At 39.9% G+C, this 144,179-nt stretch overlaps 2 protein-coding genes across 3 annotated transcripts; one reads left to right on the top strand and one right to left on the bottom strand.

Moving 5' to 3' along the window:
- The first annotated feature begins 25,191 nt into the window (after positions 1-25,191).
- LOC112983234 (vitelline membrane outer layer protein 1-like) lies at positions 25,192-26,949 on the top strand. Its single transcript, XM_026100211.2, has 3 exons — positions 25,192-25,362; positions 25,984-26,087; positions 26,655-26,949. The coding sequence occupies exons 1-3, from the start codon at positions 25,192-25,194 to the stop codon at positions 26,947-26,949; spliced, it is 570 nt and encodes a 189-aa protein (XP_025955996.2).
- A 27,215-nt stretch (positions 26,950-54,164) lies between these two features.
- CWF19L2 (CWF19 like cell cycle control factor 2) lies at positions 54,165-142,250 on the bottom strand. Of its 2 annotated transcripts, none has more exons than XM_026100169.2 (18): positions 142,090-142,250; positions 127,507-127,617; positions 126,675-126,794; positions 125,185-125,292; positions 122,801-122,920; positions 118,734-118,827; positions 117,502-117,617; positions 115,288-116,000; positions 108,552-108,648; positions 105,290-105,379; positions 83,837-83,962; positions 82,287-82,424; positions 72,125-72,337; positions 70,933-71,049; positions 66,437-66,592; positions 64,717-64,797; positions 55,833-55,934; positions 54,165-54,978 (listed from the first exon to the last, which is right to left on the bottom strand). In XM_026100169.2, exons 1-18 carry the CDS (start codon positions 142,171-142,173, stop codon positions 54,838-54,840), a joined length of 2,727 nt encoding a protein of 908 aa, XP_025955954.1. In that variant the 5' UTR covers positions 142,174-142,250; the 3' UTR covers positions 54,165-54,837. The 2 variants fall into 2 exon arrangements, with proteins under 2 accessions (XP_025955954.1, XP_025955955.1); XM_026100170.2 differs by lacking the exon at positions 142,090-142,250 and adding an exon at positions 134,243-134,357.
- Between the last annotated feature and the right edge of the window lie 1,929 nt (positions 142,251-144,179).

Genomic DNA, 144,179 nt, shown 5'->3' with positions numbered 1-144,179 from the left:
GCCTCTTCAGGCTCTGCCACCTGACACTTTCTGCAGGTTTAATCCCCACATGTCATTTTACCATCTCCCCCCACATGACCCTTCTCATTCTGACAGCTCATCTGAGCCAAGGTTTTATCGGCTTTGCTTCCTTCCTTCCCAACCCTTTAGGCAACTCCCAGTGTGTGCAGACACAGCTACGATTTCAACAAGGTGGGTAGATGGCCCAGACAATAGCAGTAATGCAAAGGGTTAAAAGATTTGTCAGCAAAATTGATTTCAGGGCCTGCATTTGTTCTTGGCAGGACATTTCTGTTCCAGCAGAAACATGCTATGACATATACGTAGGGACAAATTGCAAATGAGCTTACACCAGAGATGCAAAGAACTGCAAGTAGATAAGCAAATCATTCACAATGGAGACCTATTTACAATTGTACATGCAAGACAGCAGATTTTCTTGGTGTTCCTGTCTGAGATGCACTCTGTCACGTCATCACTGCCATCAGTTCCCTAGTCTAAGGCCTCGTTTCTTTGATCCTCCTACATAGGCTGTCCTGAAGACCTCTCCTCATTTTCACCCCTCTTCTGGACACTATACAGCTGGTGACATCTTTTTTGAAAAGCAGTGCCTAGAATTTAAGAGCATTTCAACTGAGACCTTGCTAGTGCAGCATGGTACTGGAAAGGTGGAAACTTTCTACTCATTTTCTTAACATGGCTGTTTAGCTAAATAGGGTAGAACTGGCACCTCCTTTCCTGTAGGACTGCTGCCTAGCTAGTCATTCTCACTCACAGCTTTGTGAAGCTGATTATTCTCATGTTAGCATAATATTTTGCACCTGTGTGTATTTTGAATTCTATCTCCATCCTCTAATGATGTTCTTCAGCTTCTCCCAGGTTGGTGTCATCTATAAATTTAATAAGCAAACTCTCTATTCTGCCATGCAACTCATTAGTAAAAAATTGAATAATTCCAGACCCAGAACAGTCTCCTGCAGAACATGGCTCAATATGTCTTTTCGAAATGGGATTAAGCTTTTGACATTTTTTACCATTGATTCAAATTGCTAATTAAAAAAAAAATGGGCCAGACCCTCCTGTAGTGCAGCTTCACTGACAGCCAGAGACCAATGTCAATTTACACCCACTGCTGATCTACCACTGTATAACTTCATATAAGAAAACTCCAGCAACACATTCTGAAAACACATTGAGAAAAGTTCTCAGAATCTCCTATAACCTCAGGCATAAGGCTATTCAGTCCCCTAAACAGAAGTTTTGGGGTGTATCTCCTACGGCCAGACTGATTCATCTCCCTATTCCATAGCAGGGTTCTAATCCCCTGAGTGTCTACACTGTATACAGGCTAGTCCATACTTGGGCTTTTTTTCCCCAGTAAATCAAGTTGTTCCCTTGATGGGGATATGCTAGCACTAACTACAAGATGTTCTGCATTGGGATCCAGATGCATCACCAGTATGGACACAAGCCAGTCCTCACTGCTTGGACTGGGGACAATGCAATGCTGCCTGGTGCTAACAGCAAAGACAGAGTGGAAATAATCTCTGGGCACTTCGGTCCCAGAGTGTCCACTGCACCCACAGTGAAACAGATGGCTCGGACCCCACAACTGCCCTTCTCACTGAAATCACCTTCCCATGCTTCCCAGCAGCGGGCCTCGACCATCCTCCCCAGGTCCCTCGCTCGTCCTTTAACTGCAACATGAAGAGAAGGCAGCATGTGGTGCGGCTGGTTTTCAGCCACGTGTGCACTGGCTGGTGGCTATGTTTGATGGCTGGGTAACGTCAAGCCAAACAGAGCAGTTCAGGTCTGCTCAGGGAAAGAAGGAGGGAGGGAGGAAGGAGGGAGAGAAAGAAAGAAACAGTGTACAAAGCACTGAAAAACAATTACTTTTAGATTATTTTGATAAGTATCAGGTTATTTGAAGTATTTCTTTGTTTTAAGAAAGGACTTTATGAGCAGCTCCTGAGCACAGGTGAAAAGAAGGATGAAAAGAAAGAAGTGCGCATATCTTGGACATCAAAATGTCTAAGTGGTTAATATTTGTGAAGATCTTTTTACTCATAGCAAAATTTTGCATCTCCTAAAGTGTCTCAGTTGTTGGTTGAAAATACTTTAGCCACCACTCTGAGAAGCAGGCTTATAAACAGAGCAGATTGCACCCTGGCCTATGCCCAGAGCCGGGCAATGTGATAATCTCTACTATACTACATGCCTTAATAAAGTATTTCGAAACCATCACCCTAATATGAAGACTCATGGGACAGAGTTGCTGTTCTCATAGGAAAACCACATGTGGAATTACAATCACTTTCAGCTCCAGAGGAGAGAAGTAGGTGATGTCATCATGTGTCATTGTGAATTACCTCTGGCCTCTGCAGCCCAAACATTTGCACTGATGGGATGACTCAGGCAAAAAAATCCTCTCTCTCTCTCGAGCTCTCTTCACAGGCAGTCATGGTGATCCAGAGGATTTACTGTGAAACAGGCCCTGTCACCTATAGTCAGCCATCTACCTCTGGAATTGATCCCGCATGGTGTACTAATCCAACAAACTTTTAAGCACAGAATCACTCTCCAGACTTCCTAAATACACTTAAAGTTCAGCAAGTGCTAGAGGGCTTTGCTGGATTGGGGCCAACACACACAGCACCTTAAAAGCTCAGACCCTTAATGAGCAGTCACGGTCCCAAAGCCCTCCCTGTTGACCAGCAGGCCTCTGAGGCAGCCCTGATCCTGACACTGCTTTAGTGTGACACTCCTGTCACCAAATGACAAGAGCTACAAAGGTCTGGACCATGCAACTCTGCTTGGGCATCTGGGCTCACACCGTAAGGCAGGCTCTGGACTAAACAGAAGATAGACCATCTGCTGGATGTTGAAGCAGCTAAGGGGACAAGAGACCCTAACTCCAGAGCAGTGGAAGCAGTGGGCACATTGGTCTTCCTTCTGCAGGTGAGTGGTAAATACTCACTAGCTCCTGCCTTCATAGCTCCTACGACACCGAAACCTCCTCTCGTAGAAGGTATTTTACTTCTCAGCTTGGTAGGTAGGGAAATGCTGGTTAGACATAGATTAATCCAAGATTTCCCATTAAAGGGAAAATCTTGTCTTTACTGGATGTAGCTGTTCCTTCTGAGTTGTGAATATATATTTGTTCTGTTATTCTGAACCTTCTATCTGCTTGACTTCAACTCCTGCAAATGCATTGATCCACACCTCCACATATTGCCTCACCTCTGCCATAAACCATCTAGAGCAAGAATTGGTCACCACCTGCAAACAATGGTAGCTGTTTCAGGCATGATCTATTTATTCTATACGCTCTACTAAAACCCTGATCTGGAAAGGTCTAGTTATTTGTTTCAGGGGTTTCCATAGTGTTGTTCACTGAGGTATCCTCTGGCTCCACAAACATTCATTTCTCTTACGAAACGAGGGAGCGGCATTTCTGCATTTTGTAGTCCAGGCACCAACATGCATGGATTAAAGACAAAAGAACCCATTAATTCTGAGTGCCAGATTTCCAGAACTAGACTTCAGGGTTTCAGGTATTATATAGGATATAATAAATTCAAGGCAGAGCTACAACTGCTTGTAGAAAATTCAGTTCTTCTGCAGTTCGGAACTGACTGTCTCAGGGCGAGCACTCAGAAAATAACAGATGATTAGCAAACCGTCTATGAACAACCAAAGTGATTTAGTTAAAAAACAATCAAGGAGGATGACAGAGGTGTCCTAGGCAATATTCACCTTCCTTTGACAGGAGTTCAGGCTCTAGCCCCCAGGCCCTGTCTTGCAGCCCAGTCAGCCCAGGCCATGTACGTCCAGACCCTGGCGCACTGTGTTGTGCCCTGGTGCCAAGATCCAGCCCTCCTTGCAACATTTTATGTTCTGCTCCTTTCCCAGAGCCTTTCAAAGGACAGAGAAAGAAGGGCAGTAGCCCTTGCACTGTTAAAAGAGAAGTGCTAAACAGGGGCAAATCTGCCAGACCCCACTAGTTCTTGCTGTCATGGGTGATGCTGGCAGCTGTAGGAGGCAGGGAAGTCTTGAGAGGGTAGAAAGTGTAGGGGAAGGTCAAAAAGAGGTGGTGGATGCCCCTGTCCTTGCATCTAGGTACTACCTATTAGCATGGACAGAAGCAAGGGACAGGCAGCACATCCACAGGGAGAAAACACAGGAGCTGCTGCCAGCCCAGAAGAGGATAGCATCCACCTGCCTGCAGAGCTCTGACATCCACAGGACCTTCTCTCACCTTCTCCCCCATCCATGCACATTCATTCAAGTCCACTTGGAGAAGGTCATGCTAGCTGGGACAGGAGGGCCAAAGAATTTGTTGGCAAAAGAAAGCTTCTCTCCTAATGGCTTGCAGTAGCACTCAGATGTGTCCTAATCAGCCAAGCTTGGCTTGCAGCCAAGTGGTTGGGGAGGGAAGAGGAATTGCTGTGGAAGAGATGTTGGACATGAAGGAATCCCGCATCCTAGGAAACACGATGCCATTTCCTTATCCTAGCTCCTGCCTCAGTGGCTACCAGTGTCAATCCATTTCTGCCTATTTTCTTCCTCCTTTCCCACAGCTGGTTTCTGGCACCTCTTTACTTAATCTGGGAACTTCTTACCCTATGCTGTATGCTATCCGTACAAGTAACTCTTGAGGAAGATGGGAGGCAGCATCTCTGCTTTCTGCCCAGCATCAAAAGAGGTGAGAGCCTGCAGCAGGCCACAGCTGCTATTGTAGCAATAACCTTGCTCAGCACTGGGCTGAAGTATAGCCAGCAGAGACGAAATAATCTGTCCACTTAGTGCAACTGCTGCCAAGGCTCATCTGGATAGGTGCAAAATGCATTTTTTGCTTACACTTAATGTTCAGACTAATTAGGGAAGATGGGGAGATGTGGAAAGGGAATGCCCATGATAGATATGCTGTGAAACTTTGCGTTGTTCCAACACTACACATTTCTGAAGTCTTGGATTTTTAATATGGGACAAAATAATATACTTTTCCCTAGCCTCCTTCTTAGAAATGCCTGAACCTGAAATTTTACAGACAATTACACAGCACGAGATGTTTCATGAGAAGTGGTTATGATTTGGCAAAGCTATAACCAACCGAAAATCATAGAAAAGGAAGACTTGGGCAACTTAGGCCAGCTGCCTTCTCTGAGTCCTCTGTTGCTTCTGTACATCTCAGATGATCTTTTTTCCAGCAGAAGCCACTTAGCCACGTGTATACCCAAAACAAGTGGGCCTAAATTGGTGCTAGCTTGTATCACACACCTCCTGGCTGAAGCAAAACAACCTTCCTGATATCCTGAGCTCTGGAGCTACTGTACAGCAGCAGCACATCCCACACTAATGGGACCTACCAGCCTCTGAAAAGGCTTAAACTTTCCACGTAGATATAAACAAAAAATCACCTGCCCTGAGATTTTCTCACAGAGTGGCTGGTGAATTTTTATGACATCTCATCTTTATACATGCTTGTAAAGTTCTGGGCATGCATTAAAAAATGGATTAAATGCCCCAGCAAGCGTAAGTTTGTTCAGTCTCCGTCAAAGCCTGCTACTCTAGCTGCTAGTGAGTATTAACAGTGATCTGCATTGCCCTAGGTGATTTGAATAGGGTCCTGTCCACGGCATGTCTCCTATGGCAGCCCTACAGGAAGCATGCTTAACTCTTTCTATACACTGCCACATACAGATTTTTGGACATTCCCAAGAGTTTCTTTTCATGAAAGACTCATCACAGCTGTGCCAGTCTCTGGCTATTTATCTCAATGATCTAACCTGAGTCTGCCTATATGCACTTGCCAGTCACACTGGCCTTGGCATGTCCTTGAAAACAGACCCTTGACACTGCTGGCTTCATTTCTCCCCCAGCATCAACCTCACCGTTACATGCTCCGGCTAGCACTGGGGAGAAGTTCGTGTTCAGTGTGCGGACAAAGGGGAGAGCAGGGCAAGTGCCTGAAGGTCGGTCTTGTGGGTGCCTGTCACCCCTGCTATGGGTGCAGGAGCAGCAGGATAGAGGTAAGGAGGAAGGTCTCAGGAACATGAGGAAAAGAGATTAAAGGGTATACCTTCTTTTTTCTCCTCATGGTGCCATCTCCAGGTCCCAGGCCTTTTTCAGTGACTTCCCCCCTCTCCTTTCAGTTTGTGTCAGCTGCAGCCAAAGAGCAGGTCTGTGTGTCCCCGGCTGCCACTGTGTGACTCTGCCTGAGCAAACACACCTGGCTCTTCAGCTACTCTTCTGTGGTTTTTGCTTACTTTTTTATTTCAGGGAAACAAAATGAATGCCTTGGCTTAGGGAGCACAGTGAAACCACGGGCTGTGGAAAACCTCTCTTTCTCAGCTACTTCCTATGCTATCATCCCGCTTTGTTTGCCCTGAGCTATAACTTCCACCAGCTCTTACCAGCTCCATTTACAAAGGGTCTTTGTGTCCTGCCACCCTTGATCCCTTCAAATAACATCTTCCTGGGCCACTCTGATGAGCCTGTCTTGTCTACAACATTAAATTAGTTACATAAAAAGACTAAATTAAATGAATAATTGGGTTACTCGTGTTACACTAATTCCTTAGTTTCCTATTTACCCCTTAGAGTGTGTAATTTTCTAAGTAATTTTGAAAAGGAATTAAAACTCTTCAAATACTGCATGCTGCGGCATCACACAATTCGTTAGTTGACCTGAAATTTGTAAATTCACTGCACAGATCTCCACCATTTTAGGCAGCATAGTTACTGTAGGAGAAGGAAACTGTCATTCTTAATATGTACAGCCCTGAGAGGTAAACGTGATACATGCTTTAGCAAGCTACTTGACAGATATTTCCTGATGCCATGGGAATGGCCGCTCAGGAATCACAGGTTTCTCTTCATACTCTGGTGTTAGAAATATGGATGTATGTTCTCCTGCCCATTTCCCTAAAGCTGTAGCTTTATCATCCTGCCATCACCGTTCATCTGAGCCCAGCCTTCCTTAAATCCACTCTTCACAATTCAGGCTTTTCTTTCCAGACTCCTTAGCTTTACCAAGATGGTTCTGCTCAAACAGTCCAGGCTCCTCTTTCCTATTACAAATATCTCCCATGTTTCCAGATCCCTTGCCAAGACATTCTGAGTTTGTTTCACTATCCTAATTCCTTGTACTCATTTCCCACTTTCTAACTACTCTGTCCCATAGAAACTTCCCCATCTGGATTCAGCATTCCCATCACTCCCATTTCTCCTCCTTGGACTCCTTGTCTGACCTGAGTGCCTTCCTAATCAAATATTCAGAGGTGGCTGAAACATTGTACCTGAAACTTTCCAGATAAAGTTCTGCCTTGAATCAGACTCTGCAACTAAAAATGGCAAATTTCAGCACAAACAGTTATAGACTGGAAAAGCTAGCAGCAGCTGAAATCAGTCTTAGAGAACCAAGTGGTGGGAAATCTCAGTAGGCACTGCTAGCAAGCCTGTACACAGCAGCAATGCCTTTAACTCTTCCTAGCAGAAATTGCGAGCATCAAGCTGGGTCCAAATATCTAGCAGTTCCTCTTAAGAATTTAAATTTGTTTTAGGTGGAGCCACAAAGGATAACTCGGGGGCGGGGGGGTGGGGGGGGGAATGCATTCAATGAGGCCTTTAACAGGCCTTAATATATACACAAACACTCAGGCTGTATGTGCAACAAGGAAACAACACAGTTAAAGTTAGGAAAGACAAGAACACGCTGTAAATGAATAATGAGTAAAACTCATTACTCTATTACTGTACCTTTGGACAGCACCAGCCTTCTGCCCCATGGGAAGGTCAGGGTGAGATTAGGAACAGGGTCAGCATCCCAAGGGTCCGCAGGGCTGGAAGTGCCCCTGAGTCCTGCTCTGTTCCAAGGGCCAGGACGAGCTCTGAGGGCAGAGCTGAGGTCCAGTGAGGAACTGAATCTCCTTTGCTGATTTGATCAGCGATACAGGGTTTCTGAGTCAAATAAAATGGGTGAGGCAGAGAATAGTTGCTAACCAGACCTGGAAGAGTTTAAATGAGATAAACACACTGTGGTCTAGATAACTGATGCCTGGAGAGGAGATGGAATAACTGTCTGCAAAGATCAGAATGATACTACCTTTGGGGAACAATTAGAAGCTATTTTAGAATGGAAGATTTGAAACCAAGAAAAGATTTGCCTGGAACTAACCCAAAGTGTAGAAAATTTAGACATCACCTGTCCGCTGCCAAAGGTAAGAGATGTACTTCTGTGCTGGCAAAAGTCCAGGTAGATACAAATTTAACAGACAAAAAGCTGCTATTGCAAGGACTGTTTATTTCCTCAAAGTCAGAAAAATATGGCTATACAATGCTTGTTATAAAACTGTGTCTGTCTTGCAAGCCGTGTCACCACACCGCCTCTGTCAGGACTCTGCCTGAGCACACTTCCACAGCGATCACAGTCACCAAAGGATTCCTCGGCAGAAGGTTTCACACACAAGCAGAAGTCCTCAGTTCTCAGCCCATTTCAGTGCCCTCTGGCTCTCACCACTCTCTCCAGATCTGCTCCCCTGGGAAACCCACCCAACAGCGCTCCACAGGGGCTGGGGGCAGCATCGGCCCCTCACTCCCCTCCCCAGATGCAGCTGGGGTTTCCGATCATTGAGCAGATGGAAACAAGTCAGCCAACAGGCAGCCAAATCCGTGGGAAAGGTACTGACCTGTCCTCCCCCTTCCTCGGGCAACAGCTGTAATTTGTGTGATGACTCTCCCAAGAGGTACTTCTGTGGGGTTTTACTTCTTCAAATAAATTCTGGGTAATCTAAAAAGAATTAGTAGAGACCATTGCTGACTTGGAGAGCACCCACAGCAGCTGAATGCCTTCTCTGTTTAGAGGGGGCCTGCAAATATAGGTCTGGTTTCTCACCAGGTGACAGTTTCACATTAGTAAATATGCTTCTGTGAGCTCTGGGAAATTCTGTTGGAAAAGCAGTGATATGAGTCACAGGGTCCATTTGTAAAATTTGAAATTAACACAGTATTTTTGGCCTATCCAGGAGGTATCCCTGCTCATCATGAAGCTGGTTTCTTATTCTGAAACTGCACCTCCTAAGACTGTGTTTTCTTTCAGGAACTGGAAATTGCTCAGGGTATTATCTCCTTACAAATATTGCTTTCCTTTGTCTCATTCTGCAGGCAAGCCACATCCTCACCGAGCCAGAATTACCCCCGCTGGGGCAGAAAGGGCAAACATGGCAGAGGAGGATCCCGCAGGTGAGTGGGACTGAACAAAAGCTGTGTTTGCTCAAACAAATAGCAGTGATTTGCAATGATCACGTAAGACAGTGACCCTGTTGGGATGGACAGAACGGCCGCTAGCCGGAGCCCAGACTATTTCTGTGGGAGAGCAAGAGAAGATATCTGTCTGTGCAGTGGGGTGAACAGAGGGAGGCTGCTGGTGGAAAATACTTCTCTGTCTGTTCTTGCCCCTAAACTTGGTGCCTGCCCAATGCAATGGTCCTCCTCCTGGTTTATTCTGTCATTCAGGATAGCTTTGCCTCATTTGCCCTGCAGCTGAGCAAGGGCTTCCTTCAGGCCCTGTAGCTCCACAGAACAACCATGTGTGGGAGATGAGCTCTCTGCATGCGCAAAGTCCTGCAGCCCTGGGGGGTTAATTACCCCTCTGTATGTCTTCCTCACGGTCACCTCCCAGGCAACTCACGAAGGGCTCCAGCATTTCGCTGCAGCTCCACCTTTGCACAGGAACAAGGGGAGATACTTGCCAACCAGTGGCATCCACAGGGGTGTTTTGGTCAGTTTAAAAACACTACAGTGAAGATATATCAGAAACAGCATTCTACATATGTGTTATCTGGCCAAGTGCCATGCATCTTCATGTGATATGTTACACACATTAGAGTGCATTTTTCTTTCCAGTTGTCCAAAAAACAGGTAGAGCTATTTCCCACAGGACATAAAGCTCCCAAAAGCCAGATATCAGCTTGCTCAGTGCTGGAAATGAGAATTAATCAAGCCCTTGATGGATCCACAGAAACTTCAGGGCCAGAGAGCAAACCCAGATACTCACCAGGGCTTTCACCCAGTCTCTTGGTCTTCTTTGCTCAAAAACACATTTTTGTCCTCACTTGTACCTAAGGGGGAGGTTCTTGGGACAACTAGGAGAATCCCCAATATTGCTTTAGTGGATATACACTGTTGGATTTGCACCAAAGGTAAAAGTCTTCTCCTCTCCCCAGGGTGTCCTCTTCCAGCTACCCACGTCATCCAATCTCCCTGAAAACCCCTCTTGACTTCACAACATGCTTGTTTCCACAAGTACCACCATCTGCAATGACAGCAGCAAGTCACAGTTTCCTAGGCTGTATGATGGAAACTACCTCATATCTGAATTTCCCCATGAATGTCCTGTTTTTTTCTGTAATTTTATGCAGCTGGAAAGTAGATTTTCTCAATTTCTTGGAAATTTTTCCAGAAAGTTCTTCACAAAAATGAGGTAGGTACGAACCCTCCCAACTTCCCACACAAATACCCTAGCTGCAGGCTTCTCAAATGATTGTTCCCCCCATCTTTATCATATGCCCTACTCATTAAAGTAGAATTGCACCTGGTCTTTGAAGTGCTTCAAACACTGCGAATAGTATCTGCACACTGCCCTTGGGAAATTACTTTTGTGCTTTTATCCTTTTGTCCCTTCCTCACCCATGACCAGATGTAGAAGGGCAAATCCCTTGAGTTTCTTGAAACACAGGTCCAAGCAACTTGACCATAATAGCTTCACCAATAAGGCTGAGATGTTGTTTCATTTTAACCATATGTCTACATGACATGCAGCTATACAAGCCAAATAAGGAAAGACAGTTTAATTTTCTCCCCATACTGAGACAAGGCACTGTGGAAAAATATTCTATTATCAGCATGTATCACTTCTATGGCCACATCTGCACAATTTTCTAGTGTAATTAGACCTTGGTTCCTGCCAGTGAGGGATCTATTAGCAGAAAGCTCCTCAGACAAAGGGAAGCCTGCATGCACAAACTAATGTAAATCAGGCTTGGGGCTCTCCTGTCCCATGCTGCTTGGAATTGTTATGATCTCTGTGTTGCTGCAAGAAATGAGTGCACTGCTGCAGTCTGGGGACGATGAGCTGTTGGGAGAGGAGACAAGGGCAAAGCACTCCCCTCATTTTTTCCATGCTAGGTCCACAACCTCAGCTTTATAGACTGATTGAGAAGAAAATATGCAGGAAAGAATTTGCCTTGTGGATCTGTATTGAAACCATATGGTGTGTCAACTTCAATTTTAATGGATTTTTTTTTAAGAGACATTTAAATCAAAGGAGGTTCAGAATGTTATTCATCCTCTGAATAAAACTGAGGTAATTTTTTTCTAGTCTTCCAGTCTTTGCTCCTGTCACTAGGTCTTTGTTTCCTCCCAGGTTGAGTCTGCCAAAGGTAGTGGTGATGACACAGCTCTGAAGAGCACCTGCCTCCACTGCATGGGTATCACAGTCATTGGGTCACTGCTGTAATAGCAGTTTGTTCCCTTTTCTCATGCCAAGCAACAGCTCAGCCACAACCATGGGCACTCACATGTATGTGGCACCTCTTGCCTGCAAAGGCGGGCCGATCCTTGCCACTCCAGGGGAGGAATGGAGGTCACATTGCCCAGATGGAGGAAGAAAAGCAAGAGTTTGCATCAGCACAGAAACATCCTGGCTTACCAGATGGTTAAGGAAAGCCCTTCAACAGGGTGCTATGGAAGTGAAAGAGGGAGGAAAGTTGGAAAATTCACCTAGTGTAGACCCCAGTCCCCAGGGGTAAGCAGTTCTTGAAAGATAGAGCTGTCTCTCCTCTCTGTTTTTCACCTCCAGAACCCCCCAGAACCAGAATACATCTACAGGAGAGGACATTGTCTCAGCATGGTAGAACATGACTGCCAGTAAAAAACCATTCAAAGCACCTGATGTTAGGTGGCATTCAGGGAAAAGTGAGGGTTAAAGAGGCTCCACAGGGCACCTCACACAGGAGGTGAGTAGCGACTGGCTGGGACCATCTCAGAACCATCATGGTGCAGTTCCTTGTAGGATTGCTGAGGAAGAAAGGTGAAAAACTGGCAGGTACAGAAGGAAAGTTTGAGCCTTCAGGGACAACCAGAGTGGGGTCTTGTTATCCATGCAGAGTTCAAAAGTACACTTGCTTTCTCAAAATGAACATACAGTTTCATTTGGAGATACAGAATTCAGGTGTCTGCCACTGAAAAATACCACCTTCAGATATGTCAGGAATAATGAAAAATGGGGGAAGGGGGAAAGAAAGGGCAAGCATGTCCACAGACAAACTCCAGATGCTATGAGATTTGGTCTGATATGTTAAAGAATTTGGCTTTGGAAATCTTCCCCCAGGTGCTGGATGCATCTTTGCTAGGCAGGTTGTGATACTTACCTGGTGTTCTTCACAATGGGCAGTAATAATAACAATCCTTAGCTCTTATGCTTTTCAAGAAATGAACATATACAGACAGAACAAACCAGAGCTGGCTGAAGTCTCCCCAGCAGTGTAGCAAAACACACTGAACTGGGTGTGCTGCTTTTGCTGATGCCAGGGGAGACGGATGCTTGGAAGCAGTGACTAGGGCCATGCTTCTCCTCCCTCCAGTAACAATCAGTTCCCCACACCCCGCTGCTGGGAAAGAGGTGGCGAAATGGGACACGTCTGCTGAGAGCAGTTCTTCAGGTGCTGCCAGAGGAGATGGGAAAAGTGAAGGTGATGGCTGTGGAAAGGCCTTCCCCCAGCAATAGTCACCATCCCACAGTGATCCCACTCTTCCCTCTGCAACAACTGTAGTGTCCCCTGCTACGATATCTGGCACAGACAAGATAGGCTGGGGCCACAATTATTTTGTCCATCATGTCTCCCAGTAATGGTTTATCTGCCCATGCCTGACACCAGTCATGCAACAGTTCCAGTGTAGGCAGCTGTGGATGTCCAGCTATCCCACAAGTATCCAGAGTACTAGCAGACCCCTTGTTCTCCCTTTGAAGGCCTGAAGAAGCTTTTTCCCTATAGCTCTGTGGGTCTGGAGCCACCTCACAAAACATACAAGAAGCCCTTTGCAGTCAGTGGCAGGTGAAGGATTTGAGAAACTCCAGGAGGCCCATTATTACTTAGCACTTGTCTCACACAGTCCTAACCTGGAAACACACCGCCTCTTTAGAGGAAAGCAGTGGTGATCAGTTAGCCAGCCAGTGCTGGGACACTGGATGCTAACTAATGCCTCAGAAATAACTGTCGTCTTTTCTGTTTCCCAGGCTCTGCTAGTCTCATGAGTGAAGCAGACTCTAGCTCCCTGGTTAAAGGAGAGGACACAGTCCACCCATTGCCATGCTTGCTTCCTGCACTCCCACATCATGTTTTCACTGCTGCTCACCATCTAAGACCAGGGGAAGAGGGCAGCTTTCCAGCCCCACATGAGTGTTGCACAAGAGCGAACATTTTCCATGACACACAAGCAGTGAGAGACCTGCTCCATCACTTAGAGAATTACTCCAGGCCTTACAGAAGCAGGGAAACTCAGGCTGAGTAAAGCACAGGTTCTGCTCTCCTTTCTTTGCTCTCTGATTGACCCCAAGTTCCCTTTCACCTCCCACCCCTACCTTAGAAAAGAGATGAATGCCAATCTGAAAGGGTGTTTCCTACTTCCAACCCAAACCAGCTTTGGTGGGCTCACGTGTGCTTACTCAGCTCAGTGAAGAATATCGTAGGTAGAGGGAAGCGTGGCGTAACCCTAGAAAATGGGTTCTATGATATTTCTTGGATGTCAGTGCTAGGCAGGATTTATTTTCTCATTTGTTTTCTTCACGGTGCTTGGCAAATATTTGCCCCTTGCTAGGCTCACATTATTGGTAGGGAAAAGGCTCCCCAAGCAACAGAAATTTGATGCCCAACAGTTTCTTACCTGCAACCCTAATTCACCTTGTATTAACAAAGGTTCAAAATTACTTAGTACCTTATTCTGTTTGCCAGTTGTAGAGAAGCTGGGAAATTCAGTACAGTCTTAGGATCACAGTAAAGCAGCTCATAATCCATGTAATAATATGTAAACTAATAAATATTTTCAATATAATTAATCTAATAAATGCAACATATGTTGCAGCGTATATATGATCCTACTTACTTACATTCTCCATCAACAATTTGCGTAAACAGTTAGACCCCAGCTTGTCCAGCTGGCCTTGCTCATATTCTCAGTTTCTCCCAACATTACCCTCCAAATACAAAGAAAATAATCACATTATAATGATGCTTTTGGCAGCAGCCTTCACTGATTTCCTGGTGTGATGCTCCAATAAACAACAGTCACGTACCACTTCACACACCCCGCTTACCGCACCTGATAGAGGCTTTGCTCTCTTGGAGCGAAACCGTGCCAGGGTCCAGGCAGGCCTTCAGGCGAGGCCCGAGGGAAAAGCTGCTCAGAGGCGTTGTCCCCTCAGCTGGCTTCCAGAGAAACATAACATCATGGCTAAGGGACAGAAGTGACATCCCCCTCCCACTTCAGTTCATTCACTCTTACTGCAGCTTCAGGGAAGAGCCTCTCAGTACAAAACCACGTCTTGTCCCCAAGTCCTCAGTGGTGAGGACTGACAGCAGACAGGGCCGAGGAGCAGAGCCATGACTGTGATAACTGCACTTCCCGCCGAGAGCTGTTTCCTCATGGTGTTCCCATCATGGTCCCTACTTGGCTGTGGGCCTAGCAAGTCTCCAGAGGACAAAGTAGCTCTTGGCCACCCTGCCCCTGCTCACCAACTGAAGGTCAGGGCGAGCTCTTTATTTCAAGCCACTTGACTTTCACAGAGAAGCACTCACTTAAAGCAAACAGGGCTCAAAAGATGTATGGGAGGTCTTCTAGTCCACTCCTGCCCCAAGGCAGGCATTGCAGGCAAACCATTCCTGACCCATGCCTGTTCAAGCTTCATTTAAAATCCTCCAGAAATTGAGATGTTCCAACCTCCCTAGGCTTAACTACTCTTATAAAGTGCATCCTAAAGTGCAATCTCAGTCTACCTGCTGTAATGCCAGGCCATTACTTTTTGCCTCAGCCACCACAGAGACCAGCTTATTCCCTTCCTTTTTGCAGCAGTGTTTTGTACAGTTGAAGGCTCTTATTCTGCTGCCTCCCCCAGGGGAGCGAGCACTTCAGTAATGTGGGGCATGGGGGCTTGGCTGTCCTCTCATTCCTTGAAGACCCCAGGTGACACCACCCTTATCACTCCATGGTTTTTAGCCCCTCAAGCAATACCTTCCCAAGCCTAGGCTTCCACCTTGAAGTGGAGTTCCCGTACAGCCACCAGGCAACCCCCACTCTGACTCTCCTCACAGCTCACCATGTCCCCCTACAGCTGCCTGCCAGCTGTGCTCTATGTGGCCCAGAGGCAGCCCCATGACAGGAAAATCTGGGATATGTTTTTCCCCCTGTGGTCCTCTCTATGTTGCCCTCCCACATCCACCCACAGCAACACTAACAGCAGGCACCTCACTGAACTGCTCTTCCCATGACTCCCTTTTCCCTGTCCTCACTACTCTCAATTATACAGTCCCAGCTCTCATGCTCACTCCTCACAGGTCATGTTTGCCAGACCACTGACAATTTTTGTTGTTTTCCATTGGATTCTGTCCAACTGGGACACATCCTTCTGGAAGTTCAGTGCCCTAAACTGAACAGAGCACTCCTGCTTGGGACTTGCACATGCTGAAAAGAAAAATCACTCCATTTTTCTTACAGGCTATAATTTGGTTCATGTATCTCACTACGGAGATGGCATGACAATTCTGACTCATGCTTGGCCTTTGATCCATTATGACCCCCAGATCCTTCTCTGCAGTGTGACGTTAACACAGGCATTTTTCCTCACGCAGCTGCTTATTTCTGTGTAAGGTGGGAGCTTGTACTTGTCCCCGTAGAACTGCATCCTATTTCTCTCAGATTATTTCTCCAATTTGACAAGACCATTTGTCAAGCTGTGTCCTCCAAAGCACTTGCAGCCTCTTCCAGCTTGCTGTGGTCTGCAAACTTAATAAGCTTATTATTTACTTTATAGACAACCATTAATAATGACCTGAACTGACATTTCGCTGTTACTGACTCTCTCTCCAGAAGCCACCTTGTTCATCCTTCATGAAGCTTTTCTGTGGAAATTGGATTTGGTCAAGGCAAAAGGATTCATGATGAGAACAGGATATAAAAGGCCTAATAAGAAACAAGACAAAGCAAGAAATATGAGGAAACAAAGCTAAACTTAGCTTCTTATTACCAGTTTCCCATTTGAGAACAAAAAATAATACATAGTGCATGTCATCTTTGTCTTAGAGGTCCTAGCCAGTGGCAAATTAGAAGCATGCATCCTTATCCCATGGGCATGCCAAGACCACCTTCCATACGGCTGCATGTCCCAGAAGGGAGCTGAAAGATGGAAGAGGTCGGTGCATGCTGTTATGCAGTCTGGTGGATACACTGCCTGTGGCTGGGGCACAGACTTACTGTCAGGAAGGTTGGGGGGCCCAGATGAAAGGGCAAAACCTCAACAGTCAATTAGAAAGAGCCATCAACCCTGCAAATGGCACTGTGAGAAGAGATGAGCTCTCTGGCTGCCCCTTCGCTTTGGTCAGCTGAGGACCTATTTTACATTCAGTCTAAAATTCAGTTCTCATTCACTGAACCTTCAGCAGTTGCCCAACTGTCCAAGCTCATTCCCAGGAAATACAGCCTGTCTTCCTACCTCTTGCTGTTGTACTCAGCAGTGGCTCCCCTCACCCTGACAGCTGCTTTCAGAGGACACAGGAGGAGACAACAGCTGTGGTTATAAATTCTGGGTCACACTGTGTTGCTGGAGTTTAAACTCCCACCATTTCCTGAGGCTGGGAGCTACTCTGCAAATTCTCTTTCAGCAGGCTCAGGACATATGCTCCTCATGTAACCCTCTACAGCAGCTACCCTCTGTCGCTCTTCTTCCACTGTGTTCAGGACAACAGAGCTCAACAGCTCAGCTCTGCCCCACTGTGCCCCGTGGAGGCTCACGGGGTAGCAAAGGGATTGCGCATTTTCCTCCTGAGGGTATAGCAAGGGCTTTGCACTGGTGGTATAAAACTTTTATTTTCCATGATCTTTCTGCCCTTGCACTTTCAACATCCAGTCTCACAAGGAAAATTCCTTCATACTCAAGGTTTTTTCATTGTTTTCTTTCTTTCTTCCCCTTGGGTAGCAATCAGCAAACAGGCCTTTGGTGTTAATTAACTTAAAGAATGCCTGAAACCCAGATTTGAGGCTGAAGGGGTGTTCTTATAGAAGAATATAGAGTCTTTGCAGCCAGTATTTACAGGGAATTAACTCTTCAAATGTCCAAAGCTCCCAGAAAATACGGACAGTATCAGAAGGAGATGCAAAGGAAGTGCTCAAAAGGATAAATCTCTGTGGCTTGGGAAAGTGATTCCTCAGGGAGGGGATGAGATAGTGTCTCTAAAAGCCTGCAAATTGATGAAAAGTAGAAAAGGGATTCAGCAGGTAAGCAAAACTCTGCTAGTTAGTCAGTGCCCAGGGCTCACCACCTGCAAGGAATTTCTCAGCAGAAGGTTTCACACACAAGCAGAAGTCCTCAGTTCTCAGCCCATTTCAGTGCCCTCTGGCTCTCACCACTCTCTCCAGATCTGCTCCCCTGGGAAACCCACCCAACAGCGCTCCACAGGGGCTGGGGGCAGCATCGGCCCCTCACTCCCCTCCCCAGATGCAGCTGGGGTTTCCGATCATTGAGCAGATGGAAACAAGTCAGCCAATAAGCAGGCAAATCCATGGGAAAGGTACTGACCTGTCCTCCCCCTTCCTCAGGCAACAGCTGTAATTTCTGTGATGACTCTCCCAAGAGGTACTTCTGTGGGGTTTTACTTCTTCAAATAAATTCTGGGTAATCTAAAAAGAATTAGTAGAGACCATTGCTGACTTGGAGAGCACTCACAGCACCTGGATGCTTTCTCTGTCCATTTGCCATCTCAGGGCTGAAGCCGTGCTGCCGGTCTCTGCAGTGCACTGCACAGATGGCACAGTCACCGAGCCCCCAGGAGCTCCCCTCCCTGCTCACAGCCATACCGCAGGTACCCACAGCCATACCACAGGTACTTACAAGGGTCTTCTTTTTCTATTCTTTCTGCTCAAAGGAGGTCTGCAAAGGAAACCCTAGAGCTTGCACCCTGACCGACAGCTGGAGTGGTCTAAAGGTTATGGCACTGGAAGTACTGGATCAGTTGCATTCAACTTCAACAGTGAGGTAAGGGAGGTTGTGATAAACAATATGAGCTAACGTTGTGGACAAATGAAGTAGATAGACTTAACCTATACAGTGGCAGATTACATGTAGAAACATAGCAGATCAAAACAGGAGTTTGAGGAACGAATGGCAAAGGGAATTAACACTAATAATTTTTCTTCACATCAAGATCCAGGAGAGCTGTCACAGAATCTGTAGGACCATCTGTAGGATGGTATAAAAGAGGAACATAGCAGATAAGGCCATTTTTAAATAATTTTCTGCATCAGTGCTCGCAGTGGAAGAAACTTGGTGTTCAGGTAGTTCCAGCCATTCTTTTGGGGGAACATAGGAAAGATTTGACTGAAATTAAAATGACTTTAGAAAGGTATGAAAAAAAATTGCAAGGTGAATAGCAACGGATCCCTAGAACCAGATAATAACCACTCAGAAGGTCTAAGATCTCTCTAAATCGGAAAAGCTAACATCGTAGCAATAGTGGGTAACCTGTCCTTAGAATAACTGGAAGGCTAGACAGTGGAAAACATGATGTCAGGTTTTTTGTTCCAGGGGTGACCTGGGAAACTACAGGCCTCTTACGCTAGCATGCATGCTATAGTGTGATCTGCCAATGTAATAAGCTTACCATCTATTTCACATGCAACTTTTAATAATGACCAAAAATAATAATATGATATATACTATACATAATAATGACCATTGCCAACATTTTGCTATTACAGACTCTCTCTAGAAATGACCTTGGTCTTTCCTTATGAAGATTCTCTGTGGAAACTGGATTTGACTGAGACAAAAAGATCTATGTCACTTGTATATCAGGAAATGCGAAAGATCTAATCACAGAGAAAAAATAGGAGGAAATGTAATGTTGACCCCAGTTGCTTATTAGCAGGTCTACAGGAAACTTGCACCTTCTAACTTGGCAAACAGAGGCTAGATGGGATCTCCTATGAAGCCTCTGATGGCACTAAACACCTGTCCTCGGGCAGCCGAATCAGTGGAAGCAATTTCTAGATTCACTGAGTGTGCACATCCCCACTGACTGCAGCAGCAGCCGCTCACACACAAAGGTCACAGGTTGGCTCTTGTACAGACAACTAAGTGGGGGAGTCATACTTTAGGTGAACCTGAACCGTGGCTCTGGTGGCCTCACAAGTCAATAGAAAAGAGCAAGAAATAGCAGAAATGAGAAAGAAAGAGCCTGTGAAGGGGAAAGCTGCCTTTGTCTCAGAGAGAGCTAATGCTCAGTATTAGCTGCTCTGCACTGAAAGCAGTGAGAGGCCATGGACTCTGTCTCAGTTTAATGACTTTTTGTTATTACGGAGTGACCTCACAGGGAAACACCACTTTTCTCATGTAGACAGTCATAGCAATTGCATATCACTGGTATGTTGCTGGCAAGAAGGTAGTATCTCTCACACAGCTGGGTATGAGCCTGTGAATCTGGTCTAGGTATACCAATAAAGCTAGCAAGTGCCTTTGTCCTGACCCTCAAAGAACACAGTTAGTAGCTTAGAAAGTTTTGATCTAATATGGGTTTTGAACATGGTGGCACCAGGAGTGCTATGTGCTTCAAAGACTGGCTGGACCCTTGCTGGTGCTGAAAACCATCTGGAACTAGGTCTTATATCAGAGGTATCTTTAGTTTCCAGATGTAGGGACAGTTTAACTGGCCTTGTCTCTGATGACATTATGAAGGTCATTGCAAGAATCTTTTGAGTTCACATACAGCTTAAGGCAACTTTTTCTTACAATCATCTAAGAGGGTTTATGTCGCTAGTGAACAAGGCCAGTTTAGAATACAGTTCTTGGGTCCTCTCTGGCAAATCTTGTACATGGGCAGTAAACAGCAAAATATCTGCTAGTCCATGGAAAGTGAGATTCATCTCACCTTCATTTATATGTCTGCAATGTAAATACATATATATGCAATGTCAACAAGGGTATTGCAGACACTTCACTCTTCCACCCTGATATCTTGGCTCTGTGAGTACCGTGTTCTGTTCTGCTGATTCCTGAGTATTTTGAGGACAGAGTAATCTGCACTGTATTCAAGTATTTTGGTTTCACTGCAACTCTAGAATTTTTTTTTACCATAAGGAGGAGGACTTAAATCTAGGTAGTAAAGAAGCCCAAAAGCTGGACAAAGAGGAAGAGATGTCTCTTTTTCTTTTATATATTTGCAAAATACAGGAGCGATCCTTGTTCTACACTGGCTGTCATGTCTTTATGTCTATTGTTGAGTCTAATGCCAGCCTGCCTTCCAACAATTAAATTAAGAAAAAAATTACATCACATAATTTGACTCTTTAACTAACTGCCCAGGCTAACCACCAAAGCAGCTAGTAACTAGCAGAGAGCAAAAGGACGACTAGCAAGTCACCTGGTAATTAAAAATTCAACTAACATGGATGCTGATAAGAAGCTGCTTAGCCAGAAAGCTGTTTATGCCATTGAAGACATATAAAAACACACTTAGACAAACTGGGGTTCCCCCCTCCCGTTATCTCTAATGCTGTGGATCACAGCTCCAGCCCAGCCTTGGAGGTGCCATGCCTGATGCCAGGTTTGGCTGCGAGTGCAGACACCTCCCATTTGCGGCCTGAGAGAAATGGGGCTATGCTGGGCAGCAGAGGCTGGGGACTGCCCGCTGGGTGCCCAGGGAGGGACAGGAGTGGGGAACCACCATGGCCTTGTCTCCCATCAGTGTGAGCAGACTTTAAAGGGAAGAACTGTTTCCTTCCTTACCCCACCTGGGACCAGCAAGGCTGGTGCAAGAGGAAGTGACTCCGAGCCCTTCAGGAGTGAATCCTGATATCTGATATTCAGAGTATTTGCACAGGGTTTATATATATATATATACACATAAATATCAAAACTAAGCTCAGCATAGGGAACATAGTATTTAAATTTTTGTCAGACAAATTCCCTAAGACTAGCTCAGGGGGATGGTGACAAGGAGGGAATGTATGAGGGAGAGAGTAGGAGGATGCAAGATTCCTCATTGGAAACTTCAAACTCCAGCTTTCCAAGCTAATATAATGAATAATCTTTTTATCCTTGGTTTGTAACTTCGTACTTTCCCTATCTCACTGGGGTAATGAGGATTGACAGAAAAGAAAAAGAAGCAGCTGGTGAAGAGAAAGAGTCTGCCCAGCCAAGAAAATATTCATTAGCAGGGATGTGGGAGCGCATCACTGGATGCCCAGGGAAGTTCACTGTATGGGCGGAATTATCCAAATAACGCCATGACATTGTCCTCCTGCACCCAGGCAGGCATTTGAAATCAACAGCTTCCTCCCTGCCTCTGCTCCCATGTAAAGGGCTCATGTCTCATTCACAGATGGAGTTTGCCAAAGGAGCAATTTCTAAAAGTGGATCCCTCAGCAAAGCGACTCCTTGATAAGACCAGGTGCATGCAGGGTGGGGAGGCAAGGCAGGATTCCTGCTTCTGAAACCCAGTCTAACAGTGGAGATAGCAGAAACGTCTAAGCAGAGGTCACATATTCTCTGAGAGTGCCAGGTCCCCTTGGAGCAGGCTAAAATAAATCAAGAAGGGGGTGAAGACGTCGGTGAAGAAGGAGGCAAATTTGCAAAGATATTGTGTCTGAACTTGCCCTGGGATTTCCACTCCACTGAAGGAGCCATCTTGTCTTACGAACTTGAACCCCATGTCTCCTTTCCCCAGGGAATATCCATAGCAATAATGTACCACAAGCAGGAGGGTAGCTCTCTTTCCAGCTAAGTCCCATTACCCGTCAGCTCAGAACATATCTGCTGATGCCTCTAGGAGGACGTAATTGGAGCTTTCCTTCCCTGTTCCCAAAGAGGAGCTGTAGTGACCACCTTTCTACCTCAGTGTTTCAGGTCACAAAGCTCACGAATGCTGCTAGTGACCCCACCTCTTATCAGCATTTCCCTTCGGCAGCCTCTGTTCCAGTCCATGCCATATTCACACAGCAGGAAGGGTTTCCAGTAGAAAGTGGATTTGACTCAAGAAGGAGATTCATCACTCTGAGAGGGTTAAAAATTAATGAGCAGCAAGAAAGGGGAGCATGAAACTGAGGTTAGTTCCTTATTTGTTTTCTAGCTTCCTGTTCTGAAGTTAAAAAAAAAAAAAAAAAAAAAAAAAGAACTGCTTTCTTCAATAGGCAAGGTTAATTACGAGTATGAATTGTTTTCACTTCTTTCTGTTGGAATATCACAGAATCACTGACCTGGTGTCATGTGCTTATACCTGAGAAGGAGGCAGCCAAAAGGGAGTAATAATAAATCAGCAAAGATACTGAGCAGGGTCTTCTGTCAATCAGGATCGCATAGCTCCTACCTGAGGTGACAGGACTGCCACAGGCTGGAGCTCAGACCGACTGACAGAGGGGAAATGGAGAGAGCTGGATAAACGTGAAAGACAGAGAAAACAGTCCCTGTCTATAAGAGGGAATTGAAAGGAGCAAGACTTAGTTCTAGGGATATGACTGCAAACTGTAAAACATTTCTCCCTTTTCAGCTTTGGCCATTTCAAGGCTTTCTCCCTCACCTAGGTCCCCTTTACTTCTTCTGCTTAAGATTGTTTTCTCAGTCCTAATTCTTCCACCACCGCTTCACCCAAAAGCAGTAACTTTCCATATATCCTGAAACCTCACCATGCATCTTTCATGGCTAATGTAAGGGGCTGATCATATCACTTAATCACAGGTTGCTAGTGAATATGGTACCTGGTGCTGACCCATTGCTTTCGCTGTGGTTGCTGCCAGTCTTATGAGGAAATCTAGTGGACTCCCCCAGCTTACAAATTCCTTCCTTGGCTGGAGAGACTAACTATCCATTAGTTATCCATTAACCAGAACAGGACCCTGACCACACAGCCCTTCATGCCTACTGTTGTCTTTCTGCTGGGCTCCTGCTGCTTTTGAGATAGAAAAGCACAAAAATACATCTTCCTTCTTGTTGTGTCCTGTGGAGTGCCACAAGTAACTGGGGATCTGGCAGTTCTAACCAAAGGGGTACGCCAGAGGATTTCAACTGAAAGCTTCATTTCTTCCTTTTCCAACAAAAAGTGACTATTATAAAATTAGTCTATTCCATTCTTTAATAAATGAAGCTTGGAATAACTCTTATTCCCTTGATAACTGTGTTTTTAGTGTAGGATATGTTGCTAATAGGGACCTCACAGGAAAACGCTCCCAGTTGGCATCATCACTGACTCTTCAATGGAACTGCGAACAGCTCTTCGGTTTCTTGTCCTCCTATTCTGCAACTGCCCACAGGAGACCTATTAGTGCTGCTATCCACAGAGGTCTCTTCTCTCTCTAGTCCCTCTGGACAAACAAGGCTTGCTTATCTGAGAGTGGAACAACAGCAGAAGTACAGGTCTGCTTTGACTGAAAACTCTCGCCTGATCTATATGCTGGCAGCTCCAAAGGATACACCAGAGCAGCTGGGAGCTGTATCTGCATAAGAAGAACTGTGTGTTTCTTCTTTATAAAGCCAAAGTCGTGGAAATCCCAAACTGAAGGAGAAATAGGAGGCAGGAGTATGAGAGAGGAGGAAGGTGAAAAAGTGAAAGCCTTTGCTCAGAAAAGGCTGCCAAGGGAAGGAGGGACAGGCCCTAGCTGAAACTTTTTTGAGCTTTTTCTTCACAATGGCCCTTTTCAGCTGGACTTGAACACCCAGCTAAACTCTTAGAAGTGGGGGAGTGAGGTCAGGGTCCTGACATGTCCTGTATCTGGAGACCAGTTACATACAGAGTTCCTCAGGGTCGTATCCTGTATAATATCTTTATCAATGACACGGAGGAGGCAGTGGAGTGCACTCTCAGGTCTCTGGATTACGTCAAACTGGGGAAACCTTTTGATACACTCAAGGACAGGGCAGCCATCCAGAGGGACCTGGACAGGCTAGGTGAATCAGTCAGCAGGAACCCTGTGAAATTCAATAAGTAAAAAAACAAGCCCGGTCCCTGGGGAGGAAGCAACAACAGACCTGGGGTCTCACTGCCTGGGGAGCAGCTCTGCGAAAAAGGCCTTGGGGCATCTCAGTGGGCAGCAAGCTGGACATGAGCCAGCAGCATGCCCTGACAACAAAGGCCAACAGCACCCTAGGCTGTATGAAAAGGAGCAGAATCAGAGATCGAGGGAAGTGATTGTTCCCTTTTACTCGTCACTCATTAGACTATGTACGGAGAACTGCATATAGTTTTGGGCCCCCCAATACAAGAAGGCATCCATGAACGGAAGCAAGTTCAGTGAAGGGCCACCAAGATGGCTGGAGGCTGCAGCACTTTCCCTGTGAGGAGATGTTTCCAGACTTTGCATAGTCACCTACACTTATGCATGTCTCAAAGCAAAATGCAGTGGTTTCCAGTGCAGGCACTTTCCTTAACCCCAGCAGGACAGAGAGGAGAGAGAGCGAGAAAACAAGTCAGAACTTCCACAGAGCAAAGATCTCTAAGACCCATCTGCCTCTGTTTTGCCTCAGCCCTGTTAGACATTTCCTTCCTGGTCAGTCCCTCACTTCTCCTCCTACCTTGCTTTCTCCCACACCCTTCTCTCTGCATTCCCAAGACCATCCTCAAAGCCGCAGCACCCCCTCAGGGGATAGTCTCAGCTCTGCCCCCTTCACTTCCCTCACAACTACTTTCCATGGGCCCTGCAAGTTTCATCTAGCCACTGTGCACTAGTGACAGCCCTTCTGTTTGGCAAGGGTGGCCCCACTCCTGAGTGACAGACAGTTAACAGGAGCAGTACATAGCAACAACCAGCAGTGCCCACGGGGTTTGTTGACACTTTCCCAAAGACTCCCACCCACTTCCCTGGTTCATAAATTCCCTCTGTGCCAGCCATCAGCCCATCACATCTGCGCAGCAAGACACAGAGCAGATCCCCACTATGCATCCTCTCATCCCTGCCTTCCTCTGCCTGCTGGGCTCCTGCTGCCTTCAAGACACAGAGGCACGACAATATGATTCCGTCCTCACTGTGCCCAATGGAAGCCCTTGGGGTACTTGGGGGAAGGCACATTTTTGCCCCAAAGGCCACGCTAAGGGATTTGAGCTGAAGGTAAGGTTTCACTCCTTCTCCAAGGGGGAAAAAGAAAAAAAACTCACCATGAAATTAGGTTCTTTCATTCTGGTCTCAGGAGGGCTGGCAACAACACTTCGTCCCATTGCAGCAGTGTTTGCATTGTGTCTTTATTGTTCATGCAGGCTTATCAGCAAGAAATCTCTAGTGTAGACTAGCTCTCCAGACTCCCTGCCGGTGAGTGATTTCTTACCGGGGAGTCCACAGGATACAAATAGGCCTGGGATCCGTACTCTACAGCTTGTTCCCAAGGGGCTGGGACCTCTCACACCTCTCAAGACTCCAGCTCTTGGGGTCAGCACACACGATGAGATTGTGGGCATGCCCTCAGGGCAGCAGCCACCAGATGTTCCTCTGTGTCCAGAACCTCTGCTCTGCAGTTTGGATAAAGAGCAGAGGTAGGCAACAGCAAAAAGGCTCACTAGAAAGGGCTGTGGAGCTGCCTTACAGCCCCTTTGCTCAGCAGCACTAGGATGTGTCTGGCTGCGTCTCACAGAGCCTCCTAACAGCTCTCCAAAGGCTCATCTTATCTCTTCTTTTAATGGCACAGGGAGCTGGCCATTCACTGGTGACGCTCACTTGTTTGTCCACTCTTCTAAGGTGGAGCCCTCCCAGGGATTCTGGCTATTTGGCGATGACACAGCTCTGAACGGCATCCGCCTGCTCTGCACAGATGGCACAACCATTGAGTCCTCAGTGGGGCCGTGAGTAGCCTTTGCTTTCTCATTCTTCCTTCAGGACAGCAGCTTTGGTGAAACTACAAGGGAAAGCAGTGCAATGGTTTTTCTATAACCATCCCAAAACCCTTGTGAAGGCAGTTCCCCCCACCCCACTTAGTCCCTCTAGCCACAAAGTGTGAGTATCTTAAGGTAAATATCTTGTCCCAGAGAAGGGAATCGATTTTGAAAAGATCTTGAACCCAGGAAAGAGAATTGCAAATATCCAGTCCTGAGCCTTTACTTTCTCCTTTTCCTCAAATGCTTACTTGGAGAAAGACATTGATGTTAAATAATAGGGACAAAGCAAGCAGCTGAACTCCCCAAGGAGTCCTGTAGCTACAGGGCAGCCCAGGCCTGGTGATAGCTGAGTACCTGGGGGGAAAGACAAAAACACCTAAGGGAGGTAGAGTGAAACAGATGCTCTTAGAAATCTACTGTCCTTTGGTAGATACCCTGCCCTAGGACCACCAGGGTCCCAGTTGAGGTGTAGGGTTGCTTTCAGGTGAGCAGAGGCTGCACACATATCGGGGAGTTGTTCTTCCTCTCTGGCAGGTGGGGAACCTGGACTAAGGCCCAGCTCTGCTCCAGTAACAAGATGGTTTCCTTCTCACTGCGTGTGGAACCACAGCAGCATCTGCTTGATGACACGGCGGTCAACAATGTGATGTTCCTCTGCTCTAATGGAACGCAGCTGGTGGGCCAGGGACTTTCAGGGGGTCAGTTCGGCTCGTGGAGCAAAAGCTGCAACTCTAAAGCCATCTGTGGGCTCAAGACGAAGATGGAAGAACCCCAGGGAAAGGGGGACGACACAGCTCTCAACGATATGAAATTCTACTGCTGTGACTAAGTCCAAGCCCTCTACCCCAGCATTTACAAAGTGATCCACCATTAAACGTTGAATTTGTCCTTGCATAAGGGCCAGTGCACAATTTTTCAATCAAGTTGTGTTAGGGGGTAGCCAGATGCAGGGGCTGCCAGACCCAGGGGGTTTCCTTGTGCCCCAGCCCCATGGATGCGATGCTACTGCAGCTCCCTGTTCCCAGGTCCTGTCAGGATCGAGGCTTGTGCACACAAGCATGTGCACGTGCACATACACACACACACATACACACACACACACACACACACACACAGCCCCTATGGTTGGCCACAGATGAACACCGACAGATAGCAGTGCCTTTAGCAGCCCCCATGTATACACACACACAGCACCCACACACATGAACGGCACAGACCGCCTCATCCTGCTCCTCTCCAGCTGATCAGGATTGATGTGTGCTAATGAAATATATACTCACTCGCACAGAACTGGTCTCCCCAGTCACTGGCGTCAGCCACTCAGTCTATTCAGTAGCTGGCCTCAGACCCCAGTTTGCCCAGGTGCTGGCTCCTGGACCCTCAAGCACCTGAGGTTTATGGTCACCTTGGGCACCTGAGGTTCACTCGCTGCAGTCACTGGCACTTGGCTCTCTTATCCTGGTCACTGACGAGTCTGGCGTGAAGTTTGCTAGTGTTCTCACACACAGGCTCAGACCTGAGTGCACCCACACATAAGATAGCTAGAAAGAATGTTGTTGCTACTATTATTGTTATTATTATTAAATAGTTACGGTTATTAACTAAGAATATTTAGTAAGCATAATAGGACAGGCTGCGGTGGCCGAGTGCAGGGCTTGGTCAGACAAGCATGCTGACCAGTCAGCTGTTTACCCACAGCCAGGCCCTTTTATCCCCTTTTCCTTTTATTTTTTCACACTTGTTCCTCCTCAGTCCACCTTGATCCCTCCCGTTCCCTGCCTTTGGTCTACCCCCTAAACATCCCATGATCAGTCATTGTGGGAATGATCCCACAATTCCATTCCCACAGTCTCCTTAAACATCCTGTAATGAGTTCTAGACAATCCCCAAATGCTCTCCCCCCCGCAGCCCGCTGTGAGTCCTGCACCCCCATGAGCACTCGCCCCCCCTCAGTGCTCTGAGGAGGGGGTTGCCCTGTTGGCTCCTCTGGCGGGTTTCACCTGGGGCCATGGGCTGATCATTCCCCTCCAGTGGCTGGGGGCTCCATTGGCACAGATGAGTTTACAGGAGTTTCTCCACCTGGCATTGCCCCTCTGCAGGGTTTTTGTGTTCATTTTGGTTAGACTTTATAAGAAATTTGTAGCCTAACAAATTCTTGGTGATGAGCACAGATGATCTGCACACCTGTAGGTAAGGCAGGAAGCAGGACTGTAAGGGCTGGGCAGTGAAGGAGGAAGAGAAAAGGGCTTACCTGCCCTGGCTGAAACCATGGATTTTATTAGGGGTAAATCTCCTGTTTTCAAATGAGGAGAAGGGTATCTCTTCACCCTCTCTCCATTGTAATGCTTGGGATGTGGAGGGCTGACCATCATACAACCGCAAACAGGTCCATATCCACTATCCAGCTCCCAGCCCCCACTGTGTGCCTCACCTCCAGCCTGCCCAGCCCAACGTCTCAACCTCACCCCCAGTTGCCTTGTCCAAAGGAAGCACCAAGATTCTTGAAGATGTTTTTTGCCTGCATTCCAGGAGTTAATTTGCAGAGAAGTCAGAAATCTACTATCTTACAGGTACCTCTCCTGAACCCACCATCACCTCCTTTAGCACCAAGAACTCCTGCTCAGGTCTTCTCTGGAGTTCTTATTTTGCCTTGCTTTCCTGTTCATTAGGCAAGACTATGCATACAAGGACTCTGACCAGGATAACAAGTAATAGCCACAAACCCACATCTCATAGGGTACTATGCAGGAAAATTTTCTACTTTACAAGTAGTTTGGAGAGTCTGTGCATACCAGAGAGGTCCATAAGCACAAGGAGAACTCAGAGTGGAAAGGAAGAAACTGGAAAGATGAGGTGAATTCCAAAGTGAATTGCAAAGATTTCAACAATAAACAATTTCTTCCATATCAAGAGTATAGAGAGGAGGCAGAAATCTGAGGAAGACATAGGAGTGAGGGAGAACCTCCTCAGCTCTATAAAGTTCATTGCTACTTTATACGCTCACATATTTGAAATTTGCTTGCTTTGGCATTCTCTTTGAAAGTAATTCCTCCATAGGAGGATTGTGAATAGTCCTTAGTAGTACTTGTGAGCACCAGTTTCTGTGCACATATCTGAACATACAATCATGGCTAATTCAGTGCTGTGTTTGTTTAATCACTGCTGGGAGTCCAGACATTCCAGTGGTTTTCGAAGCATTAATAGTGCCAACATTTGCCTTTATACATCCAAATGGCTGTCTGCCACTTTGTGTGCAGCCAATAGAAGCCTCACAATAAGTATTTTTGCGAGTATATTTAACCCTTTCCACTTGGCCTCTGAGAATAGGGTTTTGCAGTTCTAAGAGATTATGTTTTTATTACCCATTCAATCAGTCGTCAAGTACTCACCTTGTTCCATAACTATATTCTTAAGCCCCAGAGAGCCATTACTGTGTTAACTCAGCAGAGCACAACTGTAACACAACAAAGAACCATTGTGTACATGAACTGGCAGCCAGGTCACATATCCTCATGGGTGGGATATCCAGTTTTATGAGATCAAGGCCTCCTTGAAGTAGTTCTGTTTTATGGGATTGTGAATCTCTGTCTACAACTAGATACACTAGGAAAATTCACAGCTCATCATTTCTCCTGGGAAAAAGGCGCCCCCAAGACAGTCTGAAATACAGTGAGATAAAAATGATGGGATGCTTGTCATGAATATCTCAGGAGGCTTCTATATTACTTTTGTATGATTATATCACTTTAATGTTACTCATTCAGTTAAGAGAGTTACTGTACACAGCACATTCCTTTACATGGCATTAAACATAAAACAGACATTGTGTCTACACAGACAGATTTCTGCAAGAGTACTAGCTATTGGAGACTTTATTTGATCTTCCTGCTCCATTCTTAGCCTTTCTCATTAATTAGGAAAAATCTTGGCTGATGTGAATACAAATACAATGGAAGGTCCTCCAGAATAATACGTTTCTAGGTGGGAAGATCTAACAGTGAAATGCTGGAAGAAAAATCCTTGCCCATTACTGCTTCAAATTTATTATTTGATTAATGCAGGATTTTGTGTATGCCATTACCCTATAACAGTGAGTCCTAGGGCTTGCCATGGTCCACCACAAAGTGACAAGACTTATGTCAGCTGCTCACTTTCTGTCTGTTCACACACTGGCACTTCAAAGAACAGCTGTAATTCACGGTGGCATACAGCTCCTCTGATCGGAGGAAAACCTGAATGAAATACCACATGGAAACCCGAGACTTTCTCAGTAATGGCTCTGATTCTTGTGCAGTCATTTACCCTGATGCACAGTGAGGGCTGTTTGAAATGTCTGATCTTACCCTTCTGATTTCATGCCTATTTTGTCACAGGGGCGTCTTTGATGTAAAAAAGCTAGCCATGTCTACTCATCCTCCATTTACTGAAAAGAGTGTGCATATAGCTCAGAATTTTATGGGAAGAGTTTCACAGCAGCAATTCCACAAAATACTCAGTGTGTCAGGCAACCTCAGCCAAATAAATACAGAAATGCACATCTAGTGGATTTTTTTCCTTGGTTCTAGGAGTCTTTGTATTTCCAGTGTTAGACCCTCCTGCTTAAAACATGCAGTTGTGTTGCAAACACTATTAAAGTAGAAATGTCATTTATTAATATGCATGGCTTTGAGCCTATGGAGGGTGGGGATTAGTTCTAAAATAAGACCCAAGATCTACCTCTGTAAACACTGTTGTAGCCATAGAGGGATGATGACCTTGTTCTACCCAAGCAATCAGCTTTCCCTTTTAGAAATTCATAGTTAGTTGCCCAATAAAGACAAATCCAATCAGAGCGATGCCAGTGGAGTTACACTACAATAAAGAAGTGCCACAGGGTATACCTTCAAGCTAAAATCTTTGTTAAAAGAGCAGGTAGTAAATACAATGCAGTATCGTTTACATGTAAAATCATATCAGAGAGCTTAGACATACACCCAAAGGGAACATTTCCTCGGGTGGAGCCACAGATTGTTCCCAGACAGCTGTGAGCTATTTCTGCCTACCAGAAGCTGTGCAGTTGTGGTTCACGTGGCATTGAGCCTGAGGCCATAACCATCACCTCTCAGCAACGTTTCCCAGTCCAGCGCTATGCTCATCACAGCTATTCAGTTTCCAGTTCAGAGCACAGGTAGAACCAAGTTCATACCTGCTCAGAGCAAGTCTGCTGAGATGGACCTACCTTTGTCCTCAGTCCCCTTTTGCCCCAGCTCAGCCCTGCTGTCCTACACTTGCTTCTGTGACAGATTTTTGGACAGAACTTTCTGCTCCATCCTCTTTCCATGCAGGATGACACATCTGCTTTCTCTCAAACCTCTTTACTCATGCACAAATGGCTCCACAGGTCTGGGCGGAGACCTGCGGCTTTGATGTGAGGGCTCTTTAGAGCAGCATTTTATCCTTTGTGTCTGAGTCCATGTACTATTGAAGGAACTCTGTCTCATATTAACTGTTGATTGTTGTGACAGAGCTAATGCATAAAAACTCCACTAATGGACCAGGACCCCTGTGGCAGTAGGCACAGTGCAGACAAGAAACAGAAGGACAACCCATGTTCTTATTTTTGTTGTAATTTGAGCACATGCATTTGCACGCGTACTCTCCTTGTTCTAAGGAAGGTGACAGTGCACTTCGGAGAAGTCATGGACCCGTTTTCCTGCTGATGTGACACCTAGAACAGTCTTCCCAGAGTAAGAGTATAAGTATGAGTAATAAAAATAGAGCAGGGTGGAAAGGACTTGGGAAACTTTTCTAGTGTTTCTCCTGGGAGGACTGAAGAAAGACACAGAACTGTTTGATCTTCCCCATTTTTGATCGCAAGCTGATACAAGCAGAGACTTTGGTCCCCCAGCACATAAACAGCCTTTGGAACTCATTGCCACTGGATACAATCAGTCCCAGCCATTTAGCAAACTCCTGAAGAAGTGGATTTAGGCCTGCCTACAGATCACAAAGGCAAGTACAATAATGTGAGTTGAAATAACAAATATTAAGACTGGAAAACAGCCGCATTCAGAGTCTTTCAAAATGCTCATGGCCAGCATAAGCTTGCCTCTAAGCACTGGGCATGTCAAGCAAACTACCTTCATGACTGCAACAGAAAGTTTCTTCTTTCTTTCTTAAAAACAGCAAGTGTTGGACTCTAATCTGAACAGGAAAATAAACTGCATTGGTACCAGTTTGGGAGACATTGCCATCTAGAAGCACTCTTACATTTACCAGCATTCTCATCTTCTGATCCCATCACATTCCCTTTAGAAAAAATAACTGAAATACATGTCTAGTGCTGCAAAGTTTGAACTCAGCTCTCCACTGAGCAAATGCCCCCAAAGTTCAGAGCTCTTCCAAGCCAGCTTGTTTCCTCTGAGAACATCTTTAATGAGACATTTATTTATATTTTGTCCGAAGAAGAAATTCATCTGACGTTATCTGATATTTTTTTATTTTAGTAGGAAATTTGGTTTTGCTTCCACAAGTGTGTCTTTGACCTGTAATAAAATTCATACTGAAGTAATGGCTAATTCTGAACAACCAAGTAATTTTTCCACTAAATCCAAAGGAGGGTACAAACAGCTACATCCCTTTGACCTTTCTCTGCCCCTTTTCAGAAATGAGCCCCAACTCTGAGCAACAGAACAAAATTCCTTGTGTTTTGGTTCTGCAGGGTCATAACAGAGTGCTGCATATGTCCACACAATTAGAAAGGAGGTTAACAAATTGCTAAAATGCATGTTTCCAGTGGGTAAAGCAGACAGAAAGCATATTTAAGTGGGCTGAACAGTTTATTAAATGAGATTATAATAGATACTTTGCACCTTGTCAAGTGTCATTTGAGATGAATTGCAGTAATTTCTTACCTCAGGAAAGTCCATTAGTTAAAAAAGGGCTGTACTCTGGGCTGCAAATCAGTATTGTCCCTCATTACTTTTGGCCTGAATATTTTTTTTTTCTTTTTTATTGTTTAACCTTTTACAGCTTCCCTTCGATTTTTCCAGCAAAAGTAGAGATCAACTTGAACCGTGACTTCATATATGTACTTTCTAGTGCTCATTGCTGTGTTTGAGACTTCCTTGTTTTGTCCAGAGTCACCATAACGTTTACATGGATGTTTCTGTGGAGTGCTTAGATCCCCTAGGCAGGTTTCAGAAGCTGATTGAGGAATAATCATTCATTAGGCTGCTTACAAAGGTTGCTATTCCATAGCAAAGCAGAGAGAAGACACATCATGACACACACGTCAATGTGACAACACATATGAATAGGCTCCTTCGTACATCTATGAAGGAGACTGATCTCTTGCCAAAGTCTGGAGGTAGCCTTGCTGAAGAGGAGGAAAGGACTTTTTTTTCTAGTCATGCTACGGGCTCCCTGGTCTTTGGAAGGGTTAGTCCCAATGTATTTCCCACCTGCAAAAAAGCTATTCCCCTTTCCTTTCAGATATCTCCCACAGAGGTTCAGAACTCCCATATTTCTTCTAAGCCTGAAATCCTGTCACCAGCACAGTGAGTGGCCAAAGCTTAATTGTCTTAAATGAAGAGATGTTTCTATGTTGTCCTGTCCCTGACAGCTCTGTAAACTCCATAGTCACAAGAGCATCACCCATGATATTGGCAGATACCTATAGTCAGACTGGACAACATAGCATCCCCGTTACATTGCTACTTTTTGCATCCACATGGAGCTTTCATAATCATTTCAATAACAGACATTTGTTCAAACTTTACCAGGACATTTTAGCAATGGTGATCAGAGTTTCTATATCTAAGATATGATGCCAATGTGCTTGGTGGTATTTGGGGAGGAAGGAGTTTCTCTTCCCATTATAGGAGATAAAGATATTCTTTGAAATCTTCCTAGTACCAAGCTGCAATGGTGATTTTGTTGCAGAAGAGTCTTAGAGGGAATAAAAAACCATAAATCTCACATGCTTCTTCTCTCTGGCATGATTTCGATGTATATTAGGAAGGATGGTGTGGGGAAATCTAGCAAGAAAACTGCTATTCGCTATGTAAACTATTCACTGTTTCTCACAGTGCTTCCAAGCCTCAAATTTGTAGAACTATCATCTTGTTTTAAAAGAACAAGATTCCAAGAAGGTGCTACAGTTTTAATGCTGTGGTAAAATGTGTGTCTTGATTGCTGTTGCAGGACATATTCCAGAGGTTGATTATGCAGCTATTTTTCCCTGATTCATCGCAAATGCCTGTCAGGAAACAACTACTGTCTAAGCACCTGATTCCCCTTCTTCTCTTAATATTGCTTGTCTGCTTCTATAGATTTGTCTAAATGTACCTCTGTCATTTGTAATAAGGTAATAGGCCTAAAAATTACTTAGTGTCATCTTGCATCTTCCACTTAGGTACAAAAGATGTTTTAAACCTAAATTGATGTCTTTATTATACCTCTTTCTTTTTGTTATTTGTAGAACTCTCAGATATCAGCTCCAAAGAATTACATGGGGGAAGAAAGATCGTAAAACAGCTTTGATATTGGTGTTATTTTCTTGGGCTGGAAAAAATCCCCATAGATTTCAGGTTTACTATTTCGGTATAATCTGTCATTTGTATTTGTTGTGTTAATTACGCAATCTATAGAAATTTCACATACTGCAGTTTGGTGGGATCTGGTTTCCAAGCTAGATTGTCAGAAACCTGTACAATGAAACAGCCTTGTTGGCATTACATGCTCATTAATAGCTTGCATTCCAAAGCTAAGCAATAATAAAAAAAAAAAGCATGGTCCGACAGGAAAGAAAGGCAGGACAAATTACCAGTATCTGTGTTATTAATGTAATCCATTGCCCTGAGCAAGGCAGACAAGGTGTCATCTGCTGGTCTAGTAGGGAGTTACCAGCTAGCCAGAGTCTTCTCTCAGCTGCCCTGTATGCCTCTCTGGGTGCTATTTCTCCAGCACAGCTTTGGTCTTATGTGTGTGAATATGGTATAACTGGACTCATTTCCTTTTCCTTACCTACAGCAACTTCCTATCAAATTGTAAGGTTTCTGATCCCAGCGTGCTAATCATCTATCTATCTCACTTTATAGTCAACTGCTAGGGTATGTTGTTTATGTAAATGGACTTTGATTTTCTTATGTCAGTTTTACATACATACTAAAAGATCCAGAACATGTATTTATTTTGCTGTCCAATAGGCGTGAAATCCCAAGTCACCTTACTGAGCAAAATTTTTATGAAAAACACCTATTTGTTATTCACTTCCATGAAACTATGCTATACTTCCTGCTTAAAACTCTTAGTACCACTTATACTAAACCTTGTAACGCGCATTTATGACCATTAGTTCGCTATTTGTATAACAGCAGAATAATGGCAAAGAGATAGTAGTACCTAAAATTGCTCCAGGTAATCAAGAAAGATTCTGCAGTCAGACAGGGAAGGTTTCCTCTGGTACTCAGAGCACTCAATCTTTTCCTTCCTCTGTCATCTCTCTGTGCCTCCTTTTCTTCGGACTGTAAGCCATTTAGGTAAGGCACAACATTATTATGTTTATAGTGGGTCTAATGTAGGAGGGGAGGTCTTAACTGGAGTCTCAAACTACATCTAACTGTGGGGTTTCTGCTCTTGCCTTCCTCTCCATGACTTTCCAGAAGACACAGCTGGTGGAGAAGGCATCTTCATGTAAACTCCAACAGCTCTGAAAGAAGTGATATTATGTCTCAAAAAAGCTTATCTTTGACTAAAGCTATAAAACTGAGTTCTTTTTTAACTCCTGGATAATTTTTCTAACCAACATCCTGAATGCTGAACTTTAGATTGATGTAATTTTCAATGGGTTAGAAATATCTAGAAAATATAAGATTTATACTGGGAGTGATCCAAGGACCACAAAATGGCTACAAACAGAGTAGACATTATAGACTCATATGCCTCCAGCAATTCTTTTCACTAAAAGTGAGTGAAAAAATTTACTAAGAAGCGAAAAGAACCTGAGTCATTCCTTTGCACAGGAAGGATAAATTATGTTAGGTTTCTTAATGTAAAAATTTAATTGATAGATTAACACAAGTCCTTGTTAGGTGACTTTGCCCTGAACAGCACAGAAAAAGCAACCTGAGGGCACATGTAATATCTATCAACTTTCCAGGAAATCCTTAGTGCTAGGATACAGCCTGTGGGTCGGGCAACTCATACTTTGTTGGTAAAAAGGCTGGTAGAAAAGAGAAGTCTCCAGTTCCTAGCGTGGAACGCACAAGAGCCAGTTGCTTCTTTCTGCAATCTCTACTTAAGTGTTTAAGGAAACTCCTTGTTCAGTTCAGTTTCAAAAAAAAATGATTGTCCATACGGAGATTAAAAAAGGAAAATGAGATTTGGTTTTCTTTTGGAAAATCGCACTAAAAGAAGATAGAGCATATCCTGTGCCAGAGAAAGGCAGACTTTGTTGTACCTAACTGTACTGTTTACAACACTAATTAACTGAGAAAAAGCATTTCAGAGCCACCATGATCTATAGGTCCAGATTAATTGGGACAAAACTTTAATTAGTCAGTGGTAAGATGTGCCATCTTTGGAACTAAGACCATCAAAAGTGGGCATTCCCAAGCTCATCAACTATCCCAAACACAACATTCCCTGTTGGCTGTACTAAGGCAGCAAGTAGACTAATGCGGTTGTAATTTTCTCTGTGAAGCCTAAAGCCACCTTAGTTAGAGAGAATATCTCCCGCACCCAGAGACATACCTTGAATGTACGCGGGAGAGAAAACTGCAAAAGCATAACTCACTTCCACATAGGAAGAGGTGGCTCACACCTATCCATAACTCTTTTCAGTGGTTCCTAATCTTTGTGTTCCACAGGGGTGAAAGAAAGAGGGGAAAGTGTCAGTTCTCAGACTCTTTTCTCAATGGCTCTTCTGACTTTTCCCTCTTCTTCTCATCCTCAGACATCCTTATCTGGCTCCTTATCTGACCAGCCTCAGCAGGTCACCCAGCATATTTTCACCCTGCTCCATCACCCGCTCTGATCAGCTTTCCCAGCACTACTGCTAGACCACCTTCACACTTTGTGCCTTGACTCTCTTTAAAGCACTGCTGGGATTAGCTTCTCCTCTCATTGGCAGGATCTTGTACCACAGGAATGATACAATGACAAAAAACTTTAATCACGGCTTTGACACAGGTAGGAGCACATGTTAGACTGCAATCAGAGGCAGTCAGAAAAATGTCATTAGCAAATTTCATGTGAAGGCTAGGCATCACTAGATTGGATGATTTTAATGATTGCCTTTAGCTTGCAACTTCTTCCACGTAAAATAACATTAATTTCAAGAAGTTGAATCCCTCAGCACTGTGAGAAGTACATGATGATGGACTATATACCTCAAAGTGTCCTTTTGTGTTATGCAGCTCTGTCTGTACAATAACATACATTACCTAGCTCTATCTTAAAACTTGAAGTTTTATAATGTAATTGTTTCTCCTGCTTGGCATGTCCAGCAGTTTCTTCTGATTTTTCCACCCATTTTCTCCTCTGCTATGAGTCAGCAGCTGCTGGAGCTGTGGATGCCTAACATTTCCACCACTGGAAACCCCAAGGGACATTTCACCCACAGCGTAATCCCATGCCTGGACCTAAACATGCCATGGAACAGAGTCACTATGAAATTGATGCCAGTGAGATCCGTTGTCATAAATTTAAGACAGTCACATAGGAGGTTTATAATTAAGGGATAAGTAGAGGCAATGAGTCATTACATTCAGTGGTGTGGGAGTTTTAGGAAAAGATACTTTCTGTAACTCATGGGAATAACACTTGACCTTTGACATGACAAGATTTTTTTTTTTCTTTTATTGTTAGCAGATGTTGTTGCAGTCAAGGGAAGCAGGATATCACATGGCCAGTGTTTTAGGAGTCATTTAAGTCCATGTCTTTGATACCATATACTTAGAGCCTTCAGGAATACCAATCAACTATAAAGTAGTCTTCAAATATCTCAGATATACATAAGATTCCCAGATTAGCTCAGCCTTATTAAACATATTTAGCATAGCTTATTATGATCTTTCACTTAAAAAGATCCCATCAGCAAAAAAAGGATTGACCCTGCTTGGCTCATTGGCTTGAGCGATCTGGAAAAAATCTCAGGGACAGCCAGCTGTGGGACTGGAGATTTAGTCTCTGCTCTTCTCTGAGTCAGTAGTCTCGTATGATTCATCTGACCTAAGTTTAGCCATCTAGAAGTCAGTCAGTAGGGCACCTTGTGGTTAATGAAGAGAGGTGATACTTCTTCAAGGTAATTCCTCCAGCGAACCTTGGTAAGCTCTCAGGATGGATTGAATCACCCCTGTTAACGATGCTACCAGAGATGCCAAATGCAGCACCAGTCCAGCTTGAAGGTATGTTTAAGGGCTGTAAGGGAAGTACATACCCCCAAAAAGGAGAATCCCAGCACCTATTTGGGCAACATACCTCCTGACCCCATTTCAGGGGAACATAGGCTCTGCAGGTGTCTTGCTTCACAGCGCAATTAAATTCTCACTAGACACAGTCAGAAGAAATCTGGTTCATTCTATCAAAGTCTGCTGCACTGAGCAACAAAGTTACAAAAGGAAAACAAAGGCATTCATTGCTTGGAAGACCTAAAAACATCATGTCTTTCCTCGCTGTCAGCTCTGTTCTTCCTCAGGGTTACACAGCTGCTCCTGCTGCTGGCAAACCTGTCACAGCACCTCCCTTGACAAGACGCTGCTTCTTGGAGAGCCAACCTTTCGATTTGGGAGCAACCAGAGCACCCTTGAGAAATTCACAGCTCTTCTTGAATATTTTTTAAATATATCCCAAGGAGATCCATAGAGTCTCACTAATTTAAGAGACCTCATCACATAGAGGTTTTGAGATGAGTTTTCTGGTGTGTGAAGCAATAATAAGGTACTATTTAGCTTATGCAAGTTGAGAGCTTTTTGTTGAGTGACTCTGACGTTCCACATACCACCTTTGCCTATGCATTCTCTTAAGAAGTTAATTGCATTTTAGTCACCATCTTGCAAGATAACCTTGTGTAGACTACACATTAGAAGAGCTGTCTGGATTTGAACAGCAATCTAGGATTTACTTGACATATTACATAGATAATATGCCCAACATTGAATACATACATTGTTATTGTTATACTGAGTTATACATGTTATTTTTATACTTATATCTCTTCTCACATTCTTCCTCCCTCCTTTCTTTTTTGAGTTAAGCTGTAGTATGAAATTCAATAAAGGGTGCTTGCACCTTTTCTCCTTTCATTTCTCTGTGTTTATAATCCTATTGTGTTCTTCAACCAACAATTCCCATTCCACCAAAATTACCTCCTTGCTGTTCTTCACAATTTCAGGGATGTGCTAAGGCTTTACAAATCACATATCCTAAACTTAATATCCACATGACATTTAATGGCATCATAGGAATCAGCTGGGTCCTAGCACTACATGAGTCCAAACATAAGAAGAGATGGATTGAATAGTGGGATGTACCAAAATTTCCAAGGTTTCATGATCCTTATAGGTTGCTTATGGAAACGTCATGCAGGAGTTACAGAATCATTAAAAATCCACCTATATTATATATGATATCTACTGCTTTCACTATAAGCCCCTCAAAGGAGAAAAATAGATTTGAGAAACTTTCAAAATCCATGCTGTTTTTTTTTCCTTATCTGTGTATCATCTCTTAGATGTTTACACTTTCTAGTTCCAAACTAAGGGTTAGTAGAGTGTAAGTCCCTGAGTCTGCTTTTTGAAAAATGTTTTTCTTCTTCAAGTCCTCTGGGATGTTGCCCAGCTCCCATGACTTCTGAAGTATAAACACTAGTTTATTTGAAAACTTAACCTCAGTTTTCAGGGGCAGGCCTCTGTTAAGCTCCTATGCTTTTGAGAAGAAGTGTCCTTGGTTCTCCCCACAGTCCTCATCTCTCATTAGAGCACAAAAGTATATTAACATATTAACAAACATTAAATATTTAATATGTGAAACATGTTGAACATTTCCTATCCTTAGTAAGATACAATTCAGCTAGTATCTTAGAGCAGGCAAGTTTAATACTATTCTGAAGGCTGCTGCAAGACTCACATTAGAAAAGTCATATTCTATAGGATAACTCCTACATAGGAGAAAAAAGTTCGTAAAGACAATTTTCTGCATATGAATACAGACAGGATCTAGCATTCATGAATTTGAGTTCCTACAGGTGTCTACTTGTGAGCCAGGTATCCAAATTCCCATTACAGTCCACGGACAGTTGGTCAGGACATTGCTTGGAGTTCGCTGGCTCGTCCCAAAGACAACACCTGCCCTCAGCCAGCTGAATCATCCCCCAACTCCACTTACTGGATTGACTAGCTCTCCATTGATTTTAACAGCAGTTTAGACACCTTCTACATGCTAAATCTAAATTTAAGGTGAGATATTTTCTTCTCCTTATGTCTAATCACTGTGTAGTGAAAATCCTACACATTTTGCTACATTTCTCCATGAAACTGCAGAATTCATTTCTAAGCGAATTCTGAAGGTTACTGAAGAAACAAAAGCTGTTTGGGTTACTTGTCAACAAGGGTAACACTGTCTCTGGTGGCTCCCTAAGAAGAGGAAAGATAAGTTGCCCAATGTAAAAACTGGACTCGAGAGGCATAGTAGGTATAATGGGTCTTGGCTGGAATACTTCTGCAATCCATAATTGCACAAAGAAGTCTCTGCCAGAGGATGTTGATGGACATTTGAAAAGAAGTTTCTTTCCATGTTTGTACAGTGCACATACAAAAATTCAAGCAGTTCTGTGATTTGGTTTGGAACAAATACAGACAAGTACTGCGGTATTCAAACAGTCAGCACGTCTCATTGATGCCTGATCTGGAAAGAATATTTAAATTGTTTCAGCATTGAAATAATTTGTCCTCTGAGAGGACTTGTCCCAGCAAGAACAACAAAGTTGTTTGAAGACACAGTCAGAATACCAGCTTGGTTTTTCTCATTCTCAACGGGCATTTTTCTGTGATGCTCAAAAGCTTGTCAGAAGTGATGAAAAAGTACTGTAGGACTCATGTCTGTCTACAGCAGCTTTTAAGCATAAACTAACTGTCACAGGAGATTTTTTTTTAAGTCGTTCTTGCAGTGGTTGAGTACTATAAAGAAAGGGAAAAGAAAGATTTCATAACCATGCAGACGTTTTGGAATGTATCCTTTTTGACATAGATGTGGGCTATTTGATTATAGGAGGAGGCCACACAGGTGACTTTCAGGATTTGAACATTTTGCTCCTTACTGTGATGAGTTAATCTACTTCAGGGAATTTGGAACTGAAAACGCAGCATCATGGCCACAAGAGGGTGCAAAATAACCCAGCACACAGAGCAAGCTTTGTGCACTTCAGAACAACCTTTGTGCTGCACAAATCATCAAGGGATAGTGAGAATTATACTTACTTTCTTGGGAAGTAATACTCTATCTGAAAGAGCTTTTTCACAGATAAATTTTATTTGGGCTGCAGAATAAAAGAAAACTCACGGTAGAAGCACTGCAAGCTTTGCTCAGAGGGAAAGGCAGCTTTTTAAGGAAGTGTGAGGATTCCATGGAGAAAACTTTTCTAAAAAAGCAATCAAACAACCTTGAAAAAAGGATCACATGTACAAAAAAGGTTTTTGACAAACAGAGCAAAGCTATGGGCCATAGGTCCAGGCAACCCTACCTATACCGTAACATTACAATGTATTTGAAGGTCTCTCTGCAAATATTTGTCTTTGCTCCCCAAAATATTTCATTCCATCCAGATATTTTATTCCTGATGTTTCTGGGATTGGCCCAGATGATTTGGCTGCATGCAAGTCATCTAAAATTTTTCTCTCCCTGTTCTTTTCCTATTCCCAACCTAACTACTCTCTCCTTGGCAAACTTAATTGTATTAAGTGTCTGGTCAAAACTAATCTTTTTTGCAAGGTTAGAAGAAAAAATTACTTCATCTTGCTTTTGCATCAGCAGTTATTTGCTGTCCTCCTTCTCTCAGTAATGATCTCATGCTTTCTTTGTCTTCCTTTCAGTGTATATGTAGAAACCTTTCTTAATATCTTTTCTGACACTTACTAGTTACAATTCACTTAGCATGTTAGCCCTTCTCATTATATCCCTACACATTCCTGCTATTCCAGTACACAGACCTCTAATCATTTTTGTTTCTATAAATTGGAAGTGGATTATCATCCTTCCCATTAGACGCTGTACTGTGCTAACCGCATCTGGACTGCACAGTGTTAAGTGGAAAAACACACAAGCTCTAATCTTTATGTACCCCTCCTCATTAGCAAAACGGGAGTGAAAAGCAAGACTTCTCCCCTGGTCTTTGAATCTTTTAGCTGGATCTTGAACTCTTTATGACATGGGAGGTCTACTTACATGATTAAGTAACAGGTAGCAAAACAGTTGATCTTGTTTTCAAGGTGCCAAAAACAATGCAACATTTATGAATTCTAAATCACAGAAAAATGTACTTCTATGTCTGAGAAACAGTTTCAAAATATGAATGCTAGCATCACTCCTTTCCCATTATAATGAACAGAAAAATGTATCAGACAGACATCTATGACTATTTTTCTTTTAACATTTCTCACTCTTCAGTAGAGGCTGCAGATATCCAATTACTCTGAGCAACCGGCAATTCAGAAGTTCAGTCAGTATTAAAAACTTGCTAACATCAAGAAGGGCTTGTTCAAATCTAAAAGACTCCTTCCCACCTCCAAGGTTTGTCTCTATATAGCTCTGGATTCCCTCGCTTAAATAATTATCCATCAGGAAGACCTCCTCCGTAGGGATGAACCTCCTCTCCACAACTACTTGTGGCATTGACCATTCTAGGTTGCTAGAGAGAAATATAGTCAACTTCTGGCCAACACAAGCAATAAGCTCCAAGTAAATCTTCAACCCCAGAGAGAGCAGAGGTCTGTGCCCCAGCATGGCAGTAGGGAGGACTTTGCCCAGAAGGTGACTGCCCACTACCTTTACCTCGAGAGGGATCTCCAGTTTCAGAGGAGTGGGGAGAGAACTAATCCCAACAGTAACTGTCTATGGGGACTGTGCATATAACCCTCTGTGAATCAGAAGGAGAGTCAGATCTTGATATCTCTAATGAAATAAAACTGAATTAATTTCTTTAATCAAAGAATTGAAAGCAATCAAAATTTTCTGCAAGGCATGCTGTCAAACTAACAAAGTGACTCAGCAAGAAAAATAATTGGTCTGTAATATATTTGAGGATTTGGGTTGGGGTTTAGACTTGCTATTAAAGATTAAACTGAAATTGCAGATTTAACACAAGGTTGTCAGACCTGCAGTTTTAAAGGGTCCTGCTGTCTGCCATAAACAAGCAGGAGCTCACTGCAAAAAATAATTGGCTGCTTTCTCACTAAACTAAGTCCTTGTTAGTAAATATCTTTAATAAGCTGATCCAGATGTGGAACACACTCCCTGAGAAGGTGAGAGTGATCACATTTTGATTATTTCCCGAGACCCATCCTCTTGCATAATGCTCATCCTTTAAAACCAGGATAACAATAAATAACCGCACACACCCTGTCTCCAATAAACACACACTGCCCCCAGAAGAACTGTCTATTAAGAAAGGAAAAAGCATAAGTCTCCATGAACCACCCAGGACCAGCAATGGCCAGTCTATGTAAGTGAGAGGAATTCAGGTATAAACATGATGAGCATGATATGAAGTGAGAAACCCTTACTTGTTGACATCCTCAAATTAATAAACATACTGTGGGCAACACGTCTTGCAGGAAAATGCACAGCAAAAATGACACACCTAGAAATATTCAACGGGTCAAAAACACATTAACCAGAAGTTGTACAGAGACTCAAGTAACACATTTAGGCTAATTAAAAAAAATTATCAGATTTTTATTGCCTTAATTAACGCAGCTTCATGTGCAAAACACCACAGAACTGGTAGCAACAGAACATTGTTCTACTTCACTGAAGAATCATGGGAATATAACACCAAAGGAAACTACATGAGCAACTAATAAACTAAGATTTCTTTTAACAGCTAAGAAACACTGTATTGTTATTCACAAAATATTCTGCTAATAGAATGGTCTTTAGTGTGGGGGACCTTAAGCTACAGTTTATTCAGTTAAAATTCATCACTGCATTTGTAAGGAAACAGGTTCCTAGCAATTTTTTCCCCAAAGTAATCTCCACTGAATTTGGCTTTGCCAGCTGTAGTCAATGACAGTTATACAATATTTCTACTGTATTGAATGTAATCCTCCATTTCAGACTTTCCACTGGCCCAGCTGTCAGGGAGAAGTATTATGTTTTCCTTGATGTTAAACTCATTCCTGGATTATTTCTTCACTTTCTTGTGAAAAACAGAGCATGGCTACAGGGAGAGATGGGATGTTCTGTGCCTATAAGTGACACAAAAACCTTATGGGTGCCTGCTTTCTTGCCCCACACTCATTGCCAACTGTTGCAAGATTTCTTGCCTCAGTACCATGAGTAATACTCTATTCCCAAGCAGCATCAGTTCCTGCTACTGCAGGCAAAAAAGAAATATTCATAACACTTATTTACTGTTGTTCATTTCCTGCGATTTTGCAATTATTGTAGCTTTTATGGATCTCTGCTAATCACATCTGGTTGGTCTTACACATCTGGGGGTGTTTTGTGGTTTGTAAGACGGACAACTCCGGATTAAATATCTGTTACGAGTTACCCTAGGGTTGGTGACAAAAGCGTCCCTTTCCTAAACTCCTGTGACAAAAGAATTGCATTGTTAAGCAAAGGAGGCATGCCAATTCCCTAGGAACAACAGACAAAGGGCAAGAAGGGATTCCAAGGGTGATCTAGTGCATTGCGCTGCTCCAAGCCAGAGTTACCTACCCATGCCATTCCCAACAAGTGCTGTTCAGCCTGTTCTCCAAACCTCTAGATCCTAGGGATGTGATGCCCAGAACTGGACACGTTACTCCAACTTCAGCACTGCTACTACTGGCTAGAGCAGACATGTCAAACGCACACATTATACTAGTATAATAAACAACTTCTGCTTGATCAGATCCTAACCCGCACTCAGATCCTTAATTACAGATTGCAGCTGACACAACTGTTTCCATTCCACATTGGTGCAAATGGTGAATCTCCCGTACAGTACACTGTTTGCACCTTATCCTACCAAATCCATCCTCTTTGTTCAGGCCACTTTTCTTACTTGCCAAGAACATTCAGAAATCTAATGCTGTTCTCCCCAACACCAGCAGCTGTCTGCCCCATCTCCTGCCTGAGGGTGAGATGCAACTTTAGAAATCATACACTCTTCTACTTGTCCAGTTCATTAATGAAAACACTGAACAGTGCTGGATCCAGAGCAGATACTAGCAGAAGCCCATTTGAGACACCTTCCCAGTTTGAAAGCAAAGCAGAGGTTAACAGATAGTGTTTGCATATGTTTTTCAAAAATTTTGTCCTAACGTAGTAATAGTTTTACCAAAATTGTATTTCTTATATGATAGGAGACAGTGTGCCTTTTAGTTAAGTACTTAAGTCAAAATACAAGACAACCTTCTTCATTCACAAGGCCCATTAACCTACTAGAGGAAAAAAGTAGATTGTTTTGATTTTTTTCTTAGAGAAGATAATATGTCAAGAATTGGAAGTGGGTCAAGGAACTAGCTAAGAGAAGACAGCAAAGGATGATGTGGCAAGCGGAAATATCAAGAGGCTACAAGCTGAGTTTAATCATTTAATTGAGGATTAGTACAAAATGTAGGCCTGCACTATGAACACTGCTTATGAATCAGATTTGGGAGGCATTGTCAGCACAGTAATAGACAAGGATATCACAGCAACCAAAAGATGACACACAAGAGTAGTAATTGAATAGAGTAATTGAAAAGAAATGGAAGATAGCATTAGCTAGGGATTAGGATCACACATGTCTTCTCTATCCTACTAGTTGCAGTGACACAGGAAGAAAACAAGCTGGCTGACTGCAAGACACACTTGTGATGTGGTTATGGAAAAAAGCAAGTGCAATCTTAAGATGCATCAGGAAAGTTATTTCCTTTAAAAGGTAATATTAATGCCATTGTATAAGTGCAATTGTATCCCAAACACAGTTCAGGACATTCATGTTCCAAAAAAGTAATTTAACTCAAAAAATACATGAAGCTGCAGAGATGATCAGGAATAAATATTTGGCCGGAAATCCAAAGAAGGTTTTTGACTGTCAGAGAAGTGAGTTTCTAAGCAAATGAAGCATGCTGCAACTATTGGCAGTGTTACCCACTCAGATAAGAGGCTATGTATTTGCAACATGGATATATATCTTTGGTTGCATCTTTCAAGTTGCATACCACCTAGCTTCCAGCTCTTGTTCCAGAAAGGCATGACTCTCACAGGCACTCTCACGTATCTTCCAGTGCCATGCAGAGTTCTCAAATATCCTTGGGTATTTCAAATTATATAAGATGCTGATGTTTACCAGCAGAGCTGGTAAACCAAATATACTTATGTATATATGAGATAGTACTTCAGGAATAGCTATAATATGGTGTTAGGGACACACAGACAATGCAGTGGTTGCCAGCAAAAGCTGCAAGTCAGTATATTCATAGCCACAAGCCCGGAGAGACAAGTAGGAAAGAGGCACCTGCTTGCATTTCTCTAAGGAGACCAGTGGTAGCTCAGAGCTAGCAGCCTTTTCCATCCTCATGGAAAGCACGGAATTTTAGAGCACCAAAAATTGCTGTTGCTATAGATACCCTAAGAATACGCCAGTCAGGTCAATAAATAAGTGGCTATTCCCACAGGAAAAGACTGCGTAATCTAGTTACCTGAGACCACATTTACTAGACAAGATTGAGGAAAGGAATAAACTATGCTTATTGCAGCCAAGCACCAAGTTAAAGAATTTATTAAAGAATTGGAAGCACAGGTACAGAAAGAAAATAAATGAAACCTATTATCAATGAGGACCTGAAATTTTAGCTCTGGTTCTGACTCATTACTTTAGGAATCCTTGTCAGCCAGGGCATTTAGGTGGCAAGTAGGTTCCAGCAAGCACTGACCTCCAGTGTGCTCCTTTGCAGAAGCAGCTATTTCCTTTGATTATTGTCCTTTTCAAATATCTGGCATTAAGTTAAATCTCCAGTGACTGCAAATGGACCTTCAGGGTAGCTTTCAGCCCCTCTGAGTTATCTCCTCAGAGAAAAAACACTCTTTTCTTCTTCAGATTCCTCAGAGTCCTTGACTGCACAGGTGTCAAACACAATTTTTTTCCGTTTCTGCCCATTCTGCTACTCCACGTAGAGCCCTTGCACACTAAGGTTGCACGTGCCAGTGGAAATGCAAAAGAAACAAACTTGGCAATGATTTATTTCTTCCACAATTTTATTTCCACTGACGCCTGATCTCTAATGCAAATAAAAGCCAGGATTCTGCCACCAGATGGCCAAACACTTCACAAACTAGACCCTTCTTTTTAGTTTTGAAAACATCCGTGTCTTCTTACATTTTCACATCTCTGATACCTTAAAAATAAGTATTAATATATTTTAATCACAGCAATTCACAGAAGCCAAACATGATGAACAGGCTAGAAGATGGATTGGAGAAGTGGGCATCCTCACTGGACAGCAAACTCGCTCCCTATGAATACTGAGGGCAACTCTCCTGTGGATGGAGAGAGATAACACAGTGAACTGGAGTCCTTATAACCACACCAACCCTCTCTTCTCCTCATTCAAGGACAATCCAGGCTTTCTAGCACTGCTGTTGTGTTAGGTAAGGACTCATTCACATACACCTTTTTATTGCTAAATATTAAATATGACAATCATATTACTGCTCTCATCAACCTGTACTGCTCTGTTTGTTTTGTATAAAAATGTACGAAGGAAAAGACAGTATTTCAGCTTAATTGCAAGACTGAACATGTTTTTCATTAGTGGAGAGGAAGACAACATAGTTATCACAGAAAGCAGTTTACACAGCAATGGTGGCTCATGTCCCATGAGCTTTCACTTGGAATATTTGCACAGAAGGTAAAAATAAGAACTGTGCATTCATAAATCATTTAAAAATACTGTTTACAGATAAAGAACACTTAACAGAAGTATGTGATCAACTGAAGCAAATAGGATCTCGGGGATGCACAAGGAGTCAGAAGTTTGCCCAATTAAGATTGTTTCTACCTATGAAAGTAATAACAGTAGGTATTGGTCCCTAACCAATACAATCTCTGGACTCTAGCAAATGATTCAATTAACCAATCAGGCCACCTACATAAGGGTAAGAAGATAGATTTTTTAAGGCTGCACTAACTTTATTGACTAGGCCAACACCAACTATTATGAGAACTCACACATGCCACTTACATGTGGACACATAAAACAGAGTGTTTTAATATGGAGCTAAATCTCACCTGTAGCAGGTACAGAAGTCATCTTCCCATTTCAAGAATAGTAAGAATCATTTGCCCAAGAACAGCAACTGGGGAAACAGAAGAGGTGTTGCTTTGCAATGAAGGCGCATGTGCTTCATGTGAAATGGACTTTAGAGAAAACTAAACCTGCTGAAATGTAGTGACAGTCTTTAACAGGAGAAATACAGCTGAGGAATTACAGATGTGTCACCTCAACTTTTGATCTTGTAAAATTCCAGCTAGTGGAACTATTTACAAGTCTGATTAGAACCTGACCTTCCGCCTCTTCTAGAGCTCTAGGGGAAAAACAACAACAACAAAAAAATCACACTGAACTTGCAGATGAGGTAGACCTTTGATCTCATATGAATGCCTTATCTTCAGCCCAATTTTCCCCATGGAAATCCAGAACACAATCACAGAGTTCATCTGTCCCTCACCTTGCCCGGATGCTATCTGCTTCTGGCTCCTTTAAAGTCACATTTCCTATTGCTCTTGCTGTGCTGCCCACAGCACCCACACAGCCACAGCAAGAGCAGTGGTATCAGAAGTTGCAGCAGGTCCACCAACAATAGAAGTGATAGCAGGGGAAGCTGTCTACACAAGTGCCATGGGTGCACACAGATGCAGCATCACTTTCTAGGTGGCACAATGCAGTGTGCTGCTTAATTTTGCAGATGATTCAAGGCACTGTAAAAACTCATTTAAGAGCAGGACTAGAAGTCAAAATGATCTCAGCAAAATGGAAAAATGGTCTAGAAAAGACAGTCAAAAATGTAAGTACAAGAACCTACGCTTGGGCAAAAATATCCAGCTATGAGAGGAAACAGCTGATTAGGAGTAGGAGAAGATCTGAACATTGTAGGAGGTCATGGGCTTCAGTGTGTGATATGCTCTTGTGAAAAAGGCAAACACTGCATTGGAGAGAATAAATAGGAGGCTATCTTGCCAGGAATGGCAACAACCCTTTCACACAAGGTACCATGATAACACCTCAGTGAGATGTTATATCCACTCTGGACACTTTCATTACATCAAATTGTTCTTGAAGTAGAGAGACTCCAGAATGATCAGAAGTTTAGAAAACCTAATCTACAAGAAAAGAATGAAAGAATATGGATAATTTAACCTGAAGAATAGAATTTATGAAGATGACTTAATTGCAGTCTTCAAACACGTAACAGGATGCTCCAAAGAACAAAGAGAATGATCTTTTCCACATCTGTAGTAGATTGGACAAGAAACAGTGGACTTGATTCAAGGAAAACTCAAACTAAATATTGTGACGACAAATACCTAATGATGAAAACAGCAAATCACTGAAATAGATTGCTTGGGAAGAGTGTGGATTTTCCATCATCAGAGGTCTTAAGGAAAAAAAAAGATCTAGGAATGCCACTAATGTGGCTGATCTTGCCTTGGGATCAACTAGATAACTTTATCTCCTCCCCAGGCCTTCTTTTCTGATTCTACAGATGCTGCACACAAATTTTGAAAGGCTCCAGGTTTACTTAATATACTTCATACATTCAGTGTTACCAGATTAAGTACCTGAACAAGTAAAGCACATGCAAGGAATTACAAATTAAAACTACATCCTCCCCATGATAATGGACAGATTCTGACTTTTTTTTAATAGTGTAAAACCCAATGCAACTCTAGTAAAATCAGAGAACTATCTCAGCAGTTGTTCTCTAAGTTTAATCAATTTATGGCATAAAATGCAGTCACATGGAGAACAGGTGTGCTAGTACTACTACAGTGAACAGTAGGCATGACAGGGTTTTTTTTGTTTGTTTGTGTGTTTATTTATTTTTTTTTTTTTACCTTTTTACTACATGGTAGTAGCAAACCTCTATTGTCAACCATGGGAGAGGCTGGCCTAGGCGAAGACCCCGTAATTCAGTACAAACTGGCCAAGCTGGCCTAAGTAAATACTACTCAAGTCTTAGCAAGTATTGCTAAGTACTTGCTGAGACTATCTACCTAATGAAAGAGCAGCTTAGATAAGAAACCAGTCCTAGTCCCGCACTAGCAGTCAGGAAAGTAGAGAAAGAGACAGTAAGAGCACAAGATCACCCTTTTTGATTGAAGTTGGCCACGTGAATTCTAAGCTAAGAGTCTACATTCTAAGTTCCTATTGCAGACGCTATTGCATCCAGCATTACCATTAGTTGCCTTCCTCCTCCTCACTGGTAACTTCTCATCAGAACTTGGACTTACTGCTGGGGTCACTAAACCAAAAAGCTGCTCTACACTAAGGGGCAGAATCTGAGAGATGGAAGAGCTATTACACTCTCCAACAGCTATAAAGTGTATGTCTAGGGCTGGCTATAAAAAGACACACAGATCAGCTGGCATCCCTGAACAAAACTTTGTAAACTTGTGACACCACCAGTGGAGCAGCTGTACAGTGATAACTGAGCACCATATTTAATACGTCAGCTCTGTTAGCTGTTTGCATCTTGTCCTACAACAAGACGATCTTAAAAATCTCAGAAAAGAGCTTACAGGGACCTTGAGAAGTCACCTAGTCCTGTCTCAAGCCAGGACAAACTACCTATCTGTCATTCCACATAAATGAGTGATCCAGTGGTCAAGTTGTGCTTTCCCTGTACATTGTGTTGTGTGATGTGCTTCTGTGCTTTCCATGTACATTGCTCAGGTCACATCTTGGAGACAGATCAACGGGGAAGGTAAAGACACTTGTAGTTAAAGATGCCCTGCAATTACACAGTTTTAAAGCATTTACAGGTAGTACATAGTTCTAGTACTTCACAGGCACGTAATCATTACCTCAAAATAAACAGAGACACAGCTGGGCCGTTGTGCTTAGTGCACCAGAAGGATGAAGACCGATTGTAGTTCCACATCGGTATTACAGCAGTATTTTCTTGAACAGAAATATGTTACCCTTTCTTCCCATTTTAGCTACATAAAAAAGCAACATCTGGAAAACGATACATTACCACACAACTACATCAATATGCATATGAGAATCATGCTATTAGCAAACTTAGATTTCTAAAATCTATTCTGTCTTGCTGGGTTAGGCTGTCTTGATTTGGAGGGGTTAGAAAGGGCAATTGCAGCTAGAATCTTGAGTAAAATACTTTCAAAAAAGCTATGCTTAAAGTAAGAGTATATCAGCCTATGCAGCTCAGCATCTTTTCATCCAGCAGTCTAGCTGGTATAAGAAGAAGAAAACATGCTTTAATTATTAAAATACAGATGCGGAAGACAGGAAATTGCTGAAGAAATGGAGACCAATGACAGAACCTTAAGAGACACATCAAAATGTTTCTATTTCAGAGACTGCAAGAGATTTGTGTCTCTTGCCCTGAGAGGTACTATTAATTTTAACATGCTATTTTCCAATAAGGACTTGTATGAAACTTAGAACAAGTAGGTTGAACTCAGTGTATTACTTCCCACTAAATTACATTTGAGTATTATTCTCTGTGTAACTCATTCTCTGGATTCATGAACAAAAAGAAGAAAATCAGTCCAAACAGACCTAATATTGAATGCTGCTACATTCATTTCCTTGCAAAGCAGTAAAAATCCATCTTGTACCCTTTCAGGTGTTTTAGTAAGTACAAGGCAACAGTCTGCCACTGCTGCACCAAAACTGCACTAAATGCAGCATCTTACAGTCTTAGTCCAATGGAAAACACAAGAGAAGAAAGGAAAGACAAGTGGAATATGAACATATATGAGAACTACCTATCTGGAAGAACACTGGTAACTAGAAAAAAAACTTGCTTTCCTTTTTAGCTGAGTTTACCCACAGTTTCTATCACTGGATGATTTTAGGCAATCATCTTGCCATCAACCAACCATTATGGTTATGCAGACGGATACTGATGCCAAGCCAGCTTTTGAGCTCCATGTTGTGATTTAATGTTTTGCTACAATGTCATGGTACAGTAAAAACTCAAGGTTCCTTACCTTCAACTTGAGCAAAAGGAATAACCTCAAAAGGTGGGTCCTTAGTATGAAGACAATTGTCTCATGCTACAGGCACTGCTCTAGAGCAGCCATGCTGGCCTGGGGAATATCAGGTTGAATAGTACAGCCTAAGAAAACCAGGAAAGTGAGCATCTTGCAGGTGCCTGTTTAGCTTGCTTTCTCCAAGACAAACCAAGGCTGAAAATCTTCAAGGCACCAATATCAGAGCCAGGTGATCTGCCTGACTATATCATCCATCTTCTGCAGAGAGCTTAGTAACAAACATAACTGAGCACAAAGCTCTGGTGTCTGAACACTTGCTCAGACCTCACCCAGTGCTTGATCAAGCGGTGGTAATGGTGCTGTGCTGGTGCAGCACTGTCCTCCTTGAAGCTGCTGAAAAAACTGGAATGCAGGTGAGAGGATGTAATCTCTCCTGCATAGCAAGAAAATATGAAGCAGGGGGGTAACCTTACTTGGGGGAAAAAAAAAAAAAACCCTGACACAATAGCAGGCACGCACTGCATCTTATGTCAGGCACTGAGCAGAAAGGGAGTAGCGTGTATCACTAGTAAGGAGAACGTTCCTGTCTTACAGGGCGGGACAAGAACATATTCTAACATCTGTTACAATATACATGTAAATTTACTTGAAGGGGCAAGTTCCCTTTTTTCCCCAGTTGCACCCAAGAGTAAATAGAAGCACATTAACAGCAATGTAAGAAATCCAGGTACAAATCCCTGTTCTCCCTGAAGAGACCAGAATTTACATATTCCACCTTTTACTGCCCAAACAGCTCAGCTATTGGGTATCCTTCCTGATGAAAAAGGGCTATTTAAAATATTTTAATATTTATAGGAGCAAGAATTGAACTCTAAGTGTCCCATGCCTTCCACATAAGTGCCCTAACAAGCTTTGTTCACCCTCATGGCCTCATGAATATTTAGAGCTATTTATGAAGAGGAACAGCTTAACTTGAAGATATGAATGTGACCAATTAGAGCAGGATACTATTCCCCGTGTATATGGTAAGCAGACTGTCTCCTACTCTGAAAACTATTAGCTTAAGACACTCCACTCAGATATTTTAGAGTCTTTTCATGCACAACAAAGACTAGCAGTTTTGCTGAAACTGGAATAATAAAGTATGCAAAGACCATGAGTCAGGAGCTATCCTTTGTGAAACACATAACGTCCCTTGAGAAAGACAGATTTTGGGCAGAAGTGATATTACTTAGAAAAAACATACCCCCCAGTACAGCAGTAGAAAAAGGTTTTTCCATGGCCTTAAAGAAAATCACCTCTGCCACTTCGTGGCTATCCTCCAAGGGAGTGGATGAGACCACAGGCAACACAGGCTGTCAGATGAAATGCAAGCTTCAGTCATGCTTTATAGCAACAAAGGTTGCACTTGACCTAAATTGACTTTGACTTTACCACATTCTAAGCAATGCAGCTACTATTTCATGTCTTATTTGCTCTGTAATCTCCTCAGTAGCTTAAGGAAGATCAAAATCAACTGCAGAATTGTGGGACTGGTCCTTTTATCTGTGGCTTGCACATAGTATGAATCAGACATCATTTTCACCAAAAGTAACTTTCACTGTTAAAGCTGATGTCTGACATCAGCTATGGACCTCGTGAAAAAAATCTTTATTCACGTGAGTCTGTCTCATCATCCTTTGTGCAACAACTCAGTTAGAAAATACAATTTTATATTAAAAGAAAGCATAGAAAACAACATCAAATCTTGTGTAGGTGGCCAGCAGAAGATTTATCAACCACGTCATATTTGAAGGTTTATATTACTACAATGACCTCAACTAAAAAAAACACAAGAACTCAAAAACAGAAAATGATTTTCTATAAAAGCTTCCATCTGCAACAATACATTAATCAAAATGTTCTTAAAATTTACACCATTTTCTATAAAATGTCATCACAATAATTAAGCGCTGACTTTATGCTAAATATAAGAAAAAACTCATTTGCTTCAAAGATTATAAAAATTCCAAAAGCAGAGTGGTATTTTAAAGAATTCCAATAACCAAATGGACACCGGTCTTTTGGCTCAGGTAAAAATAAAACAAAAAAGCTGTACACTTCTGATTTGTCAGGTTTGCAGAAACCAGAAAAAAGATAATCAGCAATTAAACGATATTCCTGGCTTTTAAAATACTTATTAGCAACACATAATACACTGGTGTTATACTTAACATAGGAAATATCTTTTAAAATAATGTATGGTTTATAGAGTTCTTGATAGCTTTTGCTTTCAGTCCTCATCCAGTCAAGTAGCAGATGTATTCATTCTTTACTTTTGGTAAAGTCATATGGTTTCCACCACTGTGCAAACTGCAACACTTTCTTCCTCTGATCCTCAAAGTTCTGCCTGATTCCTTTTCTCCAGAGTCGCGGTTCCAAGTCCAGCATGCCACCAATGATTTCCTTTGCAAGTAGAACAAAGATAAATAAATGTCAAATTACCATATCACTTAATGCTCTTTTGCCATAAAAATATAGGACTATATATTTTCAAATCATGGGATTATTTTGTTAGTGTTTTCTTTAAGTGTTATTTGTTAAAACTGGAAATTCTGAAAAATATACCGAAAATGAGAACTATAGAAAGAAAATAGCTTGTTACATGGTTGCTTCAGCAAAATTCTCTTAAGTACAGCATAGCAATGCACTGCATAAATATCCTAACACTGTGAGATTGTTGCTCTATTACTACATTTCTGACTAAAAAGAGAAAAGGTCACGAAAAACAAGTGCTGCTCACTTTGCTCTTAACTCTACTCACAATAAGTTTTATTATTCCCCAATCCTTCCTACCATTTTTGCAATATTGACTCTTTCAATTAATTATTGCTGTGACATAATAAAGGAATGAAGATTTTATTGCAGCTCATCCTTTATATAGTACATTCTGTATACAACACAGTGATTTATCCACACATACATTGTCCTAGGAGCTGTCTGCGAGTCTGCATGTATATACACCCTAATTTATACAATCAGGAGTAAGTATGCCTATAAATAGAAGTGTTTCTCAGCTATCAGCTGTATATTAAACACAGAGTTCCTGTAGAATTACATTCTGAATATCACCTAGGCAAAAAAAAAAAAAAAAGAGAGACTGTTCCCTTATTCACAAGTTACAAGGATTCATCAAGAAAAGCCATCTAAGACACTGTGATAAGGCACAAAGTCACTTCATTCTGGCAGCACCTGGTTTAATTACTTAAATTTTATAAAACAGAGAATAATTGGTAAACTGATCTTTTATACCACAATACCTTTCCAAAATAATGAGGGAACCTGTGTTGATCTTCAATGACATGAGCAAATCCTCCTTGAAGGCCAAAGTCCACTGAAAAGTATGGTAATCCTTTAGGAACCTATATGCACAAAAACATATTTTTAGATGTTTATCAGACTTTAGACATTCTACTAACCTCCCCACAATTTACTGAATTGGAAAGTGGTTTTACAGTTGATAGCATTACATTTTGTTTTAAAGTATCTCTCACATCAACTGTCTGTAGTATAATAACACTGCACAGTTGCAGTAAAACAAACAGGTAAGGCTGAGGAAGACTTGACTATACCATCAGGGAAAGCACAGACAAAACAGATCATGCCAAAACCAAACCCAAAAGAGAATTTTTGCATTGTCTACTTAGAGTGTATTTTGGACAAGAATACATCCTTAATGGTGAAGATTTTCCCCTTCACAATTCATGACACTCAGAGAAAAAAAGTTTCTCTGTCAAAATAGCATATAAAGACAATTTGTTCAGATTGGTAAAAGATCTGACAAGAAATCTATGTTGCATGCAACTTTTACCCACCTGTCTCTTACATTAAAACAAAAACAAACAAAATAAACACTCCGAGAACTCCTGAAAATACCAAACCCACTCCAGTAAGAATGCCAAAATTCTAAGTCAACACTTTCTCTGCTTTTATACTATGTTCCAGCGGACTTTAATGTTTTCCCATAAAACGTCATTCAAATTACAAAATGCAGCGTAAGTATTCGTTTTAACATTCTACATCTTAAAACAAGGAGCATATGTCTCACATGCTGCCCCTATTTTCTCTGAATCGTATTTTATGGTCTGCACAAGTGCATACACATCTCGTTTCTCTGTAGTCTTGCAGCTTATTTTTAGCTAAAAGCAAACACATGGCTTTTTAGTAAGCCCTTAAATCTTAACTTATCAACAATAAAGCATCAAAATGCTTCCACTGCTCTGCTGATTTACGGATTTTGCCTGGAGTTCTACAAAACTTAAGAGATTGGGCAATCCCAGACCCACTAAAGCTAATAGGGATTCGGCCACTGACTCTAGTAGTGCCAGGACTTCACTTAAGCGCAGAGTTTGCTTTGCCCTGTTAGGGCAAATGCACATGGTACGCAGAAATAGACAAAATGTGACTAAACCAGCTGCGAAAAATAAATACGCTGCTGAGCAGACCATCTGCATAAACATGGGCAGCATAAAGTTAATATACCACTGTAGGATCCTTCTCAGATTGTACACTGTCAAATACAGTTTTTCTAAGGCACTGTATATCTAAAATGACACAGAATGTCAATAATCAAGATAAAGAACTGAGAGATAGCCAGAGAGTTGAAAACAAACACCCACTGAAAACTAAACCCACCCAATTGCAACAAACCTTCCTGCAGGAAAATGTGTCAGTAAGATCACTAGTCAAAAGCCTTCATCTAGTCTACAAAATATGCAAAAAGGGAGTTCCCCAACTATCAGCCAAAAGATACTTTAAGAAAAAAAAAACTAATAATAAATAAATATTTATAGATATAAAATAAATATTTATAGATAATAAAGCATTATCTAATTTCCTTAGTCTATCTCTATTACACAATCGGTAATATTTAGGCTCTTAATAAAAGACCTGTGCCCAAAGTAACATATAATCTTGAAGCATCTGTTAGAGGAGTGTTTTCAAAGGATATCTTATGCTATCCCAATAACATGAGATAGGTAAATTCACAAAAACATCTAGATTTTTAGTGAAATAAGCCCCATCATCCAGGCTATTAATGAAGATATTAAACAGCACTGGCCCCAGGATCAAGCCCTGGGAGACACCATGAGTGACTGGCCTCCAGCTACACTTCGTGACACTGATTATGAGTCCAGTCATTTAGACAGTTTTCAATCCAACTCACTGCCCACTTCTCTAGCCTGCACTTCATCAGCTCCTCTAAAAGGATGTGAGTGGAGATGGTGTCAAAAGACTTCCTGAAGGCAAGGCAGACGACATCCACTGCTCTCCCCTCATCCACTCAGCCAGTCATCTCATCACAGAAGGCTATCAGGTTGGTCAGGCATGATTTCCCCTCAGAAATCCATGCTGACTGCTCCTCATCACCTTCCTGTCCTTCACATGTCTGCAAATGGCATCCAGGATTAGTTCCTCCATCACCTTCCCACAGATCAAGGTGAGGCTGAGCAGCCTGTAGTTTCCCGGATCCTCCTTCTTGCCCTTCTGAAAGACAGCAGCAACATTTGCTCTCTTCCAGCCCTCAGGAACCTCTCCCAGGTCCCATGACCTTTCAAGGATAATCGAGATTGGCTGCACAATATCATCTGCCAGCTCCCTCAGCACTCACTGGGGCATCCCATCAGGGCCCACGCACTTGTGTATCTCCAGTTTGTTTAAACGTGTTCCCTAACCTGATCCTCCTCTCCGAAGGGAAAGTCTTCCTTTCTCCAGACTTCCCCTCTGGTCTCAGGGGCCTCAGATTCCCAAAGGCCGGTCTTGCCAGAAAAGAGTGAGGTGAAGCAGGCATCCAGTCTTCTCTGCATCCTTTGTTACCAGGGCCCCTGACCCATTCAGCAGCAGGACCACACTCCCCCTAGCCTTTCTCTTGCTGATTAGCTACTTTCTTGTTGCCCTTCACATCCCTCACCAGATTCAACCCCAGATGGGCTTTGGCTCTCCTCACCCCATCCCTGAATGCTCACACACCATCTCCATATTCCTCCCAGGTCACCTGTCTCTACTTCCACCTCTTGTACATCTCTTCTTTATGTTTGAGTTTTGTCAGGAACTCCTTGGTCATCCATGCAGACCTTTGCTTGATTTCCTGCTTGTTGGGATGGACCATTCTTGAGCTTGGAGGAGAAGATACTTGAATATCAACGAGCTCTCCTGGTCCCTCTTTTCTCCAGAAGCATAGCCCACCAGATTCTTGCAAACAGGTCCCTAAGCACCCTCAAGTCTGATCTCCTCAGGTCCAGGGGTGTGACTCTGCTTTTGGCCCTGCTCTCTCCTTGCAGAATCCTGAATTCCTCCACCTGTCACTGTAGCCAACACTGCTTCTGTCACATCCCTAACCAGTCCTCCCTTGTTTGTAACATGGGGTCCAGCAGAGTTCCTCTCCTCTTCAGCTCCTCAATCATCTGTGTTAGGAAGTTGTCATTGATGCACTTTAGAAACCTCTTGGCTTGCTGGTGGCCTGCTGTGTTGTCCTCCAGCAGATACCAGGATGGTTAAAGTTACCCATGAAGATCAGGGCCTGTAAACCTCATCCAGCTGTCTGATGAAAGCCTCATCTACTTTTTCCTGATCAGGCAGTCTGTAACAGACAGCTACTACAACATCACCAATATTGATCTGCCCACTAGTCCTGACCCACAAGCTCTCAGCTGGTCCCTCACCTGTCCCTAGGCAGAGCTCCATGCATTCCTGCTGCTCTCTCACATAAAGGGTAATTCCCTCTCCTCATTTTCCTAGCCCATCCTTCCTAAAAGTCTATATCCATACACTGCAGTAGTCCAGTTATGTGAACTATCCCACCATGTCTCAGTGATCCCAATGAGAACGTAGCCCCGCACACAGATCTCCAATTCCTATTTGTTCCCCATGTTGCATGTGTTAGCATACAGCCACTTCAGAGAGGTGCCCAGTCATGCCGATTTCCGAGAAAAAGCATGAGAGCTTACCCCATCATACTGTCCTCTTGACACTTCTTTATTTGTGTGCATGTGCTTGAGGTCTGTTGGCCATATCACCCCACACCTTTGCTTGCCAACCCAATCCACCACATCCTCGCTTGACTGTGGGTCATCATCTCCCTCCCTCATCGTTTAGAAGTTCTTCTGAACACAATATTAAGTTTATCAGGGAGAATTTTGGAAAACATACTGAATATAAATTAATCGGTTCAAGCAAAAGATTTTTAGCAAAATGCAGAAACTTTTCAGCAAACTCATTTAGGGAAAAATCTGCATTATGCACTTGGATTCTTATTATAACCCTTCATGCCAAGGAAGTGCAGTTACTGAGGTTTTCACAGGAAATTCCAACAAGAAACAGGTTGCCATATGCTGAAAAGGACTACTTCCCTTTAAGACAGACTAAAATTTCTAGGGTGGAGAGTCTTTCATAGACAAAGAATTAAAAAGCAAAAAAAACAATCCACACAAACCTGAAGAATATTCAAGAATTCAACCAGGGCACAACATCAAAAAAATCTGTATGATCTTTAATACAAGCTGATGTGCAGAAGCAGGTGCCAGAAGTATTATGCAAGTTAATGACCAAACCTACACCTTTCAATAAAAATGAATCGCCTAAATAAATGCAAATGGAATTGTTTCTCTCCTTCCTTCCTTCCCACCCCCACACATACATCCACTGAGTTTGCCTAAGAAATTGTTCCTACTGTGGATTAACGTATTTTTGGTGCTTACAGAGCATAATCCATGCCTGATATTAAATTAGAAGACAAGAACAGTATATTCATTTTGGCTCTAGATAACAGCTAAAGTAGAAAGGATAAAGTTGTAAGGAAACAAACAGAAAACAGCAACAACTCCAAGACAATGGCTCGGTAAGAGCAGGGGTGACAACTCTGGCCATTGACCCTCTTGAGTCCTAGTGGCAAAAAACCGTAAGTATGTATCACTGCTAGCAATCAGCAAAGCAAGAAAAGGATCCTGGACTTTCTACGCAGCACGAGGCAAGATATTTACTGTTTTTTTTCCTATCAAAGAAATCTAGATAGATAACCCTACTCCCTGTGGATGCTACATATTACTAAGTTCTTGATTTCTCAGTCATGATCTAGCAAAACAAGTTCTACTCACATTACCTGCTAAAGCATTCAGCTAACTAAGGAGATGAATAGGAATGAGATCGCTGGTGGCAGATTCACTACTGCCACAACGGATTGTCATAACAGGGATGATCCTCCTTTTCTTTACCTATCTGTTGGTGTAGCTGTCACATCAGCAATCATTTGAACTGAATGATCATAGAATGTAGCAGCAAACATGGTCCTCTAAGTTTGAACAGAGTTATAATGTTAAATGAACTCATTATAGTTTCTAAGCTTCTATTTTTTTAAGGTTCACCAGCACATGTAAAAATCCTTCTCTCTTCTTCATAGGAATTTGGGGAAGTTCAGGTTTTAGAAAACTGCTGAAGTCAACAGGATGAGCAAAAGGAACAGAAAGGCTTCTGGCTTCTGACATTTCCTCTGAATGATAGAATCCAATAGCTAAAAAGTGGGACTATAAAAGTGAAAGATGAGGCAAACTTCACACTATAACATGGTATGTGATAGGATATACTGATCAGTAGAGATCCAGTAAGTCTCTCCTGGGCTGCTTTTGAGTAAGTGTCTGAATTCATGAGGCACATAAAAACCTTGTAACGTAATAGTTGAGTGAACACTTGACTTTTTTCCCCCTCATTTATAACATTTAGTAAAAGGAAAGTTTGTGGAATAGAAAACGTTCCCTACGTATCCTGCTGAGGACTAATCCAGTGACACAAATCCAAAAAATAACCTGTGTTTCAAATACTGACTTCCCTCAGCACAGAGGTAGTGCTAACAAACACAGACAGCAGAGGAGAATTCAGCCGCCTTTAACGCTTGTCCAACTTCACGCTTTGCTTGAACTGAGCTACAGTACATCACGTTGACAGTATACCTAAAGCTAGTGTTGGCAGGAGTGTTAGCAGCGACATTGATGCAAGTTTCCAAAGCTGGGGTGCCACAGTTGCTACAATCAGCATACTTTGTGACAAAATAAGCCATTTTTACCATCTTAACATGGTGCTCACAAACTGCTAAGTCATCCTCACTTCAGAATTCCTACAGAAAATGATTCAGACCATGGAAACTCATTGAAAAGGGAAGAACGAGGGAATTTTTTCCATGCAATTTCCATAAGATCTACCTTCTATTTTTCTCCCAGAACATGCTCTCCTTGAAGATCTCTTGCCAAGCTGGAGTCTCAGATGATGGACTGTGGAACACATTCTGATTTCAGGAAAGCATTTCTGGATAATGGTGAGTGCTGGCTGGGAATTGAAAACTAGGCATTCAGAACAGTCCAAGAAGCATCTGCAACAATATTTCAGTAATCTTTCCTAAAGAAGGTGCACCTGTATATTTGCCAGAGGCACAAAAATTCCTCAAAGTAAAACTATCAGTCCCAGTCACACTCTGCTTCAGCACTGAGAGACTCAATCCCACACAGCTCTTATAAATCCCTTGCCATAAACAGAGTCCCAAGAGACTCATGACCGAGCAGTGAGCTGTCCTAGCCAAAACCCTACCTGCCCCCTATACAAGACAATTCCACAGCTTATTTTTGTCCACTTGGCATCTAGAACTGCAGCCATGCTCTAAATTATTCTTTCAGTTCCCATCTTACGGTGTCCTTGTTCTTGTTCTTTTTGTCTGCCATACTGTTGGTTCCCCTTCCTTCTCTCTTCAGTTTCTCACTTGGCTTGGCCCTGGTTGTGGTTCCTAAACCTGAATTTTGATCTTACCTCCTTGGACTCTATCACTAGGGTTCTGTCTCTGGACACCATTGTCCTTTTTGCATACAACGAGCCCATTAGATGACGCACCAGGCACGTCTGCTCCTCATCCCAGACACGATCATCTCATAAAACAACTGACATGCCAGCCTTCAGCTCAGCCTCTATACTGTATTCTAATCTTTTCCTGAAGGCTGAGGGCATTTCTCACTGCTTCTATCCTAACCTCTTAACCACACTTTTGCATCTCTCGAGCAGAACAGTTTTTGCTCAGTCTAAGTCCTAACATCCTGTTATCTTGGTTTCTCCCTCCACCCCTAACTCCAGCCCAGCCACGTGTACTCCAATTACGACCTCTGACAAGCAGCCTCTGGCCACTCACTGAAATACCATTTTCTTCCACTCCTCAGTTTCTATTCATGTTTTAGCACTTCTTTTGGTAACTTTTCTCATAGCTGTAGCAAAACAGCTGTGCCCTGAGCACTGGGGTCTAACTTAATTTTCCAGGATTTCTTGCCCATTATCTGTCCCTTTGCATACAACTTCCTTGACAGGCAACCATCGAACACAGATGATAGCACAACATTCCTCAAAACTGAAAAACACCTTGACTACTTCAGTTATGCTAAGAGCTTAGTTAGGAAGTAAAACACCAAATCTACATTTCCATAATGAGCAAATACATAGTATCATAAGCTGCTAATAGTAATGGCATCAGCATGACATTGTTGGAATACAAACACAGAATTGCAGTAACTTTTAAGCAGAGGAAATGCATCTGTATCAAAAAAAAACTCTGGGATGCATGCATTCAGCCAGGAATGGCAAAGTTAACAAAGCAGAGTACCCTATGGAGCAAAAACAGATACACATGCAAGACCACGAGAAGTGATGGCAGAAATGAAAATAACACTAAAATAACTCATCTGTGTAACAATTTACACTTAGATACATTTCAGTCAATTTAAAGGGGTATCTTGACTTAGTCTGAAAACTGGTTTGCCTTCAAATGGTATATAATACAATCACAGAAGTGTATGGCTAAGGAGAACCTTAAAGAAACCAAATACTCTGTTGCCTCGCCATGAGATGAGATCAATTATACTTCATTCATCCACGACCACTGTTGTTTTCTCTGTTCTGAAACACCAATAAGCAAAAGAAATCCAGAACATACCCAGTTTGTATTCTAGTTACATGCACCTTAAAGTCTTCCCCAAGTCTTTGCTACAAATTAATTGAATTCCTTCTCGTTTGCACCTAAAGGCCCTAGTGAACAAATGAGCAGTATCTTCTTTAAAGCAATCTTTTAAATACTGAAAAGTATCATCACATCCCTTTTCAGTCTTTTCCTTCCTAGGCTGCACAAACCCTAAACCAGCTTCTAATCTATGCTCTCCTTTTCTGTACTTACCTCAAATTGTAGTGTCCAAAAAGATGGACCTGAAATATTCCAGCTGAGGCCTCACTAGTATGAATACGGTGGCCCATAACATTTATATGACATTCCTGCTTATATGGCAGAATAGTTTGCCTTCTTGTTACAGCACCGTTGTTCATTTAGTTTGAGTCATCGCAATATACAAGACCTCTCCTACTATCCAGTCAGCAGCCCCTTTACTCCTTTGCATTTAATTTCTCCCTCTTTATCATTCTTCACTTACTATTAAAACGCACCTCCTCCTCTCTCTCCTAAACCAGTATTTTTATTGCAAATATATTTACTAAAAGACATTTTCATAAATTAAGTATTAGTACTACCAAGTAGTAAATTACACATGACTTAAAGTCTATATACCACACATTTTACTTGAATACTAAAACAATGGAACAATTTTGAAACCTAACAATCCCAGCATTGTTCTTTTAACAGCTCTGTATACAAACACATTTCGGTTTAGTATCCAGGAGACAGACAGAGTACTGCTTCCTTGTTTTAGGAAAAAGATTTACATTCCTATTCATATCTTCTCTTCACAAACTTAGCAACACAGAAGACTATTCTAGCTTAATGCAGAAGTTGCACGATAGTTTTCCAGCAAAGTAATTTACAAACCTTTGATCTATCTTAATTCTTAAAATTAATCAAGAAAATCATGCTGGTACATCTCCTAAAAATGCCAGCTTTGTTCTCAACCGATGCTTGCAGCTCAACCCATCTGTTGTTGAAATAAATGGGAAGCTTTTCACTGATGTCTATTAGGAGTTCACTCAGACTCTTAATTCTCATCATGTCTATGCCATCTCCTGATCTGCTAATCTAATTGTGTTCCCTTTCTTCTCTCTTTGAAACAGTTAGTAACTGAGAAAGATGAGAAGAATTTGCAGAGAAATTCAGTGTTTAATATACATTTTATTACTTACAGATTTCCGAACATCTTTTGAAGAAAGATCAATTAACTTCTTGTTCATGGACCACTCTTCATCAGATTCCATTATAGCTTTCTGTAAAATTATTTTATCTAAATGTGAAAACAGTCCTTCACACAGCAAATAAAGAGTGAACTAATTTTTCAATGTAATGAAGTGAATTATAAGAAATACTTTGCACTGCAAATACCAATTAATTCGTAACAAAGTAACTTTATTTCCAGAACTTACATTATAGAGGCATTGTATAATAAACTCACTTAATTGTTTCTCTTTTTTTCCTGAAATTTAACTTTTGCTTCAGATAAATTATCTCTAACAAGAAACTTCCAGATTATTAGAGACTAAAAGGTAATATTTTCTTTTTTTACTAAGGTCATACAAACCCCCTTACTAATTCATTGCACTATATTAGCCTCCCGCCCCCCACTTCTTTTTTCTTTCTTTCTTTTTTTTTTTTTTTTTTTTTTTTTAACTAAGAGGAAAATCCAGCTTAGAAAGCTGATTGTGCTCAAAGACTTCTCAAGCTATCTCTATATCCTCCATAGTATGGAAGTAGGTATAGTGCAGTACAGTGCAGGTACCTTTTAAATTTCATTTGCTGTGTACTTTAATGGTGGAAGCTTCTGAATGAAAGTTCTATGCAAATGACATTACATTAAATTTTGTACTTCATCTTTCTTTTACAGAAAACACAAGATTTACTAGCACTTGAAGCACAGTCAACAGTGAATGAAATCAACCAAGTGGACAGTTTCGAATGTGGTAAAAGTTATTGCATTGCTGTTTGTCAGACTGACTGTTCCATATCATCAAAAACAAATCAAAATGATTTATTTCCAGAAAGCAAAAATGAGTTTAAGGAACAAATAAAATAAGTTAATTATGAGTGTACGTGTGCACACAGCCAAATTTACCCTACAGCCAAATTTACCCTACAAAAGTTTTTTTTTTTCCTGATCCTACATCATTAAAAGGCAAATCATGATCCAATCTCTGAAAAGTTTTATGGCCATATGTACTTTCTCAGTTCCGTGCAGAAGAATCAATGAGCCTTTCCTCATAGGGTCAGTGGAAAGAGAATAGAAAAGCTATTGAAGAGAGATCTATCATGCTGTTTAATGTTAATCAGAGACCAAAGACACAAGAAGAGTTTTGGCACACTGAAATAAAATGGGGAGCAGCTTATCTGGTACACTGTGCATGAAATAGGGAAGCAATACTGTGTTAACTCCTGCCCAGCCGGGTTGTCCAATGCTACAGGAATTGTGTGTGTTGGGTAGGTTTGAATTTATTGAGGCAGACACCTATTTCTCAACATAACATACTGGTATTTGTTAGAACAGTTGACGCTATTTCCTGATTTTATTCTTGCTAAGGCCAGTGTATGGGTTTTTAAGTCTATGCTGAAGGACGTAAGTGAGGAGTACTGCAAATCCTTACAGCTCTTCAAGAAGCTATGTTTCTTCTTTGAGTATTTATCAATGCAGTCAGACTCAAGACAACTGCACAGTGACATACAGCTCTTCCACTAACTGCTTCAAAAACAGAATTACCTCATCACAGGACTTGTTTCAAGATCAAGGAATATTTCTTCATGGAGGAAAAAAAAGGATCTATTCTTTTCAAAAATAGTACCTGAATATTGAAAAGTTTTCCAGAAAAAGACAGATTATGATAAAGCCAAATATTAAGATAAAACATTTTCATATACCTTAAAATAGACTGGAGCCATATCTCCCACTTCTCTTGGAAGAGGAATGCATTCATATACCATGTGATACCGTTTCTTCATACTCATGTTTGTTTCTAGGAAGACACAGTCCAGTTCCTTAGCTTCAAACATCTTCACCAAAGCCTTTCGGAACATCTGTTTAAAGAAAATATGTATAATCTGAATTCGCTTCTGAAAGTTTTCAGACTTGTTTTATACTATACTCATAATAAAATGGATAACAACAACAATCATACTAGAAACATTCTACCTTTTAACAGTTTAATGTGAACGACATTTCCCCCGATGTAAACATAGGAAGTCTAGAAAACTGTGAAATTGCGAAATACACATTATAATTAACTGTAAAGACTCAGTTTGAATAAATACCACATCTTTTCTACAGTTGAAGTTAAAACTATGTTGAACTTCATAACTGTGATGTTCCATAAAACCACATGGCTTTAGCAGGAGGTCACAAGCTTACAATTTCCAAGAAGTTAATGTCTGGGCTTGTATCGACTCTAAATACCATTATCCTTCCTCTGTTCCTTCCAATTACACAATTAATCAAAAAATGACATTTCCATCAGGCATGCTTGACATTTAAGGCAGGTATTAACGTTGCCTTAAAGAAAGTCATGGCTATAAGCATCATCTTCGCTATACAGAAGCTAACCAAATGCAATACTGTAATGTATCTGGTCTCAGTGTACACTTAACATTCCCCTGCATGGGATAGTGGCGTTGCACTTAAAAGTATGTTTCAGTTCATAATTCTACTAGCCACTGGTGTCAGGGTCCTGCATGCTCCCAACAACCTCTTCTCCCTGCCAGGGCTCTGGAAGGGGGAGGAGGTGGGAGAGCAGGGCCTGGTCTGCAGGGCCTGGACTCCTGCCCCAGGAGCTGTGTGCAAGCCCCAGCCCTCACCCTTGGCCCTTACCTGAGCTATGGCGCATGGATGCTTGTGCCCAGCCGTTAACTGGCTGATCCCAACCCCGACTTGCTGACTTGACTCTGGACCGACCTCATGACTGCAGACTTGTCTAGCAATCCCTGGGCTGTGGCTGACCCTGGAGACCACTGTGAGACCTGGTCAGCTCACCCTGCCTGGACACCATGGGGCTGCACCCCTGGGGGTGAGATGACTTCCCCTGCCTGCCTTGCTGTCACCCTTCACTCTGGGTACACCTGCCCTAGGGAGCATCCTGCTTTTGCTGCTGCCTGACTCCTGGCAGCTGGCATTTGCAACTAAGAGATGGAAGAGCATCATTCTCTAGCTCACAGTGCAGATGTTGAACCACATTTTCAAACATAGTGGATGATTCCAGGGATGCATTCAGAGATTCATTCTGAAACATACAGAAGATCTGACTTTGTGACAGGATGAATGTTTCAGAAAGTGTCTCAAATTAAGATCTTGAGAACTGCTTTTCTAAAATAAAGACCCTTATTACAAGATAATACCTGCTCCCTATAGCACTTCCGTACTGTAAACCTAAAAATCACTGGTACTGTACAAGTCTCATAAACCATAGGTACCATAGGTCTATGAGACGTCACTCACTGGTTATACTTTTTCCATTGATTTTTCTCTTCCATTATTGTCATGCAAAAACACTTGGGAGTACACACAACAGAAATAACAGGCTAATCCCATCTAAAGGTTTAAATTTTCCAATCTTAATGCAAATGGAAAGTTGATGAATAAAACAAGCAAAACAGAGCTATTCATAAATGTATCAGCAGGTACTAAAGTAAAAGAGCTGGAAAACAAATGACCACTTTTTTTCAGTGCAGCAAGACCAGGAATTGAACTCTCTTCTTCCCACCCTTTTGTTATCTTGCATAATGTGAACCAAACCAAAGGTTTAAGAAGCTTGGCCAAACTGTACATTTTAACTGGGTATTTAAGCCCTCCAAAGCAGGCCCTTGAGTCCTGAATCCATCCTCACAAACAAGCTGCCCATGTGTGGCAAGATAACACTACCACCCCCCCTCCAAAACAGCCAATGAATTGCAGCCAGGAAATATTGCCCAGTAAATACATCATTGTACCGTGACTGATATGGGACTTTATTGGGCACAGTGACAGATATGACGGGTTTGTCGTCTTCCCCCCACCACCACCCAGACCTCTACTTTTGAAATACACCAAAAGAAGCAACCAGCAACCATGGTAAGATAGTTAATAAGCTGTCATTCTCAGCCCAAGCATATTGCCTTACCTCTTCTCCTACAATTAAAGAAACTTTAGTTTTTAAAAAGCGCATCAAAGCTTATTATAAAGAAAAACAGTAGAAGGGTTTAACTTCCTCTGTTCTTCCCCATCCCCCCAAAAAACTCACACAATAAATTACTACTATTCATTAGATGGTATAAATTACTGCATGAAAATTAACTTCAACTCTGATAATTCAGAAAAAGCTGAACTCTGCACAGCCACACTGCTCTCCTCCTCCTCTTCATTAATATCCCATTCTCATAGCAGGAGTGAAAAGGAACATTAAACCAAAGACCAAGAAAGAATATTACTTACAGTTACTACCCTGCAATACCAGTTGAAATACAAATCTATTAAAAGGCCTGCAGATGTTAGCTAACATTTCCCAGATTGCAATTTTTAAATAGGTTTTTAAATAGGTTGCACTTTTCCTTCAAATTCTGAGTGGGCAAAAATATCAAGAAAAATTAGCATTGAAAAGGAGAAAACTGTTCACAAGAGCAAATAAGGGGCACAGCTTATGCTCAGATGCACTGGGGATTAACACCTGCCACAGTTCAGGCAATACAAAACATACAAAGATTTATATCTTTTCATATTAAATAATTACATGCACATTTATTTTGGCAAGTAAGCACATAAGTCCAAAATAAGGAACACAATGAATTCAAGTGCCTGAAGGCATAAAGTATAAAACAACCCTTCTTGTTTTATTCTAACATATCGTAAGAAAAACAACACAACAAAAATAGTTAGCTAAAACATGCTTTGCATAGTAAGTGAACATCAATATAGAATTTTATAAATATTTAAAGTGTAATAAAAATGTCTTTTTCCCCTATAGCCATATAAAATATGGCTCTGGCATCAGAAAGTTAGTTTAGTCACTGTGTAAGGGTATGCTTATACTCCTGCTGAAGCCTACAAGACTCCCTCTGCTGAATCACACAGGAGTTGAGAAAACCTGTGTCCATCATTCCTGAAGTACTATGCCACAACAAAATGTTTAAACTGGCAATAAATATATCCACAGGACCAATGGATAATTGTTTTACGAACTAGTTAAAAAGACACTTTGCATCTTCTAGCAAGAAAAGGACTAGCATTGAATACAGAAACTGCATTTGTTTATCTTTTCTTTATTCTATTTTCCTATATCTCATACTCATTTAGAAAACTGATCATCTTTTACTCAGGATCATTCTTTCTATACCCCATTTAGTTAAAAATTTACAGGTTAAATATATTTATCACGTTTCCCCATGCTCTGTTGCTCCTCCAGTTTCTACTTGTTACACTTATTTGCTTCTTATTCAACTTTCTAAGGAATTTCTATAGTATGCAAAAGCACTCCCTACCCTTCTTGCTTGGGAAGGGCATAATTCACTAGGCGACACTGTATAAAAAATACATCAGTGATAAGAATCAAAGTTGGGAGCAATTTTGGGAAGTCTGAGAACCTACCTGCCAGCACTGAGGCAAGACTAAGGTTACTTAGACCATTTCAAGCACATGGATTAACCTGTTTTTAAATGTAAGTAACTGTGTAAGCAATGAAGCCTTTCTACAGTCTGGAAGAGTCTCCCAATATTTTGATGTAAAACACTGGTTACAAGTTGTTTTTATCCTTGTATTAATCCTGACGACCATGGAGAAAAGCTGATCGCTGTCAATCTCTTAGGAAGAAGCCTGTTACATCTCCCCCTTGATTTTCCTTTTTCAAAGAAAAGGAAACTCAAAATCTTAAAAATGTCTTCATAAGAGAGCTGGAAAGCCTGACCCATCATGCTTTGCACTTCCCTTCAATAATTATTCTTTTTAAAGGTAGGAAACTGGACCCTATGCTCTAAACAAGACTTCACTTATCTCAAGAAGAATGAAATAGTCCTCTCCTCTCTCAAGACATCCAACTCAAAAATCAGATTAGGCAAAAAGAAACAAACAAAAAAAATCTGGTCTGCAGTGGTGCAGAGGTTCTGCAGTGGTCCTAGGCAACTTTTTCTACTCCTTATAATGGGAACTTTTCTTCGATGTTTACCCTATATCTCCCCCTTTCTTCCATTTTTAACCACTAATTTTCATCCACAAAGTGAGAATGTCCTGCCCCATAGTGGAATCACAGAAGAGCTGCCAGGCTGCAGATTATCAAAATAGATATTTATGACAAGTACAGTATCAATCAAAGCAGGTTTAAAAAAAAAAAAAAAAAAAAAAAAAAAGTTAGAACATGAGACTGCTTCTCAGCTGCAGTAAACAGGATTGTTCTGCTGACCTGGATTTCTTCCCAGATGTCTTCATCCAAAAGAGTGGCTGCAGTATGGTGCTGTAATGGGGCTATCAGGCAGTGGCCCTCAGTGAGGGATTGACTGCTTGGTAGAGACAAGTATACCTATAAAGAGGAGACAAAAACTGACGTGCCTATTTTCCTAGTGTTAGAAACCTTTTCATTGCTAAGGCTAAGAAATACATTATTTTGGTAACCTTCAAACTAAAGCCATCATCCTCTAATTACAGCAAGGTAATAGTAATCTCAGCGTTTTTAAGACGACTTTTAAGCTATTTAGCTTTCTTTCTGTTCTTTGCCTGGACACTTTAATTGCTAAAGAACTTCATCAAAAATGTGAGTAGGACCCTAAACAGAGCAACTACTGAACCACATCCAGTAAAAACCCGGAGCAATCTTAGCTCCAAAGGTACCAATGAGCTTGGAAAATCCTAAGCACTCTATGCGGACATTTGGCATTATCCATCAGTAGTTCCAGTGAAGTAGTAGTACGCACACAGCAGGTCCACTTACAAGGCAGTAGCAAGGCTTTTAGACCAACTAGTAACCTAACCATTACAAAATCACACTGCTTAGTCCGTTAAAACAGGCTTACATTAAAATACATATACATTTATGGATTTAATTCCTTGGCATATGTTTTTAAATCAAGTGAAAAACATCAAAAATGAATGACAACATTGGAGAAAGAATGATAAAAAGAAAAGTCTATATTAAAGCATTTCAGATGTTACAAATCCAAATGTGTATACATATTTTAAAAGGCCCCTTTCAAAGGGCTTCAGGCTTGAAAACTGAATTCTCCACTTAACTTTCTTTGGTATCACCGAGGTACATTTCTTAACCAGCTTAGATTTCCTCCTGTGCAGTGTGATTTAGTTTTCCACAAACCCACCTACACACTAATCTCTGCACTCGGATCTTTCATCATTGCTTCTATGTCTTCCACAAATCTGAAGTTCCAATAACAAAGATCAACTTTATCATTCATGACAGATTCATATCTTTTTTTCCCCTTACCCTTTAGCAATTCCTGAAATTGACTGCATCCTATTTGCCTTGCCCTTCCAATAAATCATTTCAAAGAAGTGATTTTATTCATAATCGTAGGCACTTTAGCTTTAACACTGCCTGCCTTCATTTCTTTTTTACTTTTTGTGCTGAACTGCCATTTTCTTACCTTGGTGCCAATTGCAATAATAAGATGTTTAGAAAGTTCATTGTTATCAAAACAATACGGGCACTTTTCCATGGATGCAGCAAGCTGTTGGTGCTCACGTATTGCTTTTCTTCTTTGTCTTTCTTCCTCTTCCCCACTATGCTCTCCTTTTGCTGCTTTGGAAACAAACATGTCATCCAGAGTGTAATACTCTCTGTCAGTTTTTTCCATAAGCTGAAAAGATACAGAGGAAAATTGCATGTATATATAAATATAGGCATGAAGAATTACTTAGCTCTTTCTAGTATCCTTCCCTGATAGAAGTGTAAAGTATGTAACAGTACCATTACTTCTTTCCACAAGCCATCTGCAAGACATGTAATTATCAGATACATGTCTTGACAGCAGTTATATAAAATCTTAGACAGCATAGGTATTAAAAGTATAGATGTGTGACAGTAGTGAGTAGAGTATATTACTACATTTCATCTCAAGTAAGGTTCCTTCCAGGACTATGTATTTCAATATTAGCTTCAGCTTTAAATAGATGCAGGATTTTTTTAGGTTGATTAAGAAAACATTCTCATTAATAGTTTATCATACATTTTATTTTAGTCTTTCCCCTCCCTCCATCTTCTTTCCTATTATGACTATCAGTGTCCATAAAAATCATCTGCTGTGAAATAACTAGACCATGACTCTGCACTTCATGTTCGTATTCTGTGAAAACATGCCTACAGTTGTTCTTTCCAAATGAACAACACTAAATTCTTTTGGGGCAAAAATACAGTTATTTTCAATATTTAGTCCTCCTTGAATGCAACTATTGCAAGATATAGATTCCCTAGATAGCCAACCCAACTAATAAGATACATAGTACAGAACACATACACTTGTATACACATAATCAGAAAAATGGCAGAATGTTTTAGACATCTTTTGTTTGCTCAGCCCCTTTAGTTAAATGCCCCATGTACAAAAGGAAGCTCTGAAAATACTGAATTTCTTACAAATGCATGCCTGAAAATTGGTGCTATGCTACAGGAAGTAACATAAACTGGATATTTCTCACCTAAACAGTATTTAAGAGGGATGGCATCCATAGGTAGGGACTGCAGATACTAAAGGTGATAGGAGGTGATAAGGGATGTGATAGGAAGGTGGAATTACGGTAGCAGCAGCAACAAAGAGTGAATGGAAAGAAAGGAGAGAAGAATACATATGTGATGGGATCCATCCATGCAACAAAACTTCACTAAGCTTCACCACTCACAGAATCTTTTTTTTTAAATATAGTATTAGTCTCTATTAATCCTTCGTGATGACAACGGAACCTGAAGTCATCTTGCCTAAATCCTGCCTAAATCAAGACTTAGCAAGTCTTGACTGCAAAGATAATTTTTCTGAAGGACTTTAGAAAGTGCTTCTCTACTTCCTGCTTTGGCTGCTCTATACAACTTTAAAAATTATGTGCCATTAATACCCTAAATACTCAACATATATATCTAAAGCAAATGTAAAAAGCATTCAAAAGAATTTTTCTTTTTTTTTTTTTCTTTAAATGGAGTTTTGGTGCTGCAATACTTTTATGTTATACTCAACTGTAATTTTACCTTGAATCATTTCAGTAATTTCCTTATCAAAATGACAAGAAAAAGACAGTACACCACAGAGATTTCTTGATATTGGAGGTGCTGGACCTTCAGAGTTTTGGCAGATTTACGCATCAGTAGTTTTGCTCCAAGAATTGCTAAGAAAACAGCAAAAGTGTCTTTCATAGCAAATCCTAAAACATTTTAGAACACTGACACAGAACACTGGGGTAGCTCTAACAAAAGACTAATGTTAACTGAAGGGATTTTACTCAGTAGGTGGATTACTTTGTGACTGAACTGTATGTCTTTATCAACTTAATGAAAAGATCCTCTTGAAAACTTTTTTGAAATCATTAGAAACATCTGTCAAGGGAATAACTTAAGACCCATATACCTGTCTTCCATTCCTTTGCAGGACCTGAAGTCCTGCCCTTCCATGGAAAACATCATAATCAATGATGAAGAATGTCAGCTTCAGCTGAAATATCTAGTGAATATCATTCAATATCATGTTTTTATGTCACATTCTTTAGATGACTTTAAAAGAGTGTTGAAATGGGATATATCTTCACCTCTAAAAACAACTGTCAACAAAAAGGAGCAAGAATTTCTTTGCAACTCTCCTACCACCCCAGCATCCCTCCAGTATGCCTCAAAATAGTTCAGTAAGTCCAAAAACCTAGAGACAGATAAAAATGTCATCCAGCAAAAACTGTGTATTCTACTAAAATAAAATAAACCACAAATATAAAAGCTGGCAAATTAATTCAGCAACATTTTTGCTGTCTTTTATAAAAAGCAATGACAGAGTCTGCAACATCAGAAGACTAGCAGTGAACATCATTAACACATTCTTTGCCAGTATCAGTGAAAAAAACATCCTTTTTAAGAGCATAATTTCTTAAATATGATTTTCCCTTAAATAATACCAAAGCCACAAACTAATGTGTCAGCACAGAAATGCAATAAACCACAGCTGCTTCCAAGGCAGTTTAGGTAGTACTCTTCATTTCCTGTTCTAAATATGGCCTTTTTGATAACTCATGCTGGAAGAAAATGTGAATTATCTTTCCAAACATTTATAGTCTTGCTTTTACAATAAGGAGTCCAGTGTGCTTTGCCAATTGCATTATTTGGCTGTAACAAAGTCTCTCCAAAGAAGTTACATGGTAATTGAAACAACAATAGAGTGTTTGCCAAAATGCCAGAAGGGAAGCAAGTATCCGTTTAAAAAATGATTTCTTCCACACTAGTCAGAACTAGTACAAGTCTAAAAGAAAAAATTATGCTCCATATATTAAGAGTTGCTGTAAAGTTGCTATGCTGCATCAGCTAAAGCATCACACCTGTTAAATGGGAAAGTCAATGCATTCCTCAAGTTGTGAATTTAGCTCCCTCACTGCTGCTTGCTTCTACGCTCGCTGCATTTCAGGTGCTGCACAGGGAAAGCAGGCAGGCGCTTATATATATCAATTTTAAATTAGGATGTTCTAAAAAAGTTAACCGAACCACCCAAAGTTAATATAAGAAATTCAAGCACCTATAAAGACGACACACCTAAAGTCCCTCTTTCTACCAGACACTGATCAAAGACAAGAGTTGACCTAAACTGACTCCCTTGAAGATGGATCATTCTTACAGTCTCTTCTTCTCTTCCCCACTTCACTTTTTTGGTCCTAGTTTATCTACCATGTTCATTCTTCATATACACCCTCTATTTTCCAACTCTTCCTTCTCTTTTGCAGGCATGGATTTACCAGAGAATACACAGGCAGCTTCAGTACTCTCAGCAGCAAGCAAAATGACATAGCCTCCGACACCCCATGGCATGATCGTGGGACCGCAACATTTCTACCAGACATCTAATAGGGGGTCCATTTTCTACAATCCATACACTGTTTTGATTTAACCAACAGAAGTAGCAGCACAGTTTTTCTTCCCCTTGCCAAAGGCCCACAACTCACAAACACTTAAACAAGGGTCAGAGGAGGCATCCAAAGCTCTTTCAGGAGCAGAAATTCTTTGGGTTCTCATTTGGACAGCTCTAATACAGTATAAATGTGGCAGAAAACCCAAAAAAAGGAGAGAGATCTCTACACATCCAGCACAGGAATTCAAAGATCAGCATCTGGCTATACACAGAAGAGAATAATACAAGAGAGGAAAAAACTACAATGTTCTATTTGCTGATAAAATCCTTAACATGATAATTAACATGAATAATATGAATATATTAGATAATTACATAATATACCATTCATTTTGTAACACGAATAACTTCACACAAAATGGAAGAAAAGCTTCTTTCCTGAACTAAATGAGGTCTCCAAAAGAGTATTAAGTCCCCCTGCTGCTTGCAGAATTGAGATGCTGTTTCATCCTGCACGTGCCTGAAACCACTGGCATGGGGCTCTCTCTGAAGGTGCCTATTCTAGATCTGCGCTAGGCACACTCCTGGGTCAGCCTCATTTTTCTGCCAACACACATTCAGGTCACCAGAACTGCGTATCATAGCTTAATTTTATACTGATCCCATGCTTGTAATTGCTGCAGTAGAACCCTCAAAGCCTTATAGGCTGCCAGCAGCTGACACATTCAATCTGAACTGTGCTACGTGTTGTGCCTCTTATCTCTCCCTCTGCTGACATTAACATGCTCTTTGGGTATACCCTTTGGAAAGAAAACCCTATTCAAGAATTTAGTAGCATTGTTATACTGAAAGTAAACCTCAAGAGACAATACTCTCAATCAACAGTAGATTTTTCTGACGTAATACACCTCAAAGGGATATTTTTTCTTTAAATTCCCTCTGAATATTTAGAGGCAAAACAGAAAATTCCATTAAATACAATTTAATAAAAATGCAATGGTAACAAAATATACCTGTGGTTTTCTATTGTGGGTTATTTTCAGCTTTTTTGTATACATATTTATTTTCTTGTTCTATTTTGTATGCAACTATTGAACTTTCGCTTTCCCTGTTTTCTAACACAATCATATTTAAAGTTACTTCCATACAGGTTAATAAAAGTGCATCTGCTTGGAAAATTTGTGAGAAAAGTCTATAGATTGTATAAAATGTATCCGTTTGATTTTAAATTGTCATGGCAACACTGACATCTTCAATTTTAAAAGAGAGAGTTAATATTTGTGGAATGTTGTACTCATAACATATTTTGGGAAGCTGCATAAAAGACGAATAAACTATTATTTTAGAACGTAAACCTGAGTGACATAATACAGCTCATCACATTTAAATTTAGTCAGCATTTAGCACCTACTGTTCAAGACGAATCACTTTAGAAAACACTCTTTCTGTTCTCAAATAGCATTTGCCTAAGTCAAATTACTGACAAAATTTGTTAATTTTGTTATTACAAGTCCAATCTCTCTACAACCAGAGACATATACATTTGTATGTTGAATTCAACACATGGATAGCATTTTCCAAACCTATCTCCCAGTGAAAGAATTAATATGCTAAACATATCATTATAGTACTAAAGGATTTTAACAGGATCACACAGTGTTTTTAAAGCCTGTCAATGCTGCCAACAGGAAAACATTACGAGTGATGTTTATGAGCAAGGTAGCGCAGGACTACCTTAGGGCAGCAGAAGTCAAGCAAGAAATAACCAACAGCAGAGCACTGCTCAATATAGCAAGCCCTTGCTGTTTTAGTTATTTTAAACAAAAACTGTATGTTCTGCTATAATTAGTTACTAGGACAGATAAAACTTTATATGCAAATCAATGAAATGGAATATAAGCCAAACACAAAATAATTTTTAACCACAAAATTCTGCTTTTAAAAGTGGAAATGATTAGCATTTAACTTCATAATTATCTCTGGCCATGACTTTAATGCATAAAAAAGGCAGTTCTCCAAAAGTTCTTCATTTACAACATATGCTGTAATTTTAACATAATTCATAAAGAATGTCAAATGCTTACACAGTCATTTAATGTAGGCTGCATTCACACAGTTCGCCTTTTTCCATCTTTTCTTTTCTAACCTAGCTTTTACTGTTGTTGATTTGTTTCCACATATAAGAACAGTTTTTACTTTATTTCCATACAATATACATAGAAAGTTGTTTACTGCACTGAACTGTAGTGCAGAGCACAGCAAGGTGTTTGAAATCATTTTCTCTCTTTAAAAAAAAAATTGTTTTTTTTCTTTTACAGCACACCATGTATATACTTAGATCTTTAAGAAAAAAATGTAAAAAGCAGCAGTGCACAAAAGCTTTCTAAGAGTTTTATCATGTCTATTAAATATTGTGCCACTAGGGCTTCAGTATGTGAGCAAAGAAATAAGTTTATTACATAATAGTAGTAGCAGCAGCAGCATTCTCTATTTTTATAGTCCAGCTTTTTAAGTGTTTGTAGACTATGACTGTTCTATGATGATGGAAATACAAAGATGTGCAACAAGCAAGTTTGCACAGCGAGTAAAAATGGTAAGGCTGAAAGCAATTTTCCATTTTACAGACTTCAGAACCAAGGAAAGGCAACATGGAAATATCTTTTTTGCAAATCTATAATACCAGCATATCTCTTTACTAAATCCATAAACAAACATCAACATTAATAATATAGTCTTGTACTTTAAAAAAAAAGTCTTAAATGTTTTGATTCATGTTACATATTACTATAGAGTTTTAAATAAAATGACAAAAAGAGGCATCCAACTAACCTAAGGATGAGCCACCTACCAAACAGCCATTTTCCTGAAAATCATGTTGGTATTGGACTTGACATTACAACTTACAAAAAACATTGTAATGAGAAGCAATCGCACAGTAGAGGTCTTTATAGGAAGGCTGTATCATAAAAATACCCTAGGTTTCATTTTTTAAAAGCAATCATCTTGTTTGCAATGGATAGCTGCTTCTATACCAATAGCCACACCTAAGAAATCATAATCACTCAACAGAAGTGGTTCAGACTGGTAAGATGAATGAAATCACTCGACAGAATTTGAGAGTGAGGTCTTCTCTCATCCTAGGTAGGATATCATTTCATCAGACTTTCAGCAGTTTCCTCCTACTGCTCTTCTGAAAGATGACTGACTCATTTCTGTGGATATATTTTTCATTTCTCAAATGAAGGCACAAAGAGAAAGTAATTGGTGAGTGTCAAATCCTTGTACTATGTTCTCAAACTAAAATTAACAAAAGAGGTTTGGCTGCTAAAATTCCTACCGGACATAAAAACACTGTGCTGAATGCACCTGTAAGATTTTTTCACTAACACTAAACTTGTAGTGCTGTGGACAAGAACACATTCTACCCAAAGACATGGACAACTCAGGATGCTAAGGGACGAGTTCCTTAATTTATGGTCAGAGAAAAAAAAATCACCATTTTTATGAGGAAGACCATCACATTCTGTGGTGACAAAAAGAATGGGGTATCACCTGTGTGGAAAGTACAAGCATTTCTGATTTTAAGAGAGGAGAAGAACAGGCATCTATGATGCTTCTTTTTAGGAAAATCAAACAAAAATATTTTCAAAAACTAAATATGAGACTGTTTAAGCTTGGAGGACTTTGGCATTATGAATTAAAATTTGGACAACTAAAATTTCATTCCAACAGATTCTTTGTACATCACAAAGAAGAGAACAAACATCTACTTTTGAGCATATGCTCCAGCACACTTATGTAATTAATAAGTAATATGGCTCAAAATATTCTGTCAAGAATGAGCTATGTTTTCAAGAAACCTGTTCTAATCTCTGTCTAGTAGCAAAAAAGAAACATAGCATATAGCATCTGACCCAAAGCATATTAAAGAAATTTTGTCCTTAAAAAAAGACTGAATAAAACATACTAAACTCTGACTTCGCAACATAAAATGGTCACACTGTCAGAGCAAAAATCTCTCTCCAACAGTAGCTAATATGTATGGGGAAAAGTATAATAACCAGAGCACCCAGAAGTGACACTACTGCTACACACTTGCAGCCCTCAGCATTTCACTGTGGAAATCCTGAGCCAAAATTGTATCTAGATTTCTGTATTTAATACTCATCAGTTAAGCTACACTTTACAAAGTTGTCATATCCCTTTTCCTCCTGGTCACAGTTCTGGTGCCACAGATGCTGCACAGAGCATCTTATGCCCTACAGCAGAAGTTCTACACTTTCCCTACATACTTTTTTTGGGGAAAAAAAAAAGTCTTGTTTCTTTTTCCTTTTTCTTCATGTTAAATTCTGCTCTGTGATTATTTCACCATAATATTATGAAACACAAAAACTAATTGTTTTCCATTAAAAGTTTATGATAATTGGGATTTCTATTTTACCAGTTGCCTTTTTTCCCCAAGCTGAAAAAACTTTATTTAGATTTTCTTCAAGGAGACACCATTCTATGTCTCTGACCATTCTCCTCTGTACAGCTCTGCAGGTGGATCCTTGAGCTGAAATAACATTCAAGGTATGGATTCATCATGGATTGACCAGATGCCCATGGTGGGAACTCTTCCTCCTAATTTTAGAGATCTATAGCATTATCTCCTGTGTCTGAGCTGGTCATCTTAATTCCTTTTATAGCCATCATAATCTTTCAGCAGACATTCAAAATAGGACAGATGACTCACACTGTTCAAATGCATACAGTAAATCTCAAGAATCCATTCAAATACAAGGTTCATGATGTTAGAAAAATCCCAGCTTTGTATTGCAGGTTCTAAAATTCTTTATGGTGACCTCTAGCTTTGACTACCCTGAATAATTATGTAACAATAACAAAATGTCAGCTCACAAAATATCCCTTCTTCTAGATGGTTCATGAATATCTTGAACAGAAGAGCTTCCTGGGGAACCCACTCATAAACTCCTTTTATAATAAAAACTAACCTTTAACTCCTGCCTTTTAGTTTCTTTTAAAAGATTTACAATATATTTGCCATCTTCTATTCCTCAGGACCAAGGATAAATAAATAAATAGGTTACGCTCAGCAGTTCATAGTTCAGCTGTCACACCTGGCTTTTCAGACCTCTAACTGAGGACCATTTGGTTTTAACGATTTGTTATTACTCATCTTTAAATGAAGTTTGTTTTAAAAACACTGATTTTAATAAATTTGTTCTAAAACTCATTTTACTGACACTGTTAATTTCAAACAGCTTATTAGTTATTTCCTGCAAATAACAGCCCACACACAGGAATCTCTCTGACCTCATTTATAGTGAATATTAACACACATAATTCATTACTATTTTTGATATGCACATATCTTTCCTAAATACTCTACTTATACTTTGATCAGGTACTTACGCTTATTACCATATGATGAGGATAGTACAAAGCTGTATTGTGCTCTTACATTTTCATTCACTTGTAAATGTTTGCATGCTATAGACATACACGCTAGGTAATTATAAGAGTTTGCACTGTTAGATGGATTTTGAAGCAAAGTTTTATGTTGGGGTCTTTGTCTGTTCAGGGTATTTTTGGAAGGGGGGATATAGAGAAGGAAATCAGTTAGTGTTACTCTGGCAGCAAGACATGTACTTATTTAACTAGATTCCAAGGACTTCACTTTTTGAGTACGGCAGTGAGGGAGAAGAATTGGAACTTCTGCCAGAACCACCTCAATGAGAAGATGCATAGATGCTCTAATAACGTCTTCAGAAGAGCTCTCTGTCAGGTGGTCTATAGCATCAGGTTAACTACTTTCTACTGGACACTGTCACAGCTTTCCTGATTTTTTCAGATGCCACCTAAAGGAGGATTAGAAAAACACCACCTCTATGATATTCTACAGGATGTTGTCTGTCCTCTAGATAAATGAAAAAAAATTATATGTGATGAAGATAATTCCATGCTTACAAGCATTTGCAAAATCTGCTCTGTGGTGCACAAAACAGTGGAGCAGTAACTTAGCAGAATTTGCAGCATGCTAGAGACACTATATGTCCTGGCTATTGAAAGTCCTCTCTGTCAAAGACTTCCATATCAGGCACAGAAAGCATCCTTTATTACCCAGTTTGCATGACAGAAATTAGTCATTCATTTTGCACTGCGACATCTCTCTATGGGCTGGCCCCTCTTTCAGGTGGAACCAGTCATTGAACCATAATGTAAAAATCTGTGTGTGGGCTGTGAGCATAAGTTATCTCATTACCCAGCATGCCTTGATAGAATTTCAAGTAGTTTACTTCAAACATCATTGATTCTAGCAACTACAAGATGGAAGAGAGAAATTCTAAACACTAAGAAAATGCTGCTCTTATTAATCACAATTTGGGAAAATAAATGCTTCGTTGGGCGCTAGCAACCTACTAATGTACAACACACTTTATAAGCATTCACCTCAAAAGCACTGAAATCTGGCAGAGGACTAACGCAATCAACTCTATGAAGGAACTGAATGCACTGCACTTCCCGCATGCATGCAGGTTTCCATCACTGTGAGAACACCTACCAAGATCATTTCCCAACAGTCTTAATTATTACTCAAGACTTGATCAGAATTCTCACCCAAAAGCAAAGTACCTGGTGTTCTGAGGTTCCATGTCCTCCCTGATATTTCTAATTATAAAATGCTTAATTAAAAGTCATACACACCACATCTTACCTTTGATGCCATACGCATGAATAGTGTGTTTTGATCCTCTGCTGTTCTCATCTTCTCATTTTTGACTAAATCCTTCAGGCTCATATGATCATCATCCTGAAAATACCTGACTCTTTCTTTATCAATGTGCGTAGTGACCTGGAAACGAACAGATTGAGAGTAAAGAGTAACCTAGTAAGAAAGATCGAGTATGAAATTCAGATCTTTATAATTTCAACAAGTCTAAAAACAAACAGGAACCAAGCTAAGCACAAGTCTGAAACAGTTGGGCTTGCTGCTTCATCTGACCTAAGGAAAGGAACATACTTCCACTTTCTCCAATTATATCATTAGGTTTAAAAATATATATATATTACCTCTCCCCAGAATCACTATATCCCTTACATCCTTAGACTACCAGAGCTATAATATTACTACGCAGAAAAGAAATACAGCAATTCACTGAAACAGTGAATCAGTTCCCACAGATGGAACATTCCAAAAAGATCCATTATTTACAAATTTTTTTGAATTCCCAAGGCACCCATGACAGCTAAGCCAGAAAAAAAAGTAACCACAGACACTATGAAAATTTGTATAAAGTTTACATCCTGCCATCTTAGATAGAGTACACAAGAGAACAGAGTTTATCCTTCAGGACAGCACTACAACTAAATACTGAAGGAGCATATGGGAAGTGGTCATTAATATAACAGGGACAACATTTTTCCAAAATAGAAACAACAGGAGGATAACAAACAAATTTCTTATCGCTTGTCCCTTTCATTCCTCCATGGCAGTATTACAAACTGATCTGTCCTACTAATCGAGAACATACTTGCTAGAAATATGAGATCTTCTCAGCTCCTATTGCCCCAAGAAGTTCAAAATATTAGTTTATGTACTTTCTGAGGCAAGCAAATATGCTAAAAGTAAAATGCTTGTCCATCCTCCTTGCTTGTCCCTCATCTCCCCAGAACAAGATGTTTTTCAAATGCATTCAGATAAAATCTTATCTGCGACAAGCACAAGCTAAAGAGAGCAAGCCACACACAAACACACCCAACCAACATCTCCTACAGTGACCACAGTCCTGTTCCTAGAATATATGGAGACCAACACATTATCGCTTTGCTGTAAAGATTAAGTGATAATTTTTAGTATCATTATTTTTGATCAGGAAAAAATAAAAGGAGTAACTTCTGAGACCTGACTATCTCAATAAAAAAATTCCTTATTTTGCAAATATTCAGCTCTACTAATCTTCACTATTTACAGGCTTTACCAAAGATAAACTATTTAGCTAACAGATTATGATCATCTGAAACTCTGTGAGACTCACATTCTTTGAATGTACATTTAAATAAGCCCTAAAGTAGTCTCTAGGGAAACATAAGTCTGAAAATAAACTTAGTATGTGCTTAATAAATATGTACTCTTAACATTTAATTATAATCATCATCTGAAAGGAACCTAGTGACATTCTTATAAGACACATTAATTGTGGCATCGTAGAAGTAAATCTACAAAATTATTTAAGAATTACACTCACTCACATTTGTAAAACTTACCATCTGTCGCTTTTTTCTTCCTCCTTTCGGCTCCAGTGGTTCAGCTGGTGCTGCCACAGGCCATGCCCTTCCAGTTTGATCTGTTCTGACAAGGATCACTTGTTCATCTTCTGGAAGGCTTGAAACCTACGTCGGGTTTTAAGATAGAATTTTAAAAACATGATGCAGACAAAAATCAAAGAAACACCTAATTCCACACCAAATAAACATCTGAAATCCTAATTACTTAAATCACAGATTCTTTACATGCTGCATGTTCATTTTCATTCAAAGCAGGTAGTAATAATTAACATTAGGAGTTCCTCTTTTCCACATTCAGAAAGTAAGAAATATCAAAAATACATCCAGCTAGTAAAATCCAGGGTAAAGAAACACATTCCAAAAAGAACAAAGTTTGTATTCTTGATTCTCTCTCATAATGCTTCATCCCCATAAGAAATACAATACATCTGAATACTTCAGTAGATAATACTGAATTAATATACAGCAACATGGAGAAGCTTGCTTAGCTTAAGAGTAAAGCCACATTCTTCCTCCAAGTTTACTAACTTCACAAAATCAAGAGATGCATGTAGGACTGTATCTTCCATCTTATATATTACACAAAGTAATGAAAAAAATCTACAGGACAAAATGCTACCCTTAATCTTGCATGTGCAATTTATTATCCCAACTTACTACCCACAGAAGAATTGCAAAAACTCATTTTCAAATTATGCCATAAACTAGTGAGATTACATAGGGAAATGGGCAAATGAAACAAGCATAAAAAACTCAGTATTCCAAAGCTCTGGACAGAAGATAGTAGGAAAACATACCGAAACAACTTTTTTACTGACATAAGCATGTAGTTTTTATTTTACAAAGAGAACCAACTTCTCAAATGTGCCCATATATACTGCTGACCCTCACTTCAAGGACCTTTTTTTACCCAGATATTCAGATATTTCAGCAAGTTGTTGTCTAAAGGCTCTTTCTGCCAATTAAATCAAGCTTCCTCTTGTTATTGTTAATGTCAGCATGCCAGAAGAGGTATGGATACTGGTGAATGCAAGCTGAACCACCACACCGCAAAAAAAAAAAAAAAAAAAAAAAAAAAAAAAAAAGTTTTTTCTTCCCCCATATCACTACACAAAGATGATTTTCTTGTAAAAGCATGTTCAGATGAACATCCTTAGTATTATCAGTTAACAGCTCTATAGCAATTTTCTACTCTACAATTTTTTCAATATTTAACAGATACAGGTATGAAAGTCTTTAAGCAGATTTCATATCTTGTTTATATAGAGCATAACACAACTCCTTATTTAAAAGGGATTAAAAATCCCCTGTACTGCTTTTCAAGTCTGTACACTGCCTTTGCTTTCCTTGTGATCATCAGGCATCAGCAAGAAACCTTTTATTCTTAGCAAAAAATTTGTTTACTGTTACTGTCATGGTCAGCAAGTTCCATACCGTCCTCTCTAATGAGGCAAACAGAGATAGTAATAGTTTTGCAGCTATTTCATAATTATTACCTGACAGAGCATGGAGACCTTTCCACAACCTCTGAGCAGGAAAAAGATGACTTTGTGTACTACCTTTTAGTTTGTTTCTAATATGCCTATTACAGGTGGTGTACAAAGTTCAAAACTTATAAACAGGAGCTACCTGATCAGGAAATACCACAGTCAGTCAGCTGAATCCTCTGTCTCAAATATATCCTTTATTTAAACTGAATAAAAAGACTAATAAAAAGACTAAAAGGAAACTCAGAATAGATGGCCTCCTTTTCCTTTTATCGTCTCTACTAGAATTCGGAACACAACTTGTTTTGCAACACTGCAGTACACAAAGCATCATGTCACAAACTAGTAGAAAACAGGCCCTGAAATTGGTACTCTGGGATGTCTGGGTTTTTTTGGTTTTGTTTTTTTGTTTGTTTTTTTAACTTTCAGCTCAGACTTGAGAGAGACATATTACTACTGATCTGAAGAAGTACCACCTGATCTATGTCACAACTTACATAGGGAGGCTATCAAGGAAAAGTGCATGTCCACGCTCCATTATGCTCCTAATCTCTGCTTCCGCTGAAAAAAAACCTCATCAGAAAGCCCACAAGCCGTGACTTGATGCTTCTTCTGAGATTATCTTACAAAGGGGAAAAACAGAGGAGCTGTGAACACGTTAAATGTTGTTCAACAGAAAACAAATAAATTTTCAGAGTGGTCCCTACCATCTGATGTAGATATAAGAAGGTTACTATCAAAACCACTGCTAATATTAATTGTTCTTTATCAGAAGCCAAGAAGCAAGCTCTCAGTTGCCTGGCTTCAGTTGGTGGTCAGTCAGAGACAGGTGAATAGATAGTGAAATAACTATCACACATATGAACACACAGGAGACCCCTGAGTTTCCTTGTACAACAGGAACACTTTGCCAGATAATGCAGGTCCTTATGGTGGGTTTCTTCAGAACTACAAGGCCAGAAGCAAACACCCAGCTCAAGGAATTACCTACAAGTGAGGTCATTTTACTTTGGGTAGGAAGGCGTAATCCCCAAACTCCGAGTTTGCTCTTCAGCACTTAAAATCCTGTGGTCACCTTTTTTGTGGTCACGTTTTTACCAGTAGAGTTCTAGGGTCATATATAGTTAAGCTTCAGAGCATGCCCAAAACTGCTCCCATTTCACCAGAAATGGATAGTTTAACATCTATTCTATATCCAAACGCAGCCAGAATTCCTGGACTATGCATCTTTACCCGTAAATTTTATCCCTGGTTTGCTTAGTTCATGCCCAGTGCTAACACTTTTGAGTTCATGAAAAACTTGTGGCTGTAACCACAACTTTCATTCAGAAAAAAACGTTCTTTCGTAAAGAAATGGAGCATTTTCATACAGCTCAGTGATGAAGGCACTCCCATGGATTGCAGTCCTTCAGAGAAAAGGGGAGCAGAATCAACATATCCACCTCCTAAATGAGCGCTTAAATACTTGACTACAGCAACTGTAAAGTCCACTTTTAGGCACTTAAGTTCAACGTTTACACTCCTGTGGCCAGCTGCCTAAAGGTAAGGATGATGGTGCTAAGTATTGCTCCGCATCACTCCCTATATGCACCCAGTCTTCTCATACCTTCATCTACTACCGTAACTGCAAAAATTACTTTGGCAGTTTAAGAAGTTACCTCCTTTTGACTAGCTTCCTATTTGAAGTAGAAGTTACTATCTTTTCAGCTGAGCTATGCATAGTAAATGTCCCATCAAGAGCCAAGTCAGCTCAACTTCCTTCAAAACAGGGACAACAGGATTTCTCCACTTCGCAGGGCTGTTCTCAGAATGAAATATTTATACAAAAGAGGGGAAAGCAGATTATATAAATATGAAAGAGAAAAGGCAAGAATTCTTCACAGGAAAAATAAGTATTTTCGGAAAAGATAAAGGAAAAAAATATAAGCCTCTAACTTTCTTGATTACACTAGAAGAGAAAAGATATTTAGGTAAGTTAATTGAGTAAATTAGAGCAAATAACAGGGACATCACTAAGTTTGGTGATATTAAGACAACCTTTGTCAAGTTTTACAAACAACTTTATTAATCTCAATTGGAAGCTATTTTCTAAACAACTGATGTGTCTGCTTTACATCTGCCACCCTTGCCTAATGAAAGCCGGTCTCAGAAAGCCGCAATGAAGTCTGAAAATTGTGTAGATATTAAAGTATGCTAGCTCCAAGAGCTTCATTACATTTTTAAGAAAAGTCACACAAAGGTAGAAGTTATGGAAGAAAAAAAGGTGTCTAGCTAAGCGAAACTTCTGCTCTTTCGTGTCACCAAAAACCAACTCTCATTTCGCAGAGCAAACCAAGCTGCCTAGCGTTGTCCTGGCTCCGTTAACCATTACCCACCGCACTCCTCCCACTGTAACACAGCCAGAGCAGCACTCTGCCTAAAACACTCTACACTTCGTACCAGGATCAGCTACGCATCTGCCTCAGATATTTTCTTCAAAACAGAAGGCCTTTCTCTCTGCTGGGAGGCAGCAGGGGCAGAAGAGGTGATTAAGCGTAAAAGGACGAAGAGACCCTCTGCCCCCAGCTGCCGCTTACCATACACTAAAGTTCCAACCTTGCCAGAGCCAGAGGCCAACAGAGCAGGGGGACTGCGTTTTTGTACGTCACCGCCGCGCTGTTCAGGCAGATGTGAGAACTACAGTTATCCCCATGGCACTAAAAGCCCTATTATTTTGAAGTCGTAACAACAACAATAAAATGATCAGTGTTAGACAAGCAAATACAAAGGGTAAGAGCATGGAGAAAGAATACATTGCGAGGAAAAAACAGCAGCATGGATGTTGCACTTTTAAACAGGATATAAATGCAAATGGAATAAAATGCATAGAATAATGAAGAGGTAACTAGTGAAATTGCTAGGGTGCTGGCCATTTTTTTCTGCATGTGAAAAAATAGGCAGACATTTGTGAATATTCTAATGCTTAGCCTACGAATAATCAAAGTTTTGTACGGTGAAAAACATTAAAAGCAATTTTAACAGCTGAAGCAACTGGGGAAAAGTCAAAGAAAAATAAAATAGTTTTGCCTCATAAATCACTTTCTCAGCCTCCTGATAAGGGTTGCCCTGTGAGCTCCTTCAACGTTGTCTATATATGCTAGCAATAAGCATTTCACAACTGAGCATAACACTGCAACATTTAGATATTTGTAGTGTGATATCATAAAACGTAAAAAAAAAAAAATTACCAAACACTGAGCTGCTGTTTAAAAGTTAGTGCTCTGTACATATGACTTTTTCTCTAGATGAATGTAGGGATTCACCTATTTATCTTTATCTTGACAGATGGAGAATAGCTTACAAACTGAGTAAGAGCCAACCTTATTCTTGTGGTAAAAAAAAATATATATATACACACACACACACACACAGCGAAACATATACACAGGATGTATACCAGTATAAGTGACTTGTATGGGAATATTTCTGTTCTTCCCACATACATACAAGACTTCGGATGGCCTTGTATTCCATTTAGTGCGTTGCAGTTCAAGAAGATGGAAACTAACTGGACAAAAACTGGAGAAGGGCAAGAAGAATAAGGAGTAGAGGTCTAGAAAAAGTCATTTTACAAAGCAATTAAAAAGAAATAGACAAAATCAGGGAAAACATTCTGGCAGTTTGCAAAAACTCAAAAGACTTTAGCAAATAGCAAAGTATATGCAGGATAAAAGGAAAACAAAAGGGTTTAAATTGCAGAAGAAATACCAGTTAGATAATAGAAAGGCCCTTCTAACATTAAGCACTGTAAAACAACACTGCAAATTGCCTAACAAGAACGTGGAATCATCACCATGCCTTTCTAAAACAGAACCATAGCCTTTAATTTCTTTGTACACCTCTAAGTCAGGAGGGCAATAATTTCTAATGAGAAATTTCAGCAGGCTCCCATTTACACAACGTGGAATGATGCAGATGACAAATGTTTAGATATGATAAATATTGAATTCTTTGAGCCAAAACCCAAAGTTGGCAGAGCAATTTTTTAATGCTGAAGAGTCCACATACAGAGTCCTGACACAAGACACATGAGAGTGACCACAATATATTTAAATTTAATATTCCAGCAAAAAGGAAAATGCAAAAAGTTACAGTAATCTTTAACTTTTAAAAAAAAGAGAAAATGCAAAAAGCAGTCCATAAAAGGAAATGAAAAGGAGCAGACAAAAGGGTAAAATGATAATGAACATCGTGAAGACTAACGTGAAGTCATATTGCAGGCTAAGAGTACATGTATACTATGAACCAAGAAAATCTAATAGATCACTAAACCCAGCATGATTATTCATAAGATTATAGAAGTTATTAGAGATAAAGACATCCTTCAGAAGTCCAAATCCTGCCTAAACAGAACTGAATTTAAAAAATAGCATAAACTTGGGAAGTCAACTGTAATAACGTAACAAGGCATGGCAAAAGCTTATTTTGAGGAGGATCGTACTAAAGATAAATACTAAAACAGTATTTTCTAAACACATCAGAAGCAGAAAGTCTTCTGACAGAAAAGTAAGAAATGATCCGGTGGTAAAAGCAGCATCAAAGGATGACATTTGAAAAATAAAAATGAATTATTTGCATTCTGAATTTAAGATGTTCCCATTTCACTTTTTTTTTTTTTTTTTTTTTTTTTTTTTTTTAAGCCAGGGAATAAAGCTTAGAACCATCTTCAAACTGAAGCATCACTAAAAATGGTTTTCAAACAAGCTGCCATGAAGAGATGATTTTTGCTACAATTGCAATAAAACAATTCCAATATATAAGTTCCTTTACATTGTTCAGCATGCATTATATTACTTTTATAGTCCTCAGTGCAAAAATAATAGAGGGTAGCAAGTACAACATAAATCTTTAAAATGTGCCAGAGGCTACTTCTGTGAATTACAGGGCAATACATCTAACATCTGTAATGGGCAAACTCATGCAACCATAATAAAGAACTGAATTCCTATACACCTGAGTAAGTGTGGCAGACTGGAAAGCGTCTTTGTAGAGAGACGGCATGATTCAAAAAAGCATTAGGATTCAAAGGCATGTGGATACTAGTCTAACTGATATAGTCTATTTAAAAAAAAAATAAAAACAGCAAAGGTATGGAAAACCGCTCTCAGAACATAAGGGAAGTTTCCTTCTTTGATTACTACTTGGCTAACAAAGGACACAAATAAATAATCAACTTTCTCAAAGGACGTTACTTAAAAGTAAAGCTTCAATGATCTGTATTAGGATTGCCACTGTTTATGTATTTATAAACAGTACCTTATTTTGATAAAAGGAATACATTTTGAAGTAACAAAGTTTGGTGATGGTACCTGTTACTCAGGACAATCAAAACCACAGCAGACTGCAAGGACTTGCAGAAAGATTTCACAGGGCTGATTGACTGGATAGTAAAACATAAGGTGAAGTTAAAACAAAGGGATAATGTGGATAGCCAGAAATACGGAATAGCTTCCACATAAGGAGAAACTAAATAGTTTAGGCTCCTTCAGCTTGGAGTAGAAACAGCTGAAAGAGATAGGAAAGCAGCACACATTGCTGGAAGACATTACAGATACCAAGAAAGTAAGTGAGTTCTAAAAATTAGACAAATCAGTGAAGATGTGTCCACGTGTAGCTGCTAAACAAAGTGGTCTGAACGCTACTTCCTGTTATCGAATAAAGTATTTCCAAATCACTGAATGCCAGTAGATGGGACTGCATACCAGAATAGAGATCGACATACCCCACTTCTTAAACCTTCACTTCATCGTCTCAGACTAATCAAAGTCTGAGACAGCTAGAAGCTGAAGGACCTCTGGTCTTACCCAGCGAATGATCCATTTACATTATGTCACTGATCCAGCAATTAAAAGAAGAAAAAAAAGGGAGAACTAGGTTAACTTTTCAGGTCCTCTCTAGTCCTATTTTCCCAAGTTTTATATTATATACAACGCCACGCTATGTCTTGATATTTTTAACCAATTCGGTACTTTTACAGTGTAACTGATAGCTTTGTATGTTTGATAAAGACTGTTCAATGCGTATCCATTATTTCAGAGTTACTGAAAAATCATACTGTTATTTGAGATGTCAACTGTCTCGTTAATTCAGGAATGCACCATAAAACCTCAAGTGGAATAGGAATTATTGTTCTTTTTCCCCACTTTTTTCTATTAAATTCTTTTCTTTACACTTTTACCAACTTGCACTCCTAAGATTGTGATGCACTGTAATACAGTACAGCAATATCCATTCAGCACAGCACTAGAACAGAGTAATTATTTTCTTTCCTTGTAACAATCTGTGAAATCATGCAGGAACTGTAACCATCTTTCACAAAACAGGCACTCATTATCTTGTTGTGCTTTATGTATAAATAGAATTACTGAAGTCTTTTTTTGCTTTTGTTTTAACTTGTGCTTAATATCCGAGAGTGTATTTATTTCTTCATATAGCAGCAGGCATTGCCTTCAAAAAACCTACAAAGCTTACTTTAAACCTCGAGTTTTTGAATGAATGACTTCTTTTATTTAATAAGTATTAAATATAAAACATACTAAATAATACCATACAATAATTAACATACAACAATTTAAAATATTAATATATTAATGCATATTTATTATTAGAAATTTCTGTGTAATTATATATAATTACAATATAGTCCAAATAAATTATCTTAAACATTATTAGACTAGATTATATTAAATATTATACCTATCATTAAATATTAAAACTGGAACTACAGAAAAGGCTCAAATCCACCTCAAATAGCGGTCCTGTTGTGATGACTGTTACATAACATAATTTATATTCTAAAACAATGGCTGCATGAACCTACCAAACTAGAGCACAATCGTTTGTTGTCATTAAAGAAGGAACATGGATTTCTAATTCAAACTGATTAAATTGGCACAGTACTCATAAATTCTCAACAAACCTACAGAACGCTATACAGCAATTAACACAACTGAAGATAACTAAATGGACAAGTCTGTTTTCAAATGATAAATGCTTTAAATTAAATAAATAAATAAAATGAAGTTCTGAAAAAGATTTTAAGTCTCCAGAGATGTCTGTTCCATAATTTAACAAGAGGAAATGAAAAAGCTCTGCCACCAGGTGTGCAGTTTAATTTGAGGAACAGACTCTTGGGAAGCTGAATGAACAGGGTAAGCAAGACAATCATGTGAGATAGGTTCTGTTAAATTGGAACTGTTTTTCAGTGCTAACAGCTAATAATATAAAGAACAATATATTTTTTAAGAGTCAGTATGTTGCGGGATAGGGAGCTACCAGAGCTGGAAAAAAGCCATGAATTTTTTTTTAATTAATGAGCCAACAAAAAGCTGCATACTGCACAAGCTGAGAGTTGTCTGCAAATCTCCACCAAGAGCTACACTAAAGTAGCCCAAGCACAATGTAATGAAGGAATCACAAGCTCAAGAAGAGCCTTCAGCAAGGAACAGACCAATACAACCAAACACTAGCTATGACCTCCGATAGCTTAGAAGCTGATCCAAGCATGCTACCTGCTTCCTTTCTTACTGTCTATAGCCAATGGAAGTACATTGAATCCACTACTATCTTACTCCTCTGTTGGAAAAATCTGTCCCTGTATTATCATATCAAGTAAGTGCCTAGAAGGCATCTAACACTTCCCATCGCACTGGACATACCAGGAGCTAGTTCCGCCACTTGCTGTTTCCTTCTCTCTTCAATTATTCTTTCCTTCTCCCATTTCAAATACCCTTCTGTTCAGTTCTCAGGTTCTTTTTACATATGATCATCAGTTATCAGAAGGCATGAGTCAATCCTTTTTAGAATGGAAAGTCTGCTCCTTCAGTGGTAACAATTTCTAAGAGCATATCTCACCAGCGATAAATTCAGTCTATTCGCTACCTTGAGTCCCAATATAACATCACACAAGTTTCACAGCCTCTAAGTTACCCTTGAAGATCTGCCATTTGTAGTGAATAATGGAACTGTCAACTTCAAAAGTAATGCCTATAAAATCAATAGACACAGCTTTCTCCATAACGAGACCAAAGTTTGGGTCTCAAAGCATGATGAAATTAAAATGGTCACAGGTCTATGACAGAAGACCATGGTACAAAAGCCTACATCTTCGATTTTGGTTTCCTATAGCAGGAAAAAAATAAAAGAAAAAAGAAATATCAGCATGAGGAAACAAAAGCAAACTTCAACCTAGCTTAAAACTTTATTATTTCAAGAAAGGCTCAGTAAATAAATAGCAATAAGCATCACTGTAACAACTTCATAAGGGATTAGGCTAATACAGAAAATACAGGATAGAAAAATCGGTTCACAAGATCAGACAGCTGGTGTGCCTTAATCAACACCTGGCCCTTAACAGTGAGAAGATGCATGATAAAATCTAATGTAGGCTGTAACACAGCAATTAACTAGCCTACGGAAGAGAAACTTCCATCAGTTAGTGCTAGGTTTATGATAAAGCACAAGACTCTCAAAAAAAAATCAGAGCTCCTATTTATAAATAAAAACATTCATTATTATAAAAGGACTAAATACATTTATAAATACTAATTGCTTGGCCTCTATCTTTTTTTTGTTCAAGTCAGCAAGTGACACAGGTTAATAACATGTTATGTAAAAATGTAATTTTCATTTACTGATATAAAATTGGTTGCCCTTTAAATTCAACAATTGTTTGTTCTTATATTAAGAAAAAGGTTATTTTATCTAAACTGTTCATTTTTCAGAACAACTATCTTGACCTCCTTATTCATATCCTCCTGAAACTGAATGCTTCCAATCATCCCTGCATTCAAAAATCTTTCTATTCATTCTCAGTGCTTATTTTCTTACTGTATCTTTGAGCTAGGGTAATCAGAATAATATGTTGCGAGTAGAACACACAAGGATACAAACCTCAAACTGTAAGAGCAAAACAACAAAAATTCAGTAAGAGTCATACCACCAGCCTCTGGAGGTAAGATTAGAACTAGTACCACGACTAATAGTGAGGAAAACTCTAATACTGGGTGCAAGCAAGCCAGGTAACCTTGTAAATACAACTCTGGAAAAAGGTTTAAAGATACAGTTTGCTATTTTAAATGGCTAGCTACACTTTGAAATAGCTAGTCATTTAACATAGCATAACAGAGCCATTGGAGGCATAGGATGCAAGAGAAGAAATACAAAAAAAATGCAGTGATTAGAGGGCATGTTTCTATGGCAAAAATATCTGACATAAAATATGTATATTCAGACCATAAAAAGAAAAGTTATGGCAGCATGTTACTTCTTAAGTTCAGAAATTCCTGTTTCATATTATCAAAGACAGAAATGCAATATTAGACACTGAGAATATGATAAGCAAAAATTCTGCATATGTAAATAAAAACATTTGAGAGAATAAAAGCAGTGTAAGAAATATCAAAGACGTTAGGCCTCAGTATTCACTACCTTGAAGAGAGATTTACTAAGCAACTGTATGACATTTTCAAAGACTGCAGCATCAAAAAAAGAGGTATTCTAGGATAAGTTTATGAATGGAAAGCAACAGATTACTCCAACCAGAAAATATCCATTCAGGCATAAGAGGGAGCTTAATAGTGCATTTTTACTAGAAGGATATGTTGTATAATCTCAAAAATGACTATTTTATCAAGGGAGTATGTACAGAAAGCATTTTAAGTTATGCTTTTTTAAAGCACAAGAAGAGTGTGGACAATTAGGTGTTACAGGACAATCTGAAGTTGGTGTTTCCAATATCGAGCAATTTGGTATTCTACACGAAATAACAACTTCAGTTTCTAGTTTAGTATCCATACCCTCAAACCATTACCACAGCTCTTATTTTTGATGATACTAAAAGGCAAAGGCAAAGGCTTGGAAAAGCCTAGAGTCTACAACACCTTCTTACCTAGAAGCAATTCCTTTGTGCTCACTGGCAGAACAGAAAAGGGAAACTAAAACAGACATTGGCATCAACACATTCATTCTAGACATAAGCAGAGTACACCAATCTCCAAGGCTGTCAATTCAATACCAGTGAAAAACCTCTGTAAAAATCCCATGCATACATACATGCAGCAAACTGTGCTGTGAGCTGAAATCATCTCACTATCCAGATCTGCTGGCCAAAAGCCAAATGTCTTAATTCATTTCAGAAGTATGAGCACATACTTTAATTACTCTTCTTAAATAGCCTATTTCATTAAAATGTTTTTGTTTTATGTTGGTAGCAACGACTAATGACACATAATCTGTTGTTACACTACAGACCAGGTGGTCCCAACTGTCATTGGTTGATCAAATTCTCCATTCCAGACCTCATTTTTAACACACTAATTGTGCTTCATTACTTAAACCTACAAAATACATTGTTAGTTTATAGTTTCCGTTTTTAAAATAGGTTTTGAGCATAAACTATTATTACATGTTTCATGGCTTAAAATATGTATTTACGGAGGCTGTGCCAGGACCTACAAAAGTGCAGAAGCATCCGTTAGGATGCTTCTTTCTGTTTCAAATCAGAAGTATCTACTCACCAGGGAGCCTGTCCAAGAATGTTTTTGCTTTTGGTTTGAGGGTTTTTTTTTTTTGGGGGGGGGGGGGGGGGGGGGAGGAAATCTGTTAAAAAGACGGAATTCTGCATTTACATTATTATTGCAGAAAAAAAACTAATTCCAGGAAGTTTACAGTCCTACCATATTTGGAAGCATCATAGCTTTGTATCACCAGATGTCAGGAGCCAAGTTCATTTTATGACCCCTCCCCGCAGTGATTATACTACAGTATAACACACTACTGAGCCAGAATTCCAGGGAAAACAAACGGAAAAAAATACAACCCCAAAAAGCTGCCCCCAAAGGCAGCACTCCGCACCACTTGCGGCCCTTAACAACGCTGCTCTGAAGGCCCACTCTTACGCTGCACCAGAAACTTGTATTAATAGTTCCATGAACTTTGTCAAGCCAGGGCAAAAAGTATATATTTTTTTCCCAAACAGGCAGCCTGAGGACAGTATACTGTTCCCAACACTGCAGCAGGGTACGAGCCCCCAGTTCTGTTAACAGAAGGGATTTTCTGAATATCCCCTACCCAGTGCTATGGCAAAAGACAGTCGTGCTAGCTTGTGCCCACCTTCAGCAGTTGGTTAAGCCAAACTACTAACCTAAAGTAAATTATGAAGCACTCACACTGATTATAGCAAGTCTATCTTTCATATGTAGTTGTGCTGGTGAAAAAGGACACCAGCTCGTCACCTTACATATCAGCGTTCGGTATTTGTCCAATCTTTCTAAGCTTGAGAAAACTGAGTGAAAGAGTCGACTTGCAGTGGTAAAAATATGCAGAAATTCTACACACTATTAGGAGGAAAGTACAGCTAGAAAGACTGGCAGCATCAGCTACGAGTGTTGCTTAGCACTTAGAAAGGGCTTTTATGTCTGGTGTCAAAGCATACTCCAAAGCTTTTATATTATCAGCTTGAACTTTAAGTTCTATCCACTCTGCCCTTTTAATGCTGTTACATGTACTGAAACTAGTAAGATATTTTACTTAACCCTTTATTTCTCATGTTCCTTTTGAAAACTGATCATATTCTCTATTACGTTCTTGAAATAGTTGTAGTTGCTGATGCAATTTCTCCAGTACTTTTTAATTACAAAAAAACAATTTTCTATAAATTACATTCAAGAAAAGACACTTTGTCTTAATAGGCTTTTGTCTTAAAAATCATTGTTTAATCATCGCTTATTGACAAGAGTCTCTACTGAACATGAGTTTTCAAGGAAATACACTCAGAAATTACATTTACCAATTATTTTTTAAAAGTACACACTACTGCTATTAAAGCTGTTCTGTGAACGTCTGCCTACTTTATTATTCCCTGTTCCAGTTAGTTAATTGCTTGCCGGGAAAATACAAAGTCTTACTGAAGAAAGAATGGCACAGATGTCTTGCAGATGCAATTCAAGTGTGATGGGACAGTCAGAATTAGAAATTAGGATGAACTGAAAACATTTATAAGTAAACTGGCCAAAACCCATCTGCATAATACAGTATATTCCATTCCGTCCCTGTTAATTCAGGACCATACATAACAGTATGATAAAATGCTGTACATTGCATAAACAGGATTTGAGACATAAATGAAGCTGTCATATTCAGTTTCTTTTCTGAAAAATGGATAGCATTAATTTAAAAAAGCAAACAAAAAATTTAACAGAATTCTCTCCCAATCTTCACTTCTAACACACCCAGGGATTCAAAAGTAAACAAACATTTGACACATTAAAACTTGTGTTCATCTGTTGTTTGTGGGAGAAGGTGGTGGAAATCTGATCATTCTTATAGAATTTTTCTTCCTGAATAGAAGTTAAAACGAAGAAAAACCCAACACCACCACCAGCAGAAGCATGTGAGGTACATTAAATTCTTGATGTTAAGGAAATCTGAATTAAAAGATGAGCCCTGCTAAGGTCATAAAACCGGCTAAATAAAGAAATACCATTTCTTTCCACTGTAACATTCTCGGTGTCTGAAATGAGGGATGTACAAGGAATGGACTGGAGGGTGTTACTCTTACAAAGGCAACAGGTAGCCTAGTAAACATGCTCTCCTTCAAAACAGCATCGCATTGATCAGATGACTACTGTAAAGTGAAACGCATTACGTGGCAAAATTTCAGACCAGTGCTCTCCAAGAATCCTCCCTGCCCTCTCGGTATCCGAAAAGCTTTTTAGAAGCAGCACACAACCTCATTAGAAAAGTTTTAGCTGACTTACTTTTGAGCTTTTTTGCGATATCTTGTGGAAAAATCAAACACTACTTTATTCATTAAGCTTTATGTATATATATTTTATTACATGGATCATACTAGACTGAAGGCTGCTGCATTTTAATAGAAAAAACACTTATTCAAATGAAGACTTGCTATGATGCTGAAGTCATTCATGTTTTCCCTAATTTTTATCTCAAAATCATGACAGGGGAGCCTGTATTTCTTTCTCTCTACTCTTTCAGAACTTCACCATCTTTTTTAAAATATTCTATAATAGTATATTCTCTACCATGTTATCTTGCTTGAAGTCCCAACTTCTATATTTCATTCAGTTTTGTATTATTTTTGTATTTTAAATACAATCCATCATTAAGAACTGTCTCTAGCAACCACTCAGCAGAGCCCACTTTCTGCCCTCTGCATTCTGATTAAGAGCTGTGGGACACAGTAAGCTGCGCTTGAGAAGGTTGAGAAGTTTATTTTTTCTTAAGCTAAACTTAACAGCAAATTGAACAGTTTTACAAGATGCATGAATTTATACTTTATTCATCCACAACCATGAATTGAGTCTAGGAGATCTACTTAATTTTTTTTATCATGTCAAAATATTTCCTGATAAAAAACAAAAAACTATTAAGCCAGTTTCTAGTAACACAAAAGCAGACTAGTTTTTGCTTAGCGGATTTGACTCTATTCTTACGCATGGACCATAGCAAACATATTGTGAGAACAAATGGAAAAAAAGTTGAAAAAAATCAAAAGAGCAAGGCACTCAAACAACATACACCACAAGTTATTTAGAATCGTTGTAAAGAAAACCTTCTATCCATAAATTAAAACATGAAAGCAGTCATACTGGGTCAGACCAAAGCCCAACCTCCCCTCTCCCAAAGCAGCCAAAACTGAATGCCTAAGAAAACATTTAAGAAAAGGAAGCATACAGTATTTTTCCTGACTACTCCTAGCTTCCAAGCATTTGCAGCTCAGGGATGTGAGTGAGCCAGACATCATTTCTGTGCAATCTTCAAGGGGGTTATTTTTCATGAACTTGCCCAGACTCTCTTTGAATCTACTTAATCTGCTGGCATCCACACTATCCTGCAGCCACAATTCTGTGAAGAACCACCTTTCATTCACTTGTTTTCAGTCTGTGTCTTACTCATTTAAGTTCTTGCCTCCTAATCTCTGTACCACCAAAAACCACTGCAAAAGATCTGTATCCAAAGGGTGCTAGAGTTCCAGGTATATTCTGCTAAATAAAAGTATAGAATAAAAGCATGAGTGACAATTCAGTTATGACTACTGCTGACAATAGCAGAGATTACATCCTCCTAAACAAAGCCCAAATCAAGACAGTTACGTGTAGCACCTTGAGATAACAGAAATACAAACTATACTTAAAAAGTTCAACCATGAACATGTAGAACTTTTTTTTTAAATGCTGAAGCTCCCACAATTTTCTGGTGTCTCCTTACATTCAATAACTACTCATTTCCATTGTCTTCACCTATTCTATTGTCTTCACCTATTCTAAATGAGAAACTCTATGGTACAGCAACCTTCTCTTATACAGTATCACTAGGGCTCAACGTGCAACTTTGTTTTTCCTCAAAATGCCCATGTATATTTAGACATAAGCATCAAAGTATCTGAACATAAGCATCATTTAATTTAATCTCAAATGAAATTAAAATACTTAACTCAGGGTTCATCTCTTTAAAGAGCACAAATTTCTCTTTTGCATATTTGGACAGCTTTTGATTTCCACCGACTCTGAAGGTTGCTTCCTGCTCAAACATAAAGGCAAAACAAGCACAAACTATGCTTTCAAATCATTATTTTTTGAAATGGTCTTTGTATATATGTTTACTGCAATTGCATCCATTTGACCCAAGTATTTAAATGACAGCAATTAAGATCCCAAATTTAAAACAGTGCTTAAGCAGATGACTAAGTCTATCACTAATCCTACTAAAATGTACATTCTACATGCTTAAAGTTACTACTTCAAGGCCCTCACTGAACTAAGGAGTTTAAGCATTAAAAATGCTCTGTGGCAGGACCATGTTGACACCGACCAACGCAGCGACTCCCCAGCTGGCAGCTGCCCGCGCTGAGCAGTGCACACAGCGCCCAACGGCACCACGCACAAAACAGCGTCAGTCCGCAGGGCGCTACATCCAAACAAGTAAATGTCTCCCTGGAGCGGCCACAAAAGCCAGTTGAGACACCCATGCATTTTGCACCTAGTGCTTTCAGTCATGGGCTTGATACTTTCTATTTGCAATAGATATATCCACAGGATCTATTCGATGAGAGCTATCTAATCCAACGTGCCAAAAGTCAGGTTTGTTTGGTGTCTAGAGAACTTAGGCTGCTAGTTGGCTGACACCAACTTCATGTTCCAAATTAGCAAAATTAGGATCAGAATGTTCATTTATCGTTAGCAACAGAGTAAGCGAGGCACTTAGGGATATCAGATATTGACATATCTGGAGGTGTGAAGAGAAGAAAAATAAAGGTACCTTTTACTACCAATTATCTTCCTTTCTAGTCTATTCTAATTCACAAATCTGAGAAGGCTTCTTAATTTATGGTAGCCCAATAAACAGCTGTGTTCTCTCACAGTCTTTTCTTACTATGGAATTGAAAACTTTTACCTTCTTAACCACGTATTCAGGCACAAGTGTGATAATAGGGATGCTTCTTAGCTTCCCTAGTACAGGTAAGTATGACAATACTAATGACAGCACATCAGTTCAGAAGTTCCTAAAATGAGGATAATTTACTTTCAGTTTCACAAAAATATACTTTGATACTTTATCAAAAATTAGCTACAGGAAATCAGTAGAAGAATGTGCACATGAGAAATTAACTATTTAAGATCAAAAACAATGTAGATGACATTAAATAATTTTAGTGGGCCAATATCCCCAAATAACATTCTCTATTATCCTTAAGTAGCAAAAAAGCAAGATAACAGCTATTTATGCCTTCAAAAGGAATATCTGTAAAAACTAACCTCTTTAACCAGACAAATTTAGATTGAAAAATGTTTACCTCAGTTCAGGCAACAGAATTTCATTTATAAAGCTACTCAAAAGCCACAGACAATTTAGGAACAACTCAACTAATAAATTTTCACCTTCTCTGTACTTTGGACACATGCAAGACTAGCAGTTGAAAACAAAGCAAACACTAGACAAGCAAAATTAGGGCTAGTAGTGAATGAAGAAGCCCCTCAATACAGCTAAAAAATGGCTTCAAATAATGTTACTATTATTTTTTCTTTCAATATCAAGATAATTTAATCTAAGATACTTCCATGCACAGAAAACCCACTATATTACTTCTTTGTGGTTGTTCACTTTATTTAACAGAAATGTCACACTAACAAGAAAAAAAAAAATTCTTCCCTTGGATAACTCTTCGCTATAAAATTACCGAGGTGGGCTAACTCAGCATGCCACTACAGACTAGTTCTCTTGCAATATCTTGTATAATTATTTGTTATTCTAGGTTCTTAAAGACGTATATATATTAGCACAGTTTTGCCTTTGCCAGATGGAAATCTCTACTTGCAAGTTGTAAATGCATTACAAATAGCAGGTCTTAAAGCTAAGGATCACTATGGCGAAAAGGAAAACCACTAACAAAATTGTCTTATCAAGACTTGTCAGCCTGGTGAAATATATATAAGCAGATATAGATACTTAACACCAAACATCAGCATTTGCAAATTGTTTTTTTTTAAAAACAATTCTGGGGTGGTTTGGGGTGGAATTCTTGTCCAAAACAAACAAATGATAAAAGCTAGACTTGCCTCTATTCTTTCCTACAAGAAAAACAAAAAAGCAGAATTTAAACCACCACTTCACAGTCCCTACAGTCTATAAATTCTTGATCACTTGAAGGCAGAATAAACCAACACTTCTCTCAAAAAAATTAATCTTGCCCTCTGTACAAACCTCAGCCACCCATGTTAGCACAAGTCTTCATTCAGCAACAGTAAACTGAATTAGGGAATTGATTGGTGTTCAATAAATCAAGGAAAGGGCAAGGGCAGAAAGGGAAAGGGCAGGCAGGGCAAGAAAAGAGCAAGAAAAGAGAGCCCTACCTAGAGAGACCCAGAATTACCTTCACTGCTTACTGAGTTAAGTCTCTGATTGTCACAACAGAAATGAGAAGGCGGCAAAGCCATGTTTCAGGACCTTTCAGGACCCTGCTGCATCAAGGAACCAAAGACAGACTAGCCTTGAAACAAAATCCTTAGTGTTTTTACCGGTGGCCGAGGCAAAGATATCAAACTTTGGGATCAGCAGGACACACTTTTGGAAAACCACTTCTGTGGAAACTGTTTCAGTTATATTTTTGGGGATACAGCTGCCTGAACTGATTGACACTACCACTGGGGCACTCAAGGCTGTAGAAAGATTGATTCAAACAGTATCAAATACACCATCTTCACAAGCCTCTCCTGCATTACAAGATGGTTTCTACAATCTTGCATGTTCAAACACACAACGTGATACAGTTGGCCATTAATATCTAGGGTACCCAACACATTCTGCTTGTGCTCCAAAACTCCAAAATCAGTCTGAGCTGTAAAACTGGTAAGACAACCCTGGCAATCATCACAAGAAGAGTACTATGGACAGAGCAACCATCAACTTTGCTGGACTGCTCACACTCAGAAGCCATGTACTACAGGCTAGAAGCAGCAATGAAACACACCACAAGCAAGGCACATCCATAAAGACAACACAGCAAGCCTCTAAAATCCATGGGAAGCTATTCACTCTCTAGACAGCAAGACCTGGTAGTAATTAAATCCAGAGTGATTTCAAGTAAACCCTAAGGTTTTCACAGTGGTTTGGGGAGAATTTTGCTAATTTACCACAAGCCTAATAAAGTGAGGAACTTGGCAGCACGTTGTAAAGAGGCTTATATTGTTCAGGCATGACAGTTCAAGAACTATCTACAGAACTATAGATATCAGCTCTGTGGCATCACTAAAGGTCTATTTCCATTGGCAAACAATGGAAAATCCAAAATAGCAGGACTGTCAATAGTCTTGGTTCCTGTAAACCAAAGACAGACTCCATCTGTCTTGCAGAAATGAACGTGAAAATAAACATTTAGAAGTAAAGAAACCTAAAAACTAGACTTGAAGTAATGTAATTATCCAAGATGTTGACCCTGGGGTACACAGAAGATCAACATGAAAAGCAAAACTGTAGGTACTTGGCATCCACAGGCTGCTTCAGAGGCTGCCTGTTTTTAAAACCCTTCAGCCCTTCAAAGGAGCTTAGATCAATCACAACGCTAAGGGTCGGGGCGGGGTGGGGCAGGAAGCTAGGGAGCATTCACAACATTTTTTTGGTTTCCAACCAGGTTTAAGGGGAATGCAGGACATGGAGTAGACATGCCCTGTCAATCCCCAGACTCAGTTTAGGTAAATATGCACACAACAGTACAAAACTGAAAACGTACAAGCACACAAATAAAAGAAAAATCATAAATATAATATGGCATATTCATGAATAGAAATGAGTGAGTCAACCTCTGAGGTTTTAGGGCAGCAGGCTGGTATTTCCAGTCTAGCCAAGTCTGTAATGTGCCCTTCCTCTTCAGTAACACTCCTCCTAGTCTATTCATGCATTTTTTAGATGATAGTTGAGAGACAGATCAGGACCTATGTCAGGCCGTAACAAGAAGGATGCAGACTCATGTTCTTCTCCATCCATTTATCCTTCTGGAACCCCAAATTCTTGCATTCCTGAGCTCAATGTTTCTACATGCTGGGAGGATAATACTCTTTGCAGAGCAGTCTATCACTTAGTAAAAGAAAAAGCTATGGGATCAAGTCTCCTCAGGATGAAGAGGGATAGAAAGACAGGCATCATGCTAAGTAGGTTTTCACTTTTCTTTTTAATTAATGATTTCTCCTTTCTGAAATTTCAGTGGCATTTACATTTTGTACTTTTGTAATGATCATATGTTGGTATTTTTTAAAAATCATTTTATTAAAAAATTAATTCAAAAAACAGACTACGGTTAAGACTTAGGTTGCCCAAAACTGGTATTCATGATTCAATTTCTAAGGAATAGGTCTTCTCACACATTTTTTAAGACCAGCTATTAACACAGCAAGCCTTCCACTTTCTTATCTTAAAACCTGAAAGTATTTGTCCTGTGTAATTACACAACTCCAGATGGCTTTATTCAGCTTTTTGGTTTATACACAAAAACATGCCTAACAATGAGACTATGAGGCATAGTCTACCTACACAGAGCTTTTGTAATCTTAAATCCTTGTGACTTCAAAGACTGAGACTTACACTTTCACATGACTGTCATGATGTAGTAAGCAACATATGACACACTAACTTCCATATTAGTCCATTTTCTGATTACAGGAGAAATACTGGTCAATGAAAGATATTTGTCATCAACGCTTTTCAAAAAATAGTAGTGGCTCTTCAAACTGTGATGATAACCTGCAGCTGAATTTTAAGTCTGGAAGTGGGGTCAGTGACACACTGGATGAAAAAATTACAGTTTTGCCTAAGTCTCCTCCCCATTACGAGCACATAGTCCATAAAGGAAGTTATTGATCCCATTTCCTTTGTAGGCATATCAAAGCTAGTATGGAAGAAAGTTACTATGCATGCCTTGAATGCCACCCTTAAAAAAGAGTATGTAAGGTGACAGGTTCTTTAGAGACATCCGAGTTATACAACAGCCAGCACCAAATCCTGGCAAGGTAAGCAAGATGTAGACCACCTGCTTTGGTACCTATATTGGTTACTGCAGCGCTTGAAAGGCAAGACAGTCTAGGTTCCAGATACCAACATCTAGGTTCCCTGGGCAACCCTTCACTACATCACACATTTCAGTTTTACTTTTAATGGAAGGCGTAAGCATCATTCCTGAGAAAATACTACAAGAAAAAGAAATTCCTATTAAACTTACTAGGGTACAATGGAGAAAGTTTTACCACCAAAAGGTACAATTTTAGTTGAACAACAGCTCATCTGAAGTCACATCTTGCAATTATCTTAAGTATATTTTATATACTCTACAATTCAACTGCTACCTATATTACACCATTTTGCTAGCACAAAGAATAGAAGAATACTTTTCCCTTACCGCTCTCCCAGACTTTGCTGGAACCTGGTTTTGATTCTCCCTTAATTTGCGTGCATTCTCAAGCTCTTCTTGAAGTTTTGAAGCCAACTCCTTCAAAGAAAGTGGTAGTACTGAATTAGTTTAACTGTTAAAGCTTTTAGACACCTTTATATCACAAGTAACTATTTCCATTTTCCATGCTTTATATAAATTTTTTTAAGTCTTATGACACAAAAGACTAAAGAAAATGTCAGTATCATTCACACAATTCCTCAGTGAAGATAAAACTCAAATAATTTTTCAAAACAGAGGCACCTAAAGCATATCATCATAAAAACAACACAACAAAAATTATGTTTAAACGTTAGGCAGTTATGCTAATAAATGCTTTATGTAGCTAAGGACAGGTGCTGTTTTATATAAAGCTAAACAAGGAAGACTGACTACATCAAGCATATAACCTTTCCCAAGTTACATGTTACATTATGTGTGTGTGTGTGTGTGTGTGTGTGTGTGTGTGTGTGTGTGTGTGTGTGTGTGTGTGTGTGTACGCACATATATATGAGAGATGTGTGTGTGTACACGTGTGTGTACACACACACACTCTTGGTCTATTCGTTATTCTAACGGGTCAAGAGAAATAAGTCTCGGACCCAGTTTTACCTGGCTTTACACCACATGTCTGACTTGGGCACTTAAGAGCTTACTTTGAGTATTAAGATGGAGAAGAGATGGAAAACAAGGGTTTTTTTTTTTTTTTTTTTTTTTTACAGTCTTGATTAAATTGCCACTCCTGCTCTCTTGTCCATCTCTTCATTATGTAAATTAAGCACCATGGCTTTGATGAGCCAAATTCAGCATTGGTGCGCTAAGAACTTCAAGTCAGGTGACAACCTACTAACATATGAGAAAGTCTACAGTCATTTATGCTCTGACCATTTTGCCAGTTTCACTGGCTGGACTCCAGCCATTCCTATACTTGCCTCCTCAAAATTAAGTCATTTGGATCAATGTCATGCAACAAGTCAGCAACAAACAGAGATTCAGAATTCATTTGTCCCACATCAGCAACCTTGGGCTCCAGCCACTAGGACATGCAGTTACATAATCATCTGCTCTAATACACGGGAATGGTTTAAACAAGTTACATTTTCAATCTGATCAGAGAAAAAGCACGAAAAATGATTTAGAGAGGAACAAGGTGAGGGTTTATTATTTGTGATTTATATATGATTTGTAAGTGTATTTTAAAACTATGTAATTTCAGAGTCCAGAGTAGAAAAGCATATATATAAACTTGGCAGCAAAACTGTAATGTTGGCTTCTGCTACCTGATTTTTGTCAGAACAAAACAAAATGTAGAAAAAAGGCAAGAATCATTCTCTCCCCACATACCCCTGCATATGTTTATTCAAAATATCCTTATTCTGTTACTGTCAGGCTTAAAAATACTTGCACCCAAACTTTACTTCTATGTGGACAACGTTACTAAAGCTGAGTAGTAGAGGAAAAATGCATTAGAATTTTCACTGCTCTCCATGACAAAGTCTCCAGGGTGCCTTTTTTTCTTTTCTTCAACATTTTATAATAATTACTGTATGCTTTCAATCATTTTTCCCTTAGAAACATAGGGCTACAAAATAGTATGTTACTGAAACCAGTCCCTCACAATTCTAACATGTAATCTCATTCATAAACACATTTTTCTCACAAGTATATTTTCCCCCCAACACATACTAACTACAAAAGCTACAGGTTAAAACAACTATTTAAATCATTAAAACTCATTATGTCTAGTAGAAAATAGTGCTTGAAGTTACCTTTAGTCCACTTTTCAAGTTGATAAGATTTCAAATGAACGGTTTTTCTGTAAAAGCTACATTTGTTCAAATTTTGTAAAGCTACATACACACATCTGTTCTAATGCCTGTGGAAAAAAGTATCCATAATATAAAATCAGTTTGAAAAGAAAATATTTATAAAATGGATACTATCTCATATCAAAATTTAATTATGTGATAAGAGCTTTGAAAATATGAACTTTGTATATTAATCCAGCCAGTAAAATGATACTCCAACCACCCTATATATTCCTGCAATTCAAAAAAATCAATGGCCCTCATGAAAAAGAAATTAGGCCCTTGAAGTCATAACATCTCGTTTGTTATTTAATTGTGCAGATTTTGGTGTTCAGATTCTGTCACAAGAGACAGAGGTAAACAGAGGTGCACTAAAAATTATTCTTAAAAAAAAAAAAGAAAAGAAAAGAAAGAAAGATTTACTTCCAGAAAGGGTTATTTCAAAAAATTCATCAATATTTCCTGAAGAGCAGTTATTCAAAGTCATCATTCCCAAAACACAGCTTAAATAGTAACACACTATGACCTTGTTATACTAGAAATCTCCAGGCAGTATTACAACATAAATTATGAATAAGATAAAATGATTAAAAAGAATAAACTTGCAAATAAATCTGAAGGAGAATTAGGTATACAAGAAGACTGCAGGAGGAGAGAGGGGAAAAGAGGTTTGGTTTTGCTTTTTTAACCCCCACAGCAAAAAGCTAAATGTAAATAACCCAGTATAACCATATTAATGTAATAAAATATATACTTCCAGAACTCAGAATGTTTCAAAACTGTGAGGTTCTTGGTCTTTCAGGTTGCTGTCTGAAACAAACCTCCTACAGCAGTGTTACATCTACAGCTGTTAACCTCAGCTTCACAGACCCAAATTTATTCAGAACAGGAAAGGTAGGCCTTCTGGGTAGCCTTCTACAAAGCATTATATAGTTTTTCTCATTTTGCAGAGCTGGATGCAAAGACCCACGGACATCCTTTCAATCTTGTATTTCCATATCCTAATCCAATGATCTATGTTCATACAGCAGAAGTATGGATCACAACCATTTTCTTCAGACAAAGTTGACAAAATAACGAGAACTCCAAGACACGGCCTGCCTTGCAACAGACTGAGACCTTCTGCTGTTTTCACCTGCTCCCTGTCTAATAGAAAGACATTAAATCCTACCAAATAGGCAGAGAACAACTGGTTTGGGATATGCTTCCAAGCCTACAATTCTGGAGACCTGAATGATCTATTCTAGTTTACAGATCATGGCATTTAAAGCAGAAGTTACAGGAAAACAGCATCTTCAAATTTTGCCTGAGCACATTTCACAGAACTTAACATTCACTTGACTCAATCTCCTTTTTTAGACTAAAACACTGTGAGCTTTAAAGAAAAATTACAGTAAATCATGACAATCTTTCAAAAACATTACCATGTTTCCCATGAGTTCTGCTTTCACAATCCTGGCTCCCAGTTTGTTCATCTCCTCTTCACTAAGGACCTGAGACACCTCATCCTTTGACGTATGCCTGTAAAACACCAGCAGCACTAAACCCATAGAAAAACAATATATTCACCTGAATAATTATGTATTAGACACCCATTCTACCAGCATATATGCTCCCACTGTCAAAATAATTTATAACAATGTATTACAGGAATATTTGCAGTCAGAAGCTACTGGGTTTTTTACAATTCTTCTCTTTTGCAAAAAGTACTAAAAAGGACCCAAAGCAAGAAACTTGAATCAAATTTTCAGTAGATATGTTTTATTTTACTTCTGATATCATTAAAATGAAAAGCACTACTTACCGAACATTTTTTCAGCATGAACAGTCAAGAGCCAGTAGCAGGTACAAGCAAGCAACAACCAAGGAGAACAGGAAGGATAACATGCACCCACTCTCTAACTATCCTTTATGGCTTTCGTGATCCTTTCTTACCTCCCAACTCCAGCAAAATCATCCAGTTTTCCTCTTGTGAGCCAAATGGCCTTCTACCTCTTGAAGTCTAACCTATACTCCTTTATTTATCTTATCACAGTTCACTCTTTATTTATAAAGATATTATGGATGCTATGCTAGAATGTCCATGGAAAATTAAGAAGCTACAGCTAGTAATAAATAGTCTTATACATAGCTTTAAGATTAAAAAAATAGGCATATGAGTTCTTATAATAATAGGTAAGATCTCTAGAAATTATTGTAAATTGGCAAACAAGTTTGGTTTTTTTCCTCTAAGCCTAGAAAAGACTAAAAAACAATCAACTCAAAGTAAAATACCTGGCACAAAAGTGACATAACAATACAGTTATGATATTGGTCTCTTCTATCACAAGAACAAGAAAACATCCACTCACTACTTAATATAACTAAATCCTGTGGGATTTGAAGAACTGGAGAATTTTGGAGATGGTATCATTTTTAAACTGCCAAACCTCCCCAGTCCTGTGGAAATTCCTTAAGTTACTCTTGCCTGTTTTGAAGATTCCCGTTCCAAAAGCCAAAAAGTCAACAGAAAGATTTACATTAACTTCCTCAGATACAGAACCTTCCAAGATGAACAACTAAAGGTTCGCTCCTTATTTAAAGAAGGGAAAAAAAGAAAGAAAGAAAAAAAAAGATACTGAAGTTCTTGCTTTGCCTTAACCTATATTTTTTTAAAACAACTGAAAAGACAAGAAGGTGATCAAGAACAGCCAGCATGGATTCGCAAAGGCAAAAACACATTTAACCAACCTGACAGCCTTCTATGATGGAATGACTGGCTAAGTAGATGAGGGGAGAGCAGTGGATGTTGTCTACCTTGACTTCAGGAAGGCTTTTGACACTGTCTCCCATAACATCCTCATAAACAAGTTCAGGAAGTACGGGATAGATGAGTGGACAGTGAGATGGACTGAAAACTGGCTGAAGGGCAGAGCTCAGACAGCTGTGATCAGTGGCACAACATCTAGTTGGAGGCCTGTACCTAGCAGTGCCCCTCAGCAGTCAGTACTGGGTCCAGTCTTGTTCAACTTTTTCATCAATGACCTGGATGAAGGGACTGAGTGCACTTCCGGCACGTTTACTGATGATACAAAACTGGGAGGACTGTCTGATACAGCAGAGGGCTCTGCTGCCATTCAGAGGGACCTCAACAGGCTGGACAGACGGGCAGAAAGGAACCTCATGAAGTTCAACAACGGCAAGTGCAGAGTCCTGCACCTAGGGAGGAATAACCCCATGCACCAGGACAGACTAGAGGCTGACCTGTTGGAGAGCAGCCCCGCAGAGCAGGTGCCGGTGGACAAGTTGACCATGAGCCAGCAATGTGCCCTTGTGGCCAAGAAAGCCAATGGTCTCCTGGGCTGCAATAGACAGAGTACTGCCAGCAGGTCAAGGCAGGTAATCCTTCCCCTCTACTCAGCCCTAGCGAGGCCACACCTGGAGTGCTGGGTCCAGTTCTCGGCTACCCAGTGCAAGAGAGACATGGAGCTACTGGAGCAAATCCATCGAGGGGCTACTAAGATTATGAAGGGCCTAGAACACTTCTCATGAGCAATGGTTCAGAGAGCTGAAGGGAGGTGTAAAGACTATAGGGCCAGACTCTCTTCAGTGATGCCCAGCGACAGGGCAAGAGGCAGCGGGCACAAACTGAAAACAAAGGAAGTTCCATCTGAATGCAAGGAAAAACATTTTTCCTGTGAGGGTGACTGAGCACTGGAGCAGGTTGCCCAGGAAGGTTGTGGAGTCTCCATCCTTGGAGATACTCAAAAGCCATCTGGACATGGTTCTGGGCTGCCTGTTCTAGATGACTCTGCTTTAGCAGGGGGTTGGACTAGATCATCTCCAGAGGTTCCTTCCAACCTCAACCATTCTGTGATTAGGACACACAGTGGGAATATTTCATTAAAGAGAGCAAGACGTTTATAACTTCATGGGGTTTTTTTAGTGGTATTACTGCTTGAAACATTGTCTGAAGTTTTTGAGACTAGTCACACTGTTCTGTTTTGGTTTTTATCTCACTTTTAATTAAACTCTGAAGCAGTCGCATTATTAAGTGAGATTTTCAGCAAACACTAGCTGGATGGACACTTCCCTCTGGGGAGATCCCTTGGACATCCAATCAGCACTTTTAATTAACCTGTGCCATAACCATCAGAAACACTTTGATTTATAGGCTGAAGAAACTCTGTGTGTTTTAGAAGTGATAATACCCAAAAAGTACATTGTCAATGTGAGAGAGAAGGAACTGAACTGGCAACACCTATTAATCCAAGTCCTCATGTCAATGAAGATTTACTTGTGACTGACTGAACAAGAATGTAAAAAGAGTACAATATATCTTGCAAGACTTAAAACTTTAGGAGGAAACAAAGAGAAGCGAGCTATAAATTATTCCCAATAAAAAACTACACCAAACATCCAACCCTGAGAAGTTCCAGCAGCCAACATTTTCTACAAAATTCTGCAAAGAACAACAAACCTCATTGAAATAAATTGGAAGACAGGTCATATAATACCTCAAACACAGTAATATTAAACACTGTTTAGGAAAAGACTTAGCATAAAAGAACTTGGAAAACAGTAAGTCAATACAAGCAAAAGCTATATGGTTTTCCAGACCTAAGTAATGTTCACATTATTGATAAATTAGCTCAGTAACTGTATTGGCTAAGAAACAGAATTAAAAAATCACAGAAGATGCATAATAAGGTTTAACAGTACTAACATAGAAAAGATTTATACAAAAGAAAAGATTAGCTAAACAGTTTCTATGCTTAACTCTCTTCTGCAAGGGAAAGAGAACTGAGTTCATCCATCTTTTCTATACTAATAATTGAATTCATTGCACTTGTATGAGCAAACCATTTCCACACATAATCTAGCTTCCCAAAATTTGCAGCTCTGTCCAGTTAGAATTAGCATTGCACTTACTGCATTTGTGGCAATTATAAACTAAAAAGCTACAGGTTTTGTACTTGTAACAGTTCAACTCCATGAAAGTAATTTACCATTATTTACCAGTAAAATGAAAACAAGGTTATAAAGCAGTAGTTGCTTTTTTAAGCTAACTAACTTTTACTCAGTAGTTACATGCAAAGCAAAAAAAATCAGGTAAGAGGAAAATGCAAGCCTTCTTCACATGGTCTCTCTCATTCAAGTCTCTGTATTTTGGACAACCTCCAAAACTCTCTTCTTGTTAGTAGTCTCATGATAGCTACGTTCTGATATTCAGCATACTTTATTTATATTTGCCATCAGCTGTACGTCACAGCTCTTAGATTTTGCTTTGGAAACCAAAGCACAATATAAGGCAGGCAGAAGACAACTGCAGATCATCCAGACCTCATCCCTGAATGAAGTCAGGATGAAAAAAAAACAAAAATGATGAAGAGCTGAGGAAGTCCCCAACTGAGACTTCAATAGGCTCCAGTTGAGATATACCATGAATCATTCTAGTCAGGAGTTTATACACTGCATTTAATTGGTAAACCCCAGACACTTCAGGGCAATAACTATCTGGGCAACATTTGAAGAAATAAAGAGGATCACAAAGTCTAATGTCTAGAAATATCTAATGTATTGCAGGTGTAATTCTGTGAGATCGTACTCTCAGAGCAACTAAACACACTATAAACCTGTATTTCTCATTTCCCAGTAAAATGACACCTAGGCTAATACTAAGACAAACAACAAAACAAAAACATGAGACACACTTATGAGACACATAATGCATAAAAATTATTCTTGTGCCAGAATTAGGAACTACTCATGCACCACTCTATACATTCAAATTCATTTTTTCTAAATCAGATCTATCATCATGCAAACAATTTCTTGTCCTACAATCAAAGAAAATGTGAATTTCATAAACCCCTATGAAAGTAGAAAATAGGGAATTTCATATAATAAGCAAAATCTGGAAAACATATCCAACTTGTACAATACAAAAACAGTGTAGACTGATACGGTTGTTTCTGTCAGGCAGCACTGATTTAGTACACAACTTTTCCTTGCAAATACACACCGACGTATCTGCAAGCACTACATGTAGCAACTGTTATAAATGAAGTAACTATTCTTAAACTATTTCCTTTTTGTTAGACTCCCAACAATTAAGCATTAAAATCAAATTCATCACCTCTCCATAAAGAAGTTCATTATGCAAACAACTGACATGAGCACATGAGAAAAAGGGAATTAAACTTGATTATATTTCATCAAATCCTGTTTCTAACTACATCATACCAGCCTTCTTATATACAACACCCAATAATAATTCCTTGTCCAGTTTTCCGAAACAATAAAATTCTTCATACTTGCATAACACTATCTAAGCCCTGACTCCTAAAATACTTTTTGACTTAACTTATTGGGAAGATCTGAAGGAAACTATTCACAATAATAATACTACCACTCGTAGTACTTCAAATAAATACCTTCTACTATATTTCATACGCTATTACTTTAGCATACAAGTTCGTCTCACAGGTACCAAATCCATTGCTGCTATATTAATTACTTTAGTTTTTATTCAGAATTTTCAAGCATTTAAAGTTTCTTTTCTAAATTCAACAACAAATGAAGTGCTGTTCTGCAGTTTGTTCGCCTAAGAGGCCATTTGTACTGCTGTGGGAGCTAACATGAGAAAGAAGGAGCAAAATACCATGTCATGAGCAATTCTCAAACACGCCAAGGAGAGAGGAGAACTAGGGGTTGTTCTTAGCTTCTACTTCGGTCTATTGTAGCTGACCAGGCTGGGAGACTAGTCTCCCTCTGTAGCCCACAGAAAAAAAAGTTAGGTGTCTCTGGGGGCTGCAGCAAGAAGGGGTTCGGGGCAGAATGTAACTCATCCCCAGGAGGAGCCATGCCAGAAGCCTCCTCTCCTCCGCTTGCAGCAGGTTCCTGTCCTGAAACACTTCTGCAAGAGCTGATTCTCTCCATAGTCTACAGATGGAGCACAGTTACACAAGCTTCTGAACTTGGTACTTAAAGTTACATGTTTATCATAGAGCTGCGAATTCCCCAATGGGTCCCAAAAAAACAGAGAAAAAAGATCACCTTTTCAGCTTTCATCCAGAGATGTCTCTTCCCCTTTACCAAAGTGTAAAGACAGAAGTTGAATTCAAAAATTAAAAGCTGACTTGCACAAAAAAGTATTTGTTCACATAATAATTCTACATTATTTGCACTTGAATAAGCAGCATGCTAAATAACCCAGACCCATTTTCAAACTTGACATTATCTTCTAATAACCAGCAATATCTTCTAATGGCCTCTAAAATCAGAGACAAAGGCTTACAAGAAAATTTCCCTTTAGGCTATCTGGACAGACACACATAACTGACTCACAGTTCTGTAGACACACCACTCGCCAGCAAAAGCTTCTGGTTATCTCTCTAAAAATACACTGCTACACAAGCATTCTCAGCTTTCTTTACTCTGCATGAGAAACAATGCTACCAACTTTACTTTCATAGAATACCTTCATCCCCCAAAACACCCAAAGAAACATTCACATAAATATCTTTTACCTCATTCAACACTGAAGCGTAGAAGGAGCAGTAATTTAAAGAAGAGCTAACAGCACAAGTAACAGCAACATTGCACAATGAAATTGCACTGCCTTTGTTGAAGTGAAACTGCAGTAGAAAAGTGAGCAGACAGAAAAAAGGTACTGAACTTTGGATTTAATCAAAGTTGCTAATGTTGCATGTCTACACTTTATGTTATCAGCTACGGATAAAAGTCAATTGCCTACGCATCTGTGTCTAGATGCATTTTAGATCATGAAGCATCCCTTCGCCACTCCTGAAAAGCATACTTTTCCCATAACTTTTGCATTTTATCTATCAGCTCACAGTGGATGTTTGAGTCCCAACTTAACTCTTCATAATCAACAAGGTATGTTTTAATGTTTTCAGACTAATTAAAAGCCCTATCCTATGCTCACTCTCTCCCCAACACTAGAAAATGTAATTTAAAGCAAGCAGCATTAGTCTGCCAAAGCATTTTCTGTACTTACACTTCTGCTATTCAAAAATCAGCCAAGTTAAAACAACTAAAGAGATCTGATATGATCAGATGTAATCTTATCACAAACACAGAAGATAAACTTTCAGGTATACTTTACCGTGAACAATATGGCAAACAAGTGTCAACAAGCAAAGAGTTGTAAAGTACCTAGAACATGATGTTTTATTGTTTGATAATGTTTCTTTCTTCTCAGGGGTATTTCCTGGGTACTGCTGTCGGGATTCTTCTCTTCCATCACTTGCAGTTCTATCCCAACTCTTATTAACTTGTTCCAGAGCACCTGCTGACTCTTGATCAGACATTAATTTCTCATTGTTATCTTTCGCATGCATTTTGGTCCACAATCCAGCATCCTCACCAGGTTTCTGGAAACGGCTGCTCAAAGAGCTATGAACTGGTAGTTTTAAAGAGGACTGCTGTGACTCATAGTCCTTATGTAAACTGTAAGATGATAAATCGTCTTCAGAGGGTTTCAAAAATTTGTGTTTCATGCTGCTGAGGGATGAACTCTTTTCCTGACTTCGTTTTTCCTCAGAGAGATTTTCTGCTTTGGAGCTGTAGCTTCTCAACTCTGACACTGGGCTACTGAGGCCAGGGCCTTGGTCTTCTCTTGACCTATCTCGTTTACAACGTCTGTTTTCTTGCGCCCATCCCTTGCCATACCTCTCCCCTGCATTTCCCCTGACCACGTTCTTATTTCTGTCATCTTCATCTTGTGTGTCCTTCATGCGCTGCTCTTTCTTCTCTTGCCCACTTTCTGAATAGTCAGATTTCCTCCATCTTCCTTGTCTATAATAATTTTCTTTTTTGGATGCAACTTTTTCAGCTTCTTCTAATCGTGACTGAAATATCTCCATTGACTATAGGAAAGAACAAAAAAAACTGTACTGCTATTACGACCATGGGGTATTGTGTAGTTCCCTACAAAGTATTACAAGAAAGGCACCATTCTGTGAAAATGAGTCATTGTGCAGGTAGAAGGCATGAGCCATGGAATGGAAAGGAAGAACAATATTTAAAAAAAAGGGGGGGGGATCTCAATGTTATAGTCTACTGTCTGAGGTACTCTGTTGTGAAGGCATTTTGATCCCCTTTCTTGGACTATCTCAACCTTTTACCCACTGACTTTAAAGTGCTGAAGCACTCCAGAGAGCAGGGACCAAAGCCTCAGAACTGTCTCCTCCTTGCAAGTTAAAAATTAGGGACTTGAGCTAGAGAGTAAGGTTTCCTTTTTCTCATTCATGAGCTTTTTGCTTCAGCAGAACCAAGGGATGGTTCCACTAAACCATTTTATTACCCAGTTATACTCTAAACATGGGAGAGTGGTTTAAAAACCTTTAGCTTGAAACAGGCTTTGAATCCCTGTCTCTAGCTTTCTGGAAAAACATTCTAGCCACTAGACAATTACACAAAAGACTGTTCTTCTTCCCTGTTTTGAGCTGAATTAAATGCCATCCATCTTTTTTTTGCCCAAACATTAGATACTGAAGCAAGTCAGGCAGGGATTTCTCTCAACCACTATCCTGAACTAGGGAAGCTACAGCATTTGTATCATTTGAATACTACTTTTTTGATAAAGATCCTTAAAAATAGCGTTGTTCAGAATCACTAGCTCTGAATAATTTCTGCCAGTACTGATCTTCTTGGTTTCATCACTCAGAAATGACTACAATTCCATTCAAAGATAGTAATATGCAGTTATACTGCCTTACCCCAGATTTCCACTAACCAAAACACAAAAAAACCCTCAAATGTGTTGCTAGGACCAAGACTAAATACTAAACACCCCAGGCACTTGATCAATGTTTTTAAGGACAGTATCACAATACATAGGAGGACATGCTTTACAGAGTTGATATTTTTATGGCAGTTAATTTATTAAAAATTAAATTTTGAAAACTATTTTAAACACTTCAGAAGCAAGCAGCATTCTCAACACATCTTGACTGAGCAGATCACAAGTTGTCAGAAGATTCATATGTGGTAAGATTTGACACAGCTCTCCAAATTATCTTGGCATTACTGTACACAAACTGTGCGTGCAGGAGAGAGAAATATCTCTGCTAATATAGTTCATAGCTTTGGAAGCACTTATATACTGTGTATCAGGAATCATTTGAACCTCCCAATGTAGAAGAATTTTCAATTTGCTATAGTATCCCATATATTAAAAGTATTTAACCAAAAAGATATAAAAGAGTTTGGTAGCATTAAACTCTTCACCACTTGAGAAAAGCTTCAGAGGCTCTCTCCTTATGTCTTACACTACACATTAAGTATTTATACCTTTATATGAAAGTAATCTTTTCCAAGCATCTTAGTTGTAAACAAAAGAAAAAAAATTTAATTCAAGATGCTTACCCCATATCTCTCAGCTACAATTTCCTCAAAATCCCGTTTCTCTCTCTCAGCCTGTTCCTTCATCCTTCTGTATGATTTTCGTAACCAACTTAATCCAGCATCTTCTACCACTGTAACTAAAGTTAAAAACAATGTATATTTTCACATTTCAGTAGTTATCCCTATTTAACACTTACTCTGACTGTGATATGAAACCTTAACCCAAACTTAACATAAAAAACTGAAGGAATGCAAAAGAGTAAGGAATGTAATAATATAATTACATGGTTTTATAAGTTGATCCTAGATGTACCTTGGTAATACCACTGATTTCATTTAAGCTGCTCCATTTTATCATAAAATAGAATGAGCATTACCAAGACAGGAGTGGCATATGGGAAGTTGTATTTTCTTTACGGAACTGAAGAACCTTCTTATCGTTTCCTTTCTTGTGTCCATTCTCATTCCCCTTCCAAGAAAATTAATGAGTAACCCATTGCTTTTCATTTCGGAAGCTGGCAGGGGTCTTAATAGCCAGGATGCTATTAAGATGCTATCACTGATGCCTGTGGCCTCTTAGAGAGTGCTGATCTTTGCTGCTCTTAAAAGCTGGCATGTGAGGACAGGCTAATAGTTTGTAGGACAGACTGTCCACAGGGGAAAGCTCCCAATCAGGAAAGTCAGGGACCCTACCGTTCCTGTCACCAGCATACAAGAACCCATCTTATCATGTAATGAATGTTCCATGACATTATGAAAAACATTTTTCTCACTGCTCTTTCTGGAAATAGACAGGATAACCCTAGGGTAAGGAAAGCAGTGAAAAGGTTACAGAAATGATATCTTTCACAAACAGCATCTGTAATGAGCTTCATTTAAATGTGACTCGGCCTTCTGTGGTTGAATATTTTAAAACTATAATTTGTGTAATGGAATGAAAGGAACCAAACGAGATGACAGCAATTTATCTTGTCTTGGTTAAATCATGCTTTCTTTTAATTAGTTGAAAATGGAGAATTTCTATGAAGATACTGAAGGTCAAACCACTCAAGATTAAAAACCAGTCAAGAGAAATTCTGTAAAACAACATACGATATTCACCAATGTTTACCACTGAGTTTTCTTCCAAATTTTACTTTATTGCACGTTATTTGTAATTCTGCTACATCAACGTTAGTAGTAATTTGTTAGTAACAAAGAGACTGGAGAATGGAGAAAGAAATTTGAGATTACTACTAAAAGTTGTCTTTTACCTTTCTTAACTGAAGCTGCTTCCCCTTCCTCCGGTGGCAAACCTGTACCACCATCTTTCCAATAGGGATTAAGTTCTCTCTCAGAAAGCCTAACCTAAAGCAGAAATAATTTCAACCTGTGTAAGTGTGATGCATTAAAACGTCACTTTAACAACAGCTATTGAACATTTTAGTTAGTCCACCTACAAATGAATAGTGTATTATCAACATACATGCACTCAATGGGGCACTGTAGATTTGGATTCAATGTTTTTACTTAGATTTGCTATAGATTCTGGTAAAGAATCAGCTAACCTTCTTTGTGGAAAACAACAACACTCTTTCGAAAGAAACAGTCTCTCCCAAAGAACAGTCTCTGTAAGATGTGCTTCCGTTTAGGGTTAATACATTTCCTATACATCAGTTTGATAATATCTAATTACACCACTTCTCTGCACTAATAGAAAAAAAAAATCAGAGGCAACACATGAAGATGGCACAACTTTTTACAACCATTTCCAATTAAGCATATTTAAATAACAGATACAAAAATAACCAATATTATTAGTGACCTCAGTCTCAAGCTTCCAAAGAGAGATGAGGAATTTCTGTATTAACCCTAGCTGTTGATAATAAGGGATGAAACAATCAGGAACCAGTGGTTTTAGTCAATTTATTTAAATTAAAATAAACAGTAGGAACAAGGCAGCCATAGAGAAAATGAACTACTTTTCAATAAAAGCATTAAGGAAAGATTTTGAGCAAAATACTTTTGAAGTACTTCTAATTTATAAGATAGTTTAAAAAAAATTCTTCACTGAAAACTGTAGTTCTGACCAGCTCTTTTCACATTCCTAGGAGAATTCAAGAAGGCCTGAATACCAACTTTAGGTTCATTATAATGAACTGCAATGTTACTTCTAGCAAATAGCCTGAAAACAGAAATGCTTGAAAATACAGGACCAATCCATATTAAAAAAAAAAAAGTTGTGCAAAACTACCTGCATCATACTTCAGAATAAACAGTATCTATTCTGTATAATAATTAAAATGTGAACAAATACAAGTATAGCATGTCTACCAAAAATTAGTAGAGACCTGCAATCTGCTTGGACTTACTAGTGTGTTCACAGCTCCCACTTATACAGAAACAACTCATGACTTGTGACTAATGTGCCAATACTTTGCAAAGGTCAACATGGTGAAGAATCTGTGTATGGAAACCAGCAATGCTAAATTAAGCATCATAGTACTAGAAAATAATAAACTGTAAATAGTATCAGAATTTGAGGTTAACTAGTGCATTCTGCTCTACTCTACACTGAAGACAACTGTAGGCCTTGCCTGCTTCAGTGCATTTTGTATTGCCAGTATGTTCTAAAACATCTAGAGAAATGCAAGGGACAGAGGAAAACAAAATTGTAACCAGTTTGGAAAATTCGATCAATACAAAAGAAGTGGCAAATTCATTAACCAGCAAGGAAAGGTTCATACGTAAAAAAGATATTCCAAAGACTAGTCATTTATGTTAGGTATGATGAGGAAAACCAAAATTTTTACTTGAAGATAGAACACTGCACTAAAAAAAGAAAACAAAAAAGCTAATTGTGTTAGGAGAATTCATAAAGCCATTTCAATATATGATAGGTTTAGGGCAAGGGTTTGTTTATTGCATCTCCAACAAAAAGAAGAGTAATTAAAAAAAAAAAAAAAAAAAAAGACCACATCAGATGCCTCAATCTTCATCACCATGTACGGTTTCCAAGTTCTTTTAAAGAAAAGGTTCTTTCTTTTAATAAAACACATCATGAAGAGATTTCAAGCCATCTTCTTACATTTTTTTTCCCAGGATTATTACCTAAGAACCTGAATTGGCCACCAACTAAAAAGAAAAAAAAAAAAAAAAAAAAAAACACACACACACAAAACCTTTTGCCACTTCACTCACTGTGAACTAGTAACAAACCACCTCATGCACACATAAATTCATTTTGCATAAAGCAGTGTAGAAACATGGGCCTTCCAACTTCTATAGCCACATTTGTCCGGTTTCCCCAGCATACACCTTTGTTTTCCCAGGTACAAGAATAGTACAAAGATGTATTTACAGGCAGTAGATAGGATATCAAAGAAAATTTTAAGTATGTGAAGTTCTTAAAACATATGCAAGCATATTTTCAAGTGCGCCATAGCTGACCTTCATTCTGTTACCTAGATATGGCCTAAAATATTCTAATTTGTCAACAACCTTTTTAATCCTGAAAATAAAAATCACGCAAACAACTACTCAGCTATAATTCCATAAACACTAGTTTTCAGGGGGGAAAAAAAAAATCAGTCTTTTGAATACTGAAATTTAACTGTGCTTCACCCTGACAAGATTATTCTTTGTTTTCCCCAAGCATTTTCTAGTATATCCATTATTAACTGTACCCCAACTTTCCTCTAAGTATTACGCATATTATCATAATTTACTTGTGTATGTGTGTGTGTACATATATATATATATATATATATATGTACACACACACACACAAAAAATACATCTTTCAAAAAAAGACTAATATTGCCGATAGCAGCTGTCTCTGTCTAGCAATAAAGCCAAGATTTTACCTGGAGATGCATTTCTCAATATTCTTTCCAGATTACAGAGTTTCTATTTTCTAGAATACTCAATAAATTCTGTGAGACTCTTCCATGGGAATAATACGGCTAACCTGTAACTTGTGCTGTCAAAAGATATGCAGAAATAAACCATCCCTAAATCAAAGCTCTCAAAAATATGCTTAGCTGCCACCCTTATTACACAGCAGTCAACCAATAAAACTGCTTCATTACCACTTCCCTCTCAATCAGTACAAGGAGGACCCTTAGTCTTACCCCAAGCTCTTGTTTTTCTCCCTCAAACTAGATTGTTTATTGTGATTCTGTCAACTGACTCGTCTGGAAGCAGGCAAGAGAGTCCACTGGAAAAAAAAGGGTTGGTTAGGCAGTCTAGCACTGTTAAAATTTATGTCATATCTTCAATTCATCACCACCATTGGTATGTTGTATACATCTGTTGTACACTCTGTTTTTGGTATCAAACGAACATGTCAGGACAGACACCCTGGTGCAGAAAACACAAAAGTATAAACCTGAATGGAAAGCACACGATTGGGTGGAAAGATCTATAAAAATCACATATTCTTCTAGGATCAACAGCACATATGAATCGTCATTAAGCATACAGTACATGCTGACATTCTTGTGATTTAAGAAGTTATCAGATATCCACCCTAAGTGCTCCTTTAGCTCCTTTAACATATAACAAATTGTGGAAAAAAGAAAAACTTTAATCCCTGCTCAGAAAACAATAAGCCAAGCACTGCCTGCCTCACAAGAACAGCACTCCAGGTCAATTTGGTTTTTAGCCAGAATGCAACTAACTGGAACGTCTAACAGCAACAAATACCCTAATGTGAGATGTGAGGAGAAGTAAACATTAGACAGCGATCAGCAACTACATTTTCAGATCAGACCATACTGCATTTATGGAGATATATGGACCAATGAAGCAGCCAATAATGCTATGTGAACAGAACTAATTTACTGGCAACCTCGTTCCCAACTGGACCCTGATCTTCCCAGGTGCGTGGCATGAGGGGCACAGCACCTGGTCTGAATGCTTTCTGCGGGAAAAAGAAAAGCCTCAACACACTATGCTTCAACACAGAACCTCAGGCGAGCTTTTGCCACACCAAACAATATTGCTTCTTTCACATACACAACAGGGGAGGAGGCCAGGCCCACACACTGCCACTATTACTAAGCAAAACATCTCAGAAGTACTTTAAACATTACAGACCTCTTAACTAGAAGATAGCATAGGACCAGACAAGTCCCCTGCATGAACTTTTCCCATCACCAACAGAACAATTTTAATTAAAGTCATTATCACATAGTAAAGAAATACTGTTTGTAATAAACCATCAGAGGTTAACTTAAACAACTACTGACATACAAAGACTTAGGTATTTGAACCAAATCCTTACACAGATTTGAATAAGATGTAGGAAAAAAGAAGTTAATATATTAATTCCTCCTACCTGCTCAATTTCTTGAGCTTTCTGTTGTTCCAATATTTTTTCTTTGTGTTTTTCAGCTTTGACAGATGCTGCTGATGTGGTTTTCAGAGACATGAAGTCTAAAGTCATCCATTCTTCTCTCTTAAAAAGAGAAAAAAGTTTCATTCAAGACTAAAACACAGAATCAATGTTATTACTTCCAACCAAAATATATTTCAGGTGCAAATCAAACTACTGCAACTACTGACAAAAGCTATTTACACTGAACAGTGTGGGTCTGACTGATTTCTATTCTTAAGTAATACTTTATACAAAAACCAAATACAAATTTAAGAACTCCAATCTTCCAGTATTTTTAATATTCACTTAGGCATACAAGTTTCACAGAGATTTTTCTGTAATTCAAAATACCTCTTCCCAAAGTATTTATGGAACTAGTAAATATGCAGAGCCACATACACAGCTTATGCTTTTTTAAATGAAAACTGGACATACAGATCAATTCCTCTTCCATCTTGTTCTAGAACTGTATCTTGCTACTTCTGGCTCTATGACTGTTTATGTCTGTTTTAGCATATACAAAATTTGCAATCCATCACTGAGCATAGTTCACAGGCTCCAATGTATAGGCACCTAACCGCACCGACAAGTTAAACAATTACACACCTAAATTCTATGAACTGTACCCACAACAGAAAACTGCATTTACAAAACCTAAAGCAGACTGGAGATATTTTAAAGATGAGGGCTGCTTTTTAAAGAAAAGCAGCATATTAACAACCTGAAGTCTCCAAAAAAGAATCATAATATCTTATATTCAATGAAGTGATATATCCACCAAATCTAATACCTCAAACACTCTTCCTTTATACACCTAAAATATTTATGAAGCCTCAAAAGAAAACAGTGACATACACATAATTAACAACTGCTCTGCAAAAACAAGTATTTGGAATACTTCTGTGAACAGTCTAGCAACCAAAATGACAAGATTACAACTCTTTTGCAACATGTCCTTGAAAAAGTGTCTTCACTTTTCTTCAGGAAGGTTCAAGTCCGAGATGCCAATCTGAACAGATGCTATATGCCACACCATTTCTCTGTTGCTTAAAAATGATGATGTTAGACAATGTATTAGAGAGTTTCAGAGGTGAAACACAGCATTCCACTTCTCAGATCTCTTCTAAGAGAAGGAACTGGAAAACTGACCATTTTCAAGCAATTTAACAGCAGCTATGCCCATACTAGCAAGCAATGTGGACCAACAGAGGTGGATCTACAAAGCACAAACTCTGGTGCTGAGGACATGATATCCACACTATATACATTTCAGATCCGCACCTTGGTTTGGAATTTCTTTTCCTTTCTTCTGTTTCTGGGGGGGAGGGCTAGTTTTTTTTATGCTTCGGACTAGTCTAAGTCTGGTCCCATGGAGCACCTTAGGTGTATTTTGAGAACATACTTTCCAATTTAGTTTCATACAAAAGGAAACTAGTTTATGTGCTCCAACACTGCACGATAATGTGAACCAAAATACAGAAAGTAGGGATGACTGGGAAATTCATTTTGAAAGCACACTTCTCATCCAAACGTATACATGCCCAGAGTGCACAGAGCAAGTGACATTAGATGACAAATGTTTGGAGAAACCAGTGTTTGTCATGTTATCATAACATACAGAAGGACTTATATTTTGTTACTATTTACTTTTCCAAGATGATACATGTGATTCAGAGAATCTTTTTAGTTCTCTTGACCAGATACACAAATCCAGGATCTGAGAAACAGGGACTCTTCTCAGCAGTGGAATTAGACACTAAATTCAAAATCATTGCTTTAATACAACTGAAAGAAAATGTCATGAATATGTGACTACACTTCTGTTATTAAAATCACAGCAGCTCAATTCAGAATGACTCAGTTTTCCAGAATAAACATTGCTTATCACACACAGAATTAACCTAGGAAGACCAAAAGAGGCCTTGATTCCATAAATATTGTTGCTGAAAAGTTTTGCACCTCCCTTATTTCCTTATATCTGTTCAAGCATCACAGAAGCAAAAATCCACTCACTTGTAGAAAACCCACCCTAAACAGGAAGAAAAAAATAACATGTCTAGTCAAGATATTTAATCCATCCTCATTATGGAAATCAAGCTCAAAATGTAATAACAGAAACTGGTACGAGGCAACATTAAGTTTAGCACCTCATTAAATACTAAATAACTATCAGGTAGAGAAGTCTTTCAGTGGAAGAAATGTAGTATTTACCTAGATAAACATAGGCATTTGTCTGTGAAATAGTTTTTGTTCAACACATTTCAAAAGAGCTCTCAGAAATCCTAACCATGTTTCACATTTGGTCATGCTGAATTTATTTGTGGAGTAGTTATCAGACTGCTCACCTGTAGGGAAGGTTCTTTCGTAGTATCTGATTGCTCGTTGACGTTCCAAGCCTTTTCTGTATTATCGGACTGCAACACATTTGACTCAACCCATTCAACTGAAGAATCCTAAAAATATTGAGTTTGATGTAAAGAATAATTATGACACTATAACATACTATTATACATTGATAAAAATAAAATACTAATAAAGTGCATTGCTAATCAAACTTGATGTATATTGCTAGGCATTATTAATTTAATATCATTTATTACTTTAATAATAATGATAGTAAAAATAATATTGATATTTTCACAAGGAAATTGTTACTTCATGATCAAAACCTCACACCAGGCTTCATGAGCACATCAACACAGTATGGAAGAACTCTAGCTCACGCTGGCAGTTTAATAGAATTGCAAAGCTACTAGAGACAAAACTGTCACAACAAAAAAACCCTGTTTTTATGATATTACACATATAAAATTTCTAAATTCATGACCAATTATGTTTTACATAAAAACAATTAATGTAAAATCAATAACACAATGTGTCATAAAGCACGTTCTCTCTCCTTCTATTTCCATATCCCACTTACCATACCTGCAACTGCAAACTGCACTGAAATTTTATGCTTGCAGCAAACAGCCCACTATCGAACAGAATTTCTCTGTTATTTATAGGAACCTGTCATGGGAATAACAGACTTTGGATTAAAGGTATCAGTCAGGACTGTGCTGTATCCTGGGATTCACTGATGCGATTTGAGGCTTTCTGATGCTTCCCACAGGAAATGTGGGACCTATTTGTGGGTTAGGTTACTTCCCCACCCTGAAAAAACACAGTTCACTTCTGTTATCTCATCACACTGCATACATGAATCTTTCAATAAAAGAGAATCTCTAAGAAGAAAATCACAGTGCTACCTGACTTGCACCAACACATCCTCTTAGCATTTTACACACGGCGGCCAGAAAGCAGCACCCTGATTTGCAGTCAGGTCTCTTGTACTGCTTTGCTGCAATGCCCTTGGACATAAAAGCATACAGATTCAAATGCACGAGTTTGAACCTTCGTTCGGACTCATGGTCGAGTAAGCCCCAGTTGCAGCAGTAATTCAGGCTCAAAATCAAAGTCAAGTATTTGCAATTTTAGACATATTGTTCCACCACATATATCACTGACTACAAAAAACATATGAATGTCTCCACTGTCTCTCAAAAATTCCCCAAATAAAGATTTTTTTCCATTTTTTTCTGCTGAAAAACTGTAAAGCTCTTAGTTCCTAATGAGTGAAAAGAATATTACAAAATGCAGAGGCATTCAAAATGGTACCTTTTAAATTGATTAAATACTTGGTATATTAAAAAGACACACTTTGCCACAGTTTTTCCCCAACAGAAAATGGTAAGAGTAAGACATAGGACTACTAAACATGTCTCTCCACAGAGACTAAAAGAATGCAGGTTTTAAAAAAGTCTTCTAAAGCATTTTAAAATTTCTTACTTACTGAAGAACTATCAAGGAAGTCATCCTTCTTTTCAGATTTTTGTTTTTTGCTTTTCTTCTTTTCTTTCTTAGGTTTTCTTGAATGTTTATCCTTTTTCTTTTTCTTCTGCACAGAATGTTCCTACAAGTAAACATCTGTAAATGAAATCAGCTAAACCAGATGTCCAACACAGAAGAAAAGCGATCACAACCTACTAACCAACTCACATTGAAAAAGCCAAGACTTGCACACAGCTGGACATAGCTACGTATTTTATTCATTTCTATTATCTTCTGTCTTGTATTTCTTCTAGTTTTTATATCTTACATCTACAACAGACGTCCCCCCGCCCCCAAATATATTTTTCACTGGAACTAAGGCACTATAATTATACATACATCTTCTATACACTGTTTATTTTGGTCAAAGTATTTCCTTAGGAATCACTGTGTCAACGTACATCTGTCCTTTTTTTGAAATATCTACACAGATTTTAAACTAATACCACAGAATGGAATATTCTGAGGTTTCATTAAGGCTTTTCTTGTGATCCTCCATGCTAGGGCTTGCTAAAAAGCATGAGATCCTCTGTAATTCTTCTCCTGGCATTATTTTTGTCTGGCAGCACTTGCTCTTCTGCATTTGGTAGAAATTAAAGCTGTAATTGAACCACAGAAGTTCTTCCTCTTTCTGACTAGAAGATTATTTCCAGTTTAAGAAAGCTAACTTTGAAGCAAAAGGAATTTAGAAGCTGAGAGCTTTTCTAAATCATCTTAAAGGTACCAAAGCTTTCTGTTCATATGAAGGTACTGAGAAACTAAAAACACAATTCAGTGATTTACAGTTGCATCACCTTTTCCAGTTGTTCCACACGCTCATTCACATCAGCAAGCATCCACGTATCTTCGCCTCGCAGACGCTTTAGTAGCTTTTGCTTCTGCTCCTTCTCATAAGTAATTTTGGCCTGAGGTGAACAGAGGAGAAAAATAGTCAAATTTCAGCAGCATTACTTACACACCTTTGTAAGTCACGCTGTAACACAACAGCGCACAATTCTAAGAACTGTTCCTGAGAAATTCTCTTTTAAAAAGACAGCATTAAAAATAATTTAGGATTACATGTTAAATGGGAAATTCAGTTAAACCATGTAACATACCTCCCTTCCACAGTCTACAGCTTTGCAGCTCTTCTAGTACTGATATCATCCTATCATCCTAAATAACGGGGTGACATAAGAAATTCAACTTCTGTTCTCCTTTTTGAGAAGCCTTCTGTTCTTACAGCCTTCACAAACTACACAACGTATCATAAGGTGGGATTGGCTTTCTGATTTTTCATTTTTAAAAAAGTCTATGGTCAACTATTCTATCCCAAAGCACTGCTCACCAGCTATTAATTTAAAAAGTAAACTGTTCGCAATTCAATCTTTGTGCACATTCAGCTTTGGAAGTCACCTCAGCCAGGTGAAAAATCTGGAATTGCAGAGGTCCATGCTCTCAGGAAGGATCTCCCTTTTTGAGACTGAAAATGAAAACCACAGCACTTATTTTTCCCATGATTTTTCTAGTCTCAAATCATTAGGGAAGAAGGATAGCAGGGTTCTGCATCTTCCAGTTCCAGAACTTCTGAAGTTTCATAGAAAATTCACCTTCTTAAGTAGAGAATAACATTTGTATTTCTCACTAAAAAAATTTTAGCTTTTGTATGGCTAGAAAAACAGGCTTGGAGAGAGAACACCAGTAGATGCTCTTTCACCGTAACGGTTCAAAGAACAGAAATACAATCTAAAAAATAAGATTAAAAAAAAAGAGACAACTCTTAAATTAGGAGTGCTAACATTTTTTTGAACAATGCTACTAGCAATATTGAAAATGCCATAAAGAACAAAAATCAAAATACTACACATGCCTGTGCCTAACTGAAGCACCCTTTTAAAGCTTCATCCTATAGTAGCCCCAGAAGGTGATGAGGTGATGATCTTTCTAATGCATTTAAATTCAAAAAAAAGAAAAGAAAGAAAAGGAAGCTTCGTGCCCAGGCTCTTAGTTTCAGAAAGAGAGACTTTGAGAAATCAAAACAAGTTAGTGTAAGTCAACTAGAATAAGGAGCCCAAGAACTGGAAATTTTGTTAAGTGGACAAAAATTATTGGGCCTTCAAGCTCTATAACAAAGCAGATGGTCTACAAGGGACTGAGTGAACTCTGTATCTTTGAATTCAAAAGGCAGGGATAAGGAAGGAATTAGAGTATGCTGAGACATTCATTCCAGCATCAAAACAGTTTTGAGTTTTACAAATAAACAAAAAAAAAGAAGAATAAGGAGGACTATAATTCAGTAAGAGTGAAATAGTTGTTAAGCATAGCCCAAGTAACCTGCCCAGAAGTCTAGAAACGCAGGTGTGTTCTTTACTACCTTAACATAATGCAGAGAAGCTCCTTTAGCTGACCCTGGCCACCACACGACACACATCGAGCTCAAACAAAACCCCTGAAACTTGATGCAGAAATCACTGACTGTTATTCTCTGGTCTAGTCCATACAGACCATGAAGGCCCTTCTGTCTTAAAAATAAATTCATTTGACCAAAATAAAGTAACTAATCATGCCACATTCATGGACAAGGGAAGGATAATATCCTCAGCTATGCATCTCATAAAATGCATACAAACCAAACACACACAGAATTTAAGTTTATACCTACATAGAGATGGACACTAGAGATAAACGTAACAAAAGCTGGCCAACAGGGAACTTGACCAATGTTCTAAACAGCAAAAAAAACCCAACAAAATATAGACTTCAAGCCTGTTTGCTCCACAACAAGTAAACACAGACTTTCTTGTCAAGATTTAGATTGGGAAAGGACAAGCTTTCCACATACCCTGTTTCACTTCTGGTAGAGAAAAGCCTGAGGCTCAAGTCAACAGTTCACATCCACCCTTTCATCAATTCTTAGGCATATTAACCTATGAATACCTCCAATGGAAGTCAATCAAGATCAGCTTGTCAACACCTCTTCATTTAATACACTCATTTCCTGACTAGAAAGTTAATACCGGAAGATGCAAGTCTGTCTCCCTTCGTATGTAAGGTGTGGACCTACAGTAATGACATCCTTCTCTTCCTTAGAGGAAGGATGAGATCCTGTATCAGTATCTCATGCTCCCATGAGAAGCTGAATTAAGTTTCAGTTTTGCAAACAGCCAAGGAGCAGATATTATTATAAAACTGTTACCACAAAACTATATCAGGAAGTAAGACCCTCAGGTTGGCCCAATTAGGCAGGCAGTAAGTGCCAGCTGCTTCTGTACTACCCTAAAAGACACTGGAGATGGGCTTCCAGAGCGCCTGCATCCCCACCACGGAGCAGCAAATACAGCCCACTAGTGAGTCTGCACCCTACAAGCACCTGCAAAGCAAATTTCATCCATAATGAGTGAGAACGGGTCCCCTAATTTCTGTGTATTTGTCAGGCCAAAAGTATTTTAAATATAAATGCATTGTTCTGCTTCTTGTTGTACAGTAAAATTGTTTTCCCCAACCTGGTATTTTCACCACTAAAACACATAAATTCCCAAACAGTTATTTAAAGACACTGGCAGACTTTAACCACAGCATCAGTTTATCATTACACGGAATTTACAGGAATCTCTTGGTTAGCTGAGATTACATCTGTGTATGAATACATATCAACATGTTGACTGTATAAAGCAGAAAAAACACTGTTGCTTCAAATCAAGTCAAATTTGCATGTTCTCTTCCAAAGTATTTTTGAATTTCTTTCTTATTGCTGCTGAAAATTCAGTACAGTCTTAAAGATATCAAATACAAGCTCCAGATAAAACACAATACAGAATCTGAAAATACATATATTCAAAATCTCAAAAATAACACTTCATATCATCTGTTTGAGATAAATATGAAATCATACTCTCACTCTGCAACAAATCACAAAGGCAAGCAGAGATAAGATAAGCATTAGAACAAGTTGATCATCTGGTGGTTTATCAACAAACAGGGTATTTATCTGGTATCACCTCAAATTTGCTCCACAGATAATATTATCACAGTTTTTGTCCACATTCCATTTTAAAACCTTTAATTAAGGTTAACCAAAAGTAAGCAAATCTTTAATCACGTAGTCTATGCAATTTTAAGCAGCAGTCCACAATCCTATTCAACTTGCATCACAGCCCAAATTACAAATACACATTTCTAAACACATCACTATCAGAATTACCATATGGATTGCATATTAGCATTTCAATGGTCCCTTAGCCAGTGTGTCCATTTTAACAACAAAAGAACAGTATTATTAAAGGTAAATAAAAAATATATTCCATATATTCCAACTGAGCACTGACAGATAACTAAATAATCTACATTATGCCTGTGTTCTCCTTAAATATCTCCTGTAATATAAATACACCCATCTACAAAAAAAAAACAAACTAAACATAGAATTCATATAACATATATAACTTTCAAAAACCTTTGACAAAGTCCTTCAATTAGAAGCTATTTAGCAAATTAAGCAGTCCAAAGGGTGACAGCGTTACATATTTGGAACTGGCTGCCTTGTTTTATACATTACAAGAGTATCAAACAATAAAACAGATCATCTCTCTCTCCTGTGTTTTCAAGTTTTCTTTTTAAGCATCATTAACTTCTTTTCTCCATTTTTCCTCTTTTTTGCCCCCCAAACTCATTCCACCTTTACATCTCAGACATCTTATTTTCTTTTGGGGGAGTACTCTTCAAGTGATCCTCCTTCATTTATTCTCCACTACTTTCTTCCTATTCATCTGCTAGGTTTTTTTGTGATTTAGACTCCTACCCTTCTCTATAATAAAAAGTATATTTTAAATAAAATTACTATTTCCTTCAAAAATGACAAATTTGCAAAACTTACAAATACACATTGAGTAAAATGAAGTTAATATTATATATAAGGTACAAAAGAAGCAGGAATATTTTTTATTAGCTCTATAATAAACAGAAAAAATACAAGCTAGCATTTAGGTAAATGAAATACATGATCCTCATAAAAGAGGTTGATCATACTTCTCACTGAAGTATGCAAATATATATTCAGAACACAGAGTGACTCTAAATCTCGTTAAGCTGCAGACTGTGGTCTCCCGAATACGGGAAGCCATGGGATTGGACAAGATGAACCTGTAGTGGCACTACCACCAGACTGTTAAAAAGAGACAGACACAAAAAGCAGTAGACAAAATGTGCTTTTTCTTACACCAAGTTACAAAATATAAATGATCGTTAACAATATCCATATGTAAAATAAAAACAAAAAAAGCTGCCTAGGGATTTATAAAAGACTAAAAGAGGTTATATTTTGACCTGAATTATCAATTTAACACCAGGCTGGAATGCTAGCAGCTATAACCTCTGAATGTATGTATCTATCTAGCGCCCTCTACCATCAAATTACAATATTCATTTTTATAGTCAAGGAAGATTTTCCCCTGAACCCCCCCCCCATATTTCAAGCATCACTTGGGGGAGAAGAGGGGGAATCTAAGCTACTCTCTTCATTAGCTTCAGACCTTAACCTCCTATTCTACTTGTCTTTTATAATCATGTATGGCTAACTAGCATCCATCTATTTTTTTCTTCCCTTTCTACATTTTATAATTAAGTCCCCTGTCAGACATATTCTGCTACGCTACAGAGGCCAACTCTAACAGTTTCACATCTCTCAACCCACAGCAATTCAAGCATTTATTTCAAATGAAGGTTCATTAATACAAAAATATCCAACAATTTTTCCTTTCAACTTTACAGACAAGTACTTAACATTAGGTACATTTTAGGTGACCACTGCAACACCATTTTTATGTTTCTTCACCATAAGTATAAGATATTACATTTTTGAAATAACTTCTATTTCAGAACAATGCATTAATTTTGCAAGTGAGGGTGCAGGCCCACACACAAACACACAGTACCATTAAAAGCAATTAAGTATCAAGAAGGGCAAGCAGCATGCTGCGTATCATGCTTCTGGGGTACCCTAATAAACTTACTCAGGACTCCCTTTGCAACAGGCACAAGGTGAAGCACCATGCCAGCAAAGCACTATGAAAGATCTGTTAGTAAACGGTTATAAAAACAGCACTCTACTGCAATATGGTAGCACTGTTGGCTAACGTGGACAGAGCAAACTCTTTGGAGTCTTTACTGCAAACAAGCCAAAGGATCTTGGATTTCACAGTCCCATCTGAAAGAGGAAGGAAATCAAGTTCAGCGAAAGTTCTCGATTTTTCAATACAGGGATGAGGCAGGTCATTAAGGCCAGTCCTGCACAATTGTTGACCAGGGCATCTGCTGAGCTAACTATAAAACTTGCTCCAAACAGCCTGTAATACACGAGAGTCAAACACCAAAACCTGCAAAAATTACAGCATGCCACCCCAGGAAGAAGCAGAAAAGATCGCAGGCGCTGCCAATGGCAGCATTAGGTTGCACAATAAACAGAACTTGTTACATGACAGCACCCCAGAGATTTCCAGAAGTGGGTCACGCCACACCTTAGGGAGGGAGGCTAAACCACTGCCTCTCCAGCACCCAGAAACCCTGACCAGCACTCTTTCCTGACCCAAACCCTGATCATCAATTCAGCTCTCAGGAAGGGCATAAAGAATTTTCAATACCACTAGAAAGACCACACAGTGTCCCATCATTAACCATGGTTAATCTCTAGTTCTTCAGGATAAAATGAAAAATGTCACTATCCAAAAAGCCAACTTCTCCATCAAAACAAAGAAAAAATCCCTTTTTCCTCTAACAAATAGCCAGAAGAAACTCCATAGCCCAGCACCATATCAATATAGTGTGACAAACACAATCAGCAGAGAGAGATCAAGCACGACTTCACAGCTGAGCTGCTTGAATAACCAAGGCTCCACTTCTGCACCTCTCTTCACACACCCACCTGTGTGTCCCACCACCCTCCTTGCACTGACCTGGCCACTTCAGGGAACTATACTGACAGAAGGTGAATCCTAAACAGAGGACAGCTTTCTGCAGCTCTAGCTTCCAAACTAGCCCTCTTACAAGGTCACGCAAGCTACCAGTTCCAGTATCAGGAAGGAAGAAAAACAGTGCAGCCTGGGGAGGAAGGGCATGAGAGGACAAAAGTATGGAACGACTCCTTTGGACAGCCACTTTCTGTTAAAAAAATTCAAGACAAAACAGCTAGCCCAGTTCTTAAGATACCAACATAACACACCCAAAATCTGAACAATAAGGTTTCATTTCTAATTTCAGGACTATCTCCATTCTGTCATACAACCCATTCTATTCATTTAGCAGTTTCCATATTAAACTGTCAGAGAGGTTGCTGTGGCCTGCATTACTCTCCCAACTTGCATCATTACAAAGACCAGGGCTGGAGAGGCCTGGTTATACGAGTGCTTATCTTCAGTGAACCCAGACACACCTTCTCTGATCATTCTGATGCTCCTGTACACATTTCCAATCTCGGTAACGCAGTTATTTTCACGAATGCTTAGGCTATGTTTCTCTATCCTCAATATTCCCGTTACTGTAACGTCCCTGAAGCCTTACCAAGGAGGACAGCAGCGGAGACATACAAAAGGGATTCGTTTCCACAACAAGCTGCCGTATCACAGCCGTACCAGTGCTGCCTGTACCCTCATCCTCCTGCAGATGCAGCTGTGCCAGCTGAAAACATCACTGCTCTTTGTCATTTGCACCTGTCAAAAGGTACACAAGACAGACCATGCAAACAATTTTCAAATTTGTTGTGACCAAAAATCATCCCAGAACAGTGTGACATGCAATTTAGAAAGCAGACTGTAGGTGATGGCAGTCTTCAGTGAGCAGCAGCTGGGAGGCAGTAACTGTTTCTGCTGGGACAGCTGCAGACACTGCAGAGGAACAGATGCCTGCCTGCAGCTACTGCTGCTAGCAAACTGCAGGAATCGTGTTGACCCAGAACCTCTCCAGACCCGTGGCAGAGAGAGCTCTAAAAGAAGGAATAACAGAATATAAAAACTGAGGCATCAGTAGGCTTCTCAAATCACTTGTCTTTTAAATCAAAGGCATGGGTTGCAAAAATGCATATAGAACTGCTTTGTCAGAAGTATGAAGACGTTTTGTGAAAAGATAGGATTCACTTCTCGGTGCTACTACTCCTCTAATATTAATCAATGATTTAAGATCTCAGTGAGTACAATAGGATTGACATGCTTACTTCCTCTGAAAGACAGTCAAGGATGTAACACTTCTGATGGATTTTAAAAGGGAAAGAACATGAAATGGCTTAGTATTATAGCATATAAACATTTTCCAATGAATAACAGCTCTAAAAACCAGAATAGTGACACATTTTGCTATTAATTTCTGATTTGAGATTAATTTCTGTAATTTTTCACTAAAAACGAAGTGTAAAATGTTGCCATAGTATTTCATCATTTCTGCAAATACCATTCACTGCAACAATCCAACAGTTCGGCTGATTTAAGAAGAAATACCTAATAGTACTTCACTGAGAAAACCTGCTCATTTCACAGCTTGCTTAGAGTTCAAATACAGTGCAGTCAGTGATATTGTTGCACGCTGGTTTTTTTTTTAAGATTTAGGTCAGTTTTTTAAAAAAAATAAAACTTAAAAGATGTAAAATACAGGTAGAGGTCTAAGTCAAAAGAATGAAACAAGACATATCAAAATAATAAGGGATTGTGCATCTCAATTTTTTTCAGAAACCTAAATAAGCAAAATTAAACACAATTTCATATTGTACAATAAGACTGTTTCAAGGTACCATCATTTTATCTATATTGTTTGAAAAATGTATCTGCACCTCTTTGTGAAATAATGAGTAAAATCTTATTTACCTACAGTACTATTTAATCAAAATGCACTGCCATCAAGAGAAATTTGCCATCTATCGTCCATCCCTAACAATTAAAAGACAGGATTTCTGTATAAGCAATGGCCAAATCACATCAACCATAGAGACAAAAGAGTAAAAGACTCAGCCAGGTCCATCAAAAACTACAGAGCAGATGATGATCAGCACCAAAACACAGAAATGCCATGTCATAGTACAGATTCAGGGACTGATTCAAGATTGTATTATTGCTAGTTTTTATGGATAATTTATGCTCTCATCTAATAAAGCATGCATCCCTGCATTTACAAAAATACCCAGATTATTTTCTCTTTCTAAACTTGCAAACTCAAACAGTGATGTTATGAACTATCCTACACATCAAAACAAGATGCTATTTCAGGAGCTTGATAACAATTTGCATGTCAACACTTAATTATTTGATTACTGATCATTATGATAAACATAACCAGCTGCTGTGCTTTACCAGCACAGTTGGGAAGACAGACTACACAAAAGATGTTTCCAAAATTTAGAAGAGAAATCTCTATTGAGGCATTGAGCGGTTTTTTGGTTCTACAACTGAAGTGTGTGAGATAATCATAACCAGCAAAAATCAAGAAAGAGTAATTAAAAATCAACAAGAAGCAATCTCCTCAATTTCTTTGTTTTAAAGGTAAAAGCAAATGAAGAAATCAATTCTATTTCTACAACTGTTTCAAAATAATCTCTTCATTTTTGTGTATATGGAATTTGCAAAAAAAAAAATAACCAGCTAATTCCTGATTTTTCTAGTGAGCTCAGTGATTTAGGCAGAATTACTTCTCAAGATATAGAAAAGGTTCCCTCAGATTGCTTGCAGTCTCAACCATCAACAAAAGATATCTGTAACCAGAGCTAAAGGGCTTCCTTTCATTTTAGCCCAATCTACACAGACTAAATATCTGCAGTGTCTCTACAGTGAAGAGCTCCTTAAGGTGAATCTAGTTGAACATCTCCTCTCATCTTTCCAGAAACAGAACTGCTGAAGCACAGTCATTTCTGTAAACTGTAAAGTATCTGGCAGCATCACGACTGAAGTATCAGACCTATGCAGCTTCCCAATTGTCCTGCCCAAAGCAAAAAGCAGGAACTTCCAAGACAACACAGAATCACAGAATAGTTGAGGTTAGAAGGGACCCCTGGAGAGCATCTGGTCCAATCCCCCTGCTCAAGCAATCACCTAGAGCAGTTGCCCAGAACACTGTCCAGATCACATTTGAGTATCACCATGGATGGAGACTCCATAACCTCTCTGGGCAACGTGCTCCAGTGTTAAACTACTCTCAAAGTAAATAAGTGTTTCCTTATGTTCAGGCAGAATTTCCTGTGTTTCAGTTTGTGTCCCTTGCCTCTTGTCCTGTCATCGAGCACCACTGAAGTGCTTGGCTCTTTCTGGCTCTTTGCTGGTCTCACTTCAGTAGCTCCCCGTCTTATACTCAAGAGCTCAGAACTGGAGGCAGCACTCCAGGTGCGGCCTCACCAGGGCTGAGAAAAGGGAAGGATCACCTCCCTCAACCTGCAGGCAACACTCGGCCTAATCCAGCCCAGGATGCTGCTGGCCGCCATTGCCACAAGGGAACATCACAGGCCCATATTTAACTTGCTGTCCACCAGGACTCCAGGCCCTTCTTTGCCAAGCTGCTCCCTGGCCAGTTCTGGTGCATTGGGTTATTCCTTCCCATGTGCAGGACTTGGCATTGCCCTTTTTTGAACTTTGTGAGTTCCCATCAGCCCTTTTCTCCAGCCTTCAAGGTCTCTCTGAATGGCAGCACAATCACCCAGTGTATCACCCACTCCTCCCAGTTTTGGGTGATCTGAAAACTTGCTGAGGTTGCATTCAGTCCCAGGTCATTAATGAAGATATTAAACAGCACTGGCCCCAGGATCAAGCCCTGGGAGACACCATGAGTGACTGGCCTCCAGCTACACTTCGTGACACTGATTATGAGTCCAGTCATTTAGACAGTTTTCAATCCAACTCACTGCCCACTTCTCTAGCCTGCACTTCATCAGCTCCTCTAAAAGGATGTGAGTGGAGATGGTGTCAAAAGACTTCCTGAAGGCAAGGCAGACGACATCCACTGCTCTCCCCTCATCCACTCAGCCAGTCATCTCATCACAGAAGGCTATCAGGTTGGTCAGGCATGATTTCCCCTCAGAAATCCATGCTGACTGCTCCTCATCACCTTCCTGTCCTTCACATGTCTGCAAATGGCATCCAGGATTAGTTCCTCCATCACCTTCCCACAGATCAAGGTGAGGCTGAGCAGCCTGTAGTTTCCCGGATCCTCCTTCTTGCCCTTCTGAAAGACAGCAGCAACATTTGCTCTCTTCCAGCCCTCAGGAACCTCTCCCAGGTCCCATGACCTTTCAAGGATAATCGAGATTGGCTGCACAATATCATCTGCCAGCTCCCTCAGCACTCACTGGGGCATCCCATCAGGGCCCACGCACTTGTGTATCTCCAGTTTGTTTAAACGTGTTCCCTAACCTGATCCTCCTCTCCGAAGGGAAAGTCTTCCTTTCTCCAGACTTCCCCTCTGGTCTCAGGGGCCTCAGATTCCCAAAGGCCGGTCTTGCCAGAAAAGAGTGAGGTGAAGAAGGCATCCAGTCTTTTCTGCATCCTTTGTTACCAAGGCCCCTGACCCATTCAGCAGCAGGACCACACTCCCCCTAGCCTTTCTCTTGCCACTTAGCTAACTTGAAGCAGCCTTTCTTGTTGCCCTTCACATCCCTCACCAGATTCAACCCCAGATGGGCTTTGGCTCTCCTCACCCCATCCCTGAATGCTCAGACACTGTCTCTTTATTCCTCCCAGGTCACCTGTCCCTGCTTCCACCTCTTATACACTTCCTTACATTTGATTTTTTTCCAGAGCTCCTTGTTCATCCACGAAGGCCTCCTCCCACCTTCACTGGATTTCCTGCTTGTTGGGATGAACCATTCTTGAGCTTGGAGGAGGTGATCCTTGAATATCAATCAGCTCTCTTGGACCCCTCTCCCCTCCACAGTCATAGCCCATGAGATTCTTCCAAGCAGGTCCCTAAACACCCTCAAGTCTGATCTCCTGAAGTCCAGGGGTGTGATCCTGCTTTTTGTCCTGTTCCCTCCTTGCAGGATCCTGAACTCCACCTGTTGCTCAGGCTGCCCCCAACTTTCACGTCTCCAACCAGTTTTTCTTTGCTTGCAACTATGAGGTCCAACACAGCTCCTCTCCTCAAACATCAGATGAATATCTTGACCACATTAGCCACATGTTAAAAGTTACTGCTCTTCTACCACCCGATCACATGGTGTTCCCAACCTCCATCAAGCCTCTCGCTCCTTTTTTTAAGCCATACGTAGGTGCAGTAAATCTGACAAACTAAGCCCATTTCTTTTTTGCCTTACAAGAAAGAGGATCAAAATGCACCGGGATAAAGTGCTGCAACAATGCTTCTCTAGCAACAGGCGTTCTGACCATAATCAAATTAGTCTAAGTGAAGCAGAGAAAGTCAATACACTTAAAACATTAAACCATTCTCATTTATGGATGTTATTGATATTATACATATTTTAATGAACAGATGAACATCTTTAAAAGCTCATAACTTCACAAATACTTAATTTATTTCAAATGAGGACTGTTTTTCCTTCTCTACGAAGGACAGCTGCAAACAAAAAAACCCAAGCAATTTATCATTTGCAATTTTTTCCTGCATAAAACTTCAGGAAGAGTACTATCAGGCGGAGGTTAAGTTTTTTGGATTCTCTGTTTTCTGCTTTGTTCTTTTTCTGAGGGGAGGAATTTAGATTTAGTTTCATCCTAAAGCCTCAAAATAGTTTTTTTTCCTAATACTTTCACAAAAGCTGATGAACAACATCCAAACCCATAAGAACGGTGGAACATAAATGGTTAGGACCTACAAGGCTACAATGCCATCAAGGACTTCGAGATATCCTAATAGTGGAAGAGTAGCCACTATACTCACTATATTGTGCTTTCCAGTACCAACTCAAACCCTGCCAAAACTACTTTTAACTCCTCTTATCCCTCATCCTCTGTATGACTAAGTGCTCACATCAGCCACTTCAACCTTCTCTTCTATGACAGCAGCTTTGTTTCATTGCTGTTGAATTTTTCAGCACCACTACAACCAAACCTCGTTGCTGAGCTTTATTGCATCTCCCCGAACTGAGACTTAACTGAACATGCTGACAGGTTAAAGTTGAATTCACATGACCTTTTCCAGAGATTGCAACATATTAAATATCACAATCCAGTTACTACAAAAACACCACAATAGTGTTTAATGTTACATCTATGAGCTGAAATTAAATTTATTTTATACATATGAACAAAAGAAGGAAAAATCATCCACAGGTATTTGGGAAGGGCAAGTTTCACCAAAAATTTTTACACATCTTCACAGAACACCTTTATTTCACATTAAACTGCTGATGCATTTTGAAGGAAATAAAGAGGAAGAATATCATTACTTAATAAACTACTACTACAATGTCTGACATTGTAAAAGGTTTTTCAAATGAGAAGTATTGTCCCAGCTAGCTTGCAGTACAAGCAGCAGCAATTGGGAGGAAAAGGTAAAGTAAGAAAATGGCAGCCTATATAACAGTTTCACTTTTTTCCAGTTAAAAGAATTTTCTGAAGATCCGAGAGGTTGAACTGCGCAAAGAAGGAATCTCGGCAGTGTTACACAGCAACTTAAATATAGCAGAAAAATGCAAGAAAAAATGAAAAGTAAAACTTGCAGGATGGTATTATTTACTATCACTAAGTTAAAGGAATTTCCTTTAACTGCTTGTCAAAAAGGCAGAGGAGATTCAAGGTTGTAATACACCCTGCCTACTGTGTAGAATCCATATAATTACATCCCATCCTTATAAATAAGTTATTTAAGGGAAATCCTATCGCCTACAATATTCCAGTGCCTTCTAGAATGTTCCTAGAGCCATAACTGCGCAAGGGGGATACCCACACAACATATTACTTCATCTTTTCTCTGACTTTACCTTGAGGAAAGACATTGCTACTATGTAGGCCCCTGGGATATTCAGGCCACTTTCCAATTTCTTTTTTTCGTTAAAACAGTTTTGTCCAGTAAGATTTGTTTGCTGCTTACTTTGGTCTTCCTTCTCTTGAAGTCCATCACCACAACTTCAAACTTTTTCCTTACCTAGTTCTCCTCTTACTGTTTTCTTCACTTTTCTTTCCATATAGTTATCTCCCACTCCTTAAACTTCAAAATAAATCATGCCATGGAACTAACATGACATTTACTATTTTATCATTCACCCTACTAGTGTGTCATATCAAGAACCAGCAGCTTACAGCATAAGTATCAAAGACAGCATATGGGCAGGCTTCAAATAAAATGTGACTCAGGTCTCATAGTGGCAGCAACCCGACAAAAACATCTATGAGAAGGAGAGTCCCAACTCTTGGCTCACACTACAGTAAGACGTAACCAACCAGCTAATATCCTGGCTCCATGAAAACAGACTCTCCCATTTCTGTCCAAGTTATTACCTACCCAATATATTCTCTTTTGAAGAAGGGAAAAAAGAAAAAAAAAAGGCAACCACATACACTTCCCTGGGAAATTATCAAAACTGGTGTTACACCTCTTTCTTCAGTTGGTGGCTGTTCTGTCTATAAAAACTCTCTGAAACTAATACTACCTTGCATTTGTATAGTGCCAAGTACAACACGCTCTGTTTCTGGATAGCTCTCAAGTATTCCTAAACATGATTAAGAACAGCAACTACTTGGTTTCAGTAAACCTTAAAATATGCATTATACAGTGGAATCTGATCTTGTACAAGCAGGATACAAATTAGACTTTCTATAAAATGAGAATTTCAGGATAGTTCAATACATTACAGCACCAAGCAATAAACCTTATCTTTGAAGAGCTGCATTTCAGTATTATTTATTAAGAAAGCCATCGAGAGGAACAGGGATATTCAGTGCCATATGTTATCCAAAGTGCTCTAAGTTAATTTCTTACACAGAGCTTTCCATAGCCTTCAGATGTCACACAATATGCTGTGTTACTATTCTTATATTCATGAACTTCTTTGATTTGAAAGAGCAAATAAAAGTTATCTGGCAAAGCTGCTGCTGCTCACGACTTGCCTTTTTTTCTTATAAACATTGTCCTTGAACATAAGACACACATAAATGAGATGTGAAATACTGAATGGATCAATACCACTGTAAGTGGCAAGACGCATAATGCAGCCGCTGCCAATCAAAAGCAAGTTCCTGCTTGCTTTTCGCCACTGCCCGGTGATACAGTCCAGCCCCCCTTTCGGCCGGGGGGCACGGGACTCTCCTAGGGGAGAAGGGTCCCCACCGGGGCCGGGCGGGGCCGACCCGGGGCCAAGCCCCCCCCATCCCGGGCAGGACGGGGCCGCCGGCGGAGGCCTGGCCGCGCCGGTGCGCCGCAGCACGCCTGCCCGGGGGGAGGCGAGGGCCTGCCCGGCGGGGGAGGGGGGAGGGCGGAGGTCCCACCTGCGCCAGCAGCGCCTCCCGCTCCTGCCGCCTCTGCTCCTTGCGCGCCGCCAGCTGCGCCTCCCGCTCCAGTCCCGACGCCATGGCCGGGCCGCGCCGTAAAGCAGCCGCCGGGCAGCCTCGCCGTGCGTACGGCGCTGTCGTAAACAGCGGCGGGAAGGGGGGTGGGCGAGGGCCGGGGCGGTGCCCAGGGGGCTGGGCGCTGCCCGGGAACGGGGAGAGGGGCGGGGCGAGGCCCGGGGGCGGGGCGAGGGGCGGGGCGGGGCCCCGGGGGGCGGGGCGAGGGGCGGCTGCGCAGGGCAGTGTGGTGTCGGGGTGCAGCTCTGCCCTCAAAGCAGAAATCCATTTTCCACCGGCGAGAAAAGGGCGGTGCTGGTCGGAGCTGCTAAATCCGGCAGCCCGAGAGAGCGGGGCTGCCCCACCGCCGTGCCCAGGTCCAGCCAGGACAAGGCTGAGCACATATTCCTGATCAGCATGCACACGCATACAGCACACGTATATATGTATATGAATATATATATATGAATGCATATCAGTGTGGCCACGCAGATGAACACGGACAGAAAACAGCGCTTGTGCAAACAGGAACAGCACTGATGGCCTCATCCTGGTCCGCTCACCGGCTGATCAGAAGGAAAGCCCGTGAGTGGAAAATACACACACATATATATACATATACGTACAACGTGGATCCCTCCCGCAGCTGCCCGTAGACACGCAGCTGCCCCTGGAGCCCCGGCATCCCCAGGTGCTGGTACCTGGACATCTGAGCGCCCGAGGCCTGCAGCCCCACTGCAGACCCCCTGCTCAGACCTGCACACCTGTGTACACGCACACGCGCACGCTGTGTGGGCCTGTGGAGCCCCTCGTCTCTTAGTCTCAGACGCACACGCAAATGGGTCTCAGCCCAGGCCTACCGCCTCCCCGCAGCTGCCCCCGGGCCCCTCCGCCGCTGCGGGCTCGGACCCCTGCTCCCGGCAGGAGCCGGCTCACAGGCCCTCTGGGCCCTCCAGTGTTCGGCCATAACGGATTCAACCTCATGACCAAGTTTCCCCAGCTTCTCTCATAGCTACAAAATTTATGGCAGCTTCTAGAAGACTTTCCACAACCTACCAGGTAAAAGTCAGGGCAAGTATGTCACGTCATGGCACAAAGAGCTTAGCGGGTGCCTGTGGCGCTTGACTCGGAGGGCCATGAATGCACAGCATTGGTGTGGGAATACCGAATTCCAGTCTTAGCCTTTGCTGGTGACCACAATGGCTTTATGTGAGCCTCAGACTACTCATCTGGACCCAAGATTAATGAGGACTGTGCAAGGGAAAATGTGGCTTAGCAGACACTCCCAGACTCCACATAGTGCCCGATACTCCCCATTGCCACGATCAGTCTTCACAGTATCTTCCAGCCACTTTCTCTTCCGTTTGCAGCCAGTTTGGTGCTTCCATGCTAACATATGGCTTCTATAACTGGCAGGGTGCCAATGCTCAATATCTGCCTGGACAGGAGGAGGAGGGAAGTTTAAAAATATATGTTCAAGCACATACAAATTGCAGTTGGCTGACAGTATATGACAGGGCTGCTAAATCTCAGGTGAAGCAGATATTTAACACAATTTCTCTGGGACAAGATCAGAGCATTATTACTGTGTGTCTGGCACCAAACATAATCACAACTGCCAAATAATAGTAATATTATTTGGGCTGAAGTCTAAGCAAAATATCTGGGTAATTTGTTAGCTAATGGCATTGGGCAGTATGTTTTCAAAATGGTAACAGTGACTGAGTAATCATCTCCATGGTGATATTAAACATGTAAATTGTATTTGCATCTTTGTTCAATTTATGCTATGACAATTAGCAGCATCTTCTGAAGAAAAATCTGTTGTAGTTCATCACTAGGTAGAGAATCATAACTGATAGAGCTTAATAGTCATTGCATGGAAAAGCAGCACATCAACCCCCTTTGGGAAGCAATTAGCAAATTAAGTAGATGGAGACACATTCAAGCATGTTTGACAAATGCTATGCTCATTCCTTAGCTTTATACAGCAAAGGGCGCTGCGGTTGAGAGGAGAAGCAAGAAAAGCACAG

The sequence above is a fragment of the Dromaius novaehollandiae genome, chromosome 1 (genome assembly GCF_036370855.1).
Source record: "Dromaius novaehollandiae isolate bDroNov1 chromosome 1, bDroNov1.hap1, whole genome shotgun sequence".
Lineage (NCBI taxonomy): Eukaryota > Metazoa > Chordata > Aves > Casuariiformes > Dromaiidae > Dromaius > Dromaius novaehollandiae.
The sequence above is the reverse complement of the archived record's forward strand: the minus strand, read 5'-3'. Positions and strand labels throughout refer to the sequence as shown.

Excerpts from the sequence above, each read along its gene's own strand:
- CWF19L2 (XM_026100169.2), bottom strand. The coding sequence starts at position 142,173 with ATGGCGTCGGGACTGGAGCGGGAGGCGCAGCTGGCGGCGCGCAAGGAG. Across the intron at positions 117,618-118,733 it reads AGCAGCTTCAGTTAAGAAAG|TTACAGTGGTAGAAGATGCT; the intron begins GTAAAAGACAAC and ends TTTTAACTTTAG. Across the intron at positions 55,935-64,716 it reads CAAAAGATGTTCGGAAATCT|GTTCCTAAAGGATTACCATA; the intron begins GTAAGTAATAAA and ends TTGTGCATATAG.
- LOC112983234 (XM_026100211.2), top strand. The coding sequence starts at position 25,192 with ATGCATCCTCTCATCCCTGCCTTCCTCTGCCTGCTGGGCTCCTGCTGC. Across the intron at positions 25,363-25,983 it reads CTAAGGGATTTGAGCTGAAG|GTGGAGCCCTCCCAGGGATT; the intron begins GTAAGGTTTCAC and ends CACTCTTCTAAG. Across the intron at positions 26,088-26,654 it reads ATTGAGTCCTCAGTGGGGCC|GTGGGGAACCTGGACTAAGG; the intron begins GTGAGTAGCCTT and ends CCTCTCTGGCAG.